This window comes from Larus michahellis, chromosome Z (genome assembly GCF_964199755.1).
Source record: "Larus michahellis chromosome Z, bLarMic1.1, whole genome shotgun sequence".
Taxonomy (NCBI): domain Eukaryota; kingdom Metazoa; phylum Chordata; class Aves; order Charadriiformes; family Laridae; genus Larus; species Larus michahellis.
In genome coordinates, this window is record NC_133930.1 from 66,499,081 (window position 1) to 66,643,259 (window position 144,179).

Here is a 144,179-nt window from a genome sequence, read left to right on the forward strand (position 1 = left end):
ATCCACCAGAGGAAAATGGTTCTTCATGTTATAGTGCTTATAATGGACATGGTTGCTGCACTGTTTTAATAATAATGACCAGAAAAGGAATGTGGGAGAGAGAGACTCTATGCTGTTTTCTTTTCAGTTCTGTGTTCCAAGCCTTTCCTGGAGTCAACGTGAAATGTAATTGCTCTTTTGACCTCTATCTTCTCTCTCCCCAGGTCTGAGGAAGAGCTACACTGGTTGATTATTGCAGGAATGAAAGGCACTCTGACCTTGTCGACCGAACGCCTTGCTGCTTTCAATGTTGCCCATTATGCTGAAGGCAGGCAACTCCTGGAGAGAGGCTGAAATCTACAGGAGAGCTGCTTGCCGGGCAGCCTGCCAGCAAAGGCTTCGGCAGCAGCACGGCAGACACCGCCAGGCAGCAAAGGAAGCCAGCTGGGGGAGGGAAAAGAGCGGGGGGGGACACACACTCTATATCAAAACATTGTTAGCACAGTGTATAAAGAGCTCTCAGATGCTGATCACAGATTGCTTCTTCATTAATAAGACTTTACATCATCCACCTGAAATGAAAAGTAGCAGAGAAGCAAGGGAGAAAGAAGAGTACAGCGATATTTTTTATTTTTTTTTCCAGTGGAATGTGGCAGTCATTAAATTAAAAAAATTCTAAAAAATACCACCCAAACCCACAGCTTTCACAAGAATAGAGAGATTGTTGCTGTATAAGGATCCATTGAAAACACTCCTCCAAGGAAAATGGGTCAAATATTCAGTTGCTATAATTGTACTAAATCGGAAAACATTCACCATAAAATCTTCCTTAGAATATTTTTGGAGCTGTAAGAGGCTGGAAAACATACCACCTGGCAAACATTCTCTCTCTTTTCATGTGTGTGTGTTTTTATATATATATTTCAGAAAACCAAAACCTCGGAATTCACAGTAATAAGAAGACATTATTTGAAATGATTTCCTATTACTCTGACTGTAACTTTCTTTGCTCTGAGCCAGCCATGATGACTGGCTGAATGAGGTTTCTAATTTGACCTGAGGATAATGCGGAGATTCAGGCGAAGCTGTTGAAGGGCACTGACAGTGTGAAGCCAGTCCATTTTAAATGAAGCTATCCAAAAAGAAATTCAAATAACACAGGCATTTCATTTAGAAACAGAGCCTACCCCAGCTGGGTCACTAGTGTTTCAATGTCATCATGACTTGAAGGCTGCCTAGTGACTCCTACAAAATGAACCAGTGCTCTTCATTTATAGGTTGGGTTTTTTTCTCAGTTGTGTATCCCTCTCACAAAAAACCACCACTAAAACATGGGCAAGACACACTCCTTGAGCTGAAGCAAGGGCTGGATGATCGCTAGATTACTCTCACACCCACGGAAGCTAATGCTGCTTGCCACAGTGGGAGAGATGTGGGGTTATGATGACAAACGTACCACATATCATGTGTCCAGCATCCATGTCACACATTCCCCAGCCCTGCTAGATCGCCACATGTTCTGCCAGGCTGTGGATGGGACTGATAGCTGCTCCTTGTGGCAGCAGGGCCAGAATATGCTGGCAAGTGTCTGCCCTGCATTGTTTCTTGCCATTCCCCCTCTCCAGGTCTATCAGGGAGGACACGTACTATGTCTTCACAGGCATGTTCTACCTTGACAGGATGGTTATATCAGGTCACTGCTGCTCAGAAAGAGAAGCCCTGCTCCACATTGATGCTGTACTGCTGCCCAAGAAGCCGTAGGAATAAAGCTGAAGAAATTGGTTGTAGGTCATGTCCAGAGTTGGGCACATATTCCCCTCATTGAACCAGCAGTGGAGAATCTATCAAAAATCTTTTCACACAGTAAAAGTAGTTAATGACCTTTATTGTTAAATGGGATGCCCCCCATCAAGATTGCACTGAGATGGCCTGAGTTTGGCTAAGTTTATCACCAATTCATTCCACGCAGTTATATCTCTGATAGAGCTCCATATCAGCAAATTTCTGATCCCTCGTTGGAATTTGCAACTGACCAATGCTCCCATTTAACCTCTCTGTGACAAACAAAACTGACTCCACACCCCAAATCTTTCATAGGCAGGCTTGTTTTACAGCCTTCAAATTTCTCTTCCGATTCCTTTTTGTGTTTTCTCCAGAATACGAACATCTTGCTTGAACACAGTGCTCCTGTAAAAACCATCCCACTGCAAAAAAACCAACAAAAACCCATAAAAGTAAAATTTCATCTCTTGAATCTTATTTGAGAGCCACCCAGCTTTGCCATTCAGATGACTATTCCCTATAAGCCTCAGCTCATTTTCAGAACTGCTGAAGTCCTCTACCCTGTAAGTAATGGCTTCTATTATTTGTTCCAAGCTGAATTGCTATATGGTATGGCTGGTCCCTTCCTCTCTCTTTTTGTTGGAAAAAGAAAAGCCACAGTGTTGCGTCAAAAAGAAAGAAGCTATGTTTTAAAATAATGTGTGTAAAGAACCTGAGTGTGCTAATACAGGGGATCCTTTCATGCAGTTACCATACCTTCAATAGTTTTTCCATGGAACAAATACAGATTATAGACAGGAATTGTTACATTTACACTTCACCTTATAGTGAAAGGGCATTCATACTGAATACTATTTTTAATATTATTTTTCCTCGTGCCCTGTACCTTTCAAGAAGCAGTTACCAGGACTAGTGTTGGAAAAGGGAGCGTATTGTACAGGCAGAATCAGCATAGTAATAAGTATGAAGCCAGGTGAGCAGGAGTCTAACACACAAACAAGAGTAAATATATTTTCTCCAACACACTGCAGGAGCTAAGTGGCTTTTTTCCCCCATTCTTTCCAGAGTTCAAATCCCTGGCAAACAGCTTGCTGCAGCTCAAGTTATTTTGTTTGGAGAAATCTAAAAAGGTTAAGCCAACTAACACCATGAAACAAATGGATCAGAGGTATTTGAGCTCTGGAAAGTCAAAGTATTAAATAAATTGTAAGTTCATACTGTGCCAGTTCTTAGTTTTCATTGCCTTAATCTGAAGGATGAAGTGAAATAAAACTGTGTCAGATAAAAACAAAACAAAATAAAAAAGTATGAGTAACGTGACATGACATATATAAAACAGAAAATAATTATTTTCACTCAATCTGCTCACATAGAACCTAAGCAAATTAGCAAATTTTTCCTGAAAGCAGTTCAAAGAACAGGAGCTGCCATTTGTACCCTCTGTTTTTTGCAGCTCTTCGTGCTTGCCGTCTTCCATGTTTACTTCCTAAAAGCTTTGTATTGTAGATAAAAAATAGGAGTTTTGACTGTGAACCTGAAAACGTATCCAGGTTTTTTTTGGCAGCCTCGATGTGTTCAGTTCTCCGCAATACAAGTACCCACTTAACACAAATGGCTTATGAACATATACAACTGCATGCACTTTCAAAATCAAATATTCCTGAATGTTGAATGCACTTTGCATGCATTGGCTTGAAGCACAGATCCTTGTTTTGGCTGCGAATCAGGCCTGGTAGGTATTCAAAGAACATAGAAACATACTGCATAATACAATCTCCTGTCCACCTAGACCTTCACTCTATTAAAGAGCAATAATAAATGTAATTTTTCTAAAGTACAGTGGTATGTTCACCATTAAATGTTTAGAAATTACCCAGTACAGCTCTAAAAACAACTTTATGAGGACTTTGTCTTGGTCCAAAAATGAAAACTAAATACTAGTAAAATTGAAAAGAAACAAGTCGTTTTCTCGCATCTGTGTGTGTGCATATTTGTGTATGGTCTGTTTGAATTATCTTCAATCCTTATTCGGTTTTGTTTGTTTGTTTGTTTGTTTTGATTGGCATTGTTCTCACACAGATGACACTTTCTCATCTTAAAGCTTTGGGGGGACGGGGTGTTAGTGAACCTTAGAAAGGTGACCAGAATGGAAACCCTGACAAAGGCATTGAAATGTTGGTTCTTTTGCTACTTGCCCAACACTGCAAGGTGCTGGAGTTTTACTGTTGTCATTGAACTGACCTGGGAGAGATGATAAGACTCCGGAAAAATCGTGCACCCCTGAGGATTGGGCTCAAGTGTGTCTACGGGTTCACCAATTGCACTTGACACGTACATGCAAACTACATTTGCTCTTTGCTTTATTTTAAAGGTTGAAATGTGGCATTTCAAAAATATAATGTCAGATAAGTAATAAGTCTGAATGTTAAGGGTTTACTGAATATCAGATTTCATCCAAGGAGATGAGAGAGGCATAATTTCTGCAATATTTGCTAGATTAGGGCTTTTATTTTTGTAGGAAGGGTAGATTTTGTCAGGGTGGCTGGCAGCTCCTTGTCAGCAGACGGGTAGGAGTACAAGAAGCTTCCTTGTGTTCAGTATCAGCAACTCCTGTTTAATTTGCATTTGAGGGAGTTTTTTCCATAGCGTATTCATTTGCCAGCGAGTTAATGTGTCCCTGCATAATCAGATAAGAATGGAATAGAATTACTAATGATAAGAGGAGCTGGAACAAGGGCATGCCAGTAGAGTAGCCTTTCCTTCGCCCACTTCATCTGAATAGACCATAATTTCAACTATCTCAAGTTTGGTTTGGTCTTATTTCTTTTCCCAAGGTAGGCGTAGAGGTATTTTTTTCCTCTCAAAACTGAGTTTAGAAAATTAAATGCTGTGGATTGGCTATGACAGCTACTACTTCATTCTGTGAAGCTGGAGTTAAAGAATAAAGCACTCTAGCTTGCAGCTAGGCAAACACATCTTTTACCTCCTAAATCCAATCCAAGATCCAATTAATTAAAGCAGAGTAAAAAATATTGTCTGTGAAGCAAGAAGGAAAAGAAAAAGAAAGAAAAAGAAAAATTTTCCTCCCAGTGCAACATACTCTTAATGTGTGCAAGTCAATAGTCATAATTGCATTAGAGTAAATGCAAATGTCATAAACCTTTAGGGCTGTAATGTGCCACTCATGAGGCAGGCCTGCACGGTGGAGGAGGGAGGACTTCCAGAGAGCTTCGTCAGCGGGTACTGGGGCTGTGGGGCTCAGAAAGCACATTGTGCACAGCAATGTGTGGGCTGCCCTGCCAGACCTGTTGGTGTTCAACCCTGCCAGACCTGTTGGTGTGCAAGGGGTGGGGCCTTGACCTCACCCTGGAGGTAAGGGCTGCACCCCAGGGGCTTGCATGGCAACCAAGGACCATGCTTCAGGCTGTTCATCAACGCGCTTGTGGGACCTTCTTTGACATTCGGTAAGGGGGACAGTGATGAGCAAAAGGCTGCGACATGAAGATGCATCAATTTAAAACATCGCGTAAAACCCCCATGAATTTACCACTAGTAAATTCATCCCTTCTAATGTCTCTTGGACAAAGCAGCAGTACAAACACCCTGGAATTTTATGTTGTATTATTACTTCTAAGATTCTGTAACTCAACATAGATTATCCCTTTTAGCTGAAATACTTTGTAATGTAGAAGAAGCTACTTTTGAATCAGAGAGACAGGTGTTAATGGCCAAGATGTAGGAGGCCCAATTTTAAACTCGTGTATGATGTCATTTCATTTGGCTTCACTCAGCTTCTAATTTGGTTTTGTCTGAGCAAATTCTCAGTGAACTGCGTGAGCTACACCCTTTAAACATGATAGCTAATATAGAAAATGGATACTTCATGTGTTTATCAAGTCTGCTTAACAAATTTCATAGTGATTTTTAGCATAAAACTGTGAGCATATATGCTATGATATATTGAAAGCAAATACAGAGCTATGAATACCCATAGCAGTATATATGCAGTTTGAAAGAGAAGAAAGAAAGGGAAAGAGGAAGAGGAAGAGGAAGAGGAAGAGAGAGAGAGAGAAAGAGAAAGAGAAAGAGAAAGAGAAAGAGAAAGAGAAAGAGAAAGAGAGAAAGAGAAAGAGAAAGAGAAAGAAAGAGAAAGAGAAAGAGAAAGAGAAAGAGAAAGAGAAAGAGAAAGAGAAAGAGAAAGAGAAAGAGAAAGAGAAAGAGAGAGAAGAGAAGAGAAGAGAAGAGAAGAGAAGAGAAGAGAAGAGAAGAGAAGAGAAGAGAAGAGAAGAGAAGAGAAGAGAAGAGAGAGAAGAGAAGAGAAGAGAAGAGAAGAGAAGAGAAGAGAAGAGAAGAGAAGAGAAGAGAAGAGAGAAGAAAAGTTAACAGAATAGCTCAATAAATCTGTTATAGTCTTTCAACCTTTAATGTGTATTATGTGGCAAAAGTTAAACAGTTCCTGCAGCCTAAAGCTTTCCTGTGGATTTTGCTTTGGCACCTTAAAAATGTACATATACATTTCCTGTTTGCATATCATCTGCTCAGCAGAACAGTTATGCCAACTATAAACTATTCTGCCTAAGTAACATAAACTACATGACCTTGCACTGGCCTTTGTAAATGATTTGGACCACTGATGTGTTTAATTGGGAATTTAATGGGCGAAAGAGATGTTCCTGTGCTTTTCCAATCCACAATTATGTTCTTCTGCTTTTACTTCCAGATAACCCTACTGACTTTGAGGAAGGCACGCTTTGGACAAACAAAAAAAAAAAGTAGCAGTAGCAGTGCAACAGGCCCACGCCAGCTTCACTGCAGAAAACCAGCGGAATTTGCACCACCGTAGAGCAAGCAGATCAAGCTGTAAAACAAGGCAAGTAACTATGGTGTCTGCTGAAATAACCTCCTCAAAAGAAGCACCAGATCCTTGAGAGATATTCCAGCCACTGTCACTGAAACTAAACTTTGTGACTGCTAATGCTCTTGAAGAGCATTGAAGAATACTTGATCCTGTCATCTCCTTCAGGCAATACAGCCCAAGAATCACCCTAAAGATTACAACAGTCTAGTCCTTTCTGAAGAAAGCCTATGCTTGATGCCACCAAGTTTAGCCTTTGTAGTTCTCTTTCTTCTAAACTCTCTTTTCTTAGCAGTATAATTGAGAAAAACATATAGCTATCTAATCTTAATAGGGTTTTGTACATTGTCCATCACTTCAACACTTGAACACTTAGTACTTTAGCTGTCTTGAGAACTGTAGCGGTATCGAGCTACATACAGGATTATGGGTTTCCTTGTCTAGGTAGGAATATGCTTCATAAATCACCCTCAGAATTCAGATTCTATCCAAAAAGTCTAGCTTTGATTACCTCCAAAGTCGCCGTGTAATGAGCAAACCACAGAGAAAACGCAATATGTGAGAAAGGTGAAGGTATTGAGATCCAACATAGCAGCAGAACACAGAGCAAGAGGGCTCCTCCTATGCAAAGTGGAGCACATCTCAGGCATTTTTTGATGCAGAGGTGCCAAGATAAGGACATCTAGTGCCTGAGGTAGATACTCATACAGGAGGAACAATCCAAGTAGGATGCTAATTCTGTCTAAAACAGAGAAATACAAGCTATGTACAGCGTGTTCAGATCACAGAGAGATCAGGGAAAAAGGTTTGGCTTCAATGGCAACCTGCTGCACAGAGATTCTGCTTTTCCATTAGTTTCTATTGGAGCCATTGCACCTCACAGGAAAAAAAAAAGGCGTGGGCTGACTGTGCCCACACTAGAATGACAATGATTAATTGCTAATTCTTCATCCCCTCTTGGAGTTTATTTATGGTAGGCAACTGGTAAAGTGAAAAGAACTACATGCCTCTGATTTTTAAATATCATTTTGTTCCCTCTGTACTGAAGATTCTTTTCAAGCACAATACATCATTCAGTGAATCACTGAACTTTTAAGAATCTCAGGCCTGCACAAAATTTTCCTAAAATAGATGCAACTAGGTTTCTTACTTCAACTTTCCCATAGTCCCTTAAGGGATTGGTGTTGCCCTTCAGGTACCCAGACAATGTCTGGGAATGCCTGTGATCTTTAAAATACAAAATTCGAGCTCCACTGTATTTGTATGAAAGCCAATTCTGTATTTTTCCCTAAGCCACAGAAAATGTCAAAATGTTTAAGGCATAATGATGGTCAGAATTAGAGCCCTTACTGCATTATTTATAGACATTAAGATATATCACAGCAATTGTCCTACACAAATAATCCCAAGAAGCTTGTATTTTTAAAGGTCTTCAAGTGGGTATTTACATAATAATGACTGTGAAGGAGTAGGTGTGTTCTGCTAGGCAAACCTCTGTAAGTCACTTGTTTCTGCAATTGGCAAGAGCTTTTTACAAAATGTTATAGGAATGTTCTTACAAAGTTGTTGCCATCTACCCAGAAAAAAAAAATCTGCATTTTAAGAAGGATTTATTCATTCACATAACTAGACTCTAAAGCCGTAAATGGCTGTGCGGTGCTGTATGCTTCCATTGTTCCCAAAGCTGCCACATATGTTTATTGAATCGGCCTTTTCCAGTGGTTAGTTCTGGTCGAAGCTGACTTTTTTTAACTAACAGGGGAATAATTAATTTTCTCTAAATAGCCCCCTAAGCTATGGTCCCAAGTACAAATCTATGTTTAGGATCTATCTTATCAAGTCTTTCTCTCAACTCCAGCAGTGACGTAAAGGCAATAGTCAAGACACACAGCCTTAAAAAAAGTTATACCAAAGCCTTTGAAAGGCAGGGATTTTGATTCCGCAACAACGAAGACGAATATCCATTCCTGCCTGGTGATAAGGCACAAGAAGATTTCTAAAAAAGTTCACAGAGCTTATGTTTCGTGGAGAAAAGACACAGACTGACACACTGGATCCTCTCTAGAAACAGGGTGATCTCAAATAGTTGAATGGCATGGGATATGGTTCCTGTGCACGCACAGTAAGATGGAAGCATCAGACTTCCAGGACGTGGGCTGCTTTCCATTGCTTTGTGAAGGTAGCTGATCGTTGCTGCCCAGGCAGCTCCGGGGACACCTGCGGGGTTGCAGAGCACCTTTGTAGGTAATGTGCAGTTGGTCCAACATGCCTGGTATTGAGCTTCCTGCAACGGCCGTTGGAGCCTCTGTGAATGGAGACCTGCAGCTCCAGGGGCTCCTGCTCTGAGAGGATGGTGAATACTAGCAGTAAGAGTGAGAAGCACACAGAAACAGATTCATTATCCTTGTTGATTGTTTTGGTCAATTCTTACTGAGTTGTGAAAAACAGACAAAGTGATCCCCTTTATGCTTTTGACATGTATGTGGTGATAACAGACATACACAAATTCTGCCAACAAAGTTCATTTCCCTTTTTCTGCTTTAGTGCTTCATAGCGACCTACGAAAAAAGTCCAATGGGCAATAGGGAAAACAGTGTGCAGAAGAGGGAAATGGTCATGGTAAACAGGTGTTGAAATACTTGTTCTTTTTTTCTCCAGGTTTTTGTCAAACAACTGCAAATCAAAATCACATTATTTGGTTACAATGTCTTGTATATGATTTTGTGTAATTGGTCCTATTGTATTCCTTTAGCAGCACAGAATACATGTCAATTACTATTTGCAAGTTTGGAGATGTATATATTCGTTACATCTTTCCTGAAAGGTTTGAAAATAAAAGATTTTCATTTAGCTTATTAACATTATGTAAATGGCAACATAACTAGCCTTGATTTGCTGCCACTACCTTGGAAATATTTAAACATTATTATTACTTAGCTCAACATTCCAGTTTTATCTCTGAAATTAATGCTTTTAGGCTCAATTTATGCTTGTCAACAAATAATGATCATAGATGTGAGCTGGTTCATAATCCAGAGGTACTAGGTTACAATGTGTTGCCATGGAAACTGTGTTTTATTGCATTTTCTCTACTTGATTTAAGACATTTGACAATCATAGCAACTGTTTGCCTGTCTTCTCATATCATAAAAAATTCAAAAACACAAACAACCAATAGGGGACATTCCTACAGTTCTTGGACCTCACTATAAAAATAAAAAAAGAAATTACAACCTTATATTTAATACCAACCTTTTGTGAATAGTTTATCTCACAGAATGTCTAGGAGTGTTGGAAAATTCAATCAGTGGTTAGTCACCGAATGGACCTGTCTTGCCTGTGGTTCATTTTGTTTATTGCATCATATATCTTTTATGATCACTGGGACTTTAGCCTGAAACAGCATTTTCTTTAACAAGAGCCATGTTTCCTCTAACGTTGTTTATTGCATCTGAAACATTACTCTTTGAAACCACAGTACATTTTCAATTGAGCAAAGGTCTGTAACGGAATATAGCATGTCTGTGTTTATTCAGGATCCTGAGTAAAAAATATCCCAGTTCATGTAACATTAATCACTTTGCCAGTGTTCAGCTGAGGTCATTGCCACATTCCTAGCAGTATTAAGCCGAGTCAAGATTAATCACGTACATTAAACCCTGCAAGGAAGGCACGTGAAGCGGATCTGAAATTAGACATTTGGTGAAGGACTAAGAGAGCACTGTAACAAAATATGTTAGCAGTGCTGTAGCAAGCTTTCAGAATGATATGAGATTTTTTTCCTACTATGTTGCTGTCAGCTCATCTATATTTAAGGCTTTGTTGCTGTCTCCTTCACTTAACCCATTTTTTAGAAGTTTTAAATAAACCCACTAAAATTCTTTCTAGACTGTGGGAGTGTTTTTTCCCCCTTTTTACTTATTCATTTCTTTTAAAAATGTGTTAATGTATTCTTATGTAACTCAAATTAGGCTTCTGGGAATTTTAAAAAACAGGTAATAAAATCCTGCAATATTTTAAGACAGAAAAGTCAATAATCAAAGAGCATTTAAAATCAGTTATCCTTTCATACTTCCTCTTCTTTCTGTATGTGCACATACGTTAGTACCATAACGCTTTGTATTTCATGCTGATGTCGCTGCAAGTGTAAAAGATGCATTTTACACTATACCTTTATGCTCTACATGGTAGACCGTAACAATTCCTTTGTCCATTCTTGTGAACTTCCATTAAATGTTTGTTTGTTTTTACTATGTTACAGGCATAAAAGGATAATTGAAGCAAAAATAATTCTTACTGAAAACCCCAAGGAGAAATACCTATGGTGACATGAGGTTTCCCGTCAGCTATCTCTGTCTTGAGAACATACTGAAGTGTCAAAAACACTAGATTCATGTTTTTAAAAAAATTAGGAACCTAGGCAATTCAGTAACAGGAATGGAAACTAAACTGCTGAACTATAAAATTAAAACAGGCAGATTAACATTATTTTGCTATTCTGCAATGGCCTAGCAATGGCCTGCAATATTAAATGCTCTCTTTTTCAATGATAACAGAAAATTTTTTCATACAGCCAGCATGCAAAATCTGGGCTTGTCCTAATTGTGTCTGTATAAGGTTGTGGCCTCATACTGCTCTACAGAGTCACAGAAGTAAATATAACACACTCACATACAGTGTGGGTGAGAGCACAAAAAAGGCTCCTGGCTGGGGCTGGATGGACTGAGGATTGAAGGCAATCCTTCTCTCCTTGGAAAGTCCCATACTCCCTGCCTGACTTCTTTGATGTGCAGGAGGGATATTGCCACTTCCGAGTCCTTGACGGGACAGGCTGTTTTCTATAGAAGAGGTAAATGGCATCTCACATTAGTAAAGACCCTCATCCTGGAAAGGACACCTAGCACCAAACTCTACAAGGTTTTAAGAGAATCATGACATTTCTGCAGGGGTTCAGCCACTGTTAAGTTTTTTATCTCCTTCCTGATGAACTTTCACTGAGCAACCATGGGCTTTCTGTAGTAGAGCCGCGCAGAAAAGCAGTGAGAGAACTTAATGCTCTCTTGCTACTTAGGAAAGAATGTTCCTCTTATGGATCATCAGAGGGACTGGTCACAGCTGAAGGCAGAAGATGCTTCTAGTAGCAATGAATTTTATGAGACATCTGTTTCGTGTGTGTTTTCCACAACTTTATGCTAAACTGATGTCTGGAAACAATCTTTATTCAGATCTGATTGGCATGTACTCTTGATGTTCCTCTATAGAATTAGTGTTTTTCCAGTGGTTGTCTGGGAGGTTTGTCTAACAAGTTCCCCTCTGCTGCAGAGGCTTACAACATTGGAAAAAGAAAAAAAGTCTGCTGCCATCCTTGAACATATACTATAGCTGTGGCTTTCGTTGCTTGTATATATGTCTCGTATTTGCTGTAGGACTTGAGAATGAATTCTGCGGCCTATGACGTTTCAGTAGTATGTAGGATACATGTTCTGTGAACCTCCTAAAATACTTACTGCATGGTTTTCTGCAACGGCAGGGATTTGGACTTCTTGTACAGCGTCCTTTCCAAACCCATACTCTGGTGTTCTCTTATAAAATGGCTAGGAGTCCAATGATTTCGACTGTGCTCCTAGTTCTGCCACAGACTTCACACATGACACTTGAACTTGCACTCATCCATACTACCTGTCTACCCAGCAGTTTGTCTACTAGATGTCTCTGTCATATTTGGGCTTCTGCCACATAGTCTGAAGGGGTGTTTATGAATACCTGATTGAGAAATAAACCACACACTTCTCAGGTTTTTTCACCTCTTTGTGGAAAATAAGACGTAAGAAAACTCAAAAAAAAAAAAAAGTTTTGGTCCCTCTTTTCTGTCTTTGAGAATGTTTGCTTCCAAAAACTTCATTAATGCAAGTTTAAAGTCAACTGACAGGGCCTTGTATGCCTGCAGTGTCCCAAACTGCATGTGCAACATTGCCCCTGGAAACCAGAGTTTACCACTGGCTTTATCTGAGACTAAACTGCAGCAGTACCTGTCCCATTGGCTTTAGGTGATGCCATAGTATTATGTTGAGTTGGTAGTATTACTACAGTCATAAGTTCCACCACCGTAACAATATGACAATGTTTTTTTGGAGTCCTTTCTTTTTTTTTTTTTTTTAAATCAATTGATTGATTGGATGACTGATACCCCATTATAGATTTGGAATTAATAGTGAGTCTGTGCCACTCCTAGGAGTAAGGATGTCTCAGAGATATTTCTCCATGTTCAATTTTAGAGCTGAAGAGACAAAGTGAATGTGTCAAGAATGTCACTAAAAAGTTATGGTTTTTTAAAATTCACAGTGAAGAATAAGACTGTTGAAATCCTCTGTGAAAAAATATGAATCTGTGCTCCATGTGTGCCAGTGAACACATCCCAGACTGATGCACTGAAGGCCAAGGGAGATACAGCACAAAGCAGTCCCCATGGGCGAGTCTGAGTCAGGCATGCGATGCTTCAACAAATAAGTAGCCTGCCCAGGAGACAGGGATGAAGCCAGTGGGCAACGTGGCAAGAAATCAGGTGACTTTGTATTGGGTTCCTTCTATCTGAAAAAAGCCATACAGAGATTTACTTTGGGTTTCTAAAATCACTCAATGAATTTCACTCAACACAAAAATACACAGACCTAGACAAGAAACAGTAACTCTTGCAATTACTTCCTCACTCCTGATTTCTTACCATTTTGGAACATTCTTCCATAGCCAATAGCCTGGCCCAGAATATTCTGTATGGCTCATCCAAACCATTTGTCTTCCAAACCATTTACTGCCTTCAGCTCAGCTGATCATCTATTACATATGTTGATCTAACAGCCAAACCTCTCTGCTGTGCTGTGAAAGCAGGTTTATTTCTTCCCTTCATTTGCCTAGGATTTCCCATGTGTCTCTGTGAGTCCCTGTTCCAACACCTTGATTTCTTTGCTCTTTTTTTTCAGCGAGGAAGTTACTGTATAGCGTTGTGAATTTATAGCACAGTCATTCTTCTGCAGTAAATCCTTCACAGTGCGGATGCTCTAAGGACAGAGGGAGATCATTTCTTTTTACTGCAGCCATGCCAGAGGAAGTGGTTTCTGTCTCTACGTACCAGAAGTTTTTACCTGTTCCTCTGAATGAGGTTCTTTCATGAGTATATGTCTTAGTGTGGTCCTGGCAAAGTGAAAAGGATTGGTTTAGATTTAAAACGTATTTTTTTGGCAATTCAGCCGGCAGATGTGGTGATGGCAGCTGGGACAGCAATCTGAGAAGAGGCAGGTTTCTGTCCTTACGGTGTAGTTAGATGAAATGGCATAACCCAATTTCATGTTTCGTTGTGACTAAAAGGGGTGGTCCTGCTCTGTTCAGCCCTCAATTCCAGCTCCCTCACTCCCACCTAACCTACATGCTGACAGTGACTCTCTCAGAGGTGACACAACTGGTCCCCCGGCTGCAGAGCCAGCCGATTCAGCTCACTGAGCCGGCAGCAAACTCACCCCACAAAACAGTCAACAGTTTTTTTGTTGGCTTAACAAACTCCACTGATTCACTTAGGGGTCAAATGAGTGCCAGAGCCGTGCAATGGAGAGGATGAGACCACACAGCTTGAAGGGCTGGAGAAAAAGTGGGAAAACAGAGCCTGAAGAATGGGACTGCCCCTTTTGGCAGCTGTTAGAGCAGCTCAAGTGTCTGGCTGAGCTGCACCCTTACCGTGCACAAAGGATGCCCATGTGAGAAAGAGTGCAGTAGTTAGTGTGCTGTAAAGTCACACCCCTGCATACTTTGCCGTAACTTCACTTGATCCATAAGTCTTTTGTTCTGTGTTTGTTCTCCGAATTCCCTCCCTGCAGGCAGGTAAGGGAAGTAGCTTCAGTTAATCTCCTTAGCATACCTATTGTCTGGCTAAAGTACAGTCATTATTTTCAACAAGCCTCCATTGTAACCAGTCTGGGAGAGAGAAGACGCAGTCCATGTGAGTTGGATACCCATTTGCCAAGGGCATTCAGAAGTACAGCAAACCTGCAAGCTCGCCACACCAACTAGAACTCATAAACCTTACCCATGCACCCCATCGCTGTGTCACGTCAGAGTTTGAATTACTAGACGTTGATTAGGTGGGAGAAAGGTTTGCCAGAAAACTTCTTCTGTCTGAATGCACATACATTGCACAGCAGAACATGTCGGGCCCCTTATCTAATTAAATCTGCAATTAACAGACTGCCCAGTTTTGGAGAGATCAGCCTTTTGGTGAGTACAAGTAATGCCAGTGACTGGGACAGAAAATGTGAGTTTGAATTAAATTTTCAGTGACCAGTTTTGACCTTATTCCCTCTAGTAATTAGCAAGAATATTCTACTAGAATAAACGCGTTAACAACAATAGACACAGCTTCAGGATATGACTATTAGGCTGTAAACAACCACTGCAGATGGAATAGTTATTTTCTAAGTCTATTGTGACTTGTTTATCACCGTACTCCCATGCCTCTTCCCAGAAGTTACTAAACTTCACCTTTTCCAGTAAGAGCTCCCTCTAACTCACTTCTGCGTAAGTGGGTTCAACTACTTAAACAGTGGGAAAATAGTTTTGCTAATTTGTCTTGTTTTGGCTGGAACGGCCTAGGGAGCACTCAGGTCAGAAAGAACATGATGTGCTATCCCCAGGCAGATGATGGGCAGTACTTCTTCCACTGGTACAGCGATTTGCAGAGGTAACGTCTATCTCTACCGCCCCAGTCTCCCAGGGAGATATCCAGGGACGTCTTCAGAGTAAGAAACTTTTAAGGAGCAATTAGATATAGATTGGATAAGCCATTAACACATAATTTCATTTTAATGATTAGTATCTGCAAGAGGATATAAATTAGTAATGGCTTATCAAACTTTATAGTTGAAGTTAATAAAAAAGACCGCTGAATAGTATGATTTTAAAAAATTACATATATATATGTATGTGTACATACATATACTCACACACATGCACATACTTGTATTACTGCAGGAAGAGCTAAAATCAGTTTGGGGTTTTTTGTCTCTCATAAAAGAAATGGCTCACACATGTTGTCCAGCTTGAAGGTTTCCAAGAGAGCTGATTGCCAGCAATTATTTTATATTTTATGGTGCATTCTTTCACTCTATATTTGGTTTTGTTCATATGGAGTGCTCAGTGCAATACAAAGGTTTGTAGAGGGCTGGAATTCCTAGATCCCTTCTGAACGCTTGTTATTAACAGAGGCTGCTTAAAAGTACTTTCCATAGCTGCTGGCTGCTCCTGAAATGCATAACAACAAGCTTTCTCGGAAAAAAAAAAAAAAAAAAGGAAAACCTTAAAAAGGAAAAAAAAAAGGAGAGGACACTAATTTTCCTCATTCTGAGTAGGAGGTATAATGTCTTCATAAAGTAATAATTAAAAGAAAAACAATTACTAGTGCCTTATCTGGACCTTGCAGCTGTACTTCCCCCTTTTGCATTAGCAGTGTGTGTTCTAAGGTTATGAAAAACCATGAAAATTGCATCTTAAGAGGAGTTTTATTCTTTTTCGTGGGATTTGATTGAAACAGACAGCTACATTTTGTGTATATATAATTAGGCAGTAAAATAGGCTTTGAAGGCAGATTTCTGTTTAGTATGTGAGTCACACGCACAACAGTCTTTCATTCAGCAACCAAAGACTGATCTTTTTAGTGCCTCAACTCGCTCAACATGTTTTCTGAATGCTACATCTTGCAGGAAAGAAAAAAAAAAAAAAAAAAGAAGAGAGAAGGAAAAAAAAACCCAACGAAACAGCTTTTAAGCCATATTTCTCTCTTTCTTTCTGCCTTTCCTCGTTTCCCCAAATGAAAAACAATCTGAAAAGCCAATCTAGCTAGTCTGTGGTGATTTAACCTTATGACAAACTGATTTTTATCGTCTTTCTTTACAGATTGTTGTCCAGGGCAGCACTGAATGCTGCACCAGCTCTAGGCGTATCTAATCCCTCTCATAAAAGGCCATTGTGGTAGTAAAACTGAGACCAATGGCTTTTTCATTCTCCACCTCTCAGCTCTCCAAAGTAATGGCAATGGGGTCTCCTCTTCATGTTTTTCTTTTCAGATGCATAGTTTCTCCTTTTAATAAGGCTAAAATAGAGAGAAATAAAAGGAACACAATCACATTTTCCTCAAAGCTCTTTCTATAAATACCTTCTGGAGAACTGAATTTAGGAACGATTATCTGCAATCTGAGTTGTTGTGACACTGTGTGTGAATACAGCAACGTATCCTTGGAAGTTTCTGATCATTCTGAAGCATGTGAACATGTTAAAGTGTTGGGGAGATAATACTTAGGGCTTCATATTTTCTGCTTAGGGTCATACTCTGGCATTTTTCCTCACCCTGAAGCCTGTGGAACTACAAATGTGATACGGGTAGTCGTCAACACTGGCACAGTTCTCACACCTACTCCTTGCAAAGCAATCATGTAGAAACCATTGTTCACTTATTTTGTGCACTTGCAAATGCATTAATTGACAACAACATTTTCTCCACAAGAAGACAACCTATAACCCAGGTTTTTTTTACAAGGAACAAGTAAGAAGAGTAGACAACAAATATTCTCCTGAAAAAGTGCTCTTTCCTTTTTTTTTTCTTTTTTTTTTGAAAAGCCTTGACCTCAGAGTCAATGTTTTCATTAATAATATGCTAAAGGATTATATTTCAGAACTGGTTCACCATTTTGAACAGCAGTACAAGAGAAAGTTGGTCTGCATTTGATTACAAATTTTTATTTGACCTCAGAGGAATGCTTTTAACCAGCAAAACACAGAGTGCCAGATAAAAAGATTTACGGCTAGAAATAGTTCACACAAATTTTTCTCCAAATCAAAACACTGCATTTTAATACTTCTTATGAATATCAAGGTACTTACAGATATCTTTTAATATCACCATTAAAATTAAAACCCAACAACGCTGTTTAAAATCTATGGCTTTTCCAGGAAGAATTTTAACCCCAGTGTTTTAATTCTGAGGGCACTACATGTGTACACTTAAAATTATAGAAATGTAAAATGAAAAGGCACGATTTTGTAGTAAAATTTCTATAATTTATTCCTAAATTTCAAATCTGGAGAGAAAGGGAAGGAGAAGTGTGTACTCTGCAAAATACCATTCTGTGCTCCAGAGTATGGAATAATTCATAAGCATCCTTATCTTTTAAGTACAATTTGGAAAGCTTCTGTTGGGCATTCTTAATGAATATGAGCTAGAATACACTCTGTAGAAGCAGCGATCCTCGCAGCATTTCTTCCAGGTTCTTTTACAAGATTTCTGTTGGAAGACAGTTGAAAAAATAGCACTTCTGGCTCTAGGACACCACAGAAAACCTTAGGCTCCACAAAAATCCCTGAGCATCTCCTAAGGACTCAAGACTTCTTTAACCAGAATTACGAAATGTGCACCAGGTCTTTTTTCACACCGCGGGGCTGCTCGGGAAAGAAGACAAAAAGTCAGCAGCCGTCCACGCTTAAAGGGTTTGAAAGCACCGAGCCTCTTTACATGAGGCAGATAAAGCTGAGACCTGCGTGTGACTCTTTGGACTGTCTTTCTTTTCCCTAGTTCCAAAGAAGAGAGCAGTTTCAGCCACTGGAAGGTCTGCTTTAATAGTAGTTATTTGCAATACACATGTCTAAATCTAATGCAGATGTTCTTAATCACTTTACACTTGATCTCAATATGCTTAACAAACACAGTCCTCAGGGCACCCTGTAAGGTAAGCGATCACTGTTACACGGAATTACAAGCAAGGCAGCCGAAGCATTGTGATGAGAAGACCCACAAGTTCCAAAGTCCAGATTGTGCAGAGGCTCACCAGCTTAACATATCACCTCTGCCTTGTGTCTGACAACAGTGCCAGCTTGAGCACACGCCACTGCTTTAAAACAGAGACAGAAGTGATGCACTCGGTTTAGCTACAATCTTAACTTTCTCCCCTAATAAGAAGAATGATCAGCCACTGATGATGATGCTTGTTTTCTTGTGTCACAGCTATAGTGTGTAACACCAGCTAAATTTCATGGCCCCTGCTGTGGTACAACTCCTAGACGTTGAACCAAGGAGCATAACAAGACTATCAGAGCGTTGTACACATACCGCATATTGACAGAGTAAGACATCACGAAAATTGTTTTGAATATGCTATAAAGTTTTCTGGATTCTCAGGTGATTTATTGCCTTTCGTGGGAAATTCTCACATTACTTTTTTTGTGACTTGACACTGCCGGACTTCTAAATCTATGCATTTCTCAGAGGTTTTTTTCTTGCCATTTTCTTCTTTATTTTCTTCTTCCCTTTTTAAATTAAACTTTTGCAATCATACCTATGCAGAAAGTATCTCAAGGCTGGATGGGTCTTCTCCTCAAACATCAAGAATGCAGTTCTGCAATGTTTCAGGTAACCCCACAGAGAATATGAGCCTTGAAAGTGAGTAATGTCTCATCTGATCCATCCTCCCCTTCCACTAAAAAACATAGCTGCATTATTTTTGGCTGAGGAATTAGAGATATTTTTACACCCATGCATTGTTTTAGTTACTCTAGTTAAGATAGCCCAATTGCAGAGAGAAGCACCATGAACTTCCCAAGCTCAAATGATAACTATGAGACAGCTGAGAACAGACTCCCCCAGCTCCCCGTCCTCTGCACTCATGACAACATTCGTTCCCTTTTGTATATATGCTGTCCTCTTTTCTGTACCCCTCTCTTGGTTTCAAACCCCCCTCTCCTTCTTTCCTACTGTCTTGACCTCTGTCTCCTCACGCTTCTTTTCCAGCAGGTCCCTCCTTGTGCAGCTGAGGGTACAAAGCTCTCTTTGTGTTTCTCTCGTCCTGCCCCAGTACAGCCAAGGAAACAAGAAGAGAGCAACAAAGACAGTCAGGAAAGCAAGAGGCCACAGTTGCCTGCCCTGGTACATATAGAGAAGTTCTTAGGGATACTCTCTTCACTTGTAGCTCCAGTGGCCCACATACTTCATCTGTTAAAATGCCTCTCGGCTTGATTATCAAGATCTCAGGCATTCGTCTTGTCCCAGAGCATTTATTTTCTGCTTCCACACCTCTGCAGTTTTTACATCTACCAGACTTCAACTCCCAAACACTTTCTGATAACTTCTTTGGTGAGTTTTCAGGGTCATTCCTCTTCAAGCTCCTTTCTGTCAAAAATGTAGCAGCATGTTTCCTCATTCCTCCCCTGAGGTTGATATACCTAACCTTGGCTTCAAAAACTTTCACAGATTCATTCTTCACTTCACCAGCCAATACACACTCTGCCTCTTAGTCATTTTTATGTTACTCCTAGTGTGTACTATCTGATCTTACTGCTGGCCTGTTCCTTCTACTCATCCAGCATCATGCTTCTTGCTCTCCTTTCACATTGGACAACAAATCCCTCTCACCCCTGCTTCTGCCACAGACTCCTTGTGTCTAACTGGCTACTTCTCCACAAACTCCATTTCAAGACTCATCTTCCCTCTCCCTGGCCTATGACTCCTATCCTTCTCTCTAATAAAACAATCCAATCCTACTCCCTAAGCCTCAGTTTCATTTCCCCATGTTCATTTTTTCCCTCTGAAAACTTGAAGTATGGCACCCAGCCACTGGCCTTTTGTACGTTTTTCACCTTCGCGCTACTATAACGTGGATGCTGCCCGACCAAAATACTGAATCTGCATCCATCACTTCTATTACAAATTATAATCGAATGTGGAACATTAAGCTATTTTGTATGAAGGCAGCTGTAAAAAATACACTGTGTAATAGAGTACTAAGGCTATGACAACAGGCTATAACAGATTTTAACATGTATTGCCTGATTCGCATCGCAAACAGTCTATTAAGCAAGAAATACATGTTTTTAATATTATCTGAATGTTTACACAATGCACTACATAAGTAAACAAGCTGTTGTTTAAATGACTTGAGGAGAAATTGAGTATCTATACAGTGGACTGAAGGCTATGTTCACATCTGGGTAAAAGGCTTGTAGTTCAAATTCTACAGCACAACTTCGCAGAACTATTAAGTTAGGAACTGGAAAAGACTTACTAGGTCATTCAGTCCATTTTTATGCCAGAATGGAGTCATTCCCCATAGTATTTATTTTTAGCACTTTTTCCAGCCTAATTTGCAAGTCCTATGCAATGGGACATTAGGACTTCCTTTGGGACACTATTTATTTCACTGTTTATCACACTTCACTGTTAGGATTTTTTTAAAAAAACTTCAACTGTTGTTTTTCTTTTCTTTTTTCTTTCTTTTTTTTTATCCCCTGTGCTCTCAGGGGATATTCTGTCTACCTTTTACACTCTCTCCCTACCCCCAAATAAATACACATACGTACACACATGCACACAGAGTCTTTCAGAAATCATTCCCTCCAGTTGCCTGTTGCCAGGCCATTTTTGTTGCTCTTCGATAAACACCACAGCAGTACTTTGTTTCCATATATAACCTATATTTGTGTACTGAAACATCAGATACACTGACCTTTAGACTAGATAACAAACTGAGACTCCTTGTGAATACGCAAATAAATGTAAGAGAGTCTATGGACTGCTCTAAAGAAGAAGAAAACATTGTTAGCATTGCCTCTTTCAAAACAAAAAGTAGTATCTAACATAAGTGTCTGCCAAGTGTATAATGACTCCTCTGTATGTTTGCATCACCAGTTCCCACACTCCGGTCCGTCTATGGATCACTGGCAGTCTGCAATGCTGTAATAAATTATCCACAACTAATCCGCAGAGCCAGTAGTTTGGCACATCAATTAAAAGCTCACCCATAGGACTGTGGGATAGGCTGTGATAAATTCGGCGGGTTATAAGGATGTTTCCAAAAATTTTTGGATCCAAAATTTTCAGATCAATATGATAATTTCCAATGTACTGACTTTCAAATCTGAGGTGAGAAACCCTTTATGTGCAAAATGTTGTTTATGAGAGAAGTGACACTCATTGTTTACCTAATTAACCTGGCAAATAAGTCTTCAAGAGAAAGAGATTTTTGTCCTCTAGTGCAAAGTTGAAGAAAAATTAATAATGGTTTCACCTTTGCAGAGTTATAATACTGAGGCCGCCTGCACATACACGTACCTCTGCTCCTGCAACATGAAACGCAGGAACAAAGGGTGCAGTTGGAAGAGGTCGTCTGAGGGAAGGTAATCAAGGCCTAGCTGCAAGTGATGGTACGACTATGTGGTATTTTCAGACATTAATAAATTTAACACCTGTGACCTTAAATTTCCTCCTATTAGCAGGATGGGGCATGGGCAAGGATTGGGAAAAAGCCCTTCCCGAAGTCTCCCGTGAATAAGTGTTTGCTGTAGCCTTTATTTCCCCACCCAGGCCAGCCCCTAGACACAGATGCCCCGTGATTTCGGGGACGAGGGAACCGGGAGGACGGGGATGTGTGTGTGACCCGGCCGCCCCCCCCGGCCCCGCCAACTCCCGCCGCGGAGCCGGGCGCGCCCCCGCCCGGCCTCAGCCAATGAGAGGTCGGGAAAGAGATTTCTAGAGCGCTGATTGGTCGCTGCCCGCTCGGCGGCCGGGGGAGCGGCGGGGCCGGCGGGGCCAGAGCTGGCCGCCGCTCCGGCCATGGATGATGGGGGGGTGTGGTGTGTGTCCTCCCCCCACAGGTCCCCCCATTGACCTTGTCGCCAGGCTGCTCTGGGACAAGATTAAAAAAAAAAAAAGAAAAAAAAAAAGAAAAGAGCGTTTCCTCATAACAAACGTGTTTTTAAGCCGTGCGGGAGCGTAGAATGGGAGCCGCGCATTCCTTTCCCTCAAAAAACAGGCGTTTGGCTGTAATTTTTCTCAGGCTGTGTGATGCATATGTCAGGCAAGATTAAAAAAAAAAAAAAACGGGGGGGGAGTGTGGATGGGGGATCTCTTTGGGATTATTAGCGCTCTGCAGCTGCATCAATTAAAAACGGATTTCCTATTTTAGACAAACATCACTAATTTATTGGCCTTCTGTCTGTCTTGTAAAACGTACGCGAATGCAAAGTTGTAATTTAATTTGGCGAGCAGGCAGAAATTAAGGCGAAAGAGGGAAAGAAAAAAAAAAAAGCCACTAAATCACACAGCAGGCGCTGGCCTCTTTTTTGAAATGGGGACGTTTCCAACCTGACACGACAATGTGAGTTAAGCGGTCTTTTTGCAGCCCACTCATGGGAATCAGCGACTGCAGATGCACCCACGGTGCCCGCGAGTGGTCCTGCTGTAACTTCTGCCACAGAACTGGGTAAATAAAACCCTGCTTCGGTAATCATGCAGGACGCTGGGCAGGCTCCTTCCCTGCACAGCCATAGACAAAAGCCCGGGGGGGGGCGAGAGGGGAGGCTCCCCTCTGAATTTCGTGATCTGGGGAGGTTTGTGGGGATATTTTACCCACCAATTGGCAGCTGTGGTTGGAGAGACGGCTCTTCCACGGACCGCTGCTTTCAGAAATTAAAATGATGGTGTAACGCAGATAAAGCAGAGGCATTTTTGCAATCTCTCCCAGTGACTGTTCCTTGGCTAGTTAACAGACCATCTATTCAGAAGCAATTTTCTTTGGGCTGAAATTATGTGCTGACCGTAGCAGATCACTTCCCATAATACCCCTTCCCCCACCCAACGCTAAATACAAACTGTCTCCTACTCACTGTATAATAATGTGAAAATGACTGTAATTTCGCAGACGAGAAGCAGCCCAAAGTGAAACGTGTCTAAACAGAGGTCGATATTGAAAAATCAGGGCCATTACCTAAATCTGAAAAATACATACTGTAAAGAAACAGGAACAGTGATCCGCGACTAAGCGGACTAAAAAAAGGAGGCTCGGTGTTGCTGATGTTAAAATTTTCGCTACCCACTGAGTGAAATCACCCAAAAGTTACCCCGGGGGAAGCTGTGATTTTCAGTACCTGGTGACATTATGCATGCTCGTTCTCCCGCGAATTGCAAATGCCCGGCCACCCCCGCTGCCGCCGGCAGCGTCCCAGCCACCGGGGCACCCACACCGGCCACCGTCCCAGCGCCGGGTCGGGGGGGCAGGGACGCCTTCACACCCCGGCATTTCGTGTTTGTGCTACACGCATCCCCTGCCTTTAATTTTTCTTTTAATTCCCCCCCCCCTTTTAATCACTTAAAAAAATAATGTGATCAAGGGCCTTCTTGGCAATGAACTCACCTCTGCTCATAAACCCTTCATTATCAGCCCCTGAAGGGGAAGTGTTTTTACACCAAGGGGACACGAAACGGCTTTTCTCCAGGTGTCTTCCAGGCCTCCCACGGGAGCCTGTGCCGGTGACCCCGGAGGGCTCGGAGCGGGGCCGGGGTGAGGGGCGATGGGCAGCCGGGGCTCCCGAAGGACCTGGGCGCGGTGGCTCGGTGGCCAAAGCACAGCCGGCTGCCCCATCACGGCTGGCTTTTACCACCCCCACCATCCCCATCTTGCGTCACCTTCCCGATGCCCCGGCAGCGACCAGGTTTTTAGGAGGTTTTACTTCTCCGCTACCTCTCCGCTAATCACCCCTTTGATGGGAAAGCGTGTAACGCGGGGACGCTGACGCCCGTAATTTGCTCAGCTGGATGACGTCCAAAGAGGTATTTTGTCACCCTGTCACGGGTGTGCAGGACATCGTAAAATGCCACGCTTTGACTGCTCTCGCCGGAAACCTTGACTTGGGCAACGCGTGCGTTTGGCAAGAAAAACATTCCCTATCGATTTTCACAGGGAGATAATTCCCAGTGAGATCAAGGGAAAAGGAAAAAGAAAAAAAAAGGGGGTGGGGGGTGGGGATGGTAAACCGTGCTTAAGGGCATGAAAAAGGACAGGGTCCGACCCCCCGATGCCGCGGGCGGCCGCCGCCCCCGCCCCCCACTGCCGTCCACGAAGGGTTAAACGCAATTTAACGCAGTGGTGTAGCATAATGGCTCCCAACCTAAACAAAAGGCATGATTAAGGGGGATATTTTCGAGCTACACAAAGCCCGATAGGGAAGATTTGTGTTACTAATTCCTGTGAAAGGATGTTCACGTGGTAGTTATACGGTCGCTGGCATTCACAGTTCAGTGCGTGCAGCAGTAAATCAGCAGCCTGGAAACAAAAGGGTTATTTTCTGCTCCCCCTCCTTCCGAAAAAGAGAGGGGGAAAAAAAAAGAGAAAAAAACCCAAAACAATAAAACACGACCTGCCTAGCTTAAGCCATATTGTAAAAATGAACGTGGAATAAAATACGCAAGCAGGGGAAGGGAGAGGGGGAACGCAAGAGAGCGGGGTGGTGGGAAAGCGCAGCAGCAGTGCCTCGGTGTCCCCCCCCGCCCCGAGCAGAGGTGGGGGTTGCTGCCCTGCTCCGAACCTCCCTCCAGCCCCTTCCTCCAGACACTGTTTGCTTTTCTCCTCCACTAAGCACGAAAATAATCGCACATGTGTATCAGCAGCCCTCTCTCGCCGGCTTCAAGCTGTTATAATTTTGAATGAGGGGGCATTTAAAAATTATGAGTGAGATTCTAAATTGCCTCTTTGAAACCGGCACAGGGAAAAAAAAATAAAAATCATTCATCATCTCTTCGAAAACTGCCCTGAAATTAAATTAAAATGAAATGAGGGAGTCTTCCTCCCAACGTGTGAGTCTTGGCAGAGCTACTCTCCACCTTGGTTTTTCTTTTTTTTTTTTCTCCCCTCCTCCCTCTTTCTTCCTTTTTATTTTTTTTCCCTAAGCCCTAAATGTTATATAGGATAATTGAAATGGGAAACATGATTTGTAATCTGGCTGCAGCAGGAGGCTGCCGGCTGTGGCTGAGGGCTGTGTTTGTGTCTGTATCTGCGTGTGTGTGCGCTGTCTGTGTGTGTGTACACTGTGTGTGTGTACAGTGTGTGTGTGTATGGTGCGTGTGTGTATGGGGGTGTGCATTGGGGGGGGGTGTGTGTGTGTGTGTGTGTGTGTGTGTGTGTGCGCGTCTCCGTCTCTCACCCTCGCCGGCAGGCAGGAGGAGCGGCGGGCCAATCGGAGAGCCCGGTTTCATAAAAGCTGGCTTCTGATTGGCCGGCAGGGACAGGGCATTGTGAACAAAGAAAAGTCGCTCTCAGGTAGCGCGGCGGAGCGGGTCCCACTCCCCCGCCACGGCCGCGCCGCGGGGCAGCGCCCGCCTCCCCCGGGGGTGTCCGGCGGTGCGGGGACGGGCGGAGGCGCCGCTCCTTCTCCTCCCCCACCGTCCCCCCCCGCCTCACCCCCCTTTGTGTTGTTTTTTTTTTTTAATTTTGTTTCTAGAAAGAAAGGAGGGTTCATGGTATCTGGTGTGCTCTCGTCTTCCAAACACAATAAATCTGTTGAAGACATTAGTTGGTTTTTTTCTTTTTTTTTTTCTCCCTTCCCTAAAATAAAAAGCGGCTGCAACAAAAACACACTCAAATGCAGTTAGAAGGAAAAGGTCAACTCGATCCAATACAGACCGTAAGTACGGTTGCGTGGTGTGTCTATAGCACTTAGAGGGGATTTTTATTTTTTTTTTTAATTTTTTCTCTGCAAAGGGGAGCGTTAAGAGTTTTGGGAGTTGAGATAACAAGGGATTTTTTTCGGGTTTTAAGCAGGAAAAAAAAAAAAAAGGAATCCCACAGGCAGGATGAGTTATTTGAGGGAAATAAAGAGGGTGAAAGCACTGTAGCCACACAAATCATACTTGACGGTGCACTCGGGGGGTGTTACAGCATGGTGCCTTTTTGGGGTTTTAACTAACCAAGGGGGAAAAATAAAAGTGACACCATGCCAGACAAGCCTGCAGACCTCCCCTTCCCCCTCCCCCCCCGCCCCCCACTTCGCCCCCAGCCCCCCGGGCCCGGCGCTCGTTAGGAGCGGCAACGTGCGGTGGCGGGGGTGGGTACGGACCCGTTCCGGCCACCGCTCCCCTCACACCGGGACGCCGGGCTGGAGATGGGGGGTTGATGGGGGGTAGATGGGGGGGGGGGGGGGGGCGGGCGGCCGGGCGGGGGTCGCCGGTCGGCCCCGAGGTAACGGCGGGTTCCCGAGGTCCTTCGCCGCCGCGAGCCCCCCGGGCTGCAGGGACACCCCCCCCGCCCATCCCCGTTGTGTGGGGGTGGTGTGTGGCGGTGAGAGGCCGCCTGTCGCGATGTGGGGTTGGTTGGGCTTTTTTTGTTTTTTTGTTTTTTTTTTTTTTTTCTTTTTTTGGCGTGTTAAAGACCCGTCCGGCGCTCGCTGGATGCGCTTGTCACCCATTTCTTTTTCTTTTTTTTTTTTTTTTTTTTTTTTTTTTTTTTTGTTGTCACGACAGCCAATGGAGCCCGCCGGCCTCACGTGACGCGGGAGGCCTGAACTGTTACGGAACCGCCGCGCCTCGGGGGTTGGCGGTTGCTGGCGCGAGCGCCCCTCCTCCCCCCCCCCCCCTTCCCCTCACTTCACTCCCCCCGCCTCCCGCCCGCCACCGGCAATTCATTACGGCTTTTAGCTTCCCATCGCCGGCTAATTAAAAATACTAAGCTAAAGCTCCGAGACCGTCTGACTTGGGGAAGGCGGGGGGGAAGAAGGGGGAGGGGGTAAGAAGTAGGCTGCGAGGCTTTGCCGAGACAATGAGGTGGGAGCGATCTGTCCTGAAAAAAGGGTCGTCTGCTTTATCTCCTCGGACTCTAATTACTGAATTACTTACCGCATGACTGATTAGCCCAAGCTCCCGTTTGTTTTTTTGGTTTGTGTGTTTGTTTTTTTACTGCCTTTTTCCCCCCCCCCCATTATTATTATTTCTTCCGAGACAGCAATTTGAAACTCTGATTTGTGCCTATGCTTTCCCCCCCCCCCCATTTTATTACCGTTTTTAAAAAGCGTTGATTTGAGGCGGGGGGGAAGGGGGGAGGGCGACGGCAGACATCCTCACCCACCCACCCCCTCCCCGAAAAGCTTATCCCTGGGAAAATTTACTTGGTTTGAGAGCACGCTGTCCTCCCTCCACTCCCACAAAATGTTTTGATAACCGGTTTATCAGATCAGTGATTCCCCCCTCCCGCTCCTCCTCTTCCTCGCCTCTCCCCCCCCCCCGTCCCTCCCCCCCCTCCGTTTCCCCTCAAGTTACTTCAAGAAATCAGATCTGTCAGGACGGGCGAAAAAAATGCCACTTCCCAACTAACAGGCGGAATCCAGCCCAGATTTTCAGTCCTTTCTTCTTCTTTTTTTCCTTCCTCCCTTTCACTAATTTATCCCGATGTTAGCACATTCTGTCTTGTAACACCCGGGCGCCTGTAGGTTTGTTTCATGGGATCATTACTTACTGATCAGGATGGCTCCCAGGTCCGGGGCTGAAGACGGAGTGTGAAGTTGGGGAAACATTTTTTTTTTTTTCTTCTTCTTAAATTAACTGTGATGATTATTACCTCTCGGTGCTCATTCAGGAAAAGCAAACAAACAAAAATCTGGTCCTTGATGCTTCAGTTCTGAATGTGAAATATTACCAACCAGCTGCTAAAGTTGTGGGGATCAGCATTTTTTTTTTCTTACTGTTTTTTTTTTTTTTCTTTAAGCAAGGAGGAAAAAAAACCTAAACAAACAAAAAAAAAGGACTTCTGATCCGTGTGCCAAAGTAGGGGGAGATATGTTATTGACCGATTTATACTGGCTGAGATGATACTTGCTTTCTACTTCTTGATCACTTGGTCTTTAAGTAAAATGAGGCACAGAGTTGTTGCTGAGACGAGTGGGAACACAGCATTTTGATTTGCTGGTTTAATTAAAAAATGATAAAGGATTAAAGGTAAGCATTATGCCTATATATGTATAAATATTTCGACAGTCGACTGTAAAAGGGAGAGATCCCTTTAAAAATCGTTTTAACTAAGCTTTGTCAAACACACACTCATTTGCGGTCACTGAGGCCACCTTGGTGCAGATCACTTAAAGTGTATGTCTTAATCAGTTTCCTGTACAGTCAGTAATACTATATTTAACAGACCTAACAATTGTGTGACCTAGGAGTACATTAGAACTGCTGAACTGCTTTTAGAACTGTTATCTTGAGAATATTTTTTTTAAAGAAAGAAGACCTTTTTATTTCTTTTTTTTCTTTTTTCTTTTTTTTTTAACCTATGGAGTTAATATTTTCCAGTAGACGTTTGTGTTTATAGGTTGTTGGTTTTTAACAGAAGCTGTATTGTGGCAAGGAAAATTAGGTTTCCCACTTCCCTTAGTGCTCCCTCCCTCCCCCCCCCCCCCCCCCCCCCCCAAGAGATTAAGTAGAAGGGGGGTAAAAGATAATGTAGGAGAGTCACAAAACTTCAAGGGTCTGGTTTAAAGCCACAAAATCCATGGAATGCAGTGAAGAGTGAATCTGTGTCCTTCCTTTACTCTCTTTCGTGCCTAGGTGGTGGTCCAAGGGGTTAGATTACAACATGTGCTCGAACAGCTAGGCACCACTTCTAAGACTGTATTTCCTGAGCTTTGTGGATTTAAATCATGTAGTTCTTTTTTTTTCTATCTTTTTTTTTTCCCCTTTTTTGTGGACATGACTTTTTAAGAGCAATTGTGGACGTTGGTATACAACTAGATTAAAGATGCTCACTATAAAAGCATCACGGCCGCTGCCTCCGGTTTAACAAACTTAAGAAAAAAACGTGGCAATGGTGCATGATTTCGCTCCCCCTTTCTTGCCCCCTTTTTATTAGTCGTCTTATATTCTGGTAATAGCCAGAGAAGAAATATTCAACTTTTCCCCCCTCCTCACAGGACAAGGTGGACGTGGACTGCGGGTTGTGAACCTAGACGCACCTGGGGGAGGAAGACAAGAAGAGTTGAACTTAAAGAGAGCCCAACGGAGATAAACGAATGTCCCCGCATCTCCAAAGGAAAGTTCATCGGATTTTTACTCTAGAGATCTCATCTTCAGGATGTCATTGAACACTTCCACTGCAGAAAAAGGTGTGGATCCAAACGCGGTTGACACTTACGACAGTGGCGATGATTGGGAAATCGGTGTTGGGAATTTAATAATCGATTTGGACGCCGATTTGGAAAAGGACAGACAGAAATTTGAGATGAATAATTCTACTAATACCACCAGCAGCAGCAACACCAGCTCCAAGGATTGCGGGGGTCTGGCTTCCAGTGGGGCTAATGCTACCTCAGCCTTAGCTGATGGCCTAAAATTTGCTTCTGTTCAGCCCTCTGCTCCCCAGGGGAATTCCTCTCACAAAGAGACTAGCAAATCAAAAGTGAAAAGGAGTAAAACTTCTAAGGATGCTAATAAATCTCTGCCTTCTGCTGCCTTGTATGGGATTCCTGAGATCAGCAGTGCTGGCAAGAGGCAGGAAGTCCAAGGGCGCCCTGGAGAGGCAACTGGCATGAATTCAGCATTGGGTCAAAGCGTGAGCAGTAACCCAAACGGCAATAATAACAACACCAGCAACACCACCACCATTGCCTCTTGTGGGAAAAACAAAGAGGAGAAACCAGGTAAAGCCCCGGGCAGCAGAGGCTCCAAGAGGGATAAGGATGCGGGAAAATCCAGGAAGGACAAGCAGCACGACCTGCAGCAGGGCCACCCCAACGGCAGTGGGGGTGGCAATAGCCAGGCTCCCCCTGGGCACCTCTATGGCTTTGGGGCCAAGGGAGGCGGTGGTGGAAGCAGCAGCCCCTTCCACTGCACCTCCTCTGCTGTGGGGGAGGTGAGCAAAAGTACCCCGGATTCAGGGTTAATGGGGAACTCTATTTTGGTAAAGAAGGAAGAGGAGGAGGAGGAGAGCCACAGGCGAATCAAGAAATTGAAAACAGAAAAGGTAGGACAAAGCTCCTCTCCACCTCTTCTCTTCTGTGTCTCCTTGTGTCTATAATAAATGTTCCACAACTGTGTGTTTGGCTCCTGTGTCCTTCTCTCTGCTGTGTACTTGTGACGTGCATCTGCTCTTCCTCTCTCTCTTAAAAAAAAGACCCCAAACAACCCTGAGACCTCTTTCCTAGCCAGAGGACACCATGTTTTGAGTGTGCTGCTCTTCCTTAAGATTCCCCCTCCCTGTCCTCAGACCTGGAGAACATTTCTGTCTTTAAGTCTTCTTTTTGGTTGTGCTTGCCCAGAAGCAGAAACCCTGAGATGACCCTGACTGAGCTGTCCCTGGTTTTAGCAGAGAGCAGCAGTGTCGGTACCAGCAGGATGGCACGTGTTTGCAGGCTGGAGGTCGATGTGTTTGCCTAGGGGGGTGTTGCAGCTCAGGCACCCGGAGCAGCAGGTCTCCTATGTGCTGACACTTCTCCACAGCACTGGCGGGGCATTGGTGGCTGTTCCTCTCCCAGATTCCAAAGGGACCCTTCTCCCCTGACCCGCTGTCTGGAGTTGAGATAGTGCTTGGTGGGGGAAAGAGGAGGCACCGGGAGAGTCCCGGGCTCCACCGCTGGGCTTCTTTGTGGAGGCACAGGATGCTTGTCGTCCTGGGTGCTGCTGTGGTACGGCAGCCCAGCGGCCCCAGAAGCTGGCGTTGAGGACGGGGAGGAAGGAGCCAGCAGCCAGGAGGTGCCTCTTGTCCTGCTGGAAGGAGGAGGCTGGGAGGAAGGGAATGCACCTTGTGCTGAGATGTGCCTGTCTGCAAAAGAGCTTTCGGAACAGAGGGGAGCAGTTTGTCTCCCGTCTAGGGGGAGCTTTCCTGCCTGAGCCCCGCCGACTCTTGGATGCGAACTGCTCGTTTGTTGAGTGGTTGAAATGTATGAAAGAAATCAGATGGGGGTGTGTGTTTTTTCTTCCTTTCTGTTACGTTGCGTTATGAAGGATGCTTTCTCTCAGAATAGATGGCCACGACTCCATTCTTTGGGAAGGGTGGAGGGAGAGCTTGGCTTTTGTTAACCGCTGTTTGAAGGAGGTTCTGGTGTCGGCGGGAATTGTTCTGTCCGTAGGGCAGAAGGCATCTTCTGGGGGACCTTGGGGCAAGCGTTGGCCCCGGATTATGAGTCCAGTGAATTCTACAGGTTGTTAAACAAAGATAACTTGGTCTGCCTGCAAAATAATGCAAACCAACACCACCCTCACACACCCCCAATGAACAATCTCAGGGTGTTAGATTGTGACTTTATTGTCAGCTGTTGGTCTTAAATTACCTGCTTTTACAACTTCCCTGAGTGAATGTTCAGGGATGGGAAAACTTTCGGGTCAGTGTTAACTATATGGTCTGCAAGCGTCTGGAAGGGCTGAAGGTCTCAGGGAAAAGTTACGTATTTTTATGATCCGTTACCGGCTTTTTTGTATTTCCATCATGTTGAAGTTTTTGTAGTACTTAAGTCGACTGGAGGATTAGATTTGGGTGTTCACGACATCAGATATTTGTTAAAATTGGAAGATAATTTCAAGGGCTTCTGTTCAAGGCAAAGAACAAATTAAATTTCATATTGTATGCATATTATTGCTTTTAAGATAGCATATCTACGGATGAATTTGAATGAGCCTTGTGACCTTTTCTAAATGCAGATGAGAAAAACAGATTGCTGTAATTCATGTGTGTACATTTGTGCCATGATTTGTGAAAGTTCTGTTCGCGGCGGAAAGGTGTCCTAAAATCTCACGGTCTCTTTATTAACTTAGTACAGTAGGCATTTACTTCTGTTGCCAATAGTCTTCAAATTGCAGTTCTCTAATCTGTTTTAACTATCTAGATAAATTGCCCTAATCCGGTCTTCACAATGGCTGTGGTTAAAGAGTCAGAGCCATTTGATTGGATTCAGTGGCTGCCTGGAATGTGGGAGGTACTGCCCTTTTGCCACCCCCTTAGCCTTTTAATCTCTCAGCCAAATGTTCACATTCAACAATTTTGTTTAGCTGGCAATCTGAACATTTCAGTATCTCAAAGGCTGCTGTCATGGCAACAGAGATTAGAGGGTGGTGTGGTTTCTCCCGTTTTTGTGTTCTTTTCACTCTCTAGTCACACAGGAAATTGTATGAAGGATCCATGTACATGGGAGTAACCTGACGTGCAGTGTAAATTGGATGGCGTGTGAATTCGGAGCAGACGTGTGTGTGGAGGGGGTTTTGGAGCCCCTGGTGCACTTGGCATGTGTAGCTGTTGCTCCAGGAGGAGGTTTTGAGGTTGCGTTTCCAGCCACAGCCTCTGCTGTGGACATGCAGTGACTTCAATGTGGGCTTTGCCCATCGGAGTCGCCCAGCATTAGCCGTTGTCTGGCACAGTGCTGTCCTTGCTCCCTGCCTCAAATAACATCCCTGGGTGTTTCTCTTCCCAAAGACTGGCCCCTTCTAGACAGACAATAATAATCAAGCTCCTTGCTGACAACGGTTGCAACCTTAAGCCCAGCCTGTGGCTCTTTTACTGAAACTTAAGTGTTTTGTATTTGTTCTAATGGCTTTTTTCCCATCTGTTTAATAATGAGAAAGATACATTTTTAAGGCTTTCAGATTCCTTAAGTGTTCTCGCTCTTTCACTGTTTAAACACTAGAATGTATATGGTGTACTTGCACAAAGCACCTTGTGTCTGTAGATAAATAAATAATTTTCAAGCCTGCCTGTGAAAATAAATTTCCAGCTATCTTAACGCTGTGAAAGACACGTCTCATGAATTTGGATGTTTCCTCTTAGACACAAATGAGTTCATGCCTGCCAATGCAAAATCTACAGGTTTTTGTATGTGGTGTGGAATATAATATTGCATTTGTTTACTATTTGTGAAAAGCTTGGAGCAGATTCCCAGGAGTTGTAGTCACTGTTTAGCTTTCACAGCATGCTTCAATGTCTATTTTTGGTCTATTTATTCTGTTTCCTTGCTGCAGAAAGTCATGTAAAACATGATAAATTGGATCTTATGAAGCCTAATTAAATCAATGACTGTGTTCTGCTGGCTCTTTTATGCCGAAACCGCAAGTATGTTGTAAAAGTCGCCACTCCCCTAATATGTGGATAAAGTCAAAGTATGCTGTAATTCTAAGACGTTTGAGCTATATTTGTGCAGACCATCTTGTGGTTAACCCACCAGTGACATGTCTGAATAAGTAGCTTTGACAGGTAGGCTAACCACTCCTAAGATTTTTGGTGTTAAAACCTGTCTCCATTTTCCATTTTTCATCTGTACCGTTTTTAGCACAGTTACTGACTGTTTGTCAGCATGAACTCTTCATCTGTTTTAGCAAAGCTTTTTGTGTTCTTAACAGCTGTTTCATTGAAAAGTGTTCAGAGTATTTACAAGAATTTGCTTTGTGCGTGTTACAGGGAGATTTGGGGATTCAGACAGCCACAATTTACTCTGATATACAGGAAAATTGTATTTGGCACGTGAAAATCAGTATGCTTACGTGAAAATAATACAGAAGATACAAAGCTGTAATCAGAGGTGTCTAGTTGCAGTTTTTAAATGAATCAGTCTAGTGATACTCCAGGACTGAATTTTTCTCTTGTGTTAGCTTATTGCTTCTCATTAAGACTGCATTTCACATCAGAAAGTTGTCTTCAGCAAATTAACATGTTGGCTGCTATTGTTTATTTTACCTTCACTTTTTTTTTTTTAATAGCAGGATCGAGGGTGTTTTACACTCCATTGGGAAACTGTGCATTTTACCTATTGATGTAAATCATTTAAGTACATGCTTTGATTAATGATGTTATGGAGATATGCTTTTCATGTACTTCTCTTGCCGGCCTTGGGTGTAGTTTATTCACTGTGAAATAAAAGGGCAGGGAGGTCACTTGCTGTAATTAAAGAACAAAGTCCATTGTTGTTTGACAGCAAACTGTTTTGAAAGCTACATAAGGGATTTAGCTGTTAAAAACATTGATAACTATGGGTGTCTAACAATAAGCACAGCTCAAGGTTCTTAAAGTTCTGTAGTGCTGTCTCGTAGTGTGACGGTGCTTTTTGAGCTGGGTGAAGAGGTGTTGCCCTTTGGCTTTCCCTGTGAACCTGCCGACCTCTGCCAATATGTACAGCCAGATCCGCTATTGAGTTCCCCTGCAAAGCAAGAGCCAGCGGAGCACAAGGGGGGGGCAGCCTAGAACATTTAGAGCATAAAGTAAAGGGGAGCTGATAACCTTACTCGGAACTACTGAGAGGAAAAAAAAAATAATTTCGCTTTGGGCATTGGTAATTTTACAATTTTAATAACTTCATAAATACCCAGTAAAAAGGAAAGGATTGATTGTCCAGATGTCATGAGGTTAACCACGTTCTCCATGTTAAAGGGCTTTCCTGCAAGACTGTTTTAATTATAGCTATATAAAGACTTGTTTTTCCAAAGTAGCATTTTATAGTCCAATAAATGAAATGTATGTTAAAAGTGCTAAGCAAAATCTCCCGTAACCATAGAGGTGTTCAATAACCAGATTCAAGTACATGGAAAGTACCATCTGTTCCTAGTTTTCAGCATAAAACCAGGAATTGAATAGCTGAGATTTGCTCATATTTTTTCGACTCTCTTTCTTTTTTTATTATTATTATCATTATTTTAAAAAGTTCACCTGGCACTTTATAGAAGCTTTCTGAAATGCAATAATACAGGAGAGACTGTGAAAACACATGTTCGTACATACAGTTAACCAGTTCCACTTTCATTTAAAGAGATTTCCAGAAGCTCAGTCATTGAAGAATTTATAATAGTGAATCACCTCCTGCAGGCAAACACAATAAGGGTCAGCTCTTCAAAGGTCTTACTATTTAGGTAGAACCTGAATTATTCTGTCAATTTTTCCCGACGAGGTAAAAGGAAAGGGGGGAGGGAGGGGGGAAATGCCTCTCAAAGGATAACTTTAGCAAGCTCTTATCAGTCACCTAATTGCACATGATAAAACCACTGACTAAAATTTTCCATGCAGAGACTTTCCTGCTCTTCAGAGAAGTGTTCTAGAATCGTTGATAGCGGGAAAATTACTCTTTTAAAGATATCTTAAGTTCTGAACTGTTAGGCAATGAGATTCTTGGCTGCAGCCTACCAGCCCTGGATAAAACACCATCCGGCCTTTGTTTGAGGTCTTTTACTGAAGCTAATGACTGGTCTTGTGCCGCCCTGAGATAAATGACATTATCTCTGAGTAGTCTGACAGGAAACAGACATGTTAATGGTGAAGCTGCGGGGAGGATCTGCTGCAGCTCTGACAAAAGAGTAAAGCTTGGACCCCTGGTAGTGATCATTAACACATAATGCATTCCAGCTTCTCCTACCAGGCCTTTGATAATTGGAACGCTATTTTATCGACAACAACGTAAATCATAAATCTGAAACGTGCGGTTTTTCTTGTGTGCTAAAACTCCTGATTTTTTTTAAAGAAAGGAATGATCTAGTTTTTAAAAGGTGTCATCCGTAGGCTCCATCATACTGACGTTTGTGGGAGACTCTGTGGCCTGCCCTCTGTTAATTGGACACATCCTTTGCATGTTGCATGCAGGTTCCCCTTTATTTGCTCTGTGTTATCCATGCGATTTGCATTTGTAAAAGTAGCCTAAATGCTGTTCCTTCAGCGAGAGCAGGCCTTGTCCTGTGCTTGTTTTGTAAAACAGGTGTATTCACAAAAACCCAACAATCCACAACAGCGGGGAAAAAAAAAGTTCCCTTAGATAAGACTGTTCAGAGTAGGTGCAGGGTGGAACATCACGGTACCCATTATCAATTGAAAATTTGTACATTGTACAGGGCTACACAGATCTGCTTCTGTTTCTCTCCTGCGTCACTGTGCTGCATGTGTCCAGAATCCCACCATGTTCTGTACCTGCTGGCCTGATGGATGGTGGTCCCAGTGCCTCCATGGTTTGGAGGTCACTGGGTCTCAGAACAGTTGTGTAAGCCCTGCTGACTACCCAGGCCACCTCAAGACTGTTCCAGTTGAGAGCTAGAATGCACGCATCCACTTGTTAAAATCCATTGGACAGGTAGGAGAGCAGGTGTCTGAGATATCCCCAAAAAGGTGTCAGTTGTGAGGTTAATAATGAGTGTGAGATTATATCCTGGCACCCTTTGGTCACCTCTGAAGCCACTAGGATTACACATATGTCTCAGAGCCACACATAGTATTAAAGGTCAACAAGTGTAATCTGTGAAACAGTAGATGAGAAGACTTGCCTAAAGAGAGGGTATAAAGAAATGGGAGTCCGTGGATGAAGGCCAACTATGCTTAGAATTAGAACTTCCTTCAAAATGCACAATATGTCAGCAGTATCTTGACAGCCTATGCATCCTTGACCCTAGAGCCATGGCCTTGGATGCAGTGTTCTTTTTGAAGCATTCCTTTTACTTGTGTGGAGTAAAAGAGTAAAACAAACCCCTGTGTTTCTCCACATCTTACATGGTGTTATTGGTACATGTGGTATCGAGCACATTTTATGAGCATCATCGGGAGTATGGTCTCAGAAATCCTAACATTTCTGCTATTAGAAACACCACCTTTACTTCTATTTTGGTTTTTCGTCACCCACCCTTGAAAAAAGGTTAGATTACTTCCGCAGCTACTTAGACAGCTTTGTGTTGTTACCGCATGTTCTGTATTTCTCAGATACAGTACTCAGTTTCTGAATGGCACGTGAGCTACATGTTCCAGATTTGTTCCATGGCATATATAATTGGGATTGCTGAATATAACCAAGTTTTAGAGTCTGCCTTGCTCTGAGCTGAGATACTTTGTACAGATAATCCAACAACCAGGTTATTCTTTACGTAATATACTTAGCACTGTACCAGTTTTATATTTTACTTACATAATGTTCTAACGTACATGGTGATATGTCACTGCATTTTCCTGGAAGGCTGGAGAGATTATCTGACTTCTCAGTTGTGCTTTATGTCTTACAACAGAAATACATCCTTCCATGAGTCCTCAGATAGGGTCACACCTGTGGATCTGTGGATACCGTGACTTCAGCTGAAGGGCTGGCCATGGTTTTGCAAAAAAATAGTGTTTTAGTGTGTTTACGTGTCCAGGAGTTATTTTTATCTTTTAATAATAATAATCACAGAAAATAGATCAATCTTTTTAAAATTTTAGTCTGTCATAACCTCCCCTGTTGGGTGAAAGACAGCAAAATGGTGTTAATGAAAATTTCTGATGATGACATAATTAGAAAAAGTAAATAGCTTTTTAAAATTTAGAGAAGTTATTTTATAATTATTATCTTTTTTCTTTTCAATTTGAGGAACTTTTTTTCTTTTTCCCTTCTTGCACCAGTGTTGGTGCCCAGTGGAGTCCTTTTGTGGTGTAGCGTTTCACCAAAGTGACTAATAATACAAGCTTTTTAAAATTTACTTAAAAATATGTTTGAAATGAGATAATTTTAATAAAGATAACAACCAGTTTTCATAGCAGGACTTGAGGGGTTTTGTTAAAATGAGATTTTTAAATCACAAGATTATTTTTTTTCATTATAATTACATTCTTGAATTAAAATCACGATATACTGCAGGCTATGAATAGCCATTTGGGCAAATATGAAGATCAGACTATGACTTTTGGTTGTGCTGTAGCCAGGGTTTCAGTAAGCATTCTCTATTGCATTTTCTCTTTTAATTCTGACTAAATGGTCTTGGCAATGGGAACAAAGCCTTTACATTTGAATGAAAGGTTGTAAAACTATTCAGAGTGACTTGACTGACAAGAAAGTTCTTTGTAAATTTTTTTCCCCCTTTTTTGAAGAAGCTGAGAGAAAATTCAAGGGGGTGGGAATAGGTAGTTTGCTCTGATGCCCCTGGTTGCATGTACATGTACACATGCATAATACATATGCTTATATATAAGATTACTTGATTAAACAACTTAAATGAGGGCGTAGGGTGAGTTGCATGTAATGAGATAGGATTGATGACACTATATGTAGGTTTTCCAGCTCTAGGGTAGCTATATTGTTGATTAAATTTTCTGAAACCTTAAGCCAACACTGTAAGTAAGAAAGTTGTATTTTAGTGACAAAAGTTTATAATATGTCTGCTTTTTTGTTGGCAAATACTGCTGAACCTCAAAACTAAGGGATCAACTCTTCTAGCATCTACATGTAACATCCACTGAGTTTATTCAGATCAAAGCCATTGGGAATGAAATGTGAAGCTCTTTGTTTCAGTAATTTGGAAGTGAAGACGTGCCATGTTGAATTGTATGTCCTTTATGATAATCTTCCTCAACCATTTTGATTTACTGATCTTCACAAATCATAGAATCATTTAGGTTGGAAAAGACCTTTAAGATCATCGAGTCCAACTGTTCAGAAAAAATAAACACTGAACATATGGTTCCCTTATCCTCTCCCATCATCTTCTCCCCATTTTTGAGTCTTCCTAGCTTAAATCTTATTCCTGGGCACCAGCCTGGCTGAGGTGTTTCTGTCTCCTAAGAATCTCCACCAAATAATAACGTAAGAAAAATGTCCTCGTGGGAATGTTTGAAGCATATGCCAACAGAGACACGTGAATGCAGTTTCTGCAGTCAAAAGAGCAAACTAAAATATATTGATTGTGGTTTCTTGATGTTTTCAAAACACTGGTATTCTAGTTGTTGAATTGTCTTGTCAGTTAACCAAGAAGCAGATGGCATTATGCCACAGAAGTGTATTTTTACTTAAAGGAACTTTAGAGGTTTTGATGTGTTTTCTTTTCCTCTTATTTCCCTGATGGCTTCTTTTTATTGAGGAGTAACATGAGGAGACCTGGTAGCAATTTTATTGCTTTCCCATAACAGTTTGAAATAATAGCATGGTCTTTGGTTGCCAGTCAAGTTTCTACCAGTCATCTTGATTCTGTTTTTTATCATGTGGCAGTGGAATATAAAAAGTATATGTTTGTAGCTTACCCTCAGAAACTGGCTCTTTTTTTCATGCTTCAATTAGCAACAGAAGACTAAGCTCCGATTGGTCACACTTTTATAAACTCCTAGAGCTCGCTTTCTTCGTTCTGATAAAAGAAATTGCCAAGTTTCGGCTCGGTTTCCCAGGAAATTTTGAGACACATCTGGCCTCTTTAACTGTGTGCACTAGACAGTTTGATTTTGCACACATTTAGTCATTTGCATTTTAGCGATTGAATTACTTCAGGGATTTTGTTAAGTCCACCACCAACCCTGCCCCCCCCCCCCCATAAATTCACACTGCTCAAATGCTACCTTTATTGGTGAATTTCAGTGATGCTGTGCTGAGCTATGGTAGAAATATGTCTGTCGCAGGAGTGGTACCATAGGTGTCTGCTACATACGCGTAGCTTTTACATTTTTCACTGCTTCCCTCAGCCAGTAAAAAGAGCGAAAAGCAACTTGTAATCTCCTTTCTCATAGCGCATAGGGCCAGACCAAATTATTTTTGGATTTCCTGTCACCTCCTTGGCTGATTTCTGTGGATGGCTTATGTTAAAAGCAACAATAATGTTTGAATTGGAAGGGTTTGGTCTTTGGGTTTTCATTCTTCATGGAGAACTGTTTATTTGTGTGTGGTTCGCCACACTACATGGATAGTACTATCAAATCTGTGCTTTATTATAGGCTTATAGCAGTGGAGTAATGGCAGTAGTTGCATGTTTCAGGGTTTCATGTTCTTGCCAATTCTTCCTTTTTGAAGGAGGGAAATGAAACCAAATCTGTATCTCTGCGACAAAAGGTAATAGTTAGAAGCAAATACAATTAGAAATGGACCTCATTACTCAGTTGAACTTTGTTTTGCTGCTAGGAGTTTTAAATTTCATTTAGTAAATGTCCAGGGAGTTGTTTAGTTAGCTTTCACTGACAATAAGGATCTAATATTCCAGGAGTACTTCTGGATATATTGAACATATTTGACATAATGTTTTACTGGTTAATTTTTGCCCTGGGTTTAACGTTAGGCAGTGTATGTTGAATTGCACCAGAGTTCTGGAATTTGAAGAAAAAATACGGCTGCAATTTGAGAACAATGAAGGTGGTTGTTCCACACCCAGTGTTACTAAAAAACTAAATCCAGTTCTTACCCACCTCAGCCAGTAGTAAGGTGCAGTGTCATGTAATAGCGGTACTAGTTGCTGTTTAAGGTCAGGACTGTATAGGTGTATGTATCCATGTATGTCAATATATGTATTCATATATATGGGGGAGGTGTATATATGCATGTGTATATACAGATATACACACACATACAAAAAAAAAAAAAAAAAGAGCTGCTACTGTTTTATAAATACAGCAACTGAGTTTTGGCTAATAGTCTGTATTTACATTTCATGTCCAGATCCTTTAACAGTCTTTCCTGTGATGCTGCACCAGATGCCAAACACTGAAGGAGAAAGCCAGCAGCTGTTTCCATTACAGCATTGGTACATTAGCCCCTGCACTTTATTTTCATTTTTATATTCCCCTCCAACCTTTCCTAATCACCCTCTGAAAAGGATTTTTCCCTCCTGCCTCCAGTTTATCTGTCTGCAGGGTTCTGTGTCTTTCTTAGCTTTAAAAATATAAAATCTCTGTGATTTCCCCCCCCCCCCCCCCTTAAGAGCTTAATGCTTTGACTCTTGTTCACAGTAAGCAAGGGCTTACAGCCCTTTCTCAACTCAAGTAAGTAGTTCATTGCATTATGTCTGTGTAAGCCCTGCTTGAGATGAGTCCAGGTTACAAAACAGGGCCCAGTGTGACCAATTTGATTATTCTGGTAACAACTTGAGCCACTGTATAATTCATATTTTTTTGCACACCGCCTGAATAGTGTTTTGTTCATTCTTACTCTTTCGTTCACCATCTCTCTGAAAATAATAGGTTCGTGGCTGTATGCTGTTATTGCTGAGATATGACTGAAAACTGCATGCAGTACAGTGAAGCACATTCATTTTCATCTAGTACCCGTTTATTGCCTTGAGCACTGTAAATCTGTCAGCTCTTCACGATGCTTTCACCTCTTTCTTCATTTGCTCCAGCTTCTAGTTTGACAATGTTCCCCTGAGGCAGAATTCTAATCTGCTTCCAATTAGTTGCAAAATGTGACTCAAATTTCCACATTATGGCTGCTGTTTTACTTGCACGCACACATCTAGAAACAAATTAATGCTCTTGAATATTTATTTTTGAGCCTTCAGATTTACTCTGGGAGGAAAAGTTGCCAACTATTTTCAAACTACTTCCAAGATTTACATTTTTCCTCAAACTGAAATATATATTATAGGTTTAAAATGCTTCTTACTGCTTAATTTTTACAAAACCCTCTCAGCTGGTTGGTGATTATTGAAGTTGCATTGCATATGGATAAATTTTTGAAAAATGAACAATGCCTATAGTTAAGGCTAAAATTTGGTTGTGATAACTGTGCCGCTTCAGGATATGAGACATTTCTTTTCCACAGGACTAGCACAACATTTATTATTTTTTTAACCTTTAACTAATTTTTCAGGACGAATATACTTATCTGCCACCTGTCTGCCTGCCACCTATCATCTGCAACTCCAGAAGTTGTCATTTGGCTGGGGGTAGGGAAACAGGCATTCATTTGGTCTTTGCTGAGTCTTAATAGGTACAGCTAATTATAAACTGTGTGTGTGTGTCCCTTTGTATGTGTCTGTACTTGTGTGTGCATGCATGCATATACATGAGTACATGGGTGTACCTTTAAAATATTTCATGTAAGTTGAGGTTTTGGGATTCATATTCCTATGAGCAGTTGGAGTAGGAATATGTCCTTTACTGTTGTATTCATCAGGGGAAAAGTGAAATTTTAAGTGGAAAGTCTGGAAATCCAGACTAAAACACTGTGGAGAGGGCTGGAATATAAACCCAGTTGGGAGTCTGAACTTCAGTCCTTGTTCAGGCAAAACTGGTATCAGAGGCTCCATGACAATTCTGCTTTATTGCCTGTCTACCTCAGTGCCTTATGTCTGTAGTTGCCTATATGGAGAAACACAGTGTATTTAATTCAAATATAACAGTAGCTAAATTTATAGGTGCAAATCTTTAGTGGAGCTTAGCACTGTGCAGCTTGGCAGATTGATGTCAGCAGCCGTAATAGACTTTAAATAGGCTTGCAGAATTTCATTGAAGTATATTGCTGAAGTTGATATTGCTAAGTACCTGTCATTTCTAAATGAGATTAACACCTGTAAATTTAGCTTTTCATTTACAATAATCCACTTATTTATAGACACATTTTCAAAAATATTTCATTGTCTTTACTGTCCCATATTGAGGTGGTAGCCTGCTAGTCCTGTGTTGTATGTGTAAATACCTGAATGAAGGCAAACGCACACATGCTGTGTTTTGGTTCATAGTCCCTGGGAGCCTATTTTCCACGAAGAACAAAAATGTAAAAATAGAGATAAAGGAAAATCACCTTGATGTCATTTTGTTTTCTCTTGGGTTGTGAGTAACTCTTTAACTGCAGAGATGAGAAACCTAACATGTTATTTATTTCTCTAAAGGTTTTGCTTACTCTAATAGACTCCTGTGATTCACAACATCATTTTATAAGGAAACAATATTTGCAAACATTGTGAAATGCTGCAGCAGCATGACTTTTTTTTTTTCTCGTACAACATCAAAGTCTTTGAGGTTCAGCTCTGTAGCCACGGTGAATTGCAGTTCCTGTGATTGTCAGTTCTTGAGAAAAAGGTCCACAGACAATTAAAAATGGAGTGAAATACATGTGTTTGTAGTTTACAACAGCTGACTTAAAGACATCCAGAGTGTTTAACTAGGCCAGCACATAAAAAAAATCCCCACACATTCACACGTATGTGTACACACACCCACCCAAACACACATTATTAATTTTTCAGGCAAAAGCTGCAGTGCTTCAGAGAAGCATTAAATGCTTTTGTTGATAGCTTATAGTTTTATAAACTCCAAATGAGCTTATTGCCTTTTAACCAGCACTAAATAATAGAAGAACCTATGAGCCTCCACATTGGACAGCAGCCAAGCAGCCAAGGAAAGAAAGAAAAAAAGACAGAACTGAATGGTTTAATTGTAGAGCAAATCATTTGTTTACAGATTAAGACCTATTTGGTAGCCAAATCCTAAGGACAAGGAGGTGAAAGAATGAGGCACTAAGGTACAGGAAATGAGCTTTATATTTTGTGACTAAGTCCTGCTATTTTTGCTCCTCCTAAAGCAGAGGAGGCAAGGAAAAAAAAAAAAAAGAAAAAGAATTGTTTAACAGCAAAGACTGCTGAGCAAAGTGCACATATTAAGTAGGAACAAAAGGGAGGGAGAAGGGAAGTGTTGGTGCGTTTTACAGGCTGACAGGAACCTGACAACTGGAGCTGCTTCCAGCTAAGGGGCACCAGTCAGTGGCAAGAAGAGCTGCCCTATTTTGTTTTCCGTCTGAATGGGGTGGGGGAGAAATGCCTCTGTTAATGTGAGCAAACATAATACATTTTCTTGAACCTCGCTCCCTGAAATGCAGTTTGGCTTGCTCATGAGACCTTTTTCCCCTTCTTTCCCCCGCTCCCCCCTCTTTTTCTCCTCTTTCCTTTTTAAGAGTAAGGTTTTTTAAATGGGCCTTTGTTTCAGTATCATAATTAATTAGTTGACAGTTCAAATGGTTAAGAAGTGCTTGTGGTTCCTGCTTTATTGTTGTACAACATTTTTTTAAAGACCCACTTACTGGTGGCCTGTAAATTTGAAGATAACATTTTCATGAGTCATTGGTTTAAAGATCAAAGTCAAGAAAGCATTATCGCAGAAGTGGAGTAAACTCTACAGTAAAGGTTGTTGAAGCGTCTTCATTTGAACCTTTTCTTTTTCAGTGATTTATAGCCTTTAAAAACTTTTACCTTTTGTGTTGAATTTTCTGTGACTACTTTACTGTAATTTCCCCACCATAACTGCTGTGAAAATGAATTTACGAAGTCTGAATAGGGAAAATATATATTAAGGGAAAAAAACAAACCCAAACATCATGGAAAAGAAAACATTTTATTTATACAGAGCATCCCTGCTGCCAGTAGCTTGGTAGGCAAAACCTTCTTGGAAAATTTGTCATTATTTTTTGTGTGAAAATTGGCTTTGATTTGGAGTATGTTTGGCCTGTGTAAAACTGGCTATAAATTTTTACATTTTCAGTGCCCCAGGTAACTTCGCGTGAGAGAGGGAGTAGGCATAGCTGAATTTGCTGAGTTGTGTGTGTTCATCTGAAGTAATTACAAAACATGCTTTTCGTTTGATCACCTTTAAATTATAACAAAACGGACATTGAGGTTTTTATCCCTTTGACTGGCAAGTGGCAAGTTGATGTAAAGAAAAATCAAAAGATTCAGGAAAAAAAAGAACTTGTCAGTTCATATTTGAAATCTAGTTTTTAGTGTACATTATATTGTATAGTTTCTGTAAGACCACAGGAAAAAAGCTAATGAGCTTCAGGTGTGGCCTTTTAAGTGCTTAGCAACGCTGTGTGTTGTTTCTTTTCATATTGCTTGATTGAAATTTACTGAGCCTATATAAAATGTTACTCTCTGCTTATGTATAAACAAACATAAAGAGCTTGCCAGTAGCTTGTGCTATTAAAAATATTATGCTCTCAAACTGAAGTCTACTACGTAGTAACCCCTAACAACAGTATTCTTAATAGAGTATTTTTTTCTTTGTATGTAGTTTCTGCTGCATTTCCTCATCCGGAGAATGAGAGATAGTACATGGTGAAGTGCATGTAGCTGTATTCCCACATAACGGGCCATTGCACGGAGAGGCAGAATCTGGCTGCTTTGAAATGAGTATCACCATTAGCACAAACATCTCTGCAATGAGAGTGCTGCCTCGAAAGTTATGTAAGAATTGTGTCTCTTACATGCAGTCTAATTATCTGCATATTTGTGTACGTATATATCCCTTTGTTTTCTCCCTAGGCACTGAAATAACTATTTATGTTGTAACATTAAACCAGTCTGTTATCTGCTATCTATCTGATAAAATGAGCGTTGACATTGTATTTTAAGTGTTTGAAAGCAGTGTTGTAAGCGACCCTTAAAGAACTTTACATTATGTTCTGGTATTGTGATTTTGTTCACATTGTACTTTAGAACTTGTATAATGTGACTGTCAGAGCTACAAAACCAGTCTGTAATAGGAAATTTACAGTAGGAAATTTTAAGGCAGATCCTCTGCGTGGTAATATTTTTTTGCATCTACTTATAAGTATATCATTTTTTTGTTGTTACTGCTGCTGACAGATGCCTGGATGGTCTTCACATGGCGGGTTAAAAATGGTAGCATTGAAATAACAGATGAAGTTTCATACATTCTCAAAACATTTTTTTTTTTTTTTGTGGGTATGTGAGGTTTAACTATCAGTGGACAAATTCACTCCAGGCTGTGTCTTCCATTTTTGATCAATGTAGTGAAGTATGTAATAGAAAGTTAAGGGTTTTCTTCATCAGTAGTACCATATCCAAGTGCTTGACAGATTTAATGAACCTCTCTGTCTCCTCAGTAGAGTAAAAAACAGTTATTAAGCAATGTTGCCCTGAATATGGGTCTCACTAAATTCGAAAGGAAATTTGCATTGTAAATAAACAATTTAAACCCAAGAAATTTTTTAATCTCAGGATTCGGGGAAATTTGATACAGGCTTAGTTTGAGCTTTGTTGTTGTACTGGAAGCCGGGGGCTGGTAAAATTACGAGGAAAAGAAAGTTGCTGACATGATTTTAACTCATTAAGATAAAAATAGCTCTCGATGATATTTATGGTGGCATAAGAGCTTCCTCTTTCTTATGTTTATCAACTTTTAATTATTTCAAGAAAAGCCATGCAAATACAATATTACTTTCAGAACTGAGTGGAAGGTGAGTGGTATAACCTCCACTAACAAACTTCAGTATCTTGCAGGAGACAAACTTTTGATAAGCTTAAATGCAGATGTCACAGTATGTATTACTCTGTCCTGTTTGGCCTGCATTTGTATGGTCCATGTGTGGTTTTGATCTGATCTTGCCTGTGTTGCACAAAGGAGTCACTGTGTTTACTTACTTTAGTGAATAGAAACCAGCTCCGCGCATGAGGAGTGTGACACCTTTGTTGTTCAATCTCATACTTTCTGTATTTTCAGTGTTTTGATTCAGAGAAGGTCATCTGATCTGGAAACTGAAAGTCAGTATATCAGGTTTTCCAGGTAATTAAGCTAATTTGGTTTAGTCATTACTAAATTTGTAAAGCATTCGCTGAGAGACCAGGCTATGAGCAGTGAGGAAACATTAGTTACTTTGAGATTAATTTACTCTCCTTTTAAATTACAGCTTCATTTAAAAATGAACTCATAGCCCACTTTAGAGTTGAATTACTGCGTTCATTGGTTTGGGGTGTGAGCGCAAAGCTTCATTACAAGTCTGGTGAGTAGGGAAACATAATTTCTTTGGTTTGGTTTAAGTCAGGCTGCATTTCCAGGAACCAGTACCTCCAAGACTAACTCCTCTTAGAGCACTACAGAAATTCTTTGTTATCTTTATGGGTTTGCCAGCGTGGAAGTGGGCTATGGTAAATCTTGTTATCTTGATTTCCAGCCACAAAAGGTCATGTTTGTTTTTTCTCAGTTCTCTCACAAAAGGTTTTGCACAACTCTCTCACGAAGGAGTGTCTGCAGGTGTCTTGGCTGTACTGTAGCCTTTGCATTTGTATGTGTAGTGGAGCTGCATCTGTGAAATGGGTGTGAGTGGAGCAGTGCCAGGACAAAACTGGTAGCTGCCTGCCAGAGCGTGCCTCAGCCTGCGGGTATCGGTGGAACAGTTCTGGGAGGTTTCTGAAAATAAAACTTGAGCTGTAATCCCATGTGGGGTTCTAACAGCATCTACCCAGAATAGTATCAATACTCATCGCTGATGAGTACTTTCTTACTTTCTTATTTTCCCTTCTATTTTCTACAAGGTGGGCCATTCCCTAGAGTGCTTCTGTCAAAAAAAAAAAAAAAAAAAAAAGGAAGTCCAGGTGACCACAATCATGTACTTTTTTCTAACCCAGTGTTCAGCTTTGCTGGTGAAAGTTAGGGTTACATGGGCACTGTGGAGGGAAAGGCAGTGATCTCCACAGTAGGTGAGGAGGGGCTGGTGGTGAGTAGCTGGGTTTGATATCCTCGTTTCAATTGAGCTCAGTTGCAGGTGTAACAAGATGTGTGACTCCAGCCTGAATGTACTGAGTTCATGTGGGCATTTAGACTGACATTTGCGATCTCCTGGTTAACCAGTGCAATGTATTTAAAAAAAAAAAATCAAGAGAAAGAAGCACTGAAAGTCTTTTTACTTTATTACATCACATTGCCTGCTTTCTTCATGAAGGACATGACTACTTTATGCTTATTAAGAATTATACTTAATTCTTTCTCCTTATTTCCATAGATCGGTGATTATTCTTGCCTTTGCTTGCATTTGTGTGATACTAATTCCTTGCATTTTAATCTCACATTGTAGTGCCTTTTCATTTTTTCTCATCTTGCATTGTATTCAATGTTAGTAGAAGAGGTGGAATATAGGGACAAAATTTTCCACAAGACCCTCCTGATCATTTGACTGGTTGTATACGTCATCAAATCTCTGGTTGCCTGGTGTACTTTGTCATCTTCCGCTGTTGTTTCTGTGGATTTATCAACGGTTACTGAGGAGAAAAACGTATTTCCAAATTAATAGGCAAATGTGTCATGAAACTGCAAAAATGTATAGAAGTCTCCAGGGTAAGCCAAGTATCTGGAACAACTCTGTCAGGGCTTTCCTTTTTAAAAAACCTTTCATTAACTTGAAGGGCTGTGCCTGTAGAAACCTGATGCTGAAATCCTTGTTTCCTTTGGTGTCCTGTCTTGGAGGTCTCCATCCAGACCTCCTCTTTAGCAACATTTGAAACTTCTCATCTGGCTGTCTGGTGGCCGGACACTCTGGAGGTAGCTACGAAGAATATCACGGATAGCAAGAAGGACAGGGTTTTCACGTATAATGGTAGGAGCCAGAACTGAGTCACTTCATATGAACGAAGTTCACTTAGATAAGATGAAAATTCACCCTTCAGTTCTTCAGGGGAAGCTGTCTGGGGGGGGGAAGGTTGAGCAACAACTGTCTTCTGGTCCTGAGGAGGGATTATTTTTTTCTCTTCTTTTTCTCCTGTTTCCACACTTGCCACCAGACTCTGGAAAACACATTTTTTTGGAGCTGGCGCCAACAGCCTTTATTTTTTGGAATAGCCTTGTCTTTATGTCACTCTTGAGTGCTAAACGGTCTTTTGGGGATCTTTCATTGGTCCGTTGATTGCCCTGTGTGCTGGATGAAATAGATAATGGTAACCTATGGAAAGAGGTAACCACAGGATTCCTTGTGCAAGTGATGTAATTTGATAGATTCTGTGCTTATGTGCAAATCCATTGTGTTTAGGGAGCCAGGCAGCGATGTGACTGTAGAAATGGCATGCTGCGTGTTGGGCATTTAATGCATGTCAGATAGCTTTCTATAAGCTATTCTGTGATGAGGGAATAAAAAGACACCTCTTTAGAAAGGAGGAGGCACCAGGAGAGTGTAAGACTTGGTGTCTTCTCTGTGTTGCCCACTTGGTGTTGTGACACAGCGTGTGACTCATGAATCTTGGCTTCGTCATCCTACTGTTGCCCTCGCCAGATATTGCGAGTGCTGCGTTTAACGGGGAAACGTAGCTTCTCAGTAACGAAAGGACATTTTGTATGAACTCGTTCCGCTTAGATGTGTTTTAACAGTGCAGAGGAGGCTGTGTCAGTAACCAATTAACAAAATGAAAATTTTAATTTTCATATAGATGCTTATGCTTGTAGTAACTTGGATTTCAAGCTACTTCATCTCAGCAAGAGAAGGCTAAGAAGCACAAGAGATGTAAATTGGATGTTGCAGTACAGGGTGCTGAAAGCAAAACCCCACCTTTCCTGGTTACAGTTAACCTCTGGTTGAACTCCAGATGGCTTAAACTGGTACCAGCCCCTTTTGTCTTTTCTGGAGCTTCCTCTTCCAAATTTGTACCAACAGATATCGTGGTAGTTATCATGATGATGACCGATGCCATTTACAGGGCAGTGGAGGGATACCTTGAATGACCTGGCCTGAGAAATGGGCTTTAGGTAGTTGTAGAAAGAGACAAAGATTTAATGTAGGAGGCAAACCAGCACAGTAATGACAAAAGAGTTTCCAGACTGTTCTACTTTGTCTAACCTAATTAAAGATCCAACGAATTGTATTAATAAGCCACAGATATGTGCTGTGCAGAGACCTGTAGCTGCTTCCAAATACTTGAGCTTGAAGAAGTACCCATTGGAGAAGATACTGTGGTGTGACGGGTGTGTGGCTGTAAATCTTGTGCATCTAGAAAGTGGAGGCTACCGTTGGTTTGCCCACAAAATCTGTGACTGATTTAGTGGATATTAACGTTTCCTTTGAATATCATTTTCAAAGCGAGGTGAAATAATGCTTGTTCCCAAGCTGTTAACTTTCTGAAAAGTCACTGTGTATTAGTTAATTAATGACGTTTATAGGATCGGCGTGTTGTTCAATAACCAAATTCCTCGCCTTAATTAAAAACGTGAGTGTTATAATCCTAAAATACAGGTATCTGACCTTTTCACAGAACGGCTTGTGTGCTGCTCCGTGCCACTGTTATAATGAATTAGCAGTTACAAAAATGGGTATGTGTTCTCTCTAATGGAACTAAACGTGGAGGTCTCTTCCCTCCCCCTCCCCGTGTCGCCGCTGTTACAGTCAAAGGTGTTGTTGGTATTAGAATTTGAATACCTCCTCCTCACTCATCGCCGCTGAATAAACTTGTTTTTGATTGCAACTTTGCAGATTAGCAGTTCCTGACTGCCCATATTGCTCTCCACAGCACAAGGGTAGCCTAAAATGGCTGCAGATTATGATGTATGGCTGCTCTTGTGAAGCTGCAGCTGTGAATCTCAAAGAGGATGTAACCATGCAGAATCGCTCTTTGAGATGGTCATTAGCGCTGCATAAGTACAAGCCTCTTTTTCAGATAGCATTTATTCTTCACGGTTCTTCTGCGAGTATGTGATGGCAATGTCATTTGCCAAGCATTGAATAACAATGAATGTTTTATTGAAGTACAGTATTCCGAACCAGTGCTTTTTTAAGCTGTTTAAGTGCTTAATTTTCGTTTGACTGCTCCTTTTCATGCAAATGTGAGTGTAGCAGAAAAAGCCAATACATCCTCCTCCCTTGTGCTCGTGTGATGTATTGGACTAAGCTGAAGGCTTGTGTGTGGGAGAAGGAAACATAGCTTAATTTGTCAGAGTTATCCACTGGCATCCTACCCTACTCCACTTTTAGTCGTCTTTCTTCATTTTGCTTAGAACAAACACGTGCAAAAAAAGCAGAAAGCTTTCTGTGTTACACTAAGGAAAAAGGGAGCCAAGAAACAGTCTCTTCCTTGCCCCCAAACAGATGGGAGACCAAATTCCAGATTCCTTTTACGTGAATGAAAAGAGGAATTAGTTCTAACTAGTTCAATGCATGGTTATTTCATTCTTCTTCCAAGGATCTCAAAGAACTTGGAGGCATTATGAGTTCATTTCTGAAGGGCAGATTTTTAATGTGGTTAACACCTACAACTATGTAAGATTTTTGAACAGTCTAGCACCTACTTTTGCCATTATGAGAATCTGAGGGAAACCCATGCACCCAGTGTGCTTTGTTCTTGTGAACATCTGGCCTCTTGTTTTGATTTGTGAGCTATTTTGAAAATCTGGCATCAGTTCTGGGTTTTAAATTCTAATTAAATATAGTACACAGTCTGGCCATAAGCTTCACAATACCCAGAGGGAAGGAGTGTGTGTGGGGGGAAGCTATCCTCTTTTTATAGTCAGTGAAATTGGGATGGCGAGATCATGGAGTTATTGAAAATTGGCAGTATATTTCCATACAGAATAGCTCCATCAAAAGTGGCTTTTAGAGCCTAAATTCAGACCAAAAGAAATGCGTCTGTGATCTCAACGTTCCTAGGTTTTAGAACCACATAGCAAATTGTTTGCATTATGGCATGGAAATTAGCTGTACTATGCCATAAGCACCGACTGTGTCCATTCCTACAGACTCCTTAACATGATTTGAGAATGTGAAATAATATTCACTTGTTTGGGGGCAGAACAACAGATACTGTGTTCTTTCTATGGAGCAGTAAACAAATACTCGTCAGAATTCAAGTGCCCTGACACTAATTTTAATAAAACCCACAGTGATTCTCTTTTAATTATAAACAGTATTGAAAGCAAGTGATCAGTCTTCAGTAGATCCTCAAGCTAATCCAGTCTAGGGTAGCTTAAATACCTATTTCTTTGCTGTGTAAGAGTGAAGAATTTTCTATATCATGCCTATCAAGGTCAAAGAAGTGTGTTTATCTGGTTCTTTTTGCCATTTTTTTTCTCTATAAAAAGGCTGGGTTGCAATGTAAGAATGTGTATGAAGTTCTTTGCTTGTATTCAAAGATCCACCAACTCTGTGTCTGTATATTGGATGTCTGTGTATGCTTTTTCCAATGTTTTTGTGTGTGTGTGCCCCTTTCCTTCTTTCTCAATTCTCAACACACAAACAGTGCATCTTCGTGTATCTTTGATCCAGTCTTTGCTGCTTGGCCATTAGTCATATCGATTCTCCAGTGATAAAGGATGCTTTGTTCTCAACGCAGTTTTAACAGTATGGTATCAGGGCCTTTCACATAAACATGGTTGACATCAAAGAGACTTTGCAAAAACGCGTAATTTTGCAAAAATATAAACTGAGTTGTATTTTGCCTTTTGTATTTCAGATGCAAAATGGAAAACCAAATAGGTTGGTTTTAGTGTCCAAAAGGAATGAAATTGCAGAACCAAATAAAAACAATGACAAGAAAATTTAACTTCTTCCTTTTTCAGTTATCTAAAATGCTAGTAATAATGCCAGCATGGTAGCTTACTTTTTAATCTGTCAGTATCCCTTTAATGTAATTTAGCATTGATACCATTTTCTGCATTTTCAGATGAAGTAGCTTTCTCAAAATAGAAAACGAAGTATGCCATTAATCTCACTATCTGGGAGTAGTGTTTTGAACTGCCTTGTTTGCGAGTAGGCTTTGAATTAAAATACTGTGTTACATATTGAGAATTGTTGTCAACCAGTGCACTTTTTATGTTTTGTTATAGTACAGTATTTGCTTTAACCCATTTAAGAGTCAGTCCAATAAGAAGGAAAGGGAAGGCAGCAGAGGTGTAATAAACACTGGTTTAATTTTTACAGCACAGTACATTACAGAACTATAAAATTGTGTGATTAACTAAGTCATTAACACTGTCTTAAAGCAAATAAGTGTTTAGAGCCTCACGCAGTTAGTGCTGAAAACCTTTCTAATAGTGAATTTAAAAAGTAACTGGTGTTGCTTGGAATGAAGATTCTGCTGCTGTGCATCATGAGGAGCTCTGTATTAGGGCTATCATCCAATCATTATATTCTAATGCATTCCCTCTTTGACAGCCCTCATTCAATCTGTGTAATTTTGACACTTCCTTGAGCACTGTACTATGCAGAACCTGAGAAGCATTTGTACAGGGTCTCCACCAAAAGTGAGTTAGTTAATTTAAGTCCTGCCCTCCACTTTATGAAAGGCTTTCTTTTCATTTGCTGCTTGTCCTGGTTTCGGCTGGGATAGAGTTAATTTTCTTTCTAGTAGGTGGTATAGTGCTGTGTTTTGGATTTAGGATGAGAATAATGTTGAGAACACGCTGATGTTTTAGTTGTTGCTGAGCAGTGCTTACATGAAGTCGAGGACTTCTCTGCTTCTCATACTGCCCTGCCTGCAAGGTGCACAAGAACCTGGGGGGGGGGGACACAGCCGGGACAGCAGACCCAAACTGGCCAAAGGGCTGTTCCATACCATATGGTGTTGTGCTCCACACATAAAGCTGGGGAGAGTTGGCTGGGGGGCGGAGGGGGGAAAGGGGGGAGTGGTAGCTACTTGAGGGCTGGCTGGGAATCAGTCGGTGGGTGTTGAGCAGTTCCATTGTGCGTCATGTGTTTTGTATATTCTATTATTATTATTTTCCTTTCCTTTTCTGACCTATTAAACTGTCTTTACCTCAGCCCATGAGTTTTACCTTTTTTCTGATTCTCTCCCCCATCCCATGGAGCAGGGAGCAAGCGGATAGCTGTGTGATGTTTATCTGCCTGCCAGGTTAAACCACAACACTGTTTTATCCTGCATTAATTGGTAGTGAGTTAGGAGGCATAGTAAAAGCCAACCTAAGAGTCATTAGAGTCACCTGAAGTCTCCACTTTTCCAATAGGATCCCATTGACGCAGGTACTCTGTTAGTTGTTTATGCTCTTAAGTCAAAATTTCAATTATGATTTAAGAGATCTCAAATCGCCTGGTATGAGACATCTCAAAAGTCCCAGATTTTTGTATGCAGACTGCTCAGTGCCTTCTGAAAATGACGTCTTTAAGTTGGAAACTTAGAAAATCTTGACCCTGTTTTGAATACAGTCTAAAAATAGATAAAGTCTCTCTTTTTAATTTGCTAGATACTGGGAGGCCACTCCTGTCAAACTTAACTCATGTCACTTGGCGCATTAAGTCCAACATTTGGTATTAGTTTGTATTAGTTCATTCAAATTTGAAAACAATGTTAGAGAACATTTGGAAGACAAATTTCCTGTCCCAGCCAGCTGAACAAAAACATGGCCTCTTAATAAATTTAACTTCTTTTCATTCCAAAATTTTTTTTTGTTTTTTTTTGGGTTTTTTTGCCATTGTCAGCTGCACAATGGTTGAATCACTTTCTTGTTTTATGATGCGCTTATAAAGTTACTGCTTTGGAAGACATCTGCTTGATAAATGTTTTCCCAGGTTAGCTTTTAAGCAATGGAATTGCAAAATCACTAGTCCTCGTAGAATGACAGAAAGAGAGCACACGCTGAAATTAAAAACTTGAGATGTTTTAGTCTGGCTCTCATAGCATGGTGTTCTTTTTGGACATGTAAGAGAAACATATTCTTTTTGGATATATATCAGAGGGAATCTTTTCTTTTAAAACAGTGGATATATTCCCAAAACATGTCTAGGGTAAGCGAAAAAGTATTTCTAAAACCATGTCAGCTGTTAAGCTGCAAGTGATACGTCTTTAAGGACCTGGTGTGTTCCAGGCATTGCTTTTGCTATGGCAAAATAAAGTGCAAACCTAAGTGAGCAAAAGACTCACATGCAGTGTTAAGCTCTCAAGGACCAGTGTGAGTTTAAGATGTTGCACGTCTCTGCCAGCAGTTGCCATCTCCGTGGCCACGCTCACAGAATGATTGTGTGAGAGCCGTCTGTCTCCTTCGGTGCAAAGCACACACACTTAGGCTCTGGTTCCACCTCTGCAGAAACCCATTTCAAACTGAGCTGTCACTCACACTTTCCCTTGGACCCTGGATAACTAACTGGCATGCCAAGATGAATCCCACCAAAAGCATGAGACAAGTTGTGGGATTCTCTTTCTTTTGGCCAGAGGTGAGTAGTCCACCCGTTCAGCTATGGGAACGCAAGAACTGATACAAGACTGTGCCCTTATTAAAATTGCCATTACAGGTGTCCCTGAAGCAGTAAAGCTAACATTGTCATGGCTACCTAAGCAAACAATCTGGAACTGACATCTCTTTGCTCCAGCTGTTTACTAAAGGGGCATTTCTGCTGAATGTGCTGTTTGAAAGGCTTCGTGCCTGTGTGTCCTTCCATGTATGACTGTGACCCTCTTGGCTGTGTCAATTTGACTATCAGTACACCATCCTCCAGTGGGATATATATGTGAAATATTCCAGGTAAAAACAAGTGAAGGGAATGAGTGTTTGGAAGGTCACAGTGAAGTGGGAACTTTGAAAACTGGCTCATCTAACAAAGAGTATGTTTTCTGGAGCTGTGCCTAGAGGTGTAATTTTCACATTACTGGCTCCAGGGCAGCAGAGACAGTCTAGAAAGTTCCTGTGTCTTGCCCCCTCTTTGCTCAGAAGTTAATTGCTGGCAATATCTGGAATAGCTTATATAAAGGTAGCTCTGGAAAGTCCTCAAAACCAAAAAATGCCCTCTTCCAGATTGCTTACCTTTAAATACAGCATCGGTAGAATTGGACACAGGTTGTTTGCAGCCATGCTGTAAGACATCTCTCTATTTTTAGACCCTTGAGTAGAGTCCAGACAGGGTAATTGATGACGGGGCAGTGACTGGACCAAGCTTAAAGACTATCCAGTTAATACTGCTGCATTTAAAATGCCAGCAACAGGTTGTTTGAGCTTCATCTCAATAGGCATGTTTACATTTGTACAGAGGAGTAACTGCTTCCTTTGGAGGTATATTCTTGTTTTGTTTCCTTTCATTTATATGTAAGAAGAGTAAAGCTCTAGTCAGCCACCCTGCACAGTAGTCAGTAAGCAGCACGATTGTGGGATTTTTTTTCCATGCATTTGAAGACCGAAATGCACCTGAAGATGAGTTTGGTAGTATTTCTACTTTATTTTTTCTAAGTCATTAGCGAATCAGAGTAAATGGATGCCTTGAAGGCGGGCTAATTTGTTTATAATAGTAAACAGCTCTGATTTTGAGGGAGAGAAAAGCAATCAAACACTTCTGTGCATGGATGTTCATTTCCAAATATCTGAATAATGATTGAGGTTGTATAATTGATACATTCAGAAGAGGAACACATAGAAGTTGTCGCCTTTATCCACGAAATAGAGCTTTTGCAGCCTTTCACAACTTCCCATATGTTAATGAAAAACATTTTCTGAGAAATTGGCAGCTTTGTGCTTCGTAGCTGATGCCAGCTTTTTTCATGGACCAGTTCAAGGCAGAGCAAAGGGAAAAATGCCTTGTTTTAGTGCGTGAATTACTCTGACAAGCTTTCACATTGCCCCTCCTCTTATTAATATTCTTTTTGATGTGAGCTTGTAAAACAGAGGATTGGCTGTTAATCTCTGGGATCTCAAGGGCTTTTGGCAGTGGCCCATAATTGATGTGTTCACATGGCTGTTGTCTGACTACTAATGATTAGAAAGCAGTGTTATCTCCCAGCTAAATCAGTGTTGCTTATAAATCACACTTGATAAACTGCAGTTTCATTTCTTCAAAGGATCTGTACTTGTCTATATAGTTTGATAGAACTGCCAGAGTCATTTCATGATTTCATGACAGCTTAGATTAAGTTTATTTTTTATTTCAGTTGAGCAAAATATTTGAATTTCAACCATGCGTACAAAAATGTTTCTTTTTGTTTGTTTTTGTTATAAGCTCATCATGCAGTGGATAGAATAGAAAGGATATGTACAATAAGGGCAGAGCAGAAAATAGAAGATGCAAGTTACTGCCCAATATAATATATGAAAAGTGGAATACTTGGACTACCGATTTCTTTTGCTTTATTTGAACAGAAAGGGAACTTCATTTGCAGCAGGTGTTGATCCCACTGTTACACTATAAAAATAGTTGATGAGAGCATAAGAAAGGAGGAAGTTAAAGGTTAGACTGATGTACTGAAACACAACAGCATTTCAACAACAGTGTCTGGGATTTTCTGGATGAAACCAGATCCTTTGCCTGCTTCCGTTCTTTCTCAGCAAGACATGAATGATAAGCTCTTACTAAAACTCAGTGAATGTAAATTTTTATCTGTGTTTGGGTGCTTAGAGAGCATGCTAATGAGGATCCCAAGGTACTAAGGCAAAATCAATAGGGAAGCATGTCTTTGAGGTAGGGACATGAGAACGCAGATCTCAAGGTGACCTGCTTCTGAGCTACAGAAAGAACAAGATTTGTCCGCCTGTTCAGTAGCCTGTAATCAGATGATTTGGTGCTGGTAGCATAGATGGTCTCATGAAAGAGAATTAAGTGAACGCTAAACCTGGATTTCTCCTCTCTGCCAAAACTGTTTGGCCTCACAGCTGAGGCAAGTAGGTAAATAAATTTAGAAAGGTCTTCCTTGCTGACTCCAGTTCTTGTATTTGCTTTCATACTGTAAATTTAATCCTTCAGTCTTATCGTTCAGGATTATTGGACACTTTGCATCAGTACCATGTTCAGTTTAGAAAGAGAAAAAAAAACAACCCCAAAACAATTTGGAGGGAATAGGTATTAGTGGTTTCCTCCTCACAAGGGTTAACTGTGCATGTATTATTTTCAGATTTTTTTTAGAGCTTTTGAAAAATTATTTGAAATGCTAATTGCTTTTCTCCCTGGTAAAACAAACGCTACAGTCCAAATTCTGCCCATAGTTATGCTTCAGTGGAACTACTCTGGATTTACACCACAATAAAAGCGTGCACCAATTGAAAGAAAAAAAAATTATAATAAATTGGCTTTCCCTAAGATACTGTAAATACCTCAGACTGCATTTGAGAATAAAGATTTTATTATTAACTATAGATATTTAGCAGCAGGTAGTTGCAGAGCTAGACAAATAATAATACTTCAGCTCTTTTTTCAGTTGAACTATCACACTGAAAAGGAATGCTCAAAGGTCATTTTAGAAGAGTTTTCGTTAGTGACTTGCTAAATAATCATGAATGTTTGTGTCCCATTCTTAAAAGTAGTAATACTGTCTTGTTCTTTAAATAAGATGAGGAGATGGTATCATACACTTGGCAGTGTTTGTAGCTAATATCATGAAGTTGGTCTCAGAAATATAGAGGAAAAACTAACGGATACGTAATCCTAAACTCTATTGAAAAGGCCGAGTGGGAGGTTTAGGGCAATAATACCAGAATATATTATCCAGAGATCCACCTGTCTGGCCTAAGAAGCCTAAGGGCTAGCTAAATTAAAAATTTTCAGGTCTGTAGATACTGATAGATATAGGGCCATGAAGTCAAATGAGGGGTTTTATAAGAATCTAGTTAGGCAAGTAAAAGTTTTTGTTATACATAGACAATCAAGGAAACTCAGTTCTGTTTCTGAGAATTGCAGAGGTTCTTTGACAAGCTTTTGGAAGAGAAATTAATGATTTAGTTGATTCTCCTTAGCAAAAATTTATGCAGTTGAGGAAGCAACAGCCTATTCCACCAGACTGCAGTCACATCATTGACTAAGTGAAACCATCTTTTGGTAATGGAGAACTCCCGCTGTGGGGTCATAGGGTTGTGGCATGATTTGCTTGGACATTGAGAATGAAAACTTGAAATGTAACAGTTAAATGCTTTCAGTCATAGTGCAATTAAGTTATCCATTATCTTCCGATATACCATTAAGAGTGGGAAAATCTTCCTTGGACATTTGGTGTCTTGATATGTCATAGAACAAGCATAGCTTCATTCCTGGGTCAATGTCTCACATCTCTTAGAAATAAACATTGTCAACTTCAGAGTACCATTTATTAATAATGCTGTGAGATTTCCATAAGCAAATACCTTATCTTTTTTCAGGCTCAGAACCCTGAAAAGTTGAGTGTAGCAGCAACTTGGGAAGTAAAAGAGGTGATTGTCATCTTTAAAATGAAAAACTTTTTTCTTTAAAATGGAAAGCTTCTGAAGGGTCACAGAACTCGATAAAGCAGTACCTAATCCTTACCAGCAAATGGTTGTGCCTTTATTTTTACCATACTCAGTTGCATGGCAATGTCTGATACTGGAGATCATCTTAGGCATGATCTGTCTACACCCAAACAGTTCAGAGAAATTCCTTCTTGACAGTGGAATACGGTGTATCTTTCTGAACAGGATAGGTATCTCAAGCAAATTCCAGTGCTTGTTGATTCTGTATTAAGGCTTAGCAAAGCACACAGGCTGACTGAAGAAAAGTTTGGAAGGGCAAGACTGAAGAGCTGACCAAGAGAAATCAGGTTTCAATGGAGAAAGGTGTTCTAGAGACCTATGAACAGAATTATCTCAATGAATACGATTTTCTTGGGCTGAAAGAAGAGAAATGTCGTTACTAGAAATTTGCAGGTGGTGATCTGGGCATCCTCCCAGGACTCTGCCAAATGTTAGAGTTGACATACAGTTTTTCACAGATGCAGCCTTTGGCAGAAGAATATCGCTGGCAGCTGTCAAATGCTAATCTTTCCCACAGTAAAACGAGTGAATGGCTTTGGGAAATCCCAAGCATCTGAGCTATAATAGAAGATATAAGAGACAACAAGGAATTTTCTTTGCCTGTTGTTTAGCACCATTGTTTCTGCATTAGACCCTTCTCAAAGCTTTTTCATTGTGGTCTTCATTGTATATTAATGATGCCCTAGAAAAATATTAGCATTAACATGTCAATGGAGGTGCTGTAGATACAGTCACATAATGTCTGAGAAGGTCTGGAGGTCTGCATGTAGGAAGAATATGTAACTGTCAAAAGACTCTTGAGTTTTAAGAACTGTGTGTGCAGGTTCAGCAGCTGATGGGAGTAGCACAGAAGATCTTGAATACATTTTTTTTTTCCTTTTTCCTTGTATTAAAACATTAGTAGCATAGTAAGAGCTTTAAGTGGATATTTTTTTTTTTTTGCATAATAAAAAGATATTCAGAATATTGGAATTATTCCAGATGTGAGTGATTTGCTGATTTACTGGCAAAAAAAGTGTCAGTTTCTGATAGTTTGTCTTTTGCTTGCTTTTTTTTTTTTCTTTGCTTCAACTACTCAGTTGATTTGGAGAAGTTCATTTTAAGGGTAGGAAATACTTGGAATCTCCAAGTAGATGCTACTTGTGTTACTCAGTTCAACACAACTACATGTTAGGTTTCGCATCCATACTACAATATATGTAAAGCATAAGTGATTTTTTTGCTTATTCTTGAACATAGGTTTTGAAGTCTAAAATTGGATGAAATTTAGGAAGCCTGAATCTCCTTCATCCTTCTTTTATATTCAAGCTGTTGTGATTCTCAGCTAAGTTGACCAAAAAAAGTAACTGCCTTAGTACCTCTGACTTTTCTGTATTTTGAATGTAAGGCTTATTATAGATATGTCTGTCCTGTGACCAAAATTCTTTCTGCATCCATATCTTGTAATATTTCTTTCCTATTTTCTAAGCATGTCCTTCATGGTACTGACCTTTTCTTCCAACAATTTGATATAGAACGTTCGTTTGTTTGCCAAAAATGCCTTTATTAGATATTAAGCATGGGTTTTAATAAATAAAATGCCTTTAGGTAATGACAGGTATTTCAAAAGTATAACTAAATCCTTATTATCTTAAAGAAAACAAAACATCAGTTTTGTTAAGTATGGTGTCAAAACACTTCTGAGTGTGAATTTATATGAATTTAGATGCAAGAAATACTAAATTGAGATTAAACTGAGTTTTCTTCAGATGAAATGGAGTTTCTTCATATGGGTAATTTCTGTTACGTGGTGGAATATGAAGGAATAACTTTAGTTTTAAGAGATGTAAAGTCTTTGTGGGGGAAAGTTTATAGCAAGAAGAGCTTTAACAATCAATGAGATGTCTAGAAGTGCAGACACCCTCCTGAGCACAGAGACATTTTTTCCATGTCACATTCTCCCACATTTGTTTTCTTCCAAAGTAGTTTCATTGATTTCATTAGAATTACTTCTGATTTATGATGCTGTGAATGAGATTAGAATGAGGTCTTCTGGGGTCACTGTTGCTTTAGAAAATTAAGGTGGGGGCAAGCATACTTTATATAAAACCAAGGTAATCTCCCTTTCACCTTAAAATCTCGAGAAAGCAATTTGGAGAAAGCAAAACTTCCATATAGGGCTGAGTTCCTTTATTTCCTCTTTCTCATTTCAGACATAGTGATTCTGTGAATATTAATTCATAGCTCTAAAGAACTTGTCAATATCATTTTTAAGGCTGGAGGTTTCTTGCTCCTTTCAGTCTTTCTGTTCGTGTCTTTTTTTAAGGAAGGATTTAGTTTCAGGAAGGGTCAGGCTTTGTTTTTTAGGTATATCCCATAATAGGATTCGGATCTTTTTTACACATTCTTTCTTTTAGTGCAGACATTCCCACAGGGAATGCTTACAGTAGATTTTTTTCTCAATTTAAAAAGCAGTGTGTCCTTGGAAGGGCTTAGCCTGAGCCTTAAACCTGCTCCTCTGCCTTTCTCCAGGCTGTATATTGGTAGATGGATTAAATGGCATTTGGCATGTACATTTCAAAATCCCCTGGTGGGTGACACTGCCAGTGTATAGCCGTGTTTGGTCTTAGATTGGTGGGCTATGTCATCGTAGAGATACACCTTCAGAGATATACCTTCATTAATGAAGTGGAACTATATATACATTCATAGGTATATATGTGATAGCACACTGGATGCGTCACAATCACGTGGCCTGGCTGCATGACAGTTATTTTCTAGTTTGCATTTTGTGATTTATGACAGAAACGTTTCACATTTAAGATACACCCCCTCTGAAAGTTTTCAAATTTGAAATGAACAAAATACATAGATACAGAATACTTCCACTTGATAATATGATCAGAAGTTATCCATTTAAATCTCTGTGAAAAGTGATTTTATTTTGACTACTACTGTAAATCCTTCTGTCAGATTAGTACCATGTCAAATGGGGCCATAGATGTTCCTGGTATCTTGCTCTGCTTTCGTTCAGGTGAGCTTTCCACAGGACTACGTGAGAGACTGTCCCATAAAGACTTAAAATTCTCCCATTCCAGCGGGAATTGTAATACATTATGACTGATTGCAGTAGTATGATGTTGGGTACTCTCTGATTTGGGAAGTCCTTTCAAACCTTCTTCTGTGAGTGCATCATTACCCACTGGAATCCCTCCTGGTTGTCAGGAAATTGTGTACGAAGGACACAAAATTTCAGACATAATCTTAAAAGCTTACACTGCATCAGGAAGGTGAGTTTTGATGAGCAGAACTTAATTCCAGCATGTAAAGTGCCTGAGTAACTGAAGGAGAACCCTGCTTATTAGGAAGTCTTGCCCATTTCTAGTTAGGTTGATATTCCTCTCTCTTCCACACCTTCCTACTCATACTGGCTAATGCTATGCAGCCACCAAAAATTTTTTTTTTTTTTGCTCATGTTCAGATAGAGGAGGGCTCCATGGAGCACTGACTACATTGCTTGGCAAGCATTCTTCATTTTCTGTGAGCTTTCTACTACTGAGAGCCATAGCTCTCTGATACAATCAAACACTTGGCAGTGGAAAGCTGCCATGAATAACACTCCAGCTTTGTAGCCTTTGTCACTAATCAGCTCTCAAAAGCTCTTGGAATTAGGTGAATGAAGAAAATATTGCTTGAATATTTCTATCTTTTTTGAAGCCCTTTGATTATGTGTATAAGGAGAGCATCTATGTAAATAACCTTTTTCAGATTTAGATTTTCATTCTCATATTGGAATCTCTCGTGTGATAAACAGCAAGGCTACTGCTCAGTATGCGCCAACACCTGGGAATAATCAGGCAAAAATAACAGTGAGAAACTGCAGAGCATCTGTTCTTGACATTAACTTTCCTCAGTTTGACAGACTGCCACCACCAGATGTTAGTCTTATGTGCCTTTTTTCCACTGGAGATGGCAGCCTTCCTGCCTCTCTCTTTGCCTCTAATAGCTTACATCAGTGCCCTTTGGAGAATTCATGAAAACAATTGTGTCACCACAAGGATTGCTGAGAACCACCACTTTGCTGTGCTGATGTTACAATTATCAAACAAGATGGGATAATTTTAAAACATGGAAAGCCGGAGCAATATTTAAGCTTAGCATATGTTCTTTTTTCTTATGAGTAAGGTTGTATTTGTGCAACGAACAGGAACCTCAGGGGCAGTAAATGTCCATTTAATTCTCAACCAGGCTTAGTGTTTTAATTCACAGAGCAACAGTCCCTTTTACTGCGATAGACACCCTTTGGCCTTGTCCTATGTGTTCCTAGTGGAAAACATGAATATTTGTTAGCAGGTCTAAATAAACGAGAACTGAGTACAAATATTTGTAACAAAGAACTTCGTAGGGTACACTGTCAGATCTGTGCTTTCTTTAGCTCCCCCTCACTGTTTATAATACTTGGAAAATGGAAGACACATCTGCCAATTTAGTCTACATTTCATTTAAAACATTGGCTAGTTTAGTATGATAATAGCAAACATTTTGTTTTTCCTCTGGCTTTGTGACGAGGATGTTTTACAGAAGAATGATGTTGCGTGTGTAGTAGGAGGTTTTGCACAGCTTTACAAAACACCATGCAAACTGTCAAATGGGCCATTCATCAGCATTTTTTAGGTTTTACAGAGGGATGTGGCTTAGCTTTTCTTAAGCACTGGGCTCCGTTTACCTGCCAGCTACTGATCCTGGTTCTCTTCCAGCTTGAAGTAGGATACGTTAAGAACTCCTCTAAATGATGCCTGGGGTTCCTATCAACCCCCTGTCACCGACAGAGCCCCATCAGGCAGCCAGTGCCAGGGAGCAGGGCTCTGTGCCATCCAACGCTTCGCCTCCACCAGGCATCAGCCAGCCAGAGCCTGCACAGCGTACAATCGGTGTCCTCCCCTACCAGCCAGACATGGTTATGGATTTATGTTGCGCTTACTATTAGACAGCACAAGTAACTGCTGCTCTTGGGGTCAGTTGATATTTGACTTGCCTGTGTGCATTCAAGTGCGCTCTGCAAAGCGTTTTTGCCTGTGCTTGAACTCTGCAATTGCAATGGCATAAAGAGAAGAATAAAGATACCGTTTCATTACTTGACTGCATTGTTTTTATGCCACAGGAGCTCTGCTTTACTCAGTAGAATTTTGCTGGTATTAGCATGTTTTTACTCCTAATGGATGCTTTTAGTATTCACATATTGCTTTGAGTTTGGTTTTTTTTTTTACTTTGTTATATCTCTAACCTGAAGATTATTTTAGTCCTAAATAAAATGAAACACCACCACAACCCACCCACTGCCTCGACACCCTACCAAAATAAGGAAGAGTTTGGAGAAGAACGTGGTTACAGGTCCCTCCTTTCTCCTCCCTAGTACTAGTGTAATTGAGATCAGAATCCAGGCTGGTCATACAAAGATCATACAAAACATTTTTGTTAAATATTTAGCACACTTAAGGCTTTTGTGCACAATTAAAAATGTTGGCTCCCAGTTTGTATGTATGAATGATGCTCAAAGCAAAAGAATTTTTACAAAGGCCAACTGTAACAATTGTTACAATTTTAAAAAGTTCTTTTTAATTTCAGATTTCCATTTTATTTTCTCTTAATGAAAAGTGGCCATGTGATGAGGTGAGTTGATCTGTGGTACAAAGGATATATAATACAAGGACAATACTCTTAGTCCTTTCCTCTTTTTATATCTCCATTTGCCAGCTTGGCTTTAAAAGAAACAAAATTAACTTTGATCTACGTTAAGATACATTTGAATGAAACCTAGATGACAATGTACAGTGAGTTAATTATGTCTTTTCTGTTGAGTTTTCTTACAGGGTCCACAATTAAAAAAACAGCATAGACTTAAAGAGATTTGGTGACCTATTTGAAAGCAGCTATAAAGCAGACATTTTAAAAAAATCATTGCAGAATCATTTCTTGGTGTGGTATCTATGATCCAGTGGGCCAAAGAAATACGAATTTTAGGTGGTTTAGCTATTTGAGTGGGCACAGTCATATCCTCATTTAGCTATCTTTTATGTGACAAAGGACCTTATGGCCTCAGTAAAATACTGAGAACATTTAGGCCAAATCTGTATACAGAAAATCTGCTACTGGGTACACTGGATGTCATATAGGAAAGATAATTTATTCAGTTCGTATATATATATTGTCTCTGTGTGAATTGTCTGTGTACAGGCTGATTGTCTGGTGAGTTGTATTCTTCTGAATACGCATTTTGGAACCCCTGAGAAATTAGATGGTTTGGATAGGTTCTTGTAAAAGTCCTCATCTGTTATTTCAAGTAGAAAGATGTAAATGTTATCTGTAAGCTGTTAGGTGGGTGATCCTAATGTATTTTAAGTGATTGGATGACAAGAGATTATATTTGTTGCCATATGGATATTAGAATTGTTCCAAGTCCTAATTTCTCTATGATGCACATGAAAAAAATGGCATTTATACGTCTTTGTACTGTCTTTATAAATGTTTTTCTTCAAATAGAAAATGAAGTTCCCAGTTTGCAAAATTAATTCCCGTCCACAAATCAGTCTCTGTCAGTGCCAAGAAAAAAGTGGCCTTAGTCCTTGTTTTTAAAATTTATTATTATTTCATACTAGCAGTCTATGACAACAGGGAATAATCTTGTAGAAACTTAGCAGTTTGCCTTGTTTAGCATGATAGATGTTTTTGTACTTAATTTTTCATGTGCAGCATTTGGGCTGATGTTAAAAAAATTAAACTCATAAGACTGAAATTACCTGTGATACACCAAATCCCTGCATACACAAATGCAGTCTCAGCAAACTGGGCTTGCTTTCTTTATTTTATTTTATTTTATTTTATTTTATTTTATTTTATTTTATTTTATTTATTTTATTTTATTCTTATTTCTTATCTTTTTTTTTTAAATCTCACAGCACCATTATAGTAAGTTTGTCTGTTGTTTTCAGGTTGATCCCCTGTTTACAGTGCCTGCACCTCCACCTCCGATTTCCAGCAGTATCACACCTCAGATTCTGCCTTCCTACTTTTCCCCATCTTCATCCAATATTGCAGCACCAGTCGAGCAGCTTTTGGTACGGACTCGTTCAGTGGGTGTAAATACTTGCGAGGTTGGAGTAGTAACAGAACCTGAATGCCTTGGACCCTGTGAGCCTGGGACCAGCGTGAACTTGGAAGGAATTGTGTGGCATGAAACTGAAGAAGGTAAATTGTCTTTTCCATTAGGTTTGTCTGTGAGATATGTTAACGAGGAGAAGACTTTGCTGTATCTGCCTGGGTGCTAACTAAGGGCTTGCTAGTCTGTTGGGACATCATTATGTATAATGGCAGTCACAGCTTTATAGCTCAGCTAGTGAGTTTTTCTTTTAAAAACCAATGGCATGTTTTTTATTATTTAAGCAACGGTATTTTCCAAATGACCTACCATGTAAGCCCAGTTAACAATAGAATTGTTTCCTATTGCTATATTGATAAAAGCATATGAAGAAATAGCTAACATAATAGCATAAATGTGCTATTTAAATGTACATCATGAGAGGGGTATATGTGATGGGAGTGGATATATGAATAGTTTAGAAGAAAACTTGGAAAGCTGAATATTTTTGAATTCAGACACTATGATCAAAAATGCCACCATTACATAACAATAGAAGCCCCAGAGACCCCGCAGAAATTCAATTTGATGTGATTATTGTTTGCATTTTGGTTATTTGAAACATGCTTTAAGAGGAAAACATTCTTGCTCAAAGAGAAGTGTTCCATCTGGTGAAGAACTGCTAACTAAACCAGAGTGATTTCTTTAATAGCCTTTGAAGGCATTTGGCCAAGTAGGAGTGCTGGAGAGCTTTGGGGAATACTAAGCATTGATTTGCTATGATTCAGAACAAAGTAAATAGGAAGAGGATTATGCTGTGATATGCAGATTCTTCTGTTTCGGTTTTCAAAAGCTCAGTATTAAAATACCAGCTCTCTCCTGTTAATGCTAAATATCCTGCATGTGTACACTAAACTTCTGCAGTTTTGGGGTTAATAACAGTGGATTGCTCCAGTTACGACTGCTTGAGAGTCTTCCTGTGATTGTTCTTATATTTGTTTTGAGGATTATTTAATTTTTAGTGATCTGCCTCCCCCAACAATGAAAACAAGGTTATTTACAAAAGGATATAATGCAAGTATACAGCAGTGCATTGCTTCATGATAAATCCTGACATCCTTCAGACATAACACACAATGGCATTTGGTCCTTTGCAGTGATATATAAGACGTCACCAAAGTGCTCTACACTGTCCTCTCAAAAATCAATAGAGTCAGATTTACTTGCTTTTATATGCTTTCATCCATCCATCTTTCTCTCTGTGTATGTCTACAGCAGATTCATAAGGTACATTGATCCTTTCAGATTGTTTTTAAAGCACAGTATAAATTCTGTTTTAAAATATCCCTGCAGAGATGACTGCCCTTAGCGGTTCCAATCTTCCTTGACTGGCCTGTATTAACTGGAGTTGGAATGTGTGGGCGTTAACTGTGTTGACATGAAAGAGCAGTAGCTGTTAATAGTGTTATTCTTGCTGAATAAACTAAACTTCTGACCCCCACTGAATTTAAGAAGCCTGCCTTGTTAAAGGTTTGGCACCAGAAGTGAAGTATTAAAAAAAGTGCGTTCTGGTCAGGATGACATTCCATTTACCAGTTTCTCAGCACTCTACTGTTTTAAAAAACTCTTGTTAGTTAATAGAAATTAACTCCTTTAATCTTTTCCCCGTTTGTCTAAAACAATTTTCTGAAACAACTTGGAGTCAATGACCACAAGTTTGAGTGAAATGGTTTTGAAAGTGCCTGTTTTCACAGCTTTACACATACTGTTTGGTGACGCTACAGCTATGAGTGACTATAATAATAGATAAAATGGGATTCTAACATACTGTAGAAATGTAGCTAGGATGTAGATTAAGAGACTGAAGATAATTGTTATGATTTCATATTGTATGGTTTGTACTGTGCTTTTTGTGTTTTACTGTTTCAGACCCTGCGGACTGAAGAAAATAACATAAATTTTATTCTGTTTTTCCCAGTGTTCACAATCAACACTGTATTATGAAAAATGAGTTCCTAATGATCATTTTTGCATTTTAATTAAGTTTTGACATTTGGGGCACACATATATGTATATATTTAGCTGTTTTCAAATTTTCTGACATGTTCATGAAAGCAGCTATATAGCAGCTTGTGTGAAGCCATTTCTGCCAAATTTTAGAAAACAGGGTGCAGATGGGTCTTCTATTTATCTTTAACAGAAGGAAGATTATCAGATACTCATTTTCTGCAGTTATGATTTTCACTTCAGTTAGGCCAGAACATGACCTTTCCTAAATTGGTGTAAATCCAGGGTACTCTAACTGAAATCTTTGTAATTGCTGACATCTAAAACCATTTTGATGTTCATAATGACCAACTGAAATACATATTTCTTTTGTGATACCCATATGTTTCTTTCACATTCACTCCCTTCACTGCTTTCCAAAACCTAATAAAAACACACATGCAAACTGACGTCTATCTAGCTGTCTATATATCCGTTAGCTTTTTAATGTAAAACAATTCTAAGAAATGAAGGTATGAAAAATTCTGACCTTGGCTTGTGTTTTGAGATGTCTGAATTATTTTGTACCTGATTTAGCCACTTGGTAAGATGAGTTGTGAGGTGATGAGAATAGATGTCCGCGTACTCTATGGCATATGGGAACTGTGAACCAAATGTGCTGCTGAGCAGTCTTCATGTGCTCCAGCAACTAGCTGTGGGAATGCAAATACAGAAAGGATGTGGTGATCGCAGTTATTATAATAAGAATAGTAGAGCGAGTAGAGAAAGATGAAATCAGATGAAGTCATTATTAAATGTAATATATGCTTTATACAGGAGAATTCATGAGAATTCATGTTTTGAAGGTTTTTGGTGTCTGAAATAACCAGTTTTCTTTTAGGAATGTTAAACAAGTTGTCACATTCTGTTGCATTTGTTCTTCAAGGTCAGAAAAAGGATAATGTTTGTTTTTGTTAGTCATATTTTTAGGATAATCACTCCAAGGGGTGGGGGGTGAAGCAGCATTGGATTTCAAACAAAACTGTGGCAGATCAAAGGGAGAGTTGTTACTACAGCTCTTTTCATTTATTCCATGCCAATCTATTCAGCTGACTTGATCAGCAGATTTAATAAATCAGACTGTTTTTTCCAGAGTGTTTCAATCTTAAGATGTGTAGAGGGAAGCTGGCATCAGGAGTCTGTCACATTTTATTACAGGGCTTTGTAACTAACCATAGGTTGTTACCCATATAATTGACTGAGACTGCTGGTTATCACGTGGGCATTTCTCAGTTGCGCTACTAAGTTGTGTAGTGTTTAATTTCTACCTATGTAGGCAGTAGGCATTTTCATCTGCATAATGACCTTGTTTGGATATGACTTGATAATGTGGCCAAAGTGGTGCTAATGGCTGTAGAAAAAGAATATTGAAGGGACTAGTTAAGGCTACCCTGTAGTAGTGGACTGAGAAATGGTTATGGGCAAGTCAACCTGAAAGCTGGCAGCTGATGCGGGTATTTGACACCAGAAACTGCTACCCAGTAACATTAGAAGTCCTTCACAAAAAACAGCTTGATAGTATTATTGGAGTGTATTTTTTTGTTTGGTTGGTTTGGTTGGTTGGTTCTTCTGATACTCTGGGAAACAGCTGTTAAAAGTCTGTATTTCTATACTGAGAAATAAGGTTTATCTAGAATCAGGTACTTGCTAAATCGTGCAATTATCTTCTGGGGAAACAGTTTTGAAGAGAGCAGTAATTGTTTCTTACTGCCTGGAGGAAATAAAAATGACCCAGAAAAAAGGGAAACCGCCAACCAACTTTCTAAATTGCTCAGAGCTTGCTTTTTTTTGTTTAGTTTCTCACACGCAGTTGCCCTGGGTCATGTCCTGGTTTTGGTTCTGCATCTAGTAGTAGAGTCTGCCTTTAGATGTGGGAAGCACGAGTTCTTGATGATGTCTTGTTTGCTTGAAAACTGCGTAGGAGACAGCCATCCGTCACCTTGCTGCCGTTGTGTGCAGCACAAGCTGTCTACATGAGGCATTGGAGTTCTCACATTGCTGCACTGACATTCCTCCTCCTTATGCAGTTTGGGTACAACTTGCTGTTGTTTTTCAGTAACAAATACTGGGGAAATGAGTTGTATTTTCTAAAATGTCCTCTTGTCAGGGTTAGCTTGTTGATTTTTGTAACTTGAGACTTGTTGTCAAATGTAAGGAATGGGATCTGCTGGATCTCAGAAATCTGGTGGGAGTATCTCCAGGGTATTCCACGTTTGCATCAGTTCTGACACTACTTTGCAGAAATTTTCCATAAAAAGGAGAAGTCTTAGATGACAAAGAGGCACGCTGGTACTTGTGTATGGGTTTCCCAGCCTGCCATGTTTGTAACTAATATGCATAGATGATGTTTTGAAAACATATCTGTTGCACAAAGCTGATGAGGATTCCTCCCTGCCTTACTATGTGGTATTAGTCTTGCAAAACCTATTTCAAAAGAACAGTCTGTTTTAAACATCTTTGGTTATATATGTGTTTGTACATGTGTGTATAAGTAAGGGTGTGTATGAATCTATAGAAATAGAAGAATGAGAAGTAGTCTGACTGCCTCTGATTCCCCTTAGCAATTTTTGTGGTTTAACAACCACATTTTCCTACTTTCACAAATACAAAGGCATGATAAAACAATGAAACTTGTAATGTTGAAAGCTGTGTTAAATATGTAAGTAAACAAATGCAGAAATTAGAGATTTTTAAAAAATCTGTTTTATCAAAGAACATTACAATAATTCATAGAAGTTCAGATAAACGTGATTAAATCACACTGTTGTCTTGACCTCAGGCAAGGTTTATAGAGAGACATAATATCCTTTATTAAACAAAGAGATACAGTTGTTAAAAATGGGTAAGCTTTCAGACTGTGCATTTATATTCTGTCCTTTTTGTGTGATGTAGACCATTGACTTGATGGATACAGGAAACAGTGGTCAACCACCATATTCAGTTCAGAATTGAAAGACAGTGGGTATTTTTATAGGAGAGAGCATGAAGATACTGCTCAAAAATCAGGCTTTGTTAGGTCCGTGTTACAGAGGAGCAGTTGGTGGAGAAGGTAGTTTTTTTGGCTAGCTGCATTAACTGAACACCTAAAATACGGCTATTTTCTACTGTCGCGTGAGTCATCTGCAGACCAGTATGAATGTCAGTCAGTATCAAAATGTCATCTGTTCAGAAAAGGCCTATACACGTGTTTATATTTTGAGATGTTGTGTTTGATTTTTCCTCTTCCTACTGTCTGTGATACCAGACCCAGTAAATCGCTGGATTTAAGGAAGTCTGAGATAGGTGATTCTTTATAGACCTCAACTGTCTCACTGTATTATCTAAGGCACTTGGAGTCTGACATCTGGTACATGTTACGTAGAAAATTGTAGCAAAAGAGAAATGGGCTATATCTCACAACGTGAAGCCACAGGCTTGCATAAAAATGTTTGTGGTTTATGAAAGCTCTACCTACTTCACAAAAGGAGTTTGGGGGTTTGTACTTTGGAACGTACACAGACTATCTGAGAAAAGTTTTAAGAGTTTAATGTTAAAGGATTTGTACTGTGAGAGCGATTTAGCTGTAGGTACACTGAGGTTTGTTGGGGTTGAGGGGCCTTTTTGGTCATCTCAACAGTTTGCCTGACCTTATCAGTGTACATGCTTGCTTAGGGACATAAATTGTGACGTTGTCCTGTAACTGGCTTCTGCAGTGTTTCTTGCACGTTTGTTTGAAACATGTAGTGCCGCCCAGCATCAGAGGCAAGGAGTGGGCTAAACAGACTGCTTGGTCAAAGCCAGTATGGCAGTAATTTAATTTTGATATATTTTATTGCTATAAGACAAAATGTTTGTGCTGAGAGAAACAAAAAAGGAACTGGTTTTGACCGAATCATAGAATCATTTAGGTTGTAAAAGACCTTTAAGATCATCGAGTCCAACCATAAACCTAGCCAAGTCCGCCACTAAACCATGTCCCTAAGTGCCAAGTCTACCCATCTTGTAAATACCTCCAGGGATGGTGACTCGACCACTTCCCTGGGCAGCCTGTTCCAGTGCTTAAGAACCCGTTTGGTGAAGACATTTTTCTTAACATCCAATCTAAACCTCCCCTGGTGCAACTTGAAGCCATTTCCTCATCCTATCACTTGTTACTTGGGAGAAGAGACCAACCCCCACCTGGCTACAACCTCCTTTCAGGTAGTTGTAGAGAGCGATAAGGTCTCCCCTCAGCCTCCTTTTCTCCAGGTGAAACAACCCCAGTTCCCTCACCCGCTCCTCATAAGACACTGTCGCACACAAGCTTCAGTTTCCCCATTGACAACAACGTGTAGTCTATGATACTGTTTTCATCTAAAATAAGTGAAGCAAATAATAATTTTAGAACCAAACTCCCGTCTATCCACAGAAGCCCCTCAAAATGGTTTTAAACCATTGGGACTGGCTCTTATGAACCAAGTGTACATGGTTGAGATGATGTGGCTTTAATGAGTTGCTGTGAATAAGCTGGGCTATGATAACCAAACCTTTGCGGGCTCTTTGTTCACAGCAAACAATAGACAAATCATGTCAGTATAAACCTTCTCAGTGAAGGAGAAATGCAAAATAGGTTATGGATGTTCCCTGCTGGTAGAGCTGTATGTCAGATGGTAGATATTTTGACCTCCTTGAGTTTAATTCTGATTCCCTCACAAAGCACACTTTTTTCCAGAAACGTTCGATTAGTCATTTATTTAAACGGTAGTTTGACTTCAAAGCTGTTTGTCTAGTTGATGGAAAGCATCACAGATTAGTGAAGATGTGTAACATAAAAAAAAAGAAAAAAAAAAAAAAGGTGAAAACAGAACCGCTGCTAATTTCCAGGCTTTCTTAATGTGGCGGCGAAGTCAAGCTAGTTTGTCACCCCTTCCATTCCTTCCAAACAGCACCGCTTCAGGAGATTTTTGAAGACTGGAGACCACCATTGGAAGAAAAGCACTTAGGAAATCCATGTAAAGATGCTGTTAAATGTTAAATTTGGTATTTAAACGTCAGTGTTTCTCCTTGAACATGTACACACAGCAGGATCCAACTAGTGCTAATGCTACAACTTTGTTTAGATAGGCTGAACATCGCTATTGCAAGGAGGGGTGCGCGATTTGTTTACTGCCTAGTGCTTGTCCTGTTGCTTCACTCTTACAGATACAGAGGTAATGCTAAGCAGAGTGTAGCCATAGTACAGTTGCAATAGCTGACCAAAAATATCCAAAGTGCCTTATTTAGCCAGCGTAGTAATGGCCAGCTTATCTAAAGGGGCCTGGCAAATGTCACATTTTATAGCTCAGAGAGAAGACTGGGTGCAACCCTCTTGGTATAACCCGAAACAGAGAGTGAAAAAAACTTAACAAATTCCAGACAGTGCTTACATAAAAAGCTGTATATTGCCAGACTGCTACAGAGGAAGACTCCCTGCACTGCTTGTACATACATAGAAAATTATCCCTTTTACAAACAAGCATATGGGGGCAGGGAGGGTGCATTGAAAAAGGAAGGAGGATAATTGAGATTGGAAACATTTGCTTGGAGCTATTTGAATGTGAAACTGAGCCTGCTCAAGCAGTGAGGTTATGAACACTGAGGAGCTGCTTTAAGAACAGCAACAGTTTTGAGCATTTACTGCTCAAAAGCAAAATCTCAATAGTAGCAGATTGCTTAGAAGTGAGACTGTTCCAGTACAAAATACTTGCAACATGTGGTGTTTGGATTTGTAGATAGCAGGGGGGAGAGATGACTGCTAATAAAGAAAGTGTGTATGCGTGCAAGTGTTTTCTTACTAAATAAATACTGCTGGAGTAAGGAATGAAAGCACAACTGAAATGGTATCTTTAACTGGTGTGGTTCAGGGATTAAACCACTTATTCAAAGATGTTCTCACAGTCACTCTAATTTTGTACATAGTTTAACTAGTTAGGACAAGCTGTGGTGTTCCAGTTTTGTTACACTCCTAAGTATTGCTGGTCTTCTGTAGTAGTCTTGGTTCCTGGACTGTATGTTTTCACTAATACAGATTAATATCAAATTAATAAAATAATCTTTTTTTGCTGAGTTTCAGGCTACATAGCAAAAAGCTGCTTTTGGCATCAGGAGTAACTTGCCTGTATAAGTCCAGTGGCTGGCCTAACATCCAGCTTTTCATGTTTTAGAATTGGTGGAAACTTACATTTTGTCACCCTGAGGGCATATTCATAATACTTCCTAGTTACTACTGATGTGGTAGTAACCAGCCACTAGTCTGGAACTCTTCATGACAAGAGGCAATCCAAAAAGCAGAAGGAAAAACCTCAATTTAAAAAATTTTGACCAGTGAAGAGTTCTTTGGCCTTCAGGGTTACTAAAAGATTACAGCTTTTATTTTTGTTCTAAAAGAGGGAGACAGGAAAGGTAGACGTTCAGGGTGAAGACAAAGAATATCAAAAAAGAAAAGCTCAAGGGAAATAGCTTTCTTGATTTAGACTGAAAAACTAGGTCTAGATTTATTAAAGTTAGTGTTGCAATGGAAACCACAATTGAGGTGCAACAATTTTATATCCCCAAATGCCATGAGATTTGGGGGGGAGGGGGAAATCTGGGTTAAAAACCAAAAGGCCATTATTAGAGCACTCGGATTTAATTCTGGTTTTTGAGCTTTTTTTTTTAAAGAGTATCAACTAAAGCTGAAACACTATCCAAATTAACACTGGTTTGTATTTACTAGCTGCAAATTTAAATCTCAAAAGAATTTTTAAGAGGATATAGCTACGGAAATAAAAGACCATAGAATTAATTTTTAAAGGCAGAATTTACTACTCTTGCTAAAGATTTAATCAGAATAAAAAAGAATATTGAAGAAAAGCCTTCTTTCATCCTACTTTTTTGTTTTGTTTTGTTTTAATAGATGTCAGTTACTTGTTAAGCTTAGGAAGTTTCTCGGGTTTTGCTTGGGGTGATATTTTAGTGTATTTAAGTGATCTTGTTTTGTTTGAATTTTGTTGTTGTTTCTATATGAGCATTAACGGAGAGATCAGGCCACTTGCTTTTTCTCTAGTGACTTAGCCAGTAGTATAAGGACCTCCATTAATAAAATGGAACTGAAGTTAGTTGTCAGTAGACGGCAATTCTGTAGCCGGTCCCTAACACTCAGGACAAGTGTTGTGGAGAATCAGTTTAGAGCAGGGGCAGTTCCAGATCAATCTTCAGTTAATCTAGAAGTGGGTTTTTTCCCCCCAGTCACTTAAAACTTCTGCATTTAAGTAGGCTGAAACAAGTAATTACGTTTTACTGCCTGTTTACTTTCCCCTACAGTGACTGAACCTGTACTTCTTAGCCTTGCATTCATACAGAGCTGGCTTTTGTGGATCTTTTAAAGCCTGAGGCTATGTGACCCCCTCTAGTTGCTAGATTTTAGAAACAGAAAGAAGGGTCTCAGGTTTCACTAAAGGAGCTCTTTTCCTTAGGGAAGAGATAAGCTCATGTCAACTTTTAGCAGAATACCACTGATGTTTTAAAAAAACCTTACTTTTTAGGTTATTCTCTACAGTTTTATTAAAGTCTTGAAAGTTATGACTGTAGGTTTTGTGGTTTCTGAGAAAGTTTTGCAATGAATTAATATTTGCTTCTTGAGAAATTTTGTTCGAACTACCACAGATGGCAGTGAAGCCAGTAGAAGTTTGTCTGCATTCAAGCCAGTTTCGTCTAGAAGAACTGCTGGCTATTGGTAGACTTCAGCTAGCTTCAAAATAAGAAGTATCACTCGTTACAAGCCTAAGCCATTGGAAAAAAAAAAAAAAAAGGAAGAAAAAAAAATTGTTCCTGGGTTGCAACAATTCCCAGCTAGACACCTGTATTTGGAAGTGATACAGCCTGAACTAAGGTCTAGTGGAAGCTACTAATGTTCTTTACTTAATGAAAGTAAGTCAGATCATTTTTGTTGAATTGTGAAAGAGAAAATGACATTTCAGCACGGTCTGCAAGCACTTGAAAAAGCCTTTCATTTTTCCATTGTTGTATAAAGGAAAGAAAATTTTCCTTGGTAGTCGTATAAAAATTAAGAATTCAATATTTCCAAGCACGTCAGACCTGTGTGACTCTTAAGAGGCAGTATAGTTTAGTGCTTCAACAGTAGCCGATTTCTGAGCTTTTTCAGCTTCACCAGTTTTTTGCAAACCCCAGCTAGGCCCCATTTCTTCCAGACTGGAGGGCTACTTAGGATTGGAGTGAAACATCTTGGGTTTGAAACATAGTGACACAGTAGTTTGTTTCTCATTAAACTGGCTAGTCAGGGTTTTTTAGAAACAGATTTAGCTGCAGAAATGTTCAAACATAGCTCTGGTGGGGAGACAACAGGCGGCAGCAAAGTTGTCCTCACAAGTGGTGGTGGAAGGCCGAGAGATCTCCACGGCGCGTGGGGGTGGAGGCACTCACTGAACCCCCGCATTTCCTTCCAGCCTCCCTGCTTTGGAAACTTCCCACAGCAGACCTTCATGTCTTATTTGGGAGTTGTCTGCTAGGTTTGGTTTGTGTCTGTGTCCCAAAAGCTGTGCAGACTGGTTTCTTTGAGTTTTCCTTTCCCCACCTCTTGAAGTTCTGACGGGCTGACCCACTGTGCCGTTACACCAAGGTGCAGCTTCTTGTTGACCAGGGAAACCGCAGGTGCCAGTGGGCTTGACAAGGATTTTGAATGACTATGCCTCCCCTGCAGACACCTTCCTATCAACAGCGGGAATGAATCTGTGTAGCATTTTACTCATTTATTTAATGATTTCCTGAAGTACTGTGTCCAGTTTTGGGGTCCTCAACACAAGAATGACATGAACCTGTTGGAGTGTGTCCAGAGGAGGGCCACAAAGATGATCAGAGGGCTGGAGCACCTCTGCTATGAGGACAGGCTGAGAGAGTTGGGGTTGTTCAGCCTGGAGAAGAGAAGGCTCCGGGGAGACCTTATAGTGGCCTTCCAGTATCTGATGGGGAGGGACTTTTTACAAGGGCATGTAGTGATAGGTCGAGGGGTAATGGCTTCAAACTAGAAGAGGGCAGATTTAGATTAGATACCAGGAAGAAATTCTTTACTTAGATGCACTGGAACAGGTTGCCCAGAGAAGCTGTGGATGGCCCCACCCCTGGAAGTGTTCAAGGCCAGGCTGGATGGGGCTTTGAGCAACCTGGTCTAGTGGGAGGTGTCCTTGCCCATGGCCGGGGTGGGGAGGGGTTGGAACTAGATGATCTTTAAGGTCCCTTCCAACCTAAACCACACTATGATTCTATGATGCCCAGTCTGGAGGATTTTCCACAAGAACTGACAGGCAGTTTCTCCCTGAGGTAAAGATTAAAAGTGGCAAAGAGGTTTGGATTTACCAAGTAATGGTGCATTTTTATGAAACATGAATCAGAAGGCTAATGCTGTTTCTTCTTATCTTGATTCTGCCCACACAAGTGGCATGTGGAATTAGTAAAACGAACAGGGGAGAGGGACTCTTGAGGGGCAGGAGTAAATCTGCACTTGGTTTTGCTTCAAGACAGTGGGTGGTGATTGGGTTACAAATGGTTCTGTTGGTCTAGACAAGCAAGTGACAGGAAATAACTTAGAGAAAATGTTTTTGTATCCCCCAAGTGTTATCTTCAAGGAGCATAGTCAGTAATGCTGTTGTGAAAGAAACCTCCATTTGGACAGACAGCTTGATGCAGGCAAAGCTGCTAATTTGTTTTCAGCTTCAAGGAGATTTAGAGTCTTTGCATCCTTGGCAGTAACACACAATGTAATTGTTTCCCTTCTCCTTAATCTTCAGTCTAGATGCATTGGCTTAGTGTAGCTAGGAAAGGCTGGAATGTTGACTGAATTAGCTGCACCGGATAGCTTCTCCTGACAGGCGAGGAGAAGTTTCTCCGGGACTCTTCTGACTTTCTAGTGTGTGAGAGAACACTCGCTGTTCTTTTCATGATTGCATCTACTCACACAAACTCTTTTGCGCAGAAAGGCAAATAAATTGTTGGGTATGAAAAGGAGGTGACAGAATTAATGTTCTTACACTGGCAACGTTACTCAGTTATTAAGGGCTCTCTGTAAATAACAGCTTTGCTTTTATCTATTTTCTGCCTCTTTCTTCCACAAAAGTAATTTTGTAACCCTGCAATTTTTAAATACTTTAAAAAAACCTAACTGTGCACCAGGAGATCTGTTTGCATTCCTATTATTCAGTTTGGCAATGTTTATGGGCAGCAGCTGCTTATGCCTTTGGAATATGCGCCATTAACATACCACTGGTATAAACCTAGCTCAATTCACCAAAAATACAATCTTCAGAGAAGGGATATAGCATATCATTGAGCAATTAAATTATTTAGTCAATCCAGTGGTTAAGCTTGGGTCAGCTTTGAAGGGTAAATTTCATTGCTGGGATACATTCTTGGCTATGAATGAATGCATGAATAATCTTTCTTTGAACCTTAAGATGCACAATAGACACAATAACTCTTGAGTTGAACTCTTGAGAGTGGGCTGATTTATGGGCAGCTGTTGAAAGTGCTCCCAGTCAAATTATTTTTTCATCTGTGAAGTAGAAACCTGTAGTATATTAATTACTGTATACCATGGCAATGGTAGACAGACAAAAGCTGTGCAAGTCTTTGCTACAGGTTTTTAATTTATAGATTAAAAGAAAAAGTAATGATTTTGACACGGTACACTGCCATAAACTGAGAATCGCTTGTCAGGGCTCCAGCAGACAAATAGCTGAAGGCATTATTGACCTCAACTGCTCGGCCAGTTGATCTGTGTAGGTTACCTCCCATTTAGCAGAGGCAACAGCAGGGATTGTGTGTGCTCCCCAGTGCCAGCAAGTTCACAAACCTGCATAAGCCAGCTCTAGTTTCATTTACATTAACGCGGTAAGTGCAGGTGACCAAGGGTCTGACACACATTTGTTTCTGCCCTCCCTGCTCCAAGGGCTGTAGCCTCAAGCAAAGGGCTGGGACACATATACAGGAGGAAGTAGCATCACGCTGTACATCAAGATTTGTCCAAGTTTATCTGCTGGAGGGCTTGGTTTGCTGGAAGGATCAACAGAGGTCTGTTTTCTGATCAGCAATAGTGGCTTGGCACAGTGCCTTTTCAGTGCTGGGGGAGGAGGCAACTGGTCTTGTCTCAATACCCATTTCTGAAGCTATTGTGTCTACATTGAACAGTGCTAGGAAGCTTACCGATTGTCGTAAGGCATTCTGCATTATTAAAATTGTGTCATGGAAGTTGTTTTTTAGGGAGTTCTTCTGAGAATTAGTTGCAGAAGGAGCAATTTGATTTTATTTTCTTTCAGTTAGCAGGCCAAGCAGATGGGAAAGCAGACCTGGAGTAGTTTTGCTGGCTGGCTGCCACAATTCTGTAAATTTTGATTTGTGTGGATATGTAACAGTTTTATTTTTCCCTTTTTGGAAATGTATGCCTGTAAGTCTTTGGGAAATTAATCGTTGGTTTCCTGTGAAATGTGCACTTGTAAAACAAATGTTGTAGCAATGTGTCGTGCAGACCCTGTGTTGTGTCAATTAGGAAGTGTGACATCAGCAAACTCTATAGGCTGTCAAAGGCTAAAACACTTTTCAAAGCATCATTCCCTCACAGCTCTCCAGAGAAAGCATTAAAAAATGACAGAAATTTGAACTGCAGTTCAGTACACTTTTATTTGTTTGCCTTTGCCACTCAAAATTCTACCCAAATTTCATAATTCTACCCAAATGAGACTTTTAATGCTATTTGACCTTAAGCTATTTTGTATTTGAAATTAACAAGGCATTCAAATTTGCAAAATCTGTATTAACAACTAAGTGGGAGTTGATCACAACTTGTAAATCTTAAATTTAATGTTCCACACGGGGGAAGATGAACAATACAACTCACATTTCACCCTTGGTCTGTCTGCCCTTCACTTCTTGCTACTCCCTGCACCTCCACACCAGAACAACCTGCAAGAAAAGAGTTACTTAAGCATTTATTAATTGTGGTATTGATGATGACATCGCCACTAATTACACGCCAAGAGAGCTACATTTAACAGTAAAAAATGCTAGGGATTTAAGCACATGATTGACAGCCTGGGTCATAGTTCTTTTTTGTAGCTTTTTCCCTGGAAATTTAAAGAACTCGGATTCTCACTGTTCAGCATTTGAATCTTCGAGATCAAAAGGCCTTGCCTTCAAAGAGTTTCATGTTGTTATTTAAATGGTAATTGGCTCTATCCTTAGTTTGAGCATTTTAACTTTAGTAGGTTTGGGATTTTCGTTATTTTCAGTTCTGTGCTTCTAATGGAGGAGGTGATTTGGGGAATGACAAAGATTAATTGCAAATTTGGAAGCTAGTTCCTAGTGACAAGAGTTGATAACTTTTGTGAAGGCACATATGCTATTTGAGCAACATGTGTTCCATAATGAATGATTTTGCTGTTGTAATAATCTGTCTCTTTTTTACTGGTGACTTTTACATCTGGAGTAGTTCCTCACTGACAGGTGAACGTTTCTGTATAGTATGAACTGTGAAGTAGACCTAAGTTACAGGATTTGTTAAACTACTTGCCTGCAAACTTTCAGTTCGATACAGTACTCTCTGGAGGGAAGATCGTGGCCATGAACCCCTGATCTCGAGGGAGGCAGTGCTTGAAAGTAGTAATCTTTGGTGAATACTTTCTACTGTGTCTGCAGTACTTTCTGGTGTAGAAAAAGTTATGGTCCCCTGGTGTTTTTTGGAGACAGAACCAACATTTTGCTTTAATTTCTGTTCACTCCTTGCTGAATTGGACATCAGTTCCCCTCCTGTACAGTCTGTTATCATTAGCTGTCAATGTGATGAAGAAACATGAAAACTGATATTGTTGTTATCCAGGAAAGACTAAAATACTTTCACAAACAAGCGTATCACTATATGATACTGCTACTATTGAAGTAAGAAAACTGCTCTTGAAGAGCATGATGAGACATGATTGTGTTTCCTGTGCTTGGTGACTTGGTTTTCATTCTGCTGGGGGGAGGAGAAAAAAAGTCCAGAAGACCTTCAGGTATAATTACCACTAAGCGGCTAAGCTGCATTCAGGATTAAAATGCCTTTGTGCTAAACATTAAGTGAGAACCTGCAAGTCTGGGTAAGAGAAACAAGCAGATGAATGTGGCAGTTTTTTAAAAGGCGACAATTCAGTTTGTATGTGTTAGGGAAAGAAGCATCTGAGGGGTCTGCAGAGGTGTCTTTGTATTGGTGATGTAGCACAAAGGACTGCATTAAGAACCACTGGTGTTTTCTAATAACGTTAGAAGTATCTTGCCATTCACATGTTCATTTTCTACCGGCTTTAGACCACCCAACATCACATCTAACCTGCAGCCTTTTTTTCCTGCAGTCTCTTTCCTCCCTTCCCCCAAACGTATGGTGCATGTGTATTCATGTTTTTGCTTTCTGTTCACGGAGGTATCCAGCTGGGAAAATATAATGTGTACAATACTCTCTGCCTTCAACTGACATTTCTCATAAATTGCAATAGAAACACTGCTATCAGCAGCTTAATAGCAGGTAGAATACAGCTCTACATATCAAGTCTCAGCAGGACACAGAAACTATGGTTACCAAATTTCCAAAGAGAAAGGGTTGGGAGGGAAAGTTTTTATATAAGAATAACTGGGGAGGGGGGGAGGTGAGAAACATTTAAAATGGATTCATTGAAAGCTGCCTTTTTGAAAAAAAAGGCTTATAGGGGCTGACTCAGTGGCTTCAGCATTCGCTTTTTGCTGAATTGTTGTTTTAGAAGACCTCACAAGAGGTTTCTATTATAAGCAGTGCAAAAAAAGCAGTGAAACAGTCTTTCCTCTTTGGTCCTTAAAAAAACCAACCTACCCTCCACACCCATTCCTTGAAATAATTTTTGAAAAATACGTAATGCTTAACTGCTGCTATAGTATAAGGTGTTTATGACAGAAAGTCTGGGTCAGCCACAGTGCATGTATGCAGGAAATACAGGTTTGGTGGAAATAGACTAGTAAATAGCATTATCTTCCTAATCACAGGATTTAATAAGTTTCCATTTTGCCCCCAGCTCTATTTAAACTCAAATCTTGACTGAATAAGGTCAGCGTAAGTTAGAAAATATATCACAATACTTAAATAAATTAATTGATTTAGGATTTTGTTTGTTTGTTTGTTCTTTGGGGTATTTTTGTTTGGTTGGTTTGTTTTGGTTTTTGTTTGGTTGGTCTGGGGAGAGTATAAGACAGATGAGATCTTGTTTGTCACAGGTTGGTCTGTTCTTTGTGATCATGGCAGAAAGGACAGGAAATAATGATCCTAAGTTGTGTCAAGAGAAATTCAAGTGAGATGTTAGAAGAAAAGCATTTCTAACAGCAAGGATAATGAGGCTATGAAGTAGATTGTCTAGCAGCTTGTGGAATCTTCCATTAGAGGAAAATCTATGCAAACTTTTTTTCAGGATAGACACTGATACTGCTTCAGAAGTAGGGGAGGGGGACTAGACAACTTCGCAAGGTCCTCGCAACTCTATAGTTTGGTGTTTCTTAAGACCAGGATAGTTCATAATTGATTTGGTTGTGTTTTTTTATTTCTCACAGAGGGATTTCCTAGGAAATTAGGACACAGTGTGTCACCTTTATTTTTTTTATATTTAAAATTAGTTGAACAGCATGAGTGAAATATTTTAAAATGTCAGTAAAAAGGAAATTGTGTTGCCTAAACTGGGGCTATATATAAATTATAGCAGACAGCTATTAATCAAGGGCTCATGGGAACCAAATATGGAACAGAGAACAAGTCTCTTATGGCCAGCCTGGTAATGAAGAGACCAACTGTTATATCTATACAGCAGAAGGAAAAAGGCGGAGAGTGTGCAGGTACTCTTTGCTGGAAAGTTATCCCTGTGCTTGGCTTAAGCTTTAATTTTTCATACCAATACCTAGCTAGTAAATATCTCATAATTTTGAAGGACACTTCACCAGTAACCTTTGCTTTTCTGTAATATAATCTTTTAAAGCTGTCTTCTGAGGAATGAGGGAAGGCAGTGTTATAAACATAGTACAGCATATTGAGATCCAAGAATACCGTTGAGTCTGAGTGAGGCACATAAATAACACTAATCTTCCTTCTGTGAGGACAGCTGTTGGTTTCAGTTTGGAGAGTAATAAAGATATACTGCTCTTCTCCTTCAGTTTTTCAGACTATTTTCAATGGAATATTTTTCCAGCAGTAAATATGTATTAGCGTTTTTGTTTGTTTCTTTGAAGGGTATTGGTTGTACGCTGAGTTTTGCTTGGAGAGAAGAAAAAAAAAATCTCTTCAAGGCTCAAAGATACAGCTAGGTATATTTTATTTATGGCATCTCTAAGACAGTTGGCAGCTGGCCATAAAGAGACTGAATTTCCCTCTTAGTCTTTCCACTTTTCTCATTCTTTCCTCATTATTTCCTATGACCTATCAGTAACAGTATTTAAGAATTTCCTAGTTCTGTGTTGTTTTCCATCTAGCTGACTTTCCTGTGACAGAGAAACAGTAATAGTGAGCTTTACCAACAGTGTTTTTCTTGATTCATCATTCGTTTTTTTCTGCAGCCTTCCTTTGCACTACTGAAGTTTTGTGAAGTCTAAGGAGCTCATTTGAATTTGTTAGTTGTCCGGCCATATAGTTTTGCCAAAGAACAGTCTTTGCCCATTTGGTTATCTAACCATGAACCTTTTTGCCAGTGAGCGACTGGCTTGCAAATACATTACATTTCTCTCTGTCTCAAATGTCTAAAAGAAAGAAGATGTTTTTTCATGGACAACACGAGAAAACCCCCACACTCTTCTAAAAGTATTTTATGTAGATAGTTTACTAATCTCCCATTGAGAAGGTCTTGGAGAAAAGAGATCTTCAGCCAATAACAATCTAACTTTGATTGTGCCTGCTACATTCTCTGGACAGGACAGATGAGATGGTAGAATGAGAAAAATAAGCTTAAAGCATTTTTATCTAGACACAAATTCATCCTTTATGTCTGCAGCGACTATCATTGTGAGTATCTGAAATCCAGAGCAATTTGGGAGGTTCTGTATGCAGTGCCTTTGCTTTCAAAAACAGAGACCAAAATTGACTCTAGTCTTTTTGGAAGCATTCTGCCTTCACTGCTAAGGGACTGTTAATTATGTAGATGGGGAATCCCCGGAAAGAAGAAATTATCTTTCTACTCTCTGAATGTTTCTGATAGTCTCCTGTCAGGTAGAGCCTCCTATCCATGGATGTTTACAGGCTCCTTTTAAGCAATTCCCAAATGTACTCAAGTGGATATATTTAACCTCTAAAGACAGACATATCAGACACAAATACAGCTTTTAATTTTTCTAAAACAGTGGGTGATGTTCTATGAAATTTGAAAATACTTCAGATGAACTCAAAGGCTACCATTTTGCATGGAATAATTTCTGAACTACCTTAGAGGATAGCTACTGAAAGAATCACCTGCAGTCTTTTGGTTTAAGGATGTTTTACCTCCACTTCCCAGTTTTTCAAGTTTACCAGATTTGCCTTTTGCCATTTGTCATCTGAAATACTGAGTTGTGTCTTTGCAGTAGTCTATAGGTGATTAAACATAATAGAAAATTTTCTTTTCAGAAAAAACAGAAACTTCTTGAAAGGAATGGTTGTTAAATTCATCACTGTATAGGAAATATAAATTGTTTCATGACTGTGCTTATTCCTTCTGGATGCTATCAGTGTAAACAAAATTTCTATATTAATAGTCTTTATGAACTCTTTGCTCAAGTTAGCATTTCTGATAGACCAAATGCAGATTTTGGTGTCCTTGGAAATAGTCACTAAGCAGTTTTATCAAGAGAGGAAAAAAGGTCCTTTTCAGAGGAGAGAAGCAAAAAGTAAAATGAGTCTGCAAAATCTAAGGAGAGTTAAACGCGTCTGTTGGGCAACAGGGAATCTTCGCCCAAGACATTTTTCTATAGGGTCACTTGAGTTTTCAAAACCTTCAAATGAAAGGTAAATGTAGCAGCTTTCTACCAGCCTACCAGTCCTGTCAGCTGGAAAGAGACCACAAAAATCCAATGTAGGTTTCCTTTGGTGCTGCTCTTTTGGAATCTGATTCAGTTCACCAAGCAGCCTTTTTATCTGCCTATCCCCAAAAGGTTTCCTAATAAAAAGAGGTTGTTTCTGATTGTGCGTAGTGCATTGGACTCTGCATAGAAAAAGAACACTTCTCATAAATAAGATACTAACTAGGTCTGGGCTGTCAGTAATACGGTGAAGGGGAAAAAAAAACCCCTAAGATCTACAAATGTGTTCCATGGACGTTCATTAAAAACCTAGTTTAGTCAACTTTTTACTCAACTTTTTTTGAGTAGTTGGAAGCTATTTTAGGTGGTTTCAGGTCTTTATTAAGAAGAACGTATCAGTTCCTGTTATTAAATCTGCAGTCGTCAAATCTCTGCTGGTGGTCTTTGTTTCAAAAGCAAGGTGTCCCCTTTTTAGGACTTTTCATAAGTCATCTTAATATTTCTTTCTCAAAATTACGTTTGCAGAAGCTCTTCAAACAGAACAGGAAAAGTCTTCCAGGAGAAAACATCCCCTTACCAGTGGAAAAAGTCCTCCTTTTGTTCACTTACCAAAAGAGGCAGAAAGACCTCCATGTTCTTGTGTCCCTTAACAGTTAAAGCAAATGCATGGTCATATTGTGATCTCTAGTACTCTATTCTGCCTCTGTCACAGAGGAGGGTCCACAAGAAAAAACCCAGCCTCTGTAATCTAAGTAACTAATTGACTAAAATACCCAAAGATCATAGGATGGTTTGGGTTGTAAGGGAGCTTAAAGATCATCTAGTTCCAACCCCCTGCCCTGGGCAGGGACACCTTCCATTAGATGAGGTTACTCAAAGCTCCATCCAGCCTGGCCTTGAACACTTCAGGGATGGGGCATCCATAGCTTCTCTGAGCAACCTCTTCAAATGTCTAACCACCCTCATCATAAAACAAAGTCTTTCTTATTTCCAGTCTAAGTCTACCCTCTTTCAGTTTAAAACCGTTACCCCTTGTCCCATCATTACACTCCCTGATAAAGAGTCCCTCCCCATCCTTCCTGTAGGTCCCCTTCAGGTACTGGAAAGCTGCTATAAGGTCTCCCCGGAGCCTTCTCTTCTCCAGGCTGAACAACCCCAACTGTCTCAGCCTGTCCTCATAGCAGAGGTGCTCCAGCCTCTGATCGTCTTTGTGGCCCTCCTCTGGACTCACTTCAACAGGTCCCTGTTCTTCTTATGTTGGGGGCCCAAGAGCTGCGTGCAGTACTCCACGTGGGGTCTCACCAGAGCGGAGTAAGATCATTGGCAGAACCTCTGAACACAGTGAAACCATGAGGAAAAGGTGCCACAGCCTTGGCTGCCTTCTGGGTGAGGAGAGAGGCTTCTGCCAAAGATTTGAGAAAGGCAGCCAACTGTCATTCCTTTCACACCTTCCTGAAGTGTTACAAACTTCTTGTTGTGGCATCTGTTGTTACTGCATTTGGTTGTCTACTTCTGAAAGATGTGGTCCCTCACAGGAACCCATGGATGGAGACATATGGAGGTCTGACCTTTTCCCTGTTGGCACCCTTTCTCTGTCATTGCTGCCTTCTTTTCATGATGAAATGCCCTGATTCTGTGTGATTCTACTCCATCCTTTCCTCTAAGCAGCCTTAATCTGCTGGTGAATGTGGCATAGAAAGTGTAAGGGAGAGAAAAATACAGTATTGTTTTTGCTAATTACTTTTGTGGCTTCAGGTGGGCACCTTCAGGCGATCTTGTATCCTGAAACAAAAGACTCCTCTTGATATAAGTCAGGTAGGTGAGTTAAAAGATGATAACAAGTATACAAATAGAGTGGAGGACCAAGAGCAAGGGTCTTTCCATGCAGTTGTTTCCCAGCCTACAGAAAGGTGAATATCCACCCCAGTGAACCCCCACAATCTCCAGGGCTATAACGAAAAATGCATTGACTATATGGAACCGCATTCCCACGTTAGGACTGAGGGAGCTAGGTTTTACATGGGTTTGATACATCTCGCTGGTGTTTCCCAAAAGAGGAGGTCCATATGAGGTATGTAGATTATTCCATGTAGTATAATGATGGCATCATTTCATTTGCTTCCTTCCTGACAGAAGCCATTAGCTGTAGTGGATTAGCTGCTGCCTGAGCGGAAGTTGTTCTGACAAAGATGATCATGTAAGGACTGAGCTGTAGTTTTATATTAGGAGAGAGATGTCAGGAAATTAATGCATTGGAGGATTTGAAGAGAAAGAACAAAACACTCCCAGAAGCCTTGCTTTTGTGGCCTGTCAGAAGCAGCTTTCTTCATATGGTCAGAGAGAATGTAAATGACAATAAAAGATGCAGTGAAGAGTTGTACTTGCCTAAATATTACACATAAAGTCTTTATCAGACTTTTTTCTGCTCCTGCTGTTGCAGGCATATATTTTCAGATGTTCAGGACATTTTCCCCTCCCTCCATTGTGCTCCTATTCAGAGGCTGCAGAAACTTAAATTAGCTGCCATTTTCATATCATAAATAGGGGATTAAGGGTTGTACTAGGATGATGTGGTAACAGTTACCCCAGTTCAGACATGCCGTTTCTTTGGTATGTTTTCCCATCAGTTACGCTATATTACTAAGCACAACTCACAATGTAGGTGGTGATCGAGTTCACAAACACTATCATCACAAAGATGGGAAATTAAAATGCGCCTTGCCAGACGTTATAAAGAAATGGCAGGTGAGGAGCGGAAATCAGAATTAGGCTCTCGGGGCTTTTGGTCAGCACACGGTGCCCTTTGCAGCACCACGAGCCTGCGTAACAGAATGAAGGGAAGAATTTTCCCCATTAATTCATGTGACAAGGAAGTGAAACAAACCACACAGCTTGTACTACACAGTTTTTATTGCTTCATAAATTTTATTGAGATAGAAATTAACCAGTTTCCTCTGTGTTTTAAACAGTCAGTTTGTGTTTATTGACACAGGGGAAGCTCATCTGTGTTCAAGAATAGATCTGTTTTCTGTTAGAAAAGGCTGCACTTCAGAGATATTTTTAATGCTATCATGTATTAACTTGATACACCATGCTTAAGAATCTGTGGTTTAGGATTTCTTAGTTTAACAACAACAGTTTTTCTACCTGATTGGTTTTGTGATAAGCCGTGAAGTATCAAGAAAGAGGTATCAAGTTATAAGAAAACCACTGTGAGATGCAGCAGACGTGCCAAAGTCAAGAAATGTTTTTATGTATTTCCAAAAACTTTTCAGCACTGCATCCACATTAGGGCTGCTGCCATGTTTGCTAAGCATTTGAAGGATGTTTTCCTGCTCATTTAGGGAGGAACATAAGCATGGGCGTGTTACATTGTGGCAAACATATTCAGGAATGTCTTTCATTTAAGCTGTATTATTCATTAAGAGTTTTAAGCTGCCCTAAAACATATGGAACATACACAGCTTTATTTGGGTGCTTGAATACAGACAGGACCGTTTTTGAAATGGAAGTTTAATGATCTGTGACTATCTGAAAACTGAAAATGTATAGGCAGAGCCCTTGAAACGTCACCCATTTTTTTCTCTATTTTTACAATAATGATTTTACAAGACGGGATTTGCATCTCTGAGCAATGAGTTAAATACTTCCAAATCTCCTTGAAATCAATTTTGTGTGATCGCGCATGCAGATTGAAAACCATGACTTCGAGATTTACGTTCTGTGAATAAAATTTACGTTCCCTGAAAAGCAAAGAAGGCTGTCATTTCATGCTTCCTAACCTTCATTGTCTATCTCCCTTTGGTACACACAAGCCCAGCGCGCCTGCGCACAGTCTAGAGGAACAGCTTTCTGCTCTGTCGAGTCCGTTTTATAAAAGCCCTGTTTTCTTTATTGCCTTTATCTATTACATCTGTAAAATTTATTTAAGCAATGACAAATTTCTCTTTCGGGCCTGGAGTCTAAAAGAATAACTACTGTTAGGCTATCGGTAAAAGATTTGTTGGATATGACTGTTCATTAAATTGCAAGGGTCTGTGGGTGAGGCTGACTGAAGCTGCTGTGAGTAGGTGGGTTATGGGCTGTATTTAGTGAATATACATCATCAGAGAGACAAATGTGCTTCAGCAGCCTCTTGTTTTGTTCAACTAAAATGGGTGTTGATTTTGGAAAGCTCAGCAAAATCACTGTCGTTTTTCTAAATCAGATATCATTCATCCTACAGAGCACCCATGAAAAGCAGCATTTAGGTTAAATATAGCAGCATTACTTCTCAGCTTTGGAAGTTGACAAGAATAGCATTACATTTATTTCCCTTTAAAAAAAATGCTCAAGCCGAATGCAGCGCCTGTGAGTGAGAGCTAATTGACAGCACTATAAACAGGAATCCTTGTACACTGCAAGTGTACAGCCCAGGGTGCTGCAGGGCTTACCTTTTCACACTGCTTTGCCAGTTTTTCTCAGCCACATTTTATGTCCCTGTAGGGACAAGAAATTTAACGTTGCGTGCTTTGTTGCTATTTTTAAGAAAGGAAATAAGAGAATATTCATAAGGGCAAAAACTTGAGTTACTAATACTGTGACTGTTTGATCCACAGTAGCTACATAAATAAATTGAAAGGCCTGCTGTATTTTTAATTTTTATTATGCTCCAGCACTACCAGTGCTTACTGCTCTGTTTATTCAGGTGTCCACCTAAATAACTGTGAAACTTCATCTTCAGCAGAATCTGAAAACAAGCAGTTTGATGGACTGCAAATCATGAGTTCTCATTCTTCAGGGTGTAAATATGCTTTCAGCTCAAAGCCAGGGAGGGAAGAAGCTTTTAGTCTGCACTTGATCTCCTCTGGTTTTGTATGAAAAGCCACATTGGACTGAATGACAGCTGAAAAGGCAAGCTGCTGTATCAGGGGATTTAGCAGAAGGAAGCTGCTGTTCTTTCAGCCAGCACCTTCCCAGAAAGCTCTCCAAATCTCTTACCAGCTCAGTCCAATTGCGAAGTCGTTGCACTAACAAATATGCGGATGAAACAGTTTAATTGAAAGTACCTCTGTCTTAGTACTGATATTCAGGTTTAAGAAAGTAAATAAATATTCACTTATGGCTATTGATTTCTAGGCTGCAATTTAAAATGGGATTATCCTTTCCTAAAAGCTGAAGTTGTAATGGCAGAATCATCTAAAGCTACAGCTAAGTTAATTAAAAAGAAAACAAAAAAAGAAAGAAAGAAAAAGACCCACTCTCTTCCTTCTTTCTTCAATATCCAGGGGAAACTGATCTCTGGAGTTACTGCAGTTGGTTTGTGCTAGTTGATCTCAAGTTCCATTTCTATCAAAACGAGTCCTTAAAAAACTGCTTTCTTTCCTTTTGTTCTGGTTTTAACTTTGATAAATAAATAAATAAATAAAAGACATAGAAGAATTTCCCAACTGTAAAACCTAGTCGTGCCATGCAATGTTGAACTTCTTACAAAAAAAAAAAAGGGTTTTGTGCATTTGGTGACAGCACATTATGAGTACGTAAATGACCTGTTGGTGGTGGTAGTAAGATTTATGCATGCAACTGAATTGATACACAGTTGTTTAAAAATAATAGTAATAATTGAGGCTGAATGTTTTCAAAGACAAGTCAGTATTCGTCCATGTCAGACATGTAGAAGTCCCACTTAAATGCTCTTCAGACCTGAGGAGAACGCTAGGGAAAAATAATGACATCATCATTAGTTCTGAAAGTGTTTTCCCATTTTGAGCCCAATGTGATGTTGATCTTGAAATACTATAGAGTGACTAAAGAAGAACATATCTGTTTGTCCATAGTTAGCATAGCACAATTCCACAAGGGATGTTTTTAATCAAATCTGGTTTGGTCACTGGCTTTCTATTACACAAGTTATATTACAGAACATACCAACATTCGTATGACAGTTCTGCGTGACTGAAAGGTTGTTGTTCTTGGTGTGCATAAAATGATCTTAGGAAATCTTTCTTAGTATGTAAAGATGACGAGTCTAGCTGTTTGAATGTTACTCCTTTCTTTGATACAAGTATGTGTCTAAGGGCTGATCTTTGTTACTGATGATTATTAGCAATTAGGAATGTGTTACTTCCAGGGAAGAGGCTTTTGGACCATTGTTGTACAGCTCAGAGTCAATAAACTCTGAGCTGCTCATAATGCCTTTCTTTCTTATTGAAGCCTTGGACTTGCCCTAACTTCATCAGAGCAGTGGAAAAAAGAATAATGTGAACAATAGGAGCCGTGGAGTTTGACTTGGGCCTAATGTGAGGAGGCTGTAAAAGCTGTCAGGGAGCTTGATTGATGGGCTCTCGGGCTGCAGTCCTCAGTGCAAAGCAATAATGTTCCTGCCTCTTGTGAGAGGGCTGGATGTGCCACCTGGGGTCAGAGCTTATCAGCCTCAGGGGCCAACATTTCAGATGAGGCCAAAGTGCAGTCAATAATTTATACAGAAATTTGTGTGTAGATTCTGGAGTAAAGCAAGCTTTATCTTGATATTGTTTGTCTGACCAAGGGAAGAATTAAGTCATGTCTGAAAGCTCAGCCTCCTTTTTTTTCTTTCGGTGACATGGGAAAACAGTCTCCTAATATTGAAATATGTGTTTGTGTCATCGTGTTGGTTGTACTTTAATGAGGGAGGGCATGCTTATGATGATCCTTTGAGGGATGTTTCATTGCCAAAAGAAATGTAGAGATTTTTAACAGACTATATTAGAAATCCTAAGACTTTACTTATATTTTATGCAACACTGTTCTTGGTGTCTAAATAGTTTTGTTGTTAAACCTACGAGGGTCAAAGGTTGATCAGCTCTAGCGTGCGAAAAAGCCATAAGAAGCTGTAGTAGCAGCATAGATCACAGCAGGTCAGGGAAAACTAGCCAGGCTCTTATTAATAAGTGGAGAAATTGGGACAGCCTGCACAAAGGACACTTAGAGGAAAATTGTCCAACCAGTAGCTGGCAAGAGGAGAGAAACCTAGCAGACAGTGTACTGATCGCTAGTGGGAAATCACTTTGCTGGTAGCGTGCCTTTGCATTGTACCAGTATTGACAAACAGCTGGAATAAGCCAACTGGTTAATGAGATGTTTTACTAAGTTTACCCAATTGGGATGTAATTTAAAACAGAGGAAAGAAAATAACAATGAACTATTCCACAGAACTCTTGACACCTATTGAAGTTGATTAGTTGATAAGTAGCTGACTTTTGTTCTGTCCCAGCAAAATGACTGCTTTGCTTCAGTAGATGCTAACAAAAGCCCTTCTACCTTTCTTCTGCTCAGGAACACTGTTAGTTGTAGTTCATTAGGCTTGTTCACAAAGCAGAACTGGTATCTTAAGTGTGCTACTGAAATTATTGTAACTGTTCTGGGCATCTTTTTCCCCACTACAATGCAAGGATTTTATAATAGGAAGGACAGCACTGCCTGCTATTTTTTAAGGAAAAGGACTGGTTTATGGTGTAAGAGCTGTAAAAATTATGTAGCATTTAGCCTTGGCAATGGATAATATTTGGTTTGTGTTTTTCAAATGTAGAAGGTGAAGTTTCAAGCATAGTTTTGTTTTTAATCTGTTAATCTATACAATGTTACTGCCAGTCCTAAACTGAAGCAATTTTCTAGGAAGAAGACCCTCAGATGCCTAAGGTTCTTGATCTGCCTTTCCTAAAAAGAGGAAAAAGGCGAATGGTGGGCCTCACAATACTGTACTTAATTGATTCCTTTTCAGTGCATAGGTGGGAAATAGGTAGAAGAGACAGAACTCCTCATTTACAGTTGCAGTATTCATAGGACTCTAATGTACATCCCATGCTTGACTAGACACCCCTTCTAGCTTTATGTATTTTACTGTGGTGTTTCATGGTAGAGTATTACTGTATTAAGATCTTTAAATAGAGTTTACCTCCACAAACGTACAAGAAGTGTCTCTGCAAGTCCGACAAACTGAATGAAAGAAGAGGTACTTGTCTCCTATTAGCTGTAGAAAGAAATCCTGAGGGAGTTCTGCAAGAGAAAATCCCCAACGTTTTTTCCCCCTCTCCTTTGTCTTGGATGTGTCTGTCTCAGGTGTTTACTTACCCTTTTCCCAGGCTGAGGACAATGAAGTCTTCATGAAATCAGTGAAGCTTAATGCAGAGAGAGAGAGAGAGATGTAAAATGCAGTTCAGTAGATTCCAGTGTTTTCAGCTACTGCTTTAAATTGCTATTTTAAATTCCAGTGAGTGGAATAATAGAGAAGTTATCGTGTCTAGTAACTGCAGTTGGCTTTTGTAAAGAATGGCTTGTTAGGAGGCTTTATGATTTACTGAGGCCACAGCTGGCTGCCAGCAGAGCTACAGGAATGTGTTCTCTCTTGGGCCTGGTAGCTAGAGATGAAAAGGATCCAAAGCTGGCACAAAAGCAAATAAATGCTTTGACTTTAAATAAAGCATCATAATTTATAAGAGGCTCTGCTTCTCAATCCCAATGAGGTACATGGATCAGCAGCAGCTCTTTGAGATTGAGCAGAATTGTCTGCCTGGCTCGACTGCAATTCTGGTATCTGCAGTCTACAGATTCGGAATCATTTTCATGGTTTGGGCTTGGAATTGGTTTTTTTATCCATGCTGTTTCTTTTCCACAAATTCTGTCTCTTCTGTCTTGCATTCCTTTATGTTTCATTAGCTGCTCTACTGTTTGATAAATAATTGTACCACTGTTTGCACCTGGCAGCTCTTTATCATGGTGTAGAGCACTGGGGAACTAATCACCAAAGACACCTGAAGGTTTATGGGTGCATTTTGTCATCTGTTATTTGCTTGGTTTTTACTCTCCAAGTAAATTGTTCCTACAGTAGCAGATCAGAGCTGGGACATGAACTTCTATTGAGATGCCCTAATATTCACCTTAGGAAGAGAAATAAAAACGTGTGAGCTCCTTAAGAGGTTTGTTTTTTTTTTGATAGACAGATATACATGCACATAAATTCAGGCCAGCTTCCCTATTTCTGCAGCTGTTTCTCAACAGTCTGCTGATGAAAACAGTATTTTTGTGGTCTGGTGTCTGAGATGAAGAATAGAAATGAGGCAGATGATTATTAAAGGAACTCCTGAATGCATGTCAGGGTAAGAAAAAATGGTTTTCCCTTTTTGGTCTTACTTCTCATATTTAAACGGTAGTGCTTTTCCCTGTGCTCCAGTCTAGTTTTGGTTTACTGTTTACTTGCTTTTAAAAGCAAAAGAGTTTGGGAGAGAAATAACTAGCTGAAGAGATCCTGTAATTAATATAAACTGCAGGAAGCGAGTGTGACAGATGAGTTGAAAAGCGCTATGTTCTGTTGCTTATCTCAAGTGACATATGGTCCTAGAGTACAAGCAAAGGCAGTGGGTTGTGGGGCTTCTTTTTCTTTCACTCTAGTAGGAGGCAGAACAGTGTCCGTGTGTTCCACAGGGCACCAACATAGAACCTGAAATAACACTTCTTGAGAAGCGAGTGGGAAATTTGAGGGATTAGAGAACAGCATTTCCTTCTAAATTTGAGACTATGTGACAAGTTTCAATGTCAGGCTATGTGAATCACAGTTATGATTACTGAAGTAAAAGAGAAAAAAAATCTGCTAGAAACAAAATACTTTATTTCTGAAACAGATCTGATTTTCTTCAGAACACACAGATGTTAAATGATTTTCAACTTGCATTTTTAGTGTCAGCTGAAATAAAGTAAGACTGCAGTTTTATTCTCAAGCTTCAGTAGAACAGTGAAGCGGTTCAGTTACTCTGGCCAAAGAAAAGGTAAGGTTTGTACAAAAACAAATCTTTAGTTGTACTCCGGAGGTCAGAAACCTATGGTTAGTTTATAATAACATTAATTGCACATTTTCCTGTAAACACTGCAAACATGTGGTCTGACTTTCAAGAGGTGTAACAGCAATTTATCCAAAAGCTTTCCTAGTCCTGCCAAAATATAATCACTTTGATATAAATCTGACAGGAAAAAATTATGTTGGTCACTGTGGCTTCATAGTTTTCAAAATCACCATTCCAAGTAGCTTGTATTTTAGTAGAACTATTCAGTTGTGGATAAACCTACGAGGCATTTGAGACCCACTCTGATGTACTTTCTGGGGTATTACCCAGTTTTCATTGAGTCTTTTATTGCTCTTTTAATGAGTGTAAAAGTTATCCTTGTATTTCATTAGGACTGTTTGTTTTTCTTTCAGCTCTCCATTTGCATTTAGATCTTGCTTATTGGTTATTTGTTAAGCAGACTGTCTTTAGAAGAAACACACACTGATAGATTATAGTGGCATTGTTATTATAACTGATAAGGGACATAAGCTCTTTGATTAGATGCTTTCCTGTTTTCCAGAGCCAACCTGCCCTTAGCATTTTAGTCATAGCTTTGTTCAGAGGCACAACCACTTCAGCTCACCCTCAGCAACAAGTCTTCCTAACATGCTGTTTTGTTTTATACTAAAGCTGGAAAAGCATAATATTACTAGGGAGGCAAGAAAAAGAAAAGAAACGAGAGCTTCTTTCAGCTGACCATTCAGCTGAATATTGACCAACTGTCTTCATGAGAAAGAAATAGATGGTGGTGAATAAGCCAGAGTCTAGTTTTCCAAGAAGGTCAATGATTTTCCCAAATCAATACAGCTCATCAGGCTTCAGAACAAAGGCTGCGGGAGATGTGACAGTGATGGAAGTGGCTGTGTGTTCTTTTGTGTATTAAGCACATGGGCTCATGGGGAAACAGGCCTTCTTCAGTTATTTCAGTGTTTATTCTTCTATATGCTCTGGGATAAACCTCTAGATTAAGAAAATATATTACAGTTATTATTAGGTGGGATGAAGAAGTGTCTCCTTGATGGCCCAACTCCATGGCTACAAGAGGTACTTCTCACTGTATAATTGCTGCTTCTTTTCTGAATGCAAATGGGAGTATGTAATGCAAGTCCATGCAATATATGTTTTGTTTGTATATCATTGAAGGTATAACACAGCTTTTTCAAGATAGGGTGGTGGTTGCTACTCTAAATATATTGTACTGATGGCTTCATAATGAAGGGGGAAAGAAAGGGCATGCCATTTGAACAAAATATCCATGAAATCTAGGTTGATGTTACTCAGAACTTACTGGAAATCACATGGATATGAACTAAGTTTATTATGCTGTTGAAGAAGCTGCCGTAGTTTCTGTGGCTAGAGTAATGCCAACCTCCTTTAGCCACCAGCAGGGCAACATTAACTAAAATAGCAGGTTTTAGCCTCTTGGCCCTTTAACCTTTAAGCTTACTCTGCTTTCATAAAGTACTAAATTAACACCACAGCTAAGCGTCTCAAAGGTTTATGACTGTACCAGCAGTATTTCATTATGTTTCTTTTCCTTGATGCTATCCAGTCTTCTCAGCTTCACTGCTATACAGTATTTGTTCAGATCAAGTCTGGTGTCCAGGATGACTAATTGCAGATCTGCACTCCAGATGGTTTGATTACAGGATGTGGTTAAAGTGACTTTTCAAACATTCAGCACAGCAGCAGGGTGCTTTAAAAAAAAAAAAAAAGCCCCAAACCCCCCCAAAAAAACCCACCAACAAAGCCAAAAAACCCCCACCAGTCTCACATTTCCAGGCCACCTGACAGTCATTACATTCTCAGGCTTGCTGATGTTGATGTCTGTTACATGTGCACCTGCTGTAGATGTAGTTAAGTTCTTGTGCCATGCTAGACAGAGAGTGTGATTAAAGTAGTAAATAAATTGTATGTCTACCAGATCAGTATTCAGTGTAGAAGACTTGACTTTATATGTAGAATGTTTACTGTTAATTTTAGATTATTTTCTTGATGGAAGCAATCAGGGAGAAATAAGCCATTTGCATTGCAAGTCTAATATAAACATTGTTCTGTGTTTTTTATGCTTGGATGAATTGCAGGTGTATATGTTGATCTGGGATTGATGATGATGTGGTGGATGTTCTGAGGCAAATGAGTTATACTGTTCTTACTAAACGAATGGCAATGAAAAAGCTTGAGATAATCCTAAGATTATAGAGTTTCATCTTGCGGTTTTTTGCACTTCATATACTTTAGTTATTGTTAGAACAGTGATGTCAAATAGATATACATGGGATTAAAAAATTTGCAGTGCCAGATGCAGACTAAAATGTGTTTAATCCATGGTGGCAGTGTACTCACTGATGACAGATATGCCACAGTTTGGCTATCCCAGGCATGTCTGGATTATTTGTACTTGGCAAGGCTGGAACCAAAGGCAAATGGAATTCAGTTTGCAAACAAATTTGTGGACTCATTGATCATAAAGATATGAGGAATTGATTTTGCTGTAATGTTATGTCAAGTGATGATGTGATGCCTTCTCAATGCTGAGAATTGCACCTCAACTTTGAAGAGCTCCTATGCCACAGGAATATTGCGACAAGAATTTGTCATATTTGTTTTAAGAAGTAATCTTAAAAAATTACTACAAAGCAGAGTATATTTTGGTAGATCGTCCTCTGTCATCAGCAAAAGTTGTCTTAAAATGATACTCAGAATAGTAAAGGCAGTGGGCAGAACAGTTAACCGAATGGGAATTTTGAGCAAGTAGGACTCCACTTATGTTAAAGTATAAGTGAATTATGTGACCTTTTAAACATAAGGGACTTTTGGTGACTGAAAAGCAAACAAACGGTTCCTAGTTTTGGAATATCATTTAATTGTTCTTCAACAAATCAGTTACAGAATTGTTCAGAAAGACTTCATGCAGATCTGCTTTCTCCAGAGTTTGGCAGATACTTTTGGCCAGATTCTCTGCTAAGAGCAGAGGGAACAGCTCCTTTTACAAAAATGAAGGCATACCTGTTCACCCATTCAAATAACTGGTCTTTTGAGTTTTCTGGGAAAATAATCAACTTGAACTAAAACAGAATTTTGTAGCAGTTACTGTGATGTGAACACAAAAGCAGCCTATGCTGTAAACATTAAGTCAGGCTTTCCAGTCTGATTAATTGAGTAATGTCTACTTATATTGGAATTTGAATGTATTTGTTTTCTAAAGGCAGTATTTTCAAAAACTGGGGCCTGCATTTAAGATATGAATGTGATAATTTCATTCCTAACCACATGACCTCATTTTCAAAGTTTTGAATACAAAGCATAAAAATCCTTGGTTTATGTTCATTGCGGAAAACAGAGTCAAGAAAGCAAAAGAATTAGTATCTGTTTAAGACTAGATCCTTCAGTCTTTTGTTCTGTACATGATGGACCATCTGCAAGAGTGTATCTGGTTAGATTTGAGTAGATCCTTACAAGCTGGATGTGGCTGCTAGAAGCGCAGTGTCAAGGTAGTCAACATTGAGTGGTACCCTGGCTTGGTTCTGAAGATGCCTTGCAATTGTGAAGTTTTTACGTCAAAATAACACGTGCATTTGTTAGGCTGACTTTAAAAGAGCATGGCTCTTTTTTCAAGTAGTGAACAAGAAATTTAGATAGTTCCTTTCCAATTTGCAATGACATATTTCATTCTATAAATGTAGTTAACAGCCAATTTTAGTTCTCGTCTTCCTTATGCAGTCACTGAGAAGAAAGAAGGGAAAGAGCACAGATACATTGCATCCACAGAACTCATAAAATGTACTTCATTCTGTAGATTTCTGAAAATGATTTTATTACAGATCACATTTGTGACGTGACCTTTCATTCTATAATAAAAACCAAGTACAAATTGTCACAGTTATTTTGTACAGACTATTACATTATATCTATCAGAACTGCATATGTAAAATGGTTTTGTGCTCCTCTAGGCATGCGTTAGCTTTTCCTATCTGTTGTTGGGTAATTTTTGCCATAAACTTGTGGTTATGAATGTGACAAGTAAAGAAAAAAGCTCACAATGGTACATGCACTGTGAAGGAAAACATGAACACACAGATTTTTTTCTTGCTCCGAACAGACTAATGAAATTCCCCTTGGTGTTAAATGAGGGACTTCTATTGACAGTAGTGGGCACTTGGTAACATCCTGTGTGCACCTTTGCTGTACGTTAAGGCTTTTGTGTGTGATTAAAGCTAATGATGGATTTCGGCAGAAAAGGTACTGACTAGTGTAGGTGAACTGTAACACTTAGAGGAAACATGACCCCATTTTCCTGTGTTAGACACCATCTCGTAATTCCTACACATAACACATTCATCACTTACTCTGTCTTCTCCTGAATGATAAAGAGTAGCATGGGCAGTAATTTTTGAAATTTTCATTTTCTTATTCTTGGCTGCTTTAATTTAGGGTATTTCACACTGAAGATTGTGGAAGATATTGCTAATTTCAGATATACTGTAACTGTGAATAGTTATGTAGTTTGCAAATGGAATGATAAACCAAATTAAAACAAAACATTTACACCCTCATTTTGGGACAAGTTTATTACATCCAAATGTTGTGAACTGTGTTCTGGTAATTGGTGAAACTCTTTGAGTTGACACCCTTACTCAGTGGAAGAAACATTTGCATGTAGTCTAAACATATTCACTACTGTATGATCCAACCTCACAAGAACAGGATTAGATATTTGGCCAGGTTTCCTGAATTAGAATCTTAGAGGCCCGACACCCTCAGGTACACAGCATTGCAAGCATTTGAATTCATCTCCCATTCTTCAGTAATGGTTACTTTAAATAGTTCGGCCTCTTGGGCTTTTTTTTTAAGGTGAAAATACATCTCTGTATTCAGACAGTATGAAACCTGTGAGTTCCGTAGACTGTCTTTGCATTTTCACTCTTGTCCAGGCACTGCTAAACAAATGATTTTTACATTATGTGTAGTCTAATGTAATGGGAAGTCTTATTACAGGGACTTCTTATGACTTGGCACAGCCCCAGTGAGGTTTGATCCTGTATGTTGTATGTTACTTACTTCATAAGATGGAGGGAGGATGTGGAGAGCTATGTCCCATCACACGCACACTCCAAAGAGGAGCTGGAACAACTTAGAGAAGGGTTAGTGCATCTGTGACTGCATGCCCAGTGTACTCGGATGCAATACTCGGAACTGAACTGAAGGCTGCTGTGGTACTATTTGTGTCCCGCCTCTGAGACAGTGCAGAGAAGTCATAGAATCATAGAATAGTTTGACTTGGAAGGGACCTTAAAGATCATGTAGTTCCAACCCCCCTGCCCTGGGCAGGGACACCCCCCACTAGACCAGGCTGCTCAAAGCCCCGTCCAGCCTGGCCTTGAACACCTCCAGGGATGGGGCATCCACAACTTCTCTGGGCAACCTGTTCCGGTGTCCCAGCAGAGGTTCTTGTTTTGAGCTTGAAGTCTGTGCCAGGACAAGTATTTTGGATCAAAGAAACCTGTAACAGTACACCCTGACTGGGTGCAGCGACAATAATCCTTTCTCTTCAGTAGTGCATCTAGTGTATAATGTAGACTACTTACCTTTCTCATCTCCAGTTTCATTTTCCAGTGCTTTGGTCTAATAAACCTCCAGTTGCATGTTTCTTTAGGGGTCAGCCCTACCTCCCGTGTTACTTACATTCTCTTGACCCATTTCTATGGTAATCTTAGAAGATTAAATGAGCTACCTTCACTGCTGGTTCTGTGGAATCTTACCTGTGGCTGAGTAATGTGCGGTTCATTAGGGAAAGGAAATTTATTCCTTGCCACAGTTATTCTAACACAGCATGGAGATTAATCTTCCCTCCTACTTACATACTGGGGCCTTTGCTAAGACTAACAAACTTAATGAGATGCTAAATGTAACTGACTTTAAGGGAGGAACTTACTTGTGTTTGCTTTTGAAGTATTGACTTTCTTACACTGGAAGGTCATTTGAATGTCTTCTAAGAATTACTGAAATGTGTATTGATTTCAGGGGTTTTTATTATTATACCTACTCCGTGCCTGCTACTTCACCCTCTTTTCTATTAATAGGTAGCAGACTAACCCTAGGTCTGTTATATAAATTAATAAATAAATAAACCGCACAAAGAGACAGGCAAGACTAGAAGTATTGAGGAAGATGGAGCCTTCTTTAGGAATACACCTCGATTTAAAAAAAAAAAAAAACAACAACAAAAAAAAACAAACAACCGAACAACAAACCCTAACAATTACATTTTAACAAACGGATAAAGGTGAACTAGCTGCTAGCTGGGGCAAAGTAAATGGCAGAGTTAATTCTCCTGTAATACTCCGTGGGAAGTCAGGAAGCCCTCCCTGCTTGGAACGCTTAGGAGGAGATTGGACAGACACTGGTCCGTGGGCAGGAGGGAGCAGTTGTGCTGCTGCAGGGAGATGGGCTGCACAATGTAGCAGAAATTAGCGATGGCCATTTTCACTAGGAGCATTTATGGAGCTGCAGCCAACAAGCTGCTAAGGTGGAAGGAAAGCATCAAGGTTACCAGAGAAATCTCTAGTGGGCAAGTGGCAGATGGGGCATAGCCTGGAGTTGCTTCTTGCGAGAAACCCGCTTTCCACCACCCTGTGGTTCTGCTGGTGTGTTCTCCGCCTCACACCTGGGCAGGAGCAGAGGTCTCCAGGCATGCCGCGATGGCAGCACAGGACGAGAACGGCACGGCACCTGCCGCCCCGCAGGCTCCCCGCCGCTCCGGTGCTATGGAACCCCCGCTCCCCTCCTGGGCGGGGGGACGCTTCCCGCCGGGCCTCCCTCGGCCGCAGGCGCCCTTTTCCGGCCGTCGGTCTTCTCCGCCCGCATGCCTTTGCCCGCCTAACGCCCCACCGCCGCCGCCCAGGCCCAGGAGGCGGCAGAGAGTGCGCGGCGCTGCTGCCCCGCGGCCGGCAGAGCCCCGCACCGCCCCCTGCCCTGTCCGCCCCGCCCCGCTCGGCCTCTGCCACCAATGGGCTGGCGGTGGCGGCTGCCAATCAGGAGAAGGACCAATAGCGACGGGGGCCGGGGCGCCCCTCGGGGTTGGCGGTGGCAGAGGCCCCTGAGGGCAGGCGGGCGGGAGCGGGGCCGGGCCCGGCGGCAGCTCCGGGCAGCGCCCAGCCGCCTTCTCCCGCGGCGAGGGTAAAATGTATGTTGTTTTTTTCCGTGCTGCCAAGTTTGCGTAGGTCATAAAAATCCGGCATAGCGGTTTAACTTTGGTCCTTGTAGGTGTTTGGAGCCCGACTCTTACCCTGGCTGGGAGGGCCATTCGTCTTCCCTCCTTCAGACCCGTCCACCCCAGCGTAGGAAATTCTGGTCACCGTAGTATAACGGCAGCTTAAAACCATATGGGGAATAATTTTCAAATCTGCTACAGAGAATTTTCAAGGAAATCCCTTCTTCCTTGGTACCTCCGCTAACAACACTTCAAATGCTTCCCGCTGTTAAAAGGCCCCTGAGGAAATAAGCGGCTGGTTGCATGTTTACTTTACCTTGGTGCAGCAGAGAGGGATGGCTTTTAGTGCAGAATTAGAAATGGCACTGGTAAGACAAAGCAAAAAGGCTGGCTGGAAACGTTCTGGCGCAATGCCATTATTATATCCGTTACAGAAACGCTGCAGCTAGAACAAGGGAAGTGTAGAGGAAAAACAAGTCAGAAGGCTGGCAGCTGTGAGTTACTGTCTTCACGCCTCTCATAAATCAGAAACATTTTGCATTGTGCCTTTCTTTGCTAGGTAAAATGTATTTTTCATTTCAGTGTACGTTCTAATGAGAAGACATGGCTATAGACATAATACTACCTTGTGTTTATCTGTGGAAGTTAATGAATTAAAGGTGCCATTATGCTGGCTAGACCATAAACATGATGATAGATTATGTGAAGAAGTGTTTGAGGGCAACCTGAAAACATTTGGATGACATCCCCCACATTTGTTTTATTGTTACTTAGGATATCCTTGCCATGCACGTATTTGCAGGGATAATTTGAATAAACGTGAATTAGAAGTCTGCTTCAGGTGTGCTGACAAATTTACATTTAATAAAAGTCATAGGTGGAAAAGCAATTAAACAACAGTGCATTTTTCAAAGAATCCCTCTTCCCAAGTATCTATATTGTGATTCCTCTTAGCTTTGCTGTGTGGTTGCAATTTCTTGTCTAGTACCTCACTTTCCACAGAAGAAAAAGCAAGGCAAATACTACACATCTCCACCTATATCTGCTGAACGAAACTTGCAATGCATACATGTGTGTGTGTGTTTGTGTGTTTGGATATATGCAATTCCAAATAAATAGAAGCATCATTATCATATTGTTCAAAGCAAAGGAGATTCTTCTCAGTCACCTACTGATTTAAACACTGTAACTGGTGTTTAGTTTATGCTGGCTGGCTGCCAAGCGAAAGCAATTATGTGCAATAATAGCAAAATTAAGAGGTGAGTGTTGCTGTTTTACAGCAGGACATGGCAAAACCCATTTCCTTCTGTCAGCTGTATCTTGATTACACACACAGTCACACAGGCACACTCTCTTACAGACATACACATGCGCACACACACTCTTGTTCTTTGTCGTTTTCTGTTTTTCCTGTGGGTTTTAACTTGAGGTCACTGAAACCAGAAAAGAGGAAGAGTACAGACCACAGCATTTGAAAGCAAATGAGAATAAAGGTCTCACTTTGTGGGGAAGGAAAGAAAAAAATGAAAAAAGAGCAAAACAAAAAGCCTACCCCAATTATTGTTCTGACTGTGATAATACTTTGTTTTTTCTCCCACTGGCAGGTGTCCTAGTGGTAAATGTTACATGGAGGAACAAGACTTATGTAGGAACACTGCTGGACTGCACAAAGCATGACTGGGCCCCTCCTAGGTAGGCAATCATTCTGAGTCTGTTTTTTCTCTGCTGTATTTTCACCCCTAATCTCTTGTCAAGAGACCGTGCAGAGATTAATAAAAAACAACTGGTTATAATTGAAAACGTGCACCAGTGAAACAAGTAATTCTCAGTTCCACACTGAAATGCGGGGTGGGTGTTTTTATTTCTTTTTGTTTCATGTTTTTGAGAGGAAAGGGGAAATACATGCGACTCAATCAGAGAACAGCTAATTTAAAAATGCATTCTGTAAGTTTGGAAATTTTTTCTCTAAATTGTTCTAATTAGGTGGTCTTGTTCTTACCGTTTTTGTCCTTTGTTAATGACTTTCCGTTGGAGACTGTAGCGTTCTCATTTGGAAGAAGGACATCTTTAACATGTGTGAAGGTTCTGTTAGAAGTGGTGGTGTTTTGGTATTCATTCAGTTCACAGTTCCTGCTGATGAAATCTGCTCTTGTTTATATAGGTTTTGTGAATCGCCAACAAGTGACCTGGAAATGCGTGGAGGACGGGGCAGGGGAAAGCGAGCAAGGTCTGCTGCAGCTGCAGCTGTACCTGGGAACGATGCGAGTTTTGCAGAGTCCAGAGGACTTCAGAATAAGAATCGAGGTGGTGCCAATGGGAAGGGGAGGAGGGGCAGCCTGAACTCAAGTGGGCGCAGGACACCCCCAAACTGCGCCATGGATGAAGTCAAAGCCAGCCCCTCATCCACAAACAAGAGGAAGACTAAGCCTCCAATGGAGCTAGATTTGAACTCCAGTTCGGAGGACAATAAATCTGGAAAACGCGTTCGTACTAATTCTAGAAGCACTCCCACCACCCCACAGGGGAAACCCGAGACTACTTTTTTGGACCAAGGCTGCTCTTCTCCAGTGCTGATTGACTGTCCTCACCCCAACTGCAACAAAAAGTACAAGCACATTAATGGACTACGATACCATCAGGCTCATGCACATTTAGACCCAGAGAACAAGCTGGAGTTCGAGCCTGACAGTGAAGACAAAATTTCAGACTGTGAGGAAGCATTGAGTAATGTGGCACTTGAATGCAGTGAGCCAAGCACAAATTTGCCAGGCTTTGATCCACTAAAAGCACCGACATCTCCATCCTCCATCACTACCCCAGGGACACCCAAGGGAAAAAGGGAACTGACCAGCAACGGCCCCGGTTCAGTTACCAGTTCCAAAACCGGCAAGAATTCTGGCAAAAAGAAAGGTCTGAACAGTGAATTGAACAGCCTTCCGGTAATTTCTAATATGGCAGCCACACTGGATAATTGCTCAGTAGCAGATGGCAATTTGCAAACGGAAATGCCCAAATTGGAGGCTGAAGGGTTAATCGAGAAGAAGAGTTTGGGTGATAAAGGCAAGAAAGCCAACAATTGCAAAGTGGATAAAAACCTTTCCAAACTGAAAACAGCAAGGCCCATTGCCCCAGCGCCAGCACCGACTCCTCCCCAATTAATAGCTATACCTACTACAGCCTTTACAACCACCACTACAGGGACAATACCGGGACTGCCCTCTCTAACAACTACTATTGTTCAGGCTACACCAAAGAGCCCTCCGCTAAAACCTATTCAACCAAAGCCCACAATTATGGGAGAGCCAAGCACTGTAAACCCAGCTCTCACATCACTCAAAGACAAAAAGAAAAAGGAGAAGCGAAAGCTGAAGGACAAAGAAAGCAAAGAGACGGGAAGCCCCAAGATGGATTCTAAGCTGGGAAAGCTGGAGGATTCAAAAGGGTCTGGGAAAGACTTATCTGGACATTTTTTGAAGGACCATCTCAACAAGAATGAAGTGTTAGCTAATGGACTGTCAGAGTCTCAAGAGAGCAGGATGGCAAGTATTAAGGCTGAAGCTGATAAGGTTTACACGTTCACAGACAATGCGCCCAGCCCTTCCATAGGGAGTGCCTCCAGGATGGAATGCAGCACTTTGGTGAATGGACAATCTGCCATGGCGCCACTGCACGTGTTGACACAAAACGGTGCAGATAGCGCAGCCACTAAAACCAACAGCCCTGCTTACTCGGATATTTCTGATGCAGCTGATGATGGTGGCTCTGACAGCAGGTCAGAGGGCATGAGGTCAAAGGCCAGCTCTCCATCGGATATTATTTCTAATAAGGATGGTGTTGTAAAAGGACATTCTTCAACCACAGCACAATCGGCTCAAGCGAAAGAGTCCCATTCTCCCTATTACCATGGCTACGATCCTTATTATTCACCAAGTTACATGCACTCTGGACAGGTCAGTGCCCCAGCAGCTGGGAACAGCAGTACCCCACAGGGACTGAAGATCAAAAAAGAGGCTGAGGAAGAGGCTGAAAAGAAAGAGAAGGCAGAACCGTTGGATGCCAAGAAAAGCGAAAGCACTTCCTCTAATTTGCAGCCACAACATCAGTCGGTAATAACGCAAAGACACCCTGCACTTGCTCAGTCACTTTATTACGGGCAGTATGCCTATGGGCTCTATATGGACCAAAAGTCCTTAATGGCCTCTAACCCTGCTTACAGGCAGCAGTATGAAAAATACTATGAGGACCAGAGACTAGCAGAACAGAAAATGGCACAAACTGGGAGGGACTGTGAAAGGAAAAATGATCCCCCCTTGAAGGAGATTGGGAAGGATGACAACAAGCAGAAGAATATTCCATCTGCCACTATTTCAAAGGCACCTTCAACTCCAGAATCCAGCAAAAATAACACTAAGATAGGGTCATCAGTCCCTAACAAAGGTGAGGAGACGAGCAAATCACAGATCCTTTCCAACCACCAGCAGCAGCTTCAGTCTGACAGTTTCAAAGCCAAACAAATGGAGAACCACCAGCTCATAAAGGAGGCTGTAGAGATGAAGTCTGTTATGGACTCCATGAAGCAAACGGGAGTAGATCCAACCACAAGATTTAAACAGGTGAGATCCCGGGAATTTGAACAAGAGTGTCTTGATTTATCCTTAAGCCATATAAGATTTTGTCCCTGATTCTGCTGTGGTTTTCTACCTTTGCAGCCAAACAAGCACCTCCACCCTTTTTTCATGCTGGATAGTACTGTAGTCTGTGAATAGACCAATAGTCCTTTCAGTTGAGCTGTTTGAAAAGAAAAAAAAAGTAAAAAAAATCTTGCAAGGTGGTGACAGAACCCAGGCTTAAGACCTGAATAGGCTATTTTAAATTACATGCATGAATAAAATAGAATTAGATTTCTCTTTTAGATGTAAATTCTAAGCAATTTGCATAGTTCAGAAATGAGAAATTTTGAGCAAAATAAGCAGCTTTCATTGTGAGAGGACTTGAAGTAGATTTGAAACATGGTTTGAAGTGTTTCTTTTTTTTTGTTAAATGACAGTTGGCATTTACTAAGGATGGGTGAGCTGGTTCTTTGAAGAGTTGGCTTGAAGCTTGGCTCTTTATCTTAACCCAAGGTGACCTTTTTGAAGCAGTTAAGTTCCCCTTCTCTCCTCAACCAACCTCAAGCCCCTACAGACCTACACAATGGATGAAATCCTCTCTCCATTGAAGTCAGTGATAGTTCTGCCATTGACTTCAGTGGAACCAGAATTTCATCCAGTGGCTTCGTGCTGACCTTCCTAGATGTCACATTGCCTTCATTCAAGGCAATGCGACTGTCTCTGCTCTGAACCGGGGCCTCAATGCTTGATACTTTCATGTCTGGTGTACAGTGCATCCCAGACTTCGCCCTTACGGGCTGTCTTTGAAGGTACAGTGGGGTCAGGTGAGTGGGAGTTAGGGAGCTCTAAAGGAAGTGGGATGGTACAGCCCTGAGTAGGGGAAGATTTCTGCTGATTCAAATGAGTATTTGAACCAGCCTGTCCAAGCGTTTGGTTGTGTGCTTATGTTTCTGTTGCATCTGCCATAAATGTCTATCAGTTGGAGACGATGTTTACAATTAGGTCATGCATATCCTGTATTGGAAAAAGTCTTCCTGTTACTGCTCAGTACTAATTTGGTGTAGTCTTGTAAAGAACTCACCTACCTAGTTCGATAACATGTTTATAAACTGGGCTATGTAATATATTATGCAAAAATGTATTTATGATATCCTGTACATATTCTTTAAACCATGTGGTCCTCATCTGGTAAATACTTACCCATGTGTAATTTTACCAACTTGAAATAAGACTGGTGGCTGAAGAAGTCTGCCTTAATGTTTGACTTCCGCTGATTCTTGTATGTTTGCAATATCAGAGGCAGCATTAGAATCTTCCCAGCTAGATCAGGTTTTCAGGTTCATCGTTCCAGGTGATCCAAGTGCTCTCGCATATCATTATCCAGCTTTAATTTTGTGGTTCACGGGTATTTTTTGCTCTCTAGTGGGAAAATCTCTCTGTGGGATTTAATTAAAATGTTTTATGAATAGGGTGGTCTCAGAACTTTGATACAATGCATATGTATTTCATGATTAAACTAGTTAAAGGCATGAAGAAGGATATAAGATGAAGCAATTGAATTAAATTTTGATAATAGTCTCTTGCTTCTTCATGAGAATATTGGTTTGACTTTGAGCTCAAGGCACCCTGTAGCAAGCAAACCTCTCCTCTATGTAATAGGGATATGTTATTAAAACAGCTATTAAAAATACATTAACTGAAGTATGCGAAATATCAATAGTGATCTCATTTTAACATCTAAGTTCAGAACAAAATTTTTTTTCTCCTCCATATTAGGATCCAGATTCACGAACATGGCATCATTATGTCTATCAGCCCAAATACCTTGATCAGCAAAAACCAGAAGAACTTGATCGTGAGAAAAAATTAAAAGAAGACAGCCCTAGAAAAACACCTAACAAGGAAAGTTCCCTGCCTAACCTTCCTGTCTCATTAGCGAGCATTAAAGAGGAGCCTAAAGAGGTCAAGCGTTCTGATTCTCAATCAGTGGATGAGAGCAAGATAAAAAACGATGATCGAAAGACTCCTGTAAATTGGAAGGACTCTCGGGGTGCTAGAGTAGCAGTTTCCTCACCAATGAGTCAGCATCAGTCATATATCCAGTACTTGCATGCTTATCCTTATCCACAGATGTACGATCCCAACCATCCAGCCTATCGCGCAGTCTCTCCTGTCCTAATGCACAGCTATCCTGGTATGTATTCTGAAAATTGCCTTGCACGGTAGTTAAGATTTACACCCTCAAAATGCAGTAAAGCCTGCATTTTAATGTTTCTGTTAGTAGCTAGGGTAAATTAGAAGCTTCATGGGTGACATTTGTTTTGCTTTTGCTTCCACTAGGGAAAGTTCTGTAGATGAAACTGATTTAATACAAGATGTTGCTTTTATGAACTGTCACAATTCCCAGCTACAGTTTTCTCAACCCTTGACAGTCTGCTATTGCTGTTAGACTGACAGATAGTTTATTGCCTATAAAAATATTCTAAGCACTTACTGTCAGAACCATTATAGTTACTATTCCTTTCACTTAAAGAGGACCCATAAATGTCTGAAATGGCTATCAGCTGAACCCTCTTTATAACCTCCATTCATCAGGGTAAATTAGGTGAAGAAATTGAAGAGCAAAGATGCCGTTTGATAGTCATGTGATCCATTTTTGATGTTATCCTCTGTCCTGGCATCCCCTCCTCCCACCTTGATGTGACCAAAATGTAAACCCAATAATTTGATATGGTATTTATTGTTTACCTGCAGGGGCCTATCTCTCTCCAGGATTTCATTATCCAGTTTATGGAAAGATGTCAGGGAGAGAAGAGGCGGAGAAAGTCAATACCAGCCCAAGCATCAATGCGAAATCAACCACTGAGTCCAAAGCACTGGATTTGCTCCAGCAGCATGCCAACCAGTATCGCAGCAAGTCCCCTGTTGTAAGGCTTCATCTGTTGTTACTGAAGAGTGGTATATATGGGGAGGGGTAGAGAACATAATTTTAAGAAGCACACAATCTGGCATCAAGCTCTGAATGCATGATTCTTCTTTATAGTACTGCTTAAAATAAAAGCAATTTATAGTCAGGATGCTTCCGTGGCATAAACTGGAAGTGACACATATAACACAGTTCTGTGCTCGGAGTCTTCCTGTCTTTAAATGAATGGACTCACATAGAACCATAGAGTCAGAAACACCTCCTGGTGCACAGTTGATTGCAGTTAAAGAGGAAGCTCCTGTTTGGAAACAGATGATGAAATGAGAAGTTGGGCTGTGAGGTTTGGTAATATCCCTTCCCTGTATTTGCCAAGAAGCCGCATCTTCCAAATAGCAGATTACCAGTCCCCATTTTTGAAGACTTCCACATTGAGCAAATACTGTTATTTTACTTTCAGATAAGTTGGTGCTAGTTTTAATTGTGTGCAAGTCCCTGACTCTGATTCTATTTTTAAAAGGGCTTTCTTGCTATTCAAGCAGGCTTGATCCCCAGAGTACATTAAAGAGGGATGAGGATTCATTTACATCAGCTTTCAGCAGCTCAGCTAGGTTGTTCAGGCACTGGCAAGTCAGCCAAGCTGAAGGGAGCCCAGAACTAAAAGTCATCCTGGTGGCTTCAAGCTGCAGTGCATTGCCTCAAAGTCTCTGTGCCTTAGAAAATCTTCCATTAGCCAGATAGACTAGTTTTGGATTAGAATCAAGTGCAAATAATCCAGTAGAGATAGTTCTTCAGAAAAAATAACTTTCATCATTTGAATTCAAAAGGTAGTTGCCAGGTAATGGCAAGTGTGGTTTTATTGTGATTTCATCCCTTCAAAAAATTTCACATCGTTTTTCTTTCTGCTGCTAGCCTGTGGAAAAATCAGCAGCTGAGCGTGAACGGGAAGCAGAAAGGGAACGAGACCGTCATTCTCCTTTTAGCCAGCGGCATCTCCATACGCACCATCACACACATGTTGGAATGGGTTACCCCCTTATACCTGGACAATATGACCCATTTCAAGGTGAGCAGAAGATTTCCAATGGTGGGATTAGCTTGCCTCATGGAGTTGTTACCTTGACATTGGAAATCATGCCTACATGAAGCATTTTGAATAGAGATCCCCTTGTTAAATCAGAAGTGCTTTACATTTAGGAAGAAAGCTTGAAAATTCACAGCATGGACTAAGCGCAAATGTATAGCTTCGTACCTGAGAAATACCAAGTTTTGTTTCCAAAACTGGGTGTTGGAGTTTAAAGTACATTAAAGATGTACCGGTAGGCTACCATTCACATGAACGTTTTGATTCGTACTGCAAACTGACATTAACTGGCTGAAAGGCAGTAAAAAAACCAAACCAAACAACCTCCTTTTTGTATAATTAGGGTTGTGTAAGCAATGGAAGAAGTGTAGCAAAGACAAAAGCTTTTTATACTGAACATATTTTATGTACAAGGCATTACAGTCACAAGGGTTTGAGCTTGTTATAATTTGACCATCTGAAAGAGGACTCTTTGTATTTTGGCAAATGCAGCGCACAAAGTTGCAGCCAGTGAAAAAGCAGCACAGTAAGATACGATTCATTCTCCCTAGGTTTTATACCAGTCTTTGACTGTTTTTCTGTAGCCCTGGACTCTAGCTGAATTAAAAGGAGATTTCCTCCCATGCAGCAAAATACATGCTATCACAATTGGTGGCTAAATGACATTAATTCATTACGTTCACTTGGTGCCTCAGCAGTTATTTTTCCTGTGTAAAAGTCTTGACATTTCTCAGTTTGATTCAGTGATTCCATATGCCTTTTGGGATGCATTATGCTTGTTCAGTAGGAAAACTGTAAAATCATAAGTTATTATGAAAGCGTTGTATTCTGAGCAGCTGGTATGCCGTTTCTGTAATTCACTGTGACTTTTGATTCTTGTTGTTTCCTGGTGCCTATTATTTCTACTGAGCTTCCTATTCAGGAACTCATACAAACCACTTGGCATCATGCAGTGCACTTCTTGGAAAGAAATACAATAAGTAGGAATGTTGTATTTTCTTGTAAAATATCTATCAAGGACAATTCAGTTTACTATATGAAGTGGGCAGACTGTCTTAACACTGTGGCCTGAAGTATTTGCCATTTATATAGTGTTAAAACCCCACCATTTTCTGATGGTGGGGTTTTCTGTCTGTTTGCCTTAGAGTTACTTCCTAACATTTCTCTGAGCGCAAAAATCCATTAAAACCAGAAGTATATCAACATTCCTTCCTTTCTTCTTTCCCTCAGGATTGACCTCTGCTGCCCTTGTTGCCACTCAGCAGGTGGCTGCGCAGGCATCTGCATCTGGTATGTTTCCTGCACAAAGAAGGTAAATAGCCAGTAAATATTAAATTATATATCTTAACATAGAGAGGAGAAAGCAAATCATAGATTTTATAGCCTGATGGTCTGCAGTTCCTTGTATGACTCAATCTTTAAGTACTTAAGGGACTTTGGGTTAATTGCAGTTTTATTCTCTTTAAGGTGACATTTTGTCCTTAGTTGTGTCCTTTAACTGTAACATAGATCATTAAGAAGTAGTCTGTCTTCTGAGATTTTCCATAGACTATGTTTTTAAGATAAAACAAGTGATTATGAAACATAATGTAAGATCCAAATTATGTATGAAATGGGTTTAAAGTTCATGTTCAGTTAGATCCAAGTACTTCCAGAAAAACATAAAGACTTTGTCTACTCTGCAAGTCTGCCTGGTTTGCTGATTTTGCTTTCAGAGAGGTTTGCTTGGGAGTCCATTAGAGGTGACATCGTATTTAAGTTAACATACCCATTCCGTGCATTGGTTATTTACTAGGTTTTCAGTAGAATTTACCCTTCAACTATCATCCTTGCTTTTCAAGAGGAAAGAGACTCTTCTGTATTATAATGATCCCATCTCAAGTGAAAAACCAAAAGCATCCTTAACATTAGTGTTCCTTCATTGCTGCCATGTCAAGTTTCAGAGTTTAATGTATTAAATAGTAGTGTAACATTCCATGGTTATGGGTGTCTTTCTGAAAGCTGACTCTGAAAACAAGTGACCATGTAAGGCTCTTAGCTATAATTATTCGAATGAGAAAGTTCTGCAACCCTGAAAAAGCTGATGGATGTGAGGGTGTCAGAACCCAGAAGATAAATGCCGGCACAGGTTACTTGTTAGTGTGTTGTTCCTGGCAAGGGAGGGACGCGGACATGGCTTGCTGTCTTTCCTTCTTGGGGTTGAGAGTACTGTGCAGATTGTATTTCATGGTATATCTGAGGTGCAGAAAAAAACAATGAGAAAAGGATACTGCATGCTAAAACATTCTTATTTCTTTTTGCAGAGAATGATGAGTTTGGAGATGTACGTTGTCATGTGACTGGATCACATGAGGAAGCGCTTTATTACAGACATCAGTTCCATGGTGTTAATTTGAAATGCCTTAATGGCAGGCAAAAACCAGTCATTTCATTTTTGTAAATTGCAGATTTTATCACAGAGTAACAAATGTTGCTGTAATTAGACTTCTGTTTTTATATATATATATATGCGTATATATATATATACATATATATATAAAAATATATATATATTCTTTACTTTTTTTGTATCAGTACCAAGGCTCGCACACAGGGTCTGCTGCTAAGTTGCGAACCACACAGTAAAGGAGATATGTATTTGTCATGTTTAGAAAGCGTTAACCGCAAAAGGCTGTTTGTTTCTTTTCTTTTCTTTTTTTTCTCTTTTTTTTCTTTCTTTCCAGTTGTAAATAAATATTGTTATGTATCAGTGTGCCTGAACCTTGCATACCCTTCTGATATTTCCCACAAGCTCTCAGAGAGGCTAACTGTGATGACACTTTGGTACAATGTAGACGTCTATTTGGTGGCTCCTATTAAGATGCATCAGTGTAAAATGTTACTGTATTCACTGTTTCATTGTAATTGTGTATTGTGAAAAATATACCTTTGGAAGGCATGGGGATCCTAGTACCACAAAAACTGTGTTGTATATAATGTATAGATTTTAAATGGAGATAATGAGCATCTGTGAATAATGAAATGTCTTTTTTGATAATCTTGAACGGCAGATAACCTAATAGCCTGCATACCAGAAGACATCTGTGATTGTTCTATTACTTGAATAGTCCTGCAGTCTTTTTTTTAATGTTTACAATTACTGAGTTTTAGAAGAGGGACTTTAATGCCATTGCCTGGTTACTTGTTTTATGCTGTAATCTCGTTTATTTTATGTAAAATGTATATCGAATGCTTTCATTTTTTATACCTGCCTTAAATAATTTGGCAATCAGAATAAAGAAAATAAGTTGTTTTTGTACTTTCTCGGTGTCTATGGGCCGCTTTGAAAGATGTGTCATAGTTGTAGACAGCGGAGGCTGCAGCTACCACACACAGCTACTAGTCTGTGTGCCCAGAGGTTCTCCCTGTGGCTCAGTTCCTGGTGTGCACCTGCAGCCCTCCCATGCCTCCCCGCTGGGCCTGTGGTGTTGTCCTCTCCCAGCGGGCGAGGTCCACTCCAGAGGTCCAAGCCAGATTGCAGTGGACCTCTTTCAGTTGACACTGATAAGCTCAAAAAAGGCCCATAGTAACACCTTGGATGGTATTAGTGGAACTTAATTCTCTGATACCTGTTGTAGAGCAGCTCTGTGTGCTATAAATTATATAGGCAAATTTTTTCTATTATATCTGAATGCACCCCTCTCCCCCATGAATAGAGGCCTAAAAACAGAGGATGTGTCGATTAAAAAAAAAAAAAGTTCCTTGCTGTGCTTAATCTGCGTTACCACAAAATAAATACTTTATGTGGCTGTACCGCCTGTTTTGTTACAGTGCGGTTAACACAGTACACAGTAATATGAAGTCACTAATCATGACATGAAAAAAAATCAGATTTACTGGTCAGATTTTTGAGGCTTTAACTTTTGTCTTTTCCTGCATATCCCAGTTATATTGCTTGTCAAAACTGTTTTTTAAAGTTTCACTGTTTTTTTTTGGTTTTGTGTTTGTTTTTTTTTTGACAGGGTGAATTACTGCAAGTTAAAGCTTGTTCTTGAAGTCGGTTCCATTTCTTCTACCTTGTGAATACTTAATACAGAAGGATGAATTAAAGATTCCCAACAGACAAGCACACTTGGACTTTTTATATTGCTATGATGAATCTGCCATTAATATTGCTATAATTGTTTTATTTTTATAGGCATAAAATCAGTTCCCTTAGTGACTAGTTATAAGGCTTATTGATTTTTACTACACATCATTCATCTGTGGCTTACTCTTATTGTCTTGTTCTGAACACATTCAGAAGTCTCACAGTGGTGACATACTACAAATTAGCCTCATAAAAAATGGGAAGGAAGGGGTGTTTTCTTTGGAAAGGGGATATTGTGAATGCAGGGCTCTTGAAATAATAAATGCCTTATTACTTCTCTAGTAAAGGCTCAGGTGGCTTTTGTATTGAAATGTACCATTGATTTTTTTTTTCCCAGCCTAGGCCATTAATGCTTCTGCAGCAAAACATGTTTTATAACTTCACACGATTGGTGATCTTGATTTGGTGTGGTTTAAGATTGAGTGTCATGGGTAACTGGAATGAATTACTCTGATTGATACAGGGTAAGCAACAGTTAAAATTATAATTAATGTTATATCCTTGAAGTCTGTAAGAGGGGCTAACATCCATTGCCATTTATTGTCTTCCACCACTTAAGGTTATTGTCTTCCCTCTATCTGCATAGCTTTGCTTTTGGTTTAACACTTGCCATGCTGATATCCTTAAAGGCTGTGCAACAGCGAGCATGACTCCCTGGTTCCACACTCCCTAAAACCAAAGGGTATCCACTCACACGTCTGAGCACTGACGTGCAGCTGCTGTGGTCGTTTCACCACAGTGTGAGCATCCAAAGGGTGAGCAAACTGAAGCAGGAATATAAGGAAGAAAATTTACAAACTAATAGCTGCAAGAATTCATCATTGGAAAGGGGCAGCTAAAGCAGCATGGTGCAGATACATTTGCACTCTCTTTTCCATGGGAAGGGCATGTACTTTTTGTTACTTCCAGCTGACAGCTCTACCACTTTGCTCTTCAAGCAGCAGCAATCAGTGACCTGCTCCTATCTTTCATCCCGATATTGGTGGATGTCTTGCAAAGGTGAAGCACGGCTTCTGCATTGCACTTATTTCTTTGAGTTTCTAGCCTGTACATGGAATGGAGCTAGAGAAATGAAAGGTCTGTCAGTGGGAGCCCATCACACACACCCAAAAAACCCAGATAGGGAGCTACTGCCTGTGGTGCTTGCACTGGGAAAAAATGGATGTGAACAGAGAAGGGGTTGGATTTTTTTTTTTTTGAGCAATCATAGGATGGTTCAGGTTGGAAGGGACCTTAAAGATCATGTAGTTCCAACCCCCCTGCCCTGGGCAGGGACACCTCCCACTAGACCAGGCTGCTCAAAGCCCCATCCAGCCTGGCCTTGAACAGCTCCAGGGATGGGGCATCCACAGCTTCTCTGGGCAGCCTGTTCCTGTGCCTCAACACACTCACAGTAAAGAATTTCTTCCTAATATCCAATCTAAATCTACCCTCCTTCAGTTTGAAACTGTTACCCCTCGTCCTATCATTACACTCCCTGATAAAGAGTCCCTCCCCATCTTTCCTGTAGGCCCCCTTTAGGTACTGGAAGGCTGCTATAAGGTCTCCCCGGAGCCTTCTCTTCTCCAGGCTGAACAACCCCAGCTCTCCCACGCTGTCCTCATAGCAGAGGTGCTCCAGCCCTCTCATCATCTTCATGGCCCTCCACTGGACCCTTTCCAACAGGTCCACGTCCTTCTTGTGCTGAGGATTCGAGAGCTGTGTGCAGTACTCCAGGTGGGGTCTCACCAGAGCAGAGTAGAGGGGCAGAATCACCTCCCTCGACCTGCTGGCCACACTTCTTTTGATGCAGCCCAGGATGCGGTTGGCTTTCTGGGCTGCAGGCGTGCATGGCCAGCTCATGCTGAGCTTCTCGTCCACCAACACCACAAGTCCGTCTCCTCAGGGCTGCTCTCAATCCGTTCTCTGCCCAACATGTATTTGTGCCTGGATTGCCATGACCCAGGTGCAGGACCTTGCACTTGGCCTGGTTGAACTTCACCATGTAACTCTATCAGACAGGGGCCTGAGTGAGCTGGCTGGCTACCAGGGCTAGACTAGAGCTGGTGAAAATGGGAGCTAGGAGTAACATTTCTGCAGTTTTGTAGCTTTAGATTCCCTGGTGGCCTTAGGGAACACCTGAGAACTCACAGACCTAATTATGTGTTATGCCCCTCCCCCCATCCCCCCTTGCTTCTGGAAGGTGCATTGGTTGGGCTTAGCCATTGGGTCATTAGTCCCACTTGTCACTCTGACAAGTGCTGGCAGGACAAGTGCCCCCAAAGCACATGAAGTTAGAGAACCCCTGAATCCGTCCTAAAACACACCAGGGATTGTTGGTAGCACAAAAACTGGCATAAGCAAAGAACACCACAGTGCCCTTCTGCAGCTCTCCACCCTGTCTCTTCTGAGGGAAGCAGTGAAAGTCAAGCAGGGAATCTAGCTCGTTTTTCCTTCTGGCGTCACAGTCTTGTCACTGGCTTTATCACAACTGGCATATGTACTGTCCTCATCTTTCTGCCTCAGAATCTCACTCTAATGTTTGCTTGCCACACTCTCTCACTCCTCCTTTCTTCTCTCCCCTCTTAGCACCACTTGCCCATTCAATAAGCCTTCTTCTATCCATTGGATATCATCAAAACTCGCTCTATTTGCACAGATAGAAACTTTCTGCATACATTTGTGATCACAGCCCTTGATTAGTTCTCTCTCTCTTTTCTTTTATCACACTCCCTCCTTTGACTTGTGGTTGTTTGGGTTTTTTTTTTCTGTATCTTATGCTGTATCCTGCCTCTCTTCAGCCTAAAGTGTTTGGGACAGACAACATGTCTCACTTCATATGGCGTAGTTCATATTTATAGTTCCTTCTGAATAATAGCTATAGCATCTCATGGGTGATAGCACAAGATGCCGTGAGTGGCTAGAGCAGACCATTATTAACAATGAGCTGAAGATAACTGGCAACACCCATGACAGTTTTAAAAGGTGTTTTGAAGCAATCTAATGCCTCAAAAATTGGGGATGGTACCAAGCCCTGAAGCTGTATCTCCTTGTATCGGAGGGAACTGGAGACATGCAATCATTACTTAATGAACCAGCTTTGTTCTGCTTTAGAGAGCAAAGCTCTGTTTTCTTCATTTGTTTCAGTTTTGGCCCTTTGCTTAGCTTTCTGCACTAAACACTCTATAGCTTTACTGTGAACTATGGTTCTCCTTAATGAAGTTTTTTTTTTTTTTCTTAGGTCAGTATTTCCTAAGTTCTCATAGCTTCAGCCTTTTCTGTAAGATTTTTTTGAGGGAATCTTACTTTTACCAAGAAGTGCAAGAGGTTTTCATTCAGGAGAGGAGACATCAGCTGAAGTTATACATGTTGTGGTGGTGGGAAGGTAGACACCATTAAAATCCTCACACTGTCTGTTAGTAATTTTTGTGCAGCTTATGCTAAATAGTGCTTCCAGCCACAGTAGCAACTCTGAAACTTCTTGTCTGGACTGATAAATTAGCAAACTTAAGGATTTAGCAAAGGTAATTATTACTTGCAGCCTGACTATATTTATCATGCAAAAACCTTCTCATTCTCTGCCATAATATTACAGAGAAGTGCTCTAGGGACTTTGAAAGTAGATTCTGTTACAGACAAATGAACTCCTGCAGACGAAGCTGGCACCTGTAGTTCGGTTCCAGTAGCCTCATAGATGTTTCAGCAGCATTCTGCAGTCATTTGGGATGGTATAACGGTGTATGTTAACTACATGATTTCCATCATTTGAGTTTGCTGATGGTAGAATAGTGCTTACTTACTGCTTTGAGCATAACGCTACGGGATTTCTTTACGAGACTGAACAGTGCAGCAGTGCCTGCTAAAAACAGAGCTAAATGAGGAAGCCTCTGTCAAAGCCTATTTAAACCCTTAATACAGGAGACTAATTTTACAGCTTACATCTTGACAGGTGGAGCAAATGACTGCAGTTCTCCTAATTGTTTTCAGGGCCCTGAGGGCACCACCAAGCCTTGCTGGCCCTGCCCAGCCTCCCATGGAGCCTTCCCCTGGCCCTGCTGCGGGGCTCAGCCCTGGGCTGTCCATCCCTGCCCCAGGGCCGCCTGATGCCCTGGGCTGGGGCTGTACTGCTGCTGGTACCCACATACCCCAGCTCCCTGGCTGGGGTCGGTGGGACGGGACCCGCCAGCCCCCAGGAGCCCCCAGCCCTGGCTGTGCTCTCACAGTTGCGAACAAGGATGTGCACTGGCTGCCCTTACAGGACTTGGGTTTAGGCTGTTTCTAATAGGATGGTATGCAGGGAATGGGCTTCAGTAAGACCCTTACTAATACTTTTGTAATTAGACAAATGAAAGGTGAAAGAGGAATTTTTGTCTTTATATGTTTCAAATCAAACTCTTACAGAATAGTGGAAATGAGGCATGGAATAAAAAGCTCTGGGGTTTTCTGATTGAAGAACCTCCTGTATAGTTAACAGGCTGCCATGAAAAAAAATCTTTTTTTCCTTAATTTTTTCCCTTTTCCTCAATAGTATAAACTTGTGTTTGAAAGTCCCAAGTGACACTAGAAATACCTTGAGGGGAGAGGGGAATTTTTTCCTCTCCTCATCCAACGCGGGTAACTGAAAGGGACAAGATTTGCAATTAGCTTTAAAAGGAGCTGGCCCTTAATACATGTGCTCAAAGTAGGCACCCTTATTACACAGAGCAGGTTTCTCCTCCATAAGCTTCCTACGCAGCAGTGGTCTGCTTTGCCGGCTGCTTCAGAAATGTGACTCTGCCTCCTTCCTTTGGGGCTCCCCAGAAGAGAGTGGGAGGAACCAGATGAAGGGTGAGACAGACCGCGGGGATGGTTTCAGTTTCTGCTTTTCCATTGCATACACATGCCAGAGCAAGGCTTTTGTAATCTCCTTTATCCGCATCTTTCCCCAGCTCTGTCACTAGGTCCGTTTAAGTGTTCGCAGTGAAGAGCCTCATCAAGCCACTGATTTTTAAGCAGAGCTCCAGACAGAAAAGGTCATTAAAATGTCAATGACACAATATGTCTCCCCATGTCGTACATTGGAACATAACAATTTAATACCAAGCTTTGCTGCAAGTATCTGCTGTGCTAATTCTTCCTACTTGGAAAGAAACTGGCTTCCTTTAATAGAGAATTTGCCAAATCCTCAGTAAATGGCTTGTGGCTTTGTTGAAACCAGCTGACCACTTTCCCTTTTAGCTGCCAAAAGTCTGTCCCCGTTTTTGGAGTTACTTCCCTGAAGAACCAAGGTGCAGAAGAAACTACTACAGAAAGAAAACACTAAAAATAGCAAGACAGAGGCCACTGTTTTTTATGCTAGGGCACCTCTCGTTAGGCTTAAGGTGGGTTCTGCTTCTGCAACTCAGGTAAGGTCTGGGTCCCTTGAGGCGGAGCAGTAATTGCTATTCAGTATAGCTCTTTACTTCTTCCTTGAGTACATGCACACATAGGTCTCTCTCAGATGCTTATGTACTCATTTTCTCCTTTGTTAGAGGATCACACATAAATCCTGTATGCACGATTTGATATTAATTTGCTTAGGGGTTTCTTTTGTAGCCCACTGGCAATAAAATGGCTCCCTAGGGTACTAATGACTGCTGAGCTTTGGCGTTTCATTTCTGAACCTGACACTAGGTCACAAGCTTTTAAAACCTGTCCCACCTGTAGAAGGGTTAATTCTTCTAAGTTGCGGATACAGTAAAATTCTATTTTATTAAAGAAGAGCAGTGTGTGTATGTCAGTGTATGGGCCTGACAAATCATTCAAGTTGTATACAGAAAGGTGAGGGAGTGATTATAGCTGGCTCTGATGGGTAGGGAGGACAGGAGACTTTGACATGAAAGTGACCTGGCTGAATTCTGAGTCTTCTCTCAAGACTCCAGTGCCGAGCTCTGTGCTGAAATACAGGGATTTGGAGAGCCATGGGTTCAGCAAGGTCACCCCAGCAGCACAAGCAACAGTGGCATCGCTTAAGTCACTGAGCAAGCGCAGGTGAGTCCCCGAACACTGGAACTGGGGCCTGCAGTGGCTCCTGGTAAAGAAAGCTCTGGCACAGGAGAGATGGACCTTGTTTATGCAGCTAACATGGAGCAAATGCCCTTGGAGCAGACCTGACTGTCCTGAAGCACTTGGGTGCTGCTGCAGGCTCGCATGCTGCTGGCTTACGAGCTGCCATCTCAGTGTGCTCCACTTTCTTCAGTGGCACAGGTCTGCAGCATCAAGAAACAGGCTGTTCATGATCCAAAGAGCAGTGAGAGTTATCTTATTATGTCTGAGCAACTTACAGAAGGTGAGACAGGATAAAGCACGAGGCAGCCTTAAAACTCAAGCATGGCCTCGACTACTTCGTCTTTAGAAGGCACTGCACCTCTCCCATTGCTCACATCCAACTCCCCTACCCTAAAGGAACATGATTTCATGTGCTTCCAAATGTTGTACACCAAGAACCAGTGTTTTCTCTCTGCCTTGTGAAGACAGGAGTAGAGGAAGATAATGTTATTGCAGAGTAGAAAATTATCAGCCAGGAGACCATACGTGGCAAACCATAAGTGCGTGTCTCCATTTACGCTTCCTCTCATGGCAGAAAGTTGAAACCTTTGGTTCTGTCCTATTTCATTGTTTGTTGTAACTAAATAGATCGATTCTTACATTCTTTTGGGGCCCGTTAAATAGTGGTATTAGATTACTAACCACCAGTGCAAAGCACCCGTATCTCCTCATTAACTGGCTGATACATGTTTAAGAAGCCATCTTGAATATCTTTCGCTGCAAGAAGGATATTTCCATCATGGGACATGATAGTTTTGTCCTTACTAGATGCTTTTGTTTTGGCTGCTGTATTTCTAGACATATTGCCACTTTAGCATGCCACTTAGATGAGGTATCAGATGAATCTTCAGATGCAGTATTTAATATGTTCATAAGTTCAAAATTGGTACTAGGCTTTCATAGTAAATTCCACACATATTTAGCAATGTTTTGGTGGTTTGTTGTGGTTTTTTTTGTGGTTTTTTTTGGTTTTGTTTTGTTTTTAATCTTGTTCATTTGAAAGGGGAAAATAAGCTTCCAGGAATTCACTTTGACAGGTTTTCTTTTTTTCCTAGTTCTTTAAGAGGACAAAATTCATTCACAGATCATTCAGATTCTTGGCAGCACCTGGTAGCAGATCCAAAGGAAAACAAATTTCAATATAAGTCACGGATTTCATGGAGGCAACATTTATCAGTAACACAATTACACCTATAACCCACACTAAAGCTCGTTTGACTAGTGTACAGTGATCAGTACGATGAGAACTGAAAACCTCTCTATATGAAATCTGTAAAACAAACACGCGACCCTGGTTTCAGGAGAAGGCTTTATCAGGGTAGCTAATGGCAGTGAGGGATGCAGGTCACTTCCCCATCTCCCTTTCACACCCCGACACCCTTTTTTAGTTTATGCTTTGCCTGCTTCTTGTATTTACTATCCATTAGTCCCTAGTGATAGCATCGAGGTCAGATGCCCTACTTGAATCAACAGTTGAATTACCCCTATCTTCTGACACCATCAAAAGCAAATTGCTAGCTAATCGCCAAGGAAAAGAGACTTGAAGAACAGCAAATAGTTCTGTGACCACTGCAGCTAATAAATACCAGTTTTCAATGGCTTTCTTGCCTGTTTTAGACTCTCAGATATTCAATAAAGTGTGAACTTCTTAAATTTTCCTAAATGAGGCCACTAACAAGCTGTCTCTCCTTTGCCTGCTCACCAATATTTGTGAAATTTATAGAGCGTCTTTCAAGTATCTAGTTTAATTGCAACTGGTCAACGAGCTCAAATGTTATGTGCAAGGGAAAGGTTACGCACACGGTGTGATTGCAGGAGCTGTAAATGAGAACTATGCAAGGGTCTCTATTGCATGGCCTTGCTGTGTGTGTATCCTCACCAGTCAAAAACCTTGAAGGTGTCAGTGGGCATAACAGCATCTTTTCCCCTCACAAAGACGGGCTGTGCCTGAACAGACTCTCTCTGTGAAATTACTCCAGTCTCTTGCACCACAAGTAAGACGCAGAACATCGCCAGCATCATAGCTGTTGTAAAGAAAAGTAACTGGTTTATAATTGATTCCTTTTTAGGGTAAAGCTATGAACAAAGGAAACTGAAATAGGTCTAGGTCATGGCTCTTGACTCCTACATCCATCAATAATCACAAGAATGTATAACTTGGAAGCAGTCCATTATATTTATGTATTTAGCTGTAGGCTTTATGGGTCCCTATTACACACACATGGGCAAAAAGGAGCCTGGATTTAAGAAAAGCTACGGCCATATTCTTTTTTTTGTGTTCTCGGGTGCCAACAAACAACAATGAATTTTTCTACGGTTTAATAATAAGCTAGTTAAGATACAAAAAAGAACAAAGAGTTATTTTTGAAAGCTCTGGGTAGTAACAACATAATGGTTTCATTATCTAAAGTTCAGTCACAACAAGGACAAAAAAAAAATCCCTCTTGTGTATGCTGAAGAGCCTTTCAGTTTTGAAAAAAAATCAATACCATATTCACACTAATGTTTGCTTGCATAAAATATTGACTGTAGTCACACTGGTGGTTTTACATAAAGACTTAAAAGCAATCTTGATCGTCTGAAAGGTTCTAATTGTTTTTCCCCTTTCCTGAAAGAGTAATGAAAGGACAACTAAAAAGCAGAACTATATAGTTATTTTATAACTGGCACTAACAAATTTCACCAATTACGGAGTCCATTCTGTAAGCAATGAATGTGTGGCTCCCAATTAATCTAGTGTACCTCCAGGCAAGGTCTAAATCAGCTGGATACAGCTAAAGCAATTTGCACACAGCTAAAAGCAAATTGGAAAATAAGTGTTCCACGCTACTGCCTATCTTTCCAAGCCAAATACACAATCAGTATTCTGGCAGCAGCACTCTGTCATGTTATTTGCAGCTATCAATTTTAATTATAACAATTATTGATTAGTTGGGAAAGTGAATAATCTAATGTTCAAATGAGGTTGGCGCGGCTGTTTGGGATCTTTTTTCCCTGTCATGCACATGTACATTTAGCGTTAGGAATTATCCAGCAAAGAACGTACCTGCACCACAGTGCTGAGCTCAGATAACTATCATTGAAGTTGGCAGCGGTGATTTTTTGTTTGTTTGTTTGTTTACCACAAACATCCAGTTTTAGGGTTCACCAGTCTGCTGTACAGAAAGGTTGATATGATTTGCATTAGGGCGTGAGATGACTCAGTTCAGGAGCATAGGCCAATACTTTCAAACCTGGGCACCCAAAGTCAGGCTCCTATTTTCTTAACCACCCAAATGAATGAGCTGTTCTCTATGGGGAGAGTGCTCCTGTTGCCCATCGACACCAGCTATTTTGCTAACCTATTTACTTTTAGACACGAGCTGTTTCTTCTTGTAGAACAATGCTTCTCTTGGAACAGAGAAAAAGGAAATATCCAATCCTAGCTGCACTAACAAGAGTTTTATGTGTTTCAGCTAAATAAATAGCTGGGGGAAGAGTACATCCTGATTTGAGCAGGGTTACAGCCACAAAGGCTGAACACGAACTTTCTGAATCCGAGCTTTTGGTACAGGCTCATCTCCACTGCTAATGAAATGCCCTTTGTAGTGTTGCTGAAGAGATGCTGTTTCCATTTGAAGTGATCCAGTAAACATTTAGCTAATAACTACTGTACCCCAAAGAAGCCCTTCAAGTTCCCTGCAGACTACCTCTGCTGAGACCGGGAGAGCAACAGGAGAGTTTCCTCTGCATCTCCTGCTCCTCTTGAGCTGTAACCTCAGGAGGCAGGGGGGAAGGGCTGTGGCAATTTTAATTCTAGGGCTTTAGGATGCCGTTGCCAAGTGTGCCCTGCTTGCCCCATGGCTGAATGTGCCTTCCATAGTGCTGGGGACAGGCACTGTGGCATGGCACAGAGCTGCCCCATGTCTGCCCTGGGCTCTGCTGACCCCAAACAGGGAGACTGGGGGCACAGCCCCAGTGCCTAGCTGGCTACTTCTCACATGGGCATGGCATTTTTTTTAAAAAAAAGGTAAGTTGGGCATCTGCGGGTCGTAGCATCCTAAAGCTGTGAGCTACCACTGAGGTCAGATGAGCAGGATCAGACCCAGGATCACATTACCCATTTACCCACTTTTGAGTTTAAAGCATGTACTAAGTACAGAGTACTTACACGTACTAAGAATAGAGCACTTAGTACTTACACCTACTGAGTACAGAGGACAAAAAATTTTTTTTGTGCACTTTCACAAATAATGGCCACTGGATAACTGGCATAGTAGGTGGTGCATTGCATCGCTGCTGGGAAACTGTGGATGGATGTGAAACTGGGAAGGTCAGCTGCTGCAATTAGTTATCAAGAGAGAATAATTTCAAAGACCTGCACAAGGATTTAGCTATGCAACTCCCACTGTCTTGGCAGAGACGGGGACAGCTAATCATCTGCTTTGAAAATGTGAGCGAATGCATCCTTGAATTGGACAAGAAGATCTCTCCGCCTAATCAGGAGCCAAAAAAATGTGCTTACAGTGCCTCATACTGCAATGGAAAAAACAAAGGAAAAAAATAGCAAAGACATGGGAACGAATCCTGAATATGCCAAACATGGGAATGCCTGTGTCTGATAACAAAACTGCTCTCTGAGAGAAAAAAGGAGTGGAACGCTTAGATAAATACGCATACATGTGAGATCATCCAGTGATCAGATATACCTTCAGCACATATGCACACACAGTAAGTATACTATGGTTGTCTGACATGCCTCCAGCTCTATCGTTTGCCTTTCTGAGCAATTTTGTGTGGAGTTTAAATTATTTTACCCTGCCCGCCAAGTCTGCTCAGCTTGATGTGCACAAACACATTTACAGGCAGAGGCCTGTCCCCATCATTTTCCTTCTTCCTTTCTTTCTCCTTTATTGCATTGAGGAAAAAATGCACCCCACATATAGCAATTTTCTCTTTAATAGTATTTCCCACTATAGTATTGTTGTAATAGGGAACTGTGAAAAGTTATAGACTGCAGTCCTTTAATCTGGCATATAACAGTGTGATTCATGTTTTGTTAGGCTATAAATTGATAATCTCACAGCTTCTCTATTATTTGGAACATAATATTAATATTAAAATTGCTGTGCCTGTCCATAACTTTGGGATCAGGAATGTACCTCAAGGGATCCCGCTCCATCTGCTGTAAGTGCTTTTCACTTCAGATTAATATATTTTCATTTGCCCTGTCAGCCTATGCAGACGGAGCAGGCCTCAAACCACACGGGGTCAAGTAGGAGTCCAATTAGGCAAAGTTATTTTTAAGTTCTGGAGGGCACAGGGTCAGCACGCTAGAGGGATTTAAGCACCTAAAGATGTAGATAGGTGTCTTATGTATTTTCAGAAGTGCTATCGCACTGCAATCGAGGGGATTTAGGCATCTGGCAACTATCTCGTGAAACGCATTTGGAGATCCCTGCAAAGAGCCTGAACTCTCTTGGAAATCCAGCTGCTCTTGACAGAGGAAGGTTCAGGCCACATAGCAGAGGCCACCAGTGGTTTCACTTTCCTATTCCCACGATCTCAGGTCTGCTGAAATTTAGCTTCATGGCCAAGATTCATGCGGCAGCCTCCAGACATGCTTACATTGCTCAGGCGGACACACATACATCGACCATCTCGGGAGTTCAAAGCACTGGGGAATCAACCCGGAGGCAGGAAAGCTGATGGCCACGGGTGAGCCAGTGCACTCAGGTGGGGCGTGGGTGTCTACTCACTCAGCACTCTTCTCTGTACTCTGGGTAACGGAAGGTCAAAGAACATAAACCCAACCACTTTACAGCTAGCTCAGTCATCAGTAGTGGCCACAAGCAAATGCCTAGAGAAGAGCAAGACCTGGGAATGTGTCTATACTAACACTCTCCCATCTTCTGACAATTTTCAGCAGGGGGATTTTCTATTGTGGTCTTTCTATACAATAATTTACTTCCACCCCCTGCAAAGTGCTTCTTTGATCTCCTCTCAAAATCAGTATAAACTTCTTCTGTACATAGTGTCCTCCTTTGCCAAGGAGTTTTCCACATGCATTGTCCATTGCATGGACATTGCCGAACCTGTGTGTCCTGCATGCAGAACCTCTTACCTTTTTTTTGGTGGCCCTGGATTCTTGTACTGGAAATAACAGCAAACAATTTCTCCCTAGTCGTCTTCACTCTGTACCTCTCATGATTTTATAGACTTTAACATATTCCACATTAAGTCATCTCTTTCCACACTGAAGATTCCCAGCCTAATATTTTAATATTTTCTATTTTTTTTATTTTTTTCCCTTTTCCTATGTGGAACATATTAATCATTCTTGTCATTCTTCTCTGAACCTTTTCTATTTCTGGTATATCCTTTATAGTTCTGGAGATTCATATCTATCTTTCGACTGTAGAACAGCCCATTTATTCCTACTTTTAACTTCCTGGATTTTAGGCAGTTATTTTTCCTATATATGTTTTTATGCTGGTGAAGATGTTTTTAAAAGCCATGGTGAAAGTCCCTGTCAAAAGCCTTTTGGAAAGCCAAGTAGACAATATCATAGGGGTGATCTGGTTGAGTCATCCTTTTCCATATGCTTGTTGATCCCCTGACTGTCAAGAGATTTGTAAAGCAGGACTTTCCTTGACAGGCAGGGTATACAGAAGCCAAGCCTGGAAGTGCATTTTGTGTTTGTATCCAGCATGAAAGGGAATTAAAGTCACTTAGAGTTTTGAGCACATTTTAATTTAATTCTGTGAATTGTCCTTAGATTTTATACAGACTTGGAAATAGGGCAGATGAGACATAGTCTTTAGGAGACTTTTCAGGAGACAGTGTAGGAAGATGAGAAACGTGTACCCTCAGCCATAGTTTATTAAATCCACCTCCTTGTTTTGCTTTTAGCATCATAGAATAATTTCTGCTGGAAGACACCTGTGGAGGTCCGTAGTCCAACATCTAGCTCTAAGAAGATTTGATTAGATGAGGGGCTGTGTCCACTTGGATTTTAAATATCTTCAAGGATGGAAATCTCACACCTCTCTAGACCTCTGTTCCAGTATTTCACCACCTTCACAGTGAAAATTGCCTTTATTATACCTAGTTGAAATGTCCCATGTTCCAGCTTGTATTTTTTGTCTTTTCTCCTACCCGTCTGGCTTTGGAAAGGGTCTGGCTCCACTTTCTTCACATCCTACCATTAGGTAGCTGTACACAGCAGTCAAATCTCCCTTCACCCTTCCTTTATTAAGGCTGAACAGAACCAATTCTTTTTCGCCAAAAAGAAGTAAGTGACGCATTCATTTGACAGCAGCAGCAGCAGCAGCAGCGTGTTTCAGTTCTTGTTCTTAATAGTGAATGATACAGGGACAGGATACGAATGTTATCCACATGGAGCTGGAAGAAATCCTTAGCAAGCTTTTTAATTAGGTTACTCAAAAATAAGCAGTTAGAGCTAAAGAATTGCACTACAAGTTAGTGACTAATAATTCCTGAAGCATTGGTTGAATGATGTAATATGTACAGTACGTACCAGGGCAGAGACCTGGCAATGCACTACAAAGTTCAGTCCTAATACAATAATGACCCCAGAGGGGGCCATCAAAAGCTAGCAGAAATTAAAGCAATTCATGATCCTCTAGCTTAGACTGAAGTGATTTCAGTACCATGATCCATCAGAGTGGATCTGCAAGGACCAGCTGAGGTTTTAACTGCGGGTTTGCATACTTGAGGTCTTACAGCCTCCAGCAGCTGTGTGTTGCTGCTGGTATTCTTGTGGTTCCCAGCAGAAGGGATGGGGCTTCACATCAGGGAGGCAGAGAGAGCCTTCACCTCGGTGCTGGGTGTTTGTTCCTCTGTCTGACAGCATGTTAGATACTACACCACGCAGTTCTCCTCTGCCTTTTTGCTATTTCACATATATAAGCCTACCAACGAGTAAAGTGGGAAGGTGAGATGAGTCTTTTCAGTCTGCTGGTGGTACGCAGACTCATCTCTCAGTCGCTCCACAGAGCACGCTGAAGCGTGTTTCCCAGAGTTTGAGTATGGTGCAAGGTAGATAAAGGCAAATCAGCTGAAATCAGTCTGGAGATCAGCAGAAAATCTCTCCAGAACAGCTGCTTTCATAAAATTCCTGCTATTTTGATAGGAAATAAAACTGGCAGCTCGCATGAGACTCTGACCACAGCAAATCCAACATTGACTGTCTGCTTAGATTGCGATCCAGATCTGAAATCTAAAACGTTCACAGCCAAGAATTTTAATCCAGGCTGTGTGTCCTCACATCTACAGTCCTGAAATGTATTGCAATTCTCTCCCATTTCCAAAAAGTGTGTTTAGTGAGCGTCAGATGGGGATCAGCGCTGCAGACTGCAAAGCAAGCTCCAGCTCCTGTTGCAGACACATACGTGACAGCAAGGAGGGCCCTGGTGCTAACTCCAGACAACACAGTCTGCCTGAACGTGTATTGGTATCTGTTGCGGGAAAAGTGGGCGACTATTCCTGTGTTTGGCATACAGTTCAGTGGCCTTTACACCTGTAGGTGCTATCATCCTGTTTTGGCTTGTTCACAAATTTATTTTAGCTGCTATGGGAGTTCTGTAAGGCTCTTGTGCAGGCGAGTACACAGAGCTAAGTACCCACAAATCTCCTGTAAAAGTATATTGGTATTAATTGCATGCGTATGTGGGGGAGAAACAGTTCTGCCTAAAGGGACCAACTAGAATCTGATCCATTAAACAATTCCAATGTTGAATATAGTATTTTTTTTCCAAATGGCTTAGACTTTGCATATGCTTTTGTTCATATATATTTCAGAAATAATAACAAGACTCTGCTATAATGCTTTATCTTGGCTTTCTGAGATAACAGTGCTAAAAATGCAAAACAGTATCAAGCAAATCTGGACAATGTGAACAATAAATAGGAAAGAAAAGAGCAGCCGAGTCTGTCCTTGACAATGTTACTGCTGAACGTGACCTAACCTGACTAATGCATCTATTTCACAAGAATTTAAGTCTCTTACAGTGGGTTTGTGATACGATAGAGCAAGAGTAAGACGTCTTTTGAAAAAGAGGAGAAAATTGGATCTGATGCAAAATTTAAAGCTCATTAAAAAGCTTATAGTTAGACCTAATTTCACAGTAAAGTGTATTCCTTTCCCTTTCTTTTTTTCTTGTTACTAAGTGTGACATATTATGTGTAAGTCTACTTTTAAATTTTTCTATGGATAGATATATATGTATATATTAGTATGTATACATGCACATATATATGTAAAACTACGTTACAGATTTCCAAACAGTTAAATGCACGTTATATTTTCAACATTTTGTTAACTTCTCCATAAGTGCTGAAGCCTGATTAAAGGCTATTTTTGAAATAAATCAGTGGAGAATAAGTAGTCTTCTCAGCCTCTGCAGACACTGTGGATGTAGAAGTGGCGAGCTGCTGTTGGCCGCTGGTCCAGAGTGCGCTCTGGCTGACGTCTGTGACAAGTTTCCCTTCTTGCACCAGAAGCAATAAATTGCACCACTCTTATCAGTGCAATGAGATAAATCACCCTCCCTGGCGTGTGGGGCTCTGTGAGCCACTGGGAAGGAGAGCAGAGAGGATGTGTTGGTGGCGAGCTGTGGGGTCACTCTTGGTTGGTTGAAGGACATCTTAGAGGTTTTGGGGTGTGTCTTCTCCTCATTCATAGCTGTTTCTAATTTGTTTTAAAAGACTTTAATACGAGTAAGATAACCACTGCCTTTCAGCACGGGTTCAGCCAATACTCCAGGGAGGTCCTGCCACTTTCCTTCCCCCAGCAGCATCACTCAGTCTGGGGCAATGCCAGCCAAGGGCAGGCTTTGGGACAGCAGGGATGGGATTTTCTTTGTGTGCAGGGCAGCTGCCTTTTGGGCACTTTATCTGCCACCTCCCAGCCATCTGCTCATCAAGGTCCATTGAGTGTATGAATCTGCTAATGCAGCACACAAGTTGAGTATCTAGAAGCTGCCACCACCATCAAGGTTCAAGGGGATGATAAAAATGTTATGGTGGCCAAGTATATTTTGTTGTTCTGACTCTTTTTTTTTTTGCTGCTTCAGCTCCATTCCCCTCTCAGCAGGTGAATTGTGCAGATTTACATTCACCGTGTCAGAGATGCTGACCTCTCTAATTAATTCAAATTCACAGTGATGTCAAGGGTATAGAGGTAATTTGGCCCAGTGGATCAAACACAGAGTGAAAAACATGCTATTCCCACAGAAATTAATGGAATTTGTTTTCACTTGAAGCAGGGCTGACTGTGGTTCAATGACACTGAATTTCACAGATTTGTATTGATTTGCTAATGAGAAATTTACACCACCATTTACATGCCTCTAAATTTGACCCTTTCCCTTCAGCTTGAATTGATGATTACTGTGGGAACAGAAGAAACTGGATTCACTTCTCTGGAGTGAACATAATTCAGTGAGCAAACTATAAAAGAATTTGAGGGCAAAGTAATCCAAGGATTAAAAGAAGCCACCGAACAAACAGCAGCAGAGTGTCAGTCTGGTAGCATATCACTGTGACTAGCGTGTGATCACTACATGTCGGGGAGCTGCCCCCCATTAAAATGTGATGTGTTATTGGTGAGGGCTGGGCACACACGAATCTGATTTTCATAAGCCCCTGGAAGGTGGTCTAAAATCCAGCCTGCTTCCCCTGGCTCCCCTGGGGGTGTAGGCTGAGGAGGGCTTTGCTGCGGGGATGTCTCCAGGAGCAGGGCGACGGGCTCTGGGGACACCAGGCCCTCGCAGGCCGGCTGCGGCGCGGGAAAAGCCCGCCTGAGTCACGTACTTCGGAGCCGAGTCGCAGCGCAGGCACCGGGGGTTCGGAAACGGCTCACAACGCGGCGCTGAACCTTGCTGCACGGCTGACCTGCTTTGACTAAGGGAAAGAAAGCCCACATTAGCATGTGAGCAAAGGAAGTCAAAATGATCTCATTCATAGAGCTTTCTCCCATTTATGTAAGGGGAGTTGGCCCCCACAGAATAGCATGTCTTTCTCTGGGCCACACAGGGCTGTCTGCCTAATTTTCCTCATTCTTAACCTTTGCCTCTCCGTGGGAGTGAAGTGCAAGACAAAGCTGGGACGCTGCATTCTTCCCTTATATCTTAGCTACAATAGGGAGGAGGTGGCAGGGTTAAAAATGTTTGCACACCCACGGGACGGCTTGAATGCAGGGAGCTGTTGTGGCGTCGCTGCTCCTGAGCTGCAGGGACTGCCTGGCTTGAGAACACACATCTCCGCCGGAGTCTGTACGTAGCAGGCGGCCACAGCCGCCTAAGCTTAAGTGCAAGCTATCGAGTTTAAATTAATGATAAAAAATAGGTTCTAAATAATAAAAATCCCCAAAGCAAAACTTTCATCTAATACTACTAATTGCCTTTGAATTAGTTCTTCTCTATAATGCCACGTTAGCACAGCAGCGCATTAATTATTGAGCAATATTTAAATCATTTTGAAGTAAGTAATACATTCATTTACCACCACCTCTTTTAGATGGGAAATATCTTTTATAGTATGTTACATTTTGTTAATCTTTATCATTTAAAGTAACATCTTTTGTTTGTCCTTCCGCCTTACATAGCTGTGAATTTTTTTGAAGACAATGCTGCAGTTGAACTGCAGGTTCAGAAGAAAAGAATTTATCATATTTTTAATCTACTAACTAATCCTTTTTTAAAATTATGCCTCTTAACAAAGTGTATTCCTGTTGTTTTGTTGCTGTGTTGTTGGACAGCTTAGTAAATTACTTTTTAAAGGAATCTACCTGAATCGAATTAATTATTTATGACACTAATAAACTAAGTATTCATAAAACTGTATTGATTGTGCCAACATGGGTCTTGAATCCGCCTCAGTGTTGAATAGCTAATATTCACATTCCTCTGAAAAAGAATGCAGCCTTTCTGTGACTTTATGTGCGATTTTTACAGTGTAAGAGATGAAATTACCTTGCCTAAAAGTAAAGGTAGGAATATACTACAGTAGAAATACATTATTCCTTCACTATTATATTATTCTATAAAAGCGATTTCTTCTCTATATATTCAAAGTAAGGTTTTGTTATTTTGTAAGACCTCTTTTGTGTTGCCCTATAAGAAATGCATTCAGGTATTTATTCCATTGAATATATCAAACAAATATTCATCCTATCTCCTGGATTTTTAGGGTGTTCAGATAAGACATTCAGCTCCTCAACAGAGATATCTTAAGGTGCAAGTCAAAACATCCTGGCATTCATAAATAAACACTCCCACACAGTCTAACATATTCTCAAACAAGTGCCCCAAAGTATATGTGTACGTTCCCACTAGGCTAGTGAAGGCACTGACGTTACAGGCATGCAGGACCTCGCCTCACCACAAACTTTGGATGTACCTCCTTTGTGTCCTTCCTATATATATGGTGTTAAACTGAAAACAGTTACTGGAAGTCACAATTTGACCAAAGCAGATACAGATCTAGGATGTTACAAGCTTTACTACTGTACCTGGTAAAATTCTAATACGGGTCCACTTGTAAGCTATTATATCCAGGCATGTGAAGGACAAGACTGTGACTGGGAAAAGTCAACACAGATTGACCAAGGATAAACAGCGCGTGACTAATCTGGTCACCTTCCATGGTGAAACAGAGAGCTGAATGGTGAATGGAGAGCTGAGGACATCATTTGCCTTGATTTCAGCAGGGTTTTTGACACAGCCTCCCACAACATCCTTGCTGACAAGCCATTAAGATATGGACTGGATACACGGACCACAAGATGTATGGAAAACTGGCTGAACTGACTGGTGGTGGTCAATGGCTCAAAGTCAAACTCTCTGCCACTCACAAGCAGAGATCCTCAGGGTGAATACTGGGACCAGTGGTGCTCAATGTCCTTATAACTGACCCAGGTGGTGGGACTGAATGCACCTACTCCAAGTTTGTGTATGACACCAAAATGGGAGGAGATGTGCACACAAAGGATGGAATAGCCACTCTATAGAGACGTTGACAGGCTGAAAGATTGGGTTGGAAGGAATTGCGTGAGGTTTGACAATGGTAAATGTGAATTCCTGCTGCTGGGATACAGTAATCAAAAGCGAAAGCACAGGCTGGGGTCTGACTGGAAGAGCCCTGGGGTTCCTGGGGGCCACCAAGGTGAGCAAGAGCTAGTGGTGTGCCTTGGCAGCAAGATAGGCCAGTCCTGGGCCACATCAGGCCAAATTTTCTCTTAGCATTGACACTAACCTGATATCTGGATAGTCAGACCATGTACCGTGTCTAAAAGACCCTTGTTTCTTCATTCCCAGATTTCTCCTTTCCATTCTGGTACCTCTGATTTTTCTGTTCCAATTCTGTACTCTTGCAGAGTCCGTCTTGTCTTCTTCTGGATTCCTTACTTCATACTCTTTGCATTGAGTTCTATGAAAACTTCATTTTTTTAACTGAGTGAGATGGTAAGTTCCTGCATAAACTTCTGACATTTAAATCTTCAGGACAATATTCCCTTTGTGACAAAATCCTTTAACTCTATGACATCAGCCTTCACTAATATTTGGATCCATGTTGGAACTCTGCCCTTTTCCCCAAGCTGTAAATTTCTCCAGGTGACTAATAACTGCAGAATGTTCAAGTGTTTGATGGATTATGAAATTGTTTAGCTGACCCCCTTGAAAGGCGGGATTGGAAGGAACATATGGAAGGAAATCTGAACATTGCCTCTCTAATTCACAATCCTAACACTAAGTGGAAGACTCCACACAGCAATGATGTGCTGTTTTGATGGATGACCTCAACAAAGTAGACAGAAGAAATCTTCCAAACCAGACCTCATAATTTTCAAGGATGCAACCTATTTTCCACAACACTGAGATAATATCATGTATAGAAGGCCCAAAGATGGACATATCTTTGTAAGCACAAAGTACAGTACAATCTTAGAAATTTCTAAAATACATCTTTAAGTAAGTTCTAGATTCAAAGATTTTCTAAGGATGCTCACATTCTTCAGCAACAGAAGGGATTTCTGTGTAAGTACTGCTAGAAATCTTTGCAAAGTTTTAAAATCACTGTTTTCAGGTGGAGACAATGGACAACCAGCTGTTCTGCACTTGGCGTTTTAAGGAACCCCCAATAGCAAACTGCAGTTTGGGCTTGATGAGCATAGTATGAGGGGAACTTACCTCTGGAGACAATCAGAACCTGGGTCAGAGGCCCTAGCCAGGTGTTTTTCTGTTTGTTTTTGTTGTTGTTGTTGTTGTTGTTTTTGGTTGTTTGGTTGTTTGGTTGGTTTTTGTTTGGTTTGTTTGCTTGTTTGTTTTTTTTCAGTTAGTCAGTTCAGTTGTTTTTTTCACTTCTTTCTCATGCAGCTACAACTAGTATTTCCCAGATTCTGAGGCACTTTCTAGGTGAATTTGCAGTCTTTTGTTTCCTGTTTCCAAGTACTTGAGACTTTATGCCTGCTAGGATTTTCATGCACACCTTCTGGCTCTTTCTGGATCTGAGCTGCCTATAATCCTCAGCTACTTCTTCTTTCTGAATGCTAGTTTGTGTGTTGGCACTACTCAGCAATGATCAGAAAAGAGTGGCTATACATCAGTGCAGCACTTAAGAGTTACTATTTTGTTCAATCTGAAGTACTGGTCTGAAGAGATCACTGCACCTTTTGGATAGGAGAAACATTTTCCAGGTATGTGACATGCTATTTCCAGTGTCTATGTATTACTGATGAAGTAAAGTCTGTACATTACCGTGCAAGAAAACATGATGGTTTGTCTGCATCTCATTTTGTCAAAACACACTATATTTCAGACTCACTGTCCATGACACTTTCCTCTGTATTGTTTCATCCCACTTGTGCTATAAAACCAAGTGCCTAATTCTTTTTATCCTGAAAGTAAGAGGTGAAAGAGACACTTTGTTAACTGTCTTTGCCAAGAGTAGTTAGACTAAGCTGGTGGAGGTCAGTTGTCAGTCTTTCTCTGAGAACTGGATATGAGCCATTTGACCAGGGTATCAAAGTGGTGAATAACCTGAGACGGGTGAGCAAAGTTTCACCAGAAGATGGACCTACCTGCTTTCCCTCCCCGCTTCACTGATGAACTGGCCTTGGAAAACCAGAGAGTAACAAAAAAGAGGAAAGGAGTATAGCTGCCCCAGTCATAAATTGAACCTGCAGAATCACTGAGGAGAGGAGGATAAACTCTGGTTGGGGGACATACATAGGTATTCTCATTAGAGCATGGATCTGTGTGGTTCCTGTATTGTCCAAGAATAAAGTGTTTTAAAAATTCCACTGAAGACCCTTGTGTGTTCTTTTAAGAATGGTTTCCAAGGAGAAACACTTTTGACCAGATTGCTATGAAAGAGGAGCTCTTGGAAGTCAATCTGAACTAACAAGGAAAGTTTGTGATGGGGAGCTTCTGCAATGACCTGGCCAAGACCCTCATCGCAAGGGAGACTGAGGCTTCCGACAAAGAACACACACCCACAATACACCCAGGTGGCTTGCAGGTAGAAAATAATCAGGATTGTTTGTGTGGGAAATCACAAGATCCAAACCCTGGGTACGCTGATTCCCAAGCATGTGGTAAGACTCAGCCGGTGCTGTAGTATAAATAAAGCAAGAGGTGAAAGAGCAAGATTGGGAGAGCAGCATTTCTGTCAGTGGAAATGTATCCTCTGGAGCAGGACAGGAAGAAGGACCCCATGAGGAATGAGAGGGTAGGAGACACCATATGTAGGATCCACCATATGGATAGGAAAAGATGGAAGATTAGGATGTGGGGAAATCCCATAATGAGAAAGAGATAAAGGAAGGTATTCAATGGCAAGAAAAAGGAGACACTAGTGATAAAGGTTAAAGAAGTATGAATGTGGTAGGGAGGAGCAAGAAAGAAACAGTAGAATGCAATGAAGAGAAGCAGGCAAAAGAAAAGAAAATAAGAGAAAGATATAGGAGAAGGAGAGAGAAAGCGTGTGGGTCAGTAAAGGGTGCTGGGTATAAAAGCAGTAAAGAATGAATGGAAATGCTCCTTTCAGAGAGGAAAAGAACAGTTACAGAAGAGAAAGGCAAGAGAACAACATGCAGAACAGTAAAAAATCTAAGATAAATAATATAAAATTGAATGGAATGAATCGTAACTAATAGAAAAGCAAAGAAGGGGGAAAAGCGTGAAAAGGATAAAAAGATAAGTCAATATTCAGAAAAAAAAGGTGGCTGATTTTAATTGGATTTATTTGTTTGTCTATATTCAATAGTCTTTCTGTGAGAGGCATATCTTCCTAGATTTTAGTATTAAAAGCAGTGTCTACCTATGGACTAACGTTCAACATTTATCACATTTTATAATTATATTGCTCATGGAAAATTTTTTACTAGTGCTACATTAATATAATCTGAGTAGCAGAGGGAATCTGTACGAAAGGACACCCTACAGGAGAACTGACACCCCGCCATTAATTATTCTAATTATTATTTCAGAGTGGAATTGAATTTAATTTAGCCTCTTTTAATTAAGAGGCCAAAAAAGAGCTCATCTCTTTTTGAGTCACACTTTTTTCTTACAAGCCCACTGTTTACAGTCCATCTGCAATCTGAGGGTCGCATGTCCTGCTCTTTCACACACAGCAAAATCAGCAGTTTACGTTTAAGATGTTTTGCTTCTTTTCTGAGTCTCTTGCTAGTGTACTTAGCAGAGAATGATTAAAACCTGTGCTCTGTTAGAACTGTTGCAGTGTTTAAACAAGGAAGTCTGTGTTTGTTTAAGAGAATGGGGAAATGGTTATCTTGACAGATTAGACTGAAAAAACAGGACAGCCGCAGTCTCGCACAGATGTCCAAATTTGCCACTTGGCTGGTTTTTTGAGGTCCTCTAAACAAAACTTGCTTGTGTGTTTGTGCCTTTGCTCTGTTTGACACCTGACTGAGGAATGTGATTAAGCACTACTGCCAGGGATTACATGTCTCTCGTGGGCAAGTGTTCACAGGGCTGAAGTTTCCTCATGTCTATCTAACTGTGTCATAGCTTGCTAAGGGAATACAAGAGAAACATCTCAAAATGGATTAAAGCCTTTGCAAAAAAGTTGGTTTGTAACGAAAAAGCTGTTTTGGACGGAAAACCAGTGAACTTTTTTTAGAGCTGAGTTTTCTAGCGTCTCCGTTCAGCACATGTGACAGCACATGTGGAAGTGAGAGACATGATTTGTTTGTGAAATACTGATGCCATTTGCAAGACACATTACAGCCTCACAGATGTAAAGCACATCTCGATGGAAAGAAATGTTACATCCTTAATCAGCGTGAGATGATAATTTTCTAATACATTTAAGATGCATGCTTCACTTGATAAATCCATACAACTGTCTACTCAAACACTTTATCAACTTACATTGAAGTTATTATCTTGAATTAGCTGTCCTCACACTACTTCCATGATAGCAAAGGTACTTTAAAACTACAGCGATTTTTGTTTCTTTAAAACCTGCTTAGCAGTAAATAAAATTTTGCTCTTTCGATTAACGTTGAGCCTAAAAACAATATCAAGGATTCAAAAGATAAAGGCCATCAATCTACAAGAAGAGGTGACTACACTGTTCAGGCTTGTGTGCACGTAAAGGCTCGTGTTTGCACAGTGCACGTGTGAGAAATTCTTTGCTTGGCGTGGATGTTCTGTGTATTACATACATTCTGGCCATGTACACAAATTTAGTGTATGCTGTAGGGCCCCAGAAATGGGTCAGAAATCTGGGCCAGATCCCAGAAAAACAGCAGCGCATGGTACCTGATTGTGGGGATGTATGAATACTTTTAGAGCAATTGTCTCTGGTCCCAGCCTTCACAAGCACTCTGGGGAATTTCGTCTATATATGTCTGTGTGGTTGCAACTGTTGGTTGTAACTCTTAATGGTGAATATACAGTTAGAATCAGAAGGTGGCTCTTTTTTGGAAAAATGACTGAAAATCTGTTGATCAATCATTTGGACTCCTATTATCACACTGGTATGGGACAGATATTTTATAAAGCACCTGTGGCAGAGGGATTATTGCAGCTTTTGTGTATTTTTTCAGGTTACCCTAGATCTAGTGTTCAAGTATTGCTTTACCAAGATCAAAGATATATACCTACCACAAATATGAGGTACCTGATACATACATAATAAGTGATAAATGTGAAATACACGATAAATAAGAAAATGAGACTACTTTGGGACTCAGGTTGCACACAGCCAAAAGGATCCTGTAAGAAACTGAATTTTATAACTTGTAGAGTTGTTCTATAAGTCTGATGAGAGATTTTAATACCTGCTTAGCTAATAGTTTAACTTACATCGGCATCTGCTGAGTATCATGACACTATTTGAAGCAGTAACAAAATTGAAGCCATAGTCAAGCTCCACCTTGAAACTTAGCAGTTTTTTTAACTTTTTGCTGGGGAGCTGTTTGAACGGTCAGTCTGATGTTAGGAGATGTGTAAGAAGGCCAACGACCTTATGGGAGAAAGGGTTTATGCCAGGAGACTTGAATTTGGTTGCTGATAGGCTTTTATCTATTTCTTTTATCATCAGTTGCCGATTTTTGTTGTCTTCCCAAGCCTTGGACTTGAAAGTTATGATGTTTCAGAAATCATAAGCAAAGCTTCCTGTTAGAGCAGAGATGAATTAATGGCTTATAGTTGAAATTGTTGGCTTGAAACGGCTGACTGCCACGAGGTGCTTAAAAAACCTCTGAGTTTTTAGAATGTGTCTGTGCAAGTGTGCAAAAAGTGATTCTTTGTCCAAGCAGTTGGACCAGCCGGATTTGTTTTGTGTGTCACGGTGCAGAAATTGTTCCACCAGCTTTGCAAGGGGGAGAAAAACAGGAATGCAAGGACAGCACAGCTTGTTAGCTGAGTCTAGGAGTCTAACTTATCTTCAAATTCACAGAATAATACTACAACAAATGATAAAACAAACTATTTGTAATCACCCAGAACAAGGAGTTGAGTAACTGTCAACAAAACAAGAAGAAATCAAGACATAACAACTGGAAATCAAGACAAAACAACCCTTCTCTGAGAGGACACTGGGAGGGTAACACCAAACCTTACTTATCTCGACTTTAGTATGACTTTGTGTATTACACAGTGTTCCCAAATACAAGTGAGAGAGGTGTGGTGTTGTGAAGTAGGAACAAACATGACTGGCAGACCGTGTTTGAAGAATAGCTATCAACACTTCTTGGTCAAACTTGGAGTGTGTACTGAGAATTCCCATTCACCTGCTCAGAGGCCACTCTTCAATATATTCATCAGTAACTTACATAATGAAATAGAGTATATACCCTTTAAAAACATATGGTTCCTACCAAACTGCTTTGGGCTAGAAGAGTGATAAAGGATGGGGCTGGAGTGCCAAATATCCTTCAGTGCAAAGGATACGTAAAATGTGATGCATCGGTAAGGAAAATCAACTGTGCAAGTAGTGATTAGCCAGTGACTCTGTAGGAGTTCATCATGGACCAAAGTGAACAATGTCAGCAATGTCATGCTATTGTGAAAGCATCAACACATGATGCTGTGGTATGAAACTGTATAGTCTGTAACACAAGAACTAATGATCACTCTCTACTGAGCAATGGGAAGAAGTCAGCTCCGTGCCCTGTCCACTTTTTGGCCATTATGCATCAAGATGTGGACTGAGTAGAGTGACTATGAAGGATAATGAGAATGGTAAAAAAATGAGGGATTTCAGTTTTGAGAATCTGGTCAGAGGTGAAAGTCTTAAAACAGTATGAAAGGAAAAACAAAAAAGGAAAGTAACTTTACTTCCTGGCTGTTTGTGGATAGGCTGAGAAGTAAAGGAATGAGGTTCCAGTAAGGGAGATTTACATTATCCGTCAGAAAGGCAGACTATTAAAGACTGTCGTGTGAGGTCTACCAAAAGTTCTTGTAGCCCAAAATACTGGCCGTCATCTGTAGCCAATTTTTGAAGCATTGGTAAGGTATGCACTCTGGAGGCTAACATTTCATGTTGAGATCTAGCCAGCGTCCAATATCTACTTTATTTTATTTTATTTTTAAATTTAAAAGGTTGTGGTGACATCTAAATATTCTTGAGGGCTTTTCAGTTTTACATGGCTTAAACACAGACCATGATTGCTTTAGTACACTAAATGATGATGATCCTCTGTTGCTGGGAGGAGTATTCACGAGAATGTTACAGATATACTTGCTGCTTTCAAAATATCTCTTTGTTATGTCTGAAGGTTTCTGGAGCTGGATGGCAAGGATAGGGCAGCTCCCCTTTAGCTTTTTATGCATCTATTTGAAAAACATTCCTGTTTTTTCAGTTACTTTTCTGTATATTTTTTTTTTTTTTTGGCAATTATCTGTCACAAAGATTTTCTCATGCTGGGTTCCATGGGTTTTTATTTGTGGTGCATAATCACAGATTGCTGTGTTTCTCAGCTCTTGCAAAGTTGGATGATCTCTTAGGAAAAATATTTTACTGTTGACTTGCCCAATGGTATCTTGTGGGACTAATTAATTAAGCCTTGCTAACTTGCTGTAACATTTAGTGCTCATTGATTTACCATAGATAACAATCCTCTTGTCATCCTGGCTCTGGACACAAACAGTCCTCCACACAATCAGGTCAGCTAGGAATATCTGAGCTGATGGGTTTTTTTTCATCTTTTTTAAATTTGAGAATGAATAAAGGTTGCAGGGAAAGGATGGGGCTGTGAAAGGAATATGCTGGTTGAGCTGGGAAAATGTATGAATACGATTTAACTGGCTCAGATGCTTCTGGGGTGACTACTGATCTTCCTTTAAGAGGTAATTACTTGTATTTCTTTCAAGTTTTCTAAGTAAAACAAACACAGAATGAGTAGATTTACTACCTAGAAAGAGTGAGGAGCACCAGAAGAAGCACCCTGCTACTCTTATACTGTTAAATTAAGAGAGCTGGGGAACAGTGCTGGGCACTAAGCTCACCCGTCCATACCGACACCGTACCAGGACTGCCTCAGCCCAGGTTTGTCCCATACCATCTGCTGGGTGTGGGACATGACTGGACCCAAGTTGTAGGTTTGGATTTGGCAGCCTTGTTTTGAACAGTAGGATAATTTAAAGGAAAGGATGTGCGCTGTTCTGTGTAGGTTGGCCTCATTGCTAGAGAATGGCCTTAGGCACATTGAATTTACTACCATGTCTTAGGCCATCTGTCCTGGACAGACAGGAAGGCATTCATGTTTTACCTCTTGCAAAGAAGTTTATACCTCAAGGCTGAAGTCAGTGCAAGGTCACGGTGAAAAATCTTGGCCTCTAATTGTTTACACAGTGACTACCCTTCTGGTTTGCACAAAATCCACCAGCCCCCAACATAACCAGTACTTTAGCTGTTGAGAGCACAAAGCCTAACGAGTGATAATTACAGGAAAAAAACATGGAACTTCGCATTCAGTCCCCTTTTACAAAAGCCAGCGTTGTCCTATAGTGTTTCACATGTATGGATGTCACCAACAACAAAGGCTGGAACACCATAGCTGATCTTATTTCTCAGTAACCACTAGTACACCAAAACACAGAAGGAATAATCTCAACCCTAACCAGAGTTTTGCAGCTCAGACATCCCAATAAATTGTAAGCATGTTGTAAGTGGTGACCGTTATGCAACCACTCTCCCCCAGCAAAAATAGTTGTTGGCATTGTGCTGTTGGTAAAAGATTTTTTTTTCCCTGATAAAACCATTCTTAGAAACATTGACAACTCACAGAGGGAATAATACATTCCCCTGGAGGCCTGGGATTTAACCTTGAAAGAATCTACTGTGACTGAGCAGAAATCTATCTGCACATCTCTCATGGTAATAAATGCAGAGGAGAAAAAAAAATTCTGAAAACAAAAATTTTACCTATTTACCTACAAAAAATGTAGATACAGTTATCCACATATTGGCTACAAGAAAGGTATAATATGTTTGCTGACAGTACATTTACCTAAAGATTTACTTTATGGCAAAAACTATGCTATTTAAATTGTCAGTAAAGCTGCAAGGAATTAAATTATCTGAATTCAAATGGACTTTTGGGGTAACATCAATCAATTGTGCTTTGCATAGTGCGCCTGGGCTGATAACAACGAATACAGTATTATGCTATTTATTTTATTTAGCAGCCTTCAAAAAGAGCACGATAAAAACCTGCAAGAAGTGTGACTGCTGGGCAGCCCTTGGTTTCTTTTGGCAGCCCCTTTGCAGCCTCACTCTTACTGTACCTTTGCGTTTGCCCTTGCCTTGACCCTAACCCTAATGCTGGCAGTGCGCTGAGCCCCACACAAGGCTGCCCGCCCTTCGCAGCCATCAGCATAACTTTTGCTTGGGCAGGATCTTCGCAGGGACCCCATGGAGCAAAGTGCCCAGAGCCCTCTCGCATGGAAGGAGGGGCGGATGGCGGCCCTGTTCCAGCAAGCTGTGCTTGCAGCTCCTGAGGTGGGGAAGGCTTGAAACCTGTGGCTGCTGGCAACGGAAGGAGAGCTCCGTCCCCGCTGGCAGATGTGTGTTTACAGGCTACAAGGAGTGCCTTAGTACCAAAGAGCTATGCTGGGGAGGAGGCATCAGGGGTGGCTGAGCCAAAGGCAGCGGTGCCTGGCCACTGGTTCCGTTCCCTGCTTCTGCATCCCAGAGAGTGCACAAATGGCAGCAACCATACAACGGGGGGGCAATGGAAGAAGGCAAAAAAAGTTGGGGAAAAGAGAGGGGAAGAGCTGGGGTGGTGCTGTGAGAGCTGCACATGCATCCCACCCAGGAGGCTCCCACAGTCGTCTCTGCATAATCGGTGGAAGTGCAAATCTTTTTGCTTGTTTCCAAATCCGCTCAAGTCTATCAGGCTGCAAAGCGCAGCTCAAAATCCATGCTATGTGTTTATGTCTGAGTCAGTAGCTCTAACTAAAGAAGCAGGGAGAGAGGGAAGGAGGTGTCTACTGAAAGAGAGGAAGGGAAAACAAGTGCAAGGGCCTGGGTATACTAGAATGGAAATATAGAAGGACTTGGGGAAAATAATAGGAAAATAAGTTTTGTCTCTATATAATTAATGCCACATTAATTCTAAATTCTTAAATAAATATGATTCATGTTGCTTATGTCTGTTAGAGTACTGCTTCACA

At 40.7% G+C, this 144,179-nt stretch overlaps 1 protein-coding gene across 3 annotated transcripts; it reads left to right on the forward strand.

Moving 5' to 3' along the window:
* The first annotated feature begins 25,596 nt into the window (after nucleotides 1-25,596).
* Nucleotides 25,597-113,312, forward strand: ZNF608 (zinc finger protein 608). 3 transcript variants are annotated; one of them, XM_074570281.1, is made up of 10 exons: nucleotides 25,597-26,098; nucleotides 29,369-30,417; nucleotides 65,985-66,240; nucleotides 103,840-103,927; nucleotides 104,397-106,848; nucleotides 108,622-109,039; nucleotides 109,600-109,772; nucleotides 110,681-110,834; nucleotides 112,083-112,164; nucleotides 113,156-113,312. In XM_074570281.1, exons 2-10 carry the CDS (start codon nucleotides 29,530-29,532, stop codon nucleotides 113,160-113,162), a joined length of 4,518 nt encoding a protein of 1,505 aa, XP_074426382.1. In that variant the 5' UTR covers nucleotides 25,597-26,098; nucleotides 29,369-29,529; the 3' UTR covers nucleotides 113,163-113,312. The 3 variants fall into 3 exon arrangements, with proteins under 3 accessions (XP_074426382.1, XP_074426385.1, XP_074426383.1); XM_074570282.1 differs by lacking the exon at nucleotides 25,597-26,098 and adding an exon at nucleotides 26,752-28,400; XM_074570284.1 differs by lacking the exon at nucleotides 113,156-113,312 and having other exon boundaries at nucleotides 112,083-112,168.
* Nucleotides 113,313-144,179: the final 30,867 nt, after the last annotated feature.

What these genes read in the sequence shown, in the direction of transcription:
- ZNF608 (XM_074570281.1), top strand. Translation starts at nt 29,530, where the DNA reads ATGTCATTGAACACTTCCACTGCAGAAAAAGGTGTGGATCCAAACGCG. An exon ending in CATGACTGGGCCCCTCCTAG is followed by an intron (nt 103,928 to 104,396) that starts GTAGGCAATCAT and finishes TTGTTTATATAG; the next exon opens with GTTTTGTGAATCGCCAACAA. An exon ending in CAACCACAAGATTTAAACAG is followed by an intron (nt 106,849 to 108,621) that starts GTGAGATCCCGG and finishes CCTCCATATTAG; the next exon opens with GATCCAGATTCACGAACATG.